At 41.0% G+C, this 140,193-nt stretch overlaps 1 protein-coding gene across 3 annotated transcripts; it reads left to right on the top strand.

Moving 5' to 3' along the window:
- Positions 1-19,173: 19,173 nt before the first annotated feature.
- Positions 19,174-108,406, top strand: npr3 (natriuretic peptide receptor 3). 3 transcript variants are annotated; one of them, XM_059989516.1, is made up of 9 exons: positions 19,174-21,233; positions 34,151-34,273; positions 43,490-43,662; positions 78,617-78,752; positions 84,995-85,089; positions 88,267-88,396; positions 90,060-90,144; positions 101,578-101,633; positions 104,632-108,406. In XM_059989516.1, the coding sequence occupies exons 1-9, from the start codon at positions 20,585-20,587 to the stop codon at positions 104,721-104,723; spliced, it is 1,539 nt and encodes a 512-aa protein (XP_059845499.1). In that variant the 5' UTR covers positions 19,174-20,584; the 3' UTR covers positions 104,724-108,406. The 3 variants fall into 3 exon arrangements, with proteins under 3 accessions (XP_059845499.1, XP_059845498.1, XP_059845500.1); XM_059989515.1 differs by having other exon boundaries at positions 19,175-21,233; positions 88,267-88,405; XM_059989517.1 differs by lacking the exon at positions 104,632-108,406 and having other exon boundaries at positions 19,179-21,233; positions 88,267-88,405; positions 101,578-104,234.
- Positions 108,407-140,193: the final 31,787 nt, after the last annotated feature.

Below are 140,193 nucleotides of genomic sequence, written 5' to 3'. Positions count from 1 at the left end.
AGAATAGAACTCTCCACCTACACCTATGATATCCTGTACCGGCCTGGCAGACTCAATGAGCCCCCTGATGCCCTATCCCGGGGAACATGTGCTAGCACACAGCTCGACCAGCTGTACACCCTTCATGCACAACTTTGCCATCCGGGGGTCACCCGATTTTACCATTTTGTGAAAGCTCGGAACCTGCCATACTCCCTGGAAGACATCAGGACGATGACCAGGGACTGCCAAATTTGCGCTGAGTGCAAACCACACTTCTACCGTCCTGACACGGCACAACTTGTCAAGGCCACCCGCCCTTTTGAACGACTGAGTGTTGACTTTAAGGGCCCCCTTCCCTCCACCGACCGCAATGTCTATTTTCTCAGTGTTATCGATGAGTACTCACGGTTCCCCTTTGCCATCCCCTGCCCCGACACCACTGCCACGTCCGTCATAAAAGCCCTGCGCCAGCTCTTCACTCTGTTCGGGTGTCCCTGCTATATCCACAGCAATAGAGTGTCCTCCTTTATGAGTGAGGAGCTGCGCCAGTACTTGCTAGCTAGGGGCATTGCTACCAGTTGGACCACGAGTTATAATCCCCGGGGTAATGGCCAGGTGGAGCGGGAGAATGCCACATTGTGGAAGGCCACATTGTGAAAGGGTTGCCGGTCTCTTGATGGCAGGAGGTCCTCCCTGAGGCACTGCACTCTATCCGCTCTCTGTTATGTACGTCCACCAATGCCACCCCTCACGAACGCCTATTCTCTTTTCCCAGGAAGTCTGTCACTGGGACCACCCTACCAGTTTGGCTGACGTCCCCGGGGCCAGTGCTGCTCCGGAAACATGTGAGGAGCAATAAATACTCCCCACTGGTAGAGAGGGTTCACCTTCTACATGCGAACCCCCAGTATGCTTACGTGGTCTTACCTGATGGGCGGGAGGACACGGTCTCCATCCGCGACCTGGCACCCGCAGGTGCAGCAGACCACTACCCTGAAGGCTCTCCGGTAACTATGAACCCTGTACCAGAAGTGACACCGTACTCACCAGGCCCTACACAGACTCCTCACGACACTTGTATACCGGGCGTTTCGTACGCATTTATACCAGGCGCCTCGCACATGCGTGAGGTATCACCGGCGCCTAGTGGGCAGGAACAAGCGCAACCTCCGTCCCCTGTGCAATCACCAATGTCGCCGGCATCCATGCGGTCACAGCCGGTGCTATGTAGATCGCAGCGACAGATTCGACCACCTGATAGACTTGACTTGTAAGAAACTTCGCCACATGGGACTCTTTCAAACGAAGGGGGGGTGAATGTGGTGAACTATGTGCCTGTCTGGACACGCCCCCTGCTGACTGCTCCTGTGGCTCCTCCCACAGGCCCCTGTATAAAGGCGATCTGAGGCCTGACGCTCGGCCTCAGTCTCCAGGACATAGTATGATGGACACTCACTCCTGGTTCCTTCTTCCAGTCAATAAAAGCCGATATCTCGCCTTACGTCTCAGTGTGAATTATTGATGGTGCATCACACTACAAAGCTGAATATTTAACAAACATATGTACATTCAACAAACATACTTAGCCGAGCATACCTTCCCAATGGTCATGTGCAATGCTTGCCTTAAACAAAGGAAAAGAAAGAACACCCCACATGTGCTCTCTATATACCCAGGATGATTGAACCTGGACACCAGGCAGCTAACCAATAGGAAAGCAACTGCAGCTTGTAAACTAGCTAATCATGACAAAGTGATTTTCATCAATCAGAATAAAGCGCGCCCCCACAGGACACTCCACCCCTTGGAAGTTGCAAACGTGACGATCTCTCAGACTAGTATGACTCTCACAAACTCCCTAAGTAACAAATACCCAATACTGTAAACCTAATAATCACCTCCCAGTATACTACAGTACTCCACCAGCCTCTCTATGCCCCCACAGGCCACTAGCCACACCCTGGAATATGATAGCCTATGAGCTGGATCCCCTACTTAATGTTATACACTGACTCTCTGATGTGATGCTACCTGACACTTCAGGAATGTAGGTGCAGCATTCTTGGCCAATGACGGTACAAGTGCCAATCTCCACAGTGAGCAGGTAATCTAAGTCCATCAAAATCAGTTCCCAGGACAGTTTGGCACACTATGTTGAGAAAGGCTATCATTCAAAACATCTTTCCTTTTTAATAGAAGTCCTGATGAAGGGTCTCGGCCCGAAACGTTGACAGTGCTTCTTCCCATTGATGCTGCCTGGCCTGCTGCATTTCACCAGCATTTTGTGTGTGTTGCTACCTTTTTAATACCCCTTTTACCAACCAGCATGGGCAAGGAACTCATCCAGAGCACATACGGCACCACATACCAACTTCACCACCCTTGGGAACCATGGGTAGGGTTAGGAACTGAATATCCAGGGAGTGACATTCAGAGTCTAACAATTGCTCAGCTTCACAACACAATTTGGCATAGACACAGCCATCCCAGGACACTGTCCCTCTTCACACTTGCCATTCATCTTGCACCTTGTACCTGTACTCAACATGTTAACTACACCAACATTCTGTCAGGTGGGGAAATCACTTTTAAGAGTCAGGGCCTTCCAAATAAAGAAATGATACATAGGGAAATACCAGCCCTTAAAGCACTTACTCCAACAGGGCTATTAAGGCTCTTGACGGCAGCTTTAATGATCGAGGATGGGAAACCCTGTTATTTGAAGAAGCACATCTCTGTAATCCTGGGAATGAAAGCCTCATCCTGGGAGCAGACGTAGTAGAAACAAAGGTACTGAGAAAGGGAACTAGCATCTTCACAGGAGACATGGTGGGAAGAGGTATTGTCAAAACAGCCGTGGGAACTGGTAGCTTTATAAAAGATGTCAATAGATAGGTTGTCTCCAGAGATGGAAAACATTGTTGAGATGTTATGAGAACTGTATTGGGCTTAGATTGCTGTCGGTTTAGTTACACCTGCTTTTCTCAGGTTCCGCACTAGTACTGATTCTGTTATGGGGAGCAGGGCAAGAAAACTGACACATTGCTCTCCATGATCCTGTTAAAGGCAAATGAACAAGTGTAAACAATGATGCATGAAGTGGTCTAACTGCATTTTAAAGCAATGCAAGGCATCATTAGTAATTACATTTTAATGAAATATATGCAAACACTCTAGTGCAGAGGTATTGTCATTTTAGAACATAAAATAGTAAAGCACAGTACAGGCCCTTTGGCCCACAATGTTGTACCAACCCTTAAACCCTGCCTCACATATATCTCCCCACCTTAAATTCCTCCATATATCTGTCTAGTAGTCTCTTAAATTTCACTAGTGTATCTGCCTCCACCACAGACTCAGGAAGTGCATTTCACGCACCAACCACTCTCTGAGTAAAAAACTTTCCTATAATATTCCCCTTGAACTTCCCTCCCCTTACCTTAAAGCCATGTCCTCTTGTACTGAGCAGTGGTGCCCTGGGGACGAGGCACTGGCTGTCCACTCTGTCTATTCCTCTTAATATCTTGTACACCTCTATCATGTCTCCTCTCACCCTCCTTCTCCCCAAAGAGTAAAGCCCTAACTCCCTTAATCTCTGGTCATAATGCATACTATCTAAACCAGGCAGCATCCTGGTAAATCTCTTCTGCACCCTTTCCAATGCTTCCACATCCTTCCTATACTGAGGCAACCAGAACTGGACACAATACTCCAAGTGTGGCCTAACTAGAGTTTTATAGAACTGCACCATTACATCGGGTCTCTTAAACTCTATCCCTCGACTTATGAAAGCTAACATCCCATAAGCTTTCTTAAATACCCTATCTACCTGTGAGGCAACTTTCAGGGATCTGTGGACATGTACCCACAGATCCCTCTGCTCCTCCACACTACCAAATATCCTGCCATTTACTTTATACTCTGCCTTGGAGTTTGTCCTTCCAAAGTGTACCACCTCACACTTCTCTGGGTTGAACACCATCTGCCACTTCTCAGCCCACTTCTGCATCCTATCAATTTCTCTCTGCAATCTTCGACAACCCTCTACACTATCTACAACACCACCAATCTTTGTGTCGTCTGCAAACTTGCCAACCCACCCTTCTACCCCCACATCCAGGTCATTAATAAAAATCACAAAAAGTAGAGGTCCCAGAGCCGATCCTTGTGGGATGCCACTAGTCATAACCCTCCAATCCGAATGTACTCCCTCCACCATGACCCTGTGCTTTCTGCAGGCAAGCCAATTCTGAATCCACCTGGCCAAACTTCCCTGGATCCCAGAACTGATCTTTGTGGGATACCACTACCTTCTAATCCGAATGTACTCCCTCCACCATGACCCCCTGCTTTCTGCAGGCAAGCCAATTCTGAATCCACCTGGCCAAACTTCCCTGGATCCCAGAACTGATCTTTGTGGGATACCACTACCTTCTAATCCGAATGTACTCCCTCCACCCTGACCCCCTGCTTTCTGCAGGCAAGCCAATTCTGAATCCACCTGGCTGAACTTCCCTAAATGCCATGCCTTCGGACTTTCTGAATAAGCCTACTGTGTGGAACCTTGTCAAATGCCTTACCAAAATCCATGTAGATCACATCCACTGCACTACCCTCATCTATATGCCTGGTCACCTCCTCAAAAAACTCTACCAGGCTTGTTAGGCATGATCTGCCCTTCACAAAGCCATACTGACTGTCCCTGATCAGACCATGATTCTCTAAATGCCCATAGATCCTATCTCTAAGAATCTTTTCCAACAGCTTTCCCACCACAGACATAAGGCTCACTGGTCTATAATTACCTGGACTATCCCTGCTTACTTTTTTGAACAAGGGGACAACATTTGCCTCCCTCCAATCCTCCAGTACCATTCCCATAGACAACAAGGATGTAAAGATCCTAGTCAGAGACTTTGCAATCTCTTCCCTCACCTTGTGGAGCAGCCTGGGGAATGTTCGGTCAGACCCTGGGGACTTATCCATCCTAATGTATTTTAATAACTCCAACACCTCCTCTCCCTTAATATCAACATGCTCCAGAACTTCAACCTCACTCATATTGTCCTCACCGTCAACAATTTCCCTCTCAGTGGTGAATACCGAAGAAAAGTATTCATTGAGGACCTTGCTCACTTCCACAGCCTCCAGGCACATCTTCCCACTTTTATCCCTAATCGGTCCTACCTTCACTCCTGTCATCCTTTTGTTCTTCACATAATTGAAGAATGTCTTGGGGGTTTCCTTAACCCTACTCACCAAGGCCTTCTCATGCCCCCTTCTTGCTTTCCTCAGCCCCTTCTTAAGCTCCTTCCTTGCTACCCTATATTCCCCAATAGCCCCATCTGATCCTTGCTTCATAAACCTCATGCATGCTGCCTTCTTCCACCTGACTAGATTTTCCACCTCACTTGTCACCCATGGTTCCTTCAGCCTACCATCCTTTATCTTCCTCACCGGGACAAATTTATCCCTAACATCCTGCAAGAGATCCCTAAACATTGACCATATGCCCATAGTACATCTTCCTGCAAAAACATCATCCCAATTCACACCCACAAGTTCTAGCCTTGTACCCTCATAATTCCCCTTCCCAATTTTTTAGTATAGATATCAAGCATAGAACTCGTCTATTTTCCAGGTTGGGCATTAATAATCCCCACTGTATCTTGAAAAATTGTAGGAAAGTTATACTCAGTTTCTTGCCAATACTGATCCTTCAAACGATGCCTAATAACAGACTGTTTGACTCAGTGTGTAATTACTTACTGCACATTATGCTGCTGGCATTTAGGGAAGCAATGAAGTTTCCATCTTCGGTGGTGTTCAGGGCTTCCTTAATCATGTCAGTAGCTTCCACTTTCCTCAGTTTCCCCTACTGTTTGACATACAAGACCAGGGATGAGAATAAGAACTCCATCACATTCAGATATAGAAGGATTCTTCATTGTTGTCTGCATAACTATTTTGTTTTTATCAGTCAGCATTGTTAGCCCCGAGCTGAACCCTTGAACCTGAAGGATCAGTGGGCCGCTCTTAGTTTGGCCTCCACCCTTGACCTGTTCGGCTTGGGTGACCCTACCAAGAGCTAAAGCATGAAGCCCTGAATCCAGCCAACATAGCACTCTGGGTCACTGAGGGTCATAAACTGCTAAACTACGACAAAGTTGTTGTCCTCTTGGGAGAGTGTGCATTTACATGTACAAAGATATTTATGGCATCTACAGTTCAAAAATGGTTTTCTGTAAAGATCTTTGGGATATGAAATGGATTAGTAATACAAGAGAGAAAATTACTGGAATCTATAATTAAGTATGTCATCGTCATAGAGGTATCAGAAGTGGAGAGAGTGAGCAGCTGCAAGTTCCTGGGTGCCAAGATCATTGAGGATCTAACCTGGTCCCAACATATCGATGTGGTTATAAAGAAGGCAAGACAGCGTCTATACTTTATTAGGAGTTTGAAGAGATTTGGCATATCAACAAATACACTTAAGAACTTCTATAGATGTACCAAGGAGAGCAAAGTAGCTAAGAATAATTCTGTCATGGTGAAATCTTGCCTGACAAATCTGTTGGAATTCTTTGCAGGAATAACAGGCAGGATAGACAAAGAAGAGTCAATGGATGTTGCTTACTTGAACTTTCAGAAGGCCTTTGACAAGATGCCGCACATGAAGCTACTAAACAAGGTAGGAGACCACTTGTTCCTAAGGGAAATTTATTGCCATGGATAGAAGATTGACTGACTGGCAAGAGGCAAAGAGTGGGAATAAACGGGGCCTTTTCTGGTGGGCTGCCAGTGATTAGTGGTGTTCCACATGAGTTAGTGTTGGGACTGTTTCTTTTCATGTTATATGATGGAATTGATGGCTTTGTGGCCAAGTTTGAGGATGATACATAGAAAGATGAAGGGGCAGGTAGTGTTGAGAAACAGGGCATCTGCAAAAGGATTTAGACTAATTAAGGGACTAGACAAGGAGGTTCAAGTTCAAATTCAAGTTCATTATTTAATCACACATGAATATAGCTAAACAAAACAGTGTTCCTCTGGGGCCAAGGTGCAAAACACATTACCAACAGCACACAACACATAGGACATATGGTTATAATAGCAGAAAACATACAGTCACAAAAAATAATATATTCCAACTCCCTGAATGGCCAGTAGAATGATGGTGCATGAGATGTTGTCCTAGTCCAGATTGTTCTTCCACCAACTGAACATTGGACAGCAGCACCGATGGATAGGTCAACATCCAACCCAGCAGGCAGGACCATAGAGGCCTTTGCTTTCTCTCTCACCACCTTGGTATCTCCACTCCTGGGTGGCTCCAGCAGATAATACCGCGGTCTGAGGACTAGTCCTTGCCACAACCAAGACAACGCAGCTTTTCCCACCGTTGGACATACCAATGAACCAGTGAACCGGCCTTGCAATATTCAATGTTGCCAATGTTCAATAGGGTCTTGTGATCACAAGAAAAACATCCAAGACGATTACTCACTCTGTCTATTGTATCATGCACTGCCTCTATGCACAAGAATGGTATGCAACAAGACCAGGGGACAACACAACTACCACACATAACAAGTCCACCCCCATCACTAGCCATTAATTTGCTAAAGGGGTAGACCTGCAGTACTTGATGATCTTCATGAATAGCAGTGACTTGAAATAATAAAAAAAGACATAAAAGATGAAACTGCACCTTTAATTGGACTTGCAGTGGCTTCTGAGTCCAAGCATGCCACCATCTTATGTTTCTTGAAGCAAAGTGGCAGATCCAATATCGTGTAGGGAAGTACAGGGTCACGCACCTAAGAGCATTTTCTAAACAGGAAGAAAATTCAGAAACCAGAGGTGCAAAGGGATTTGCGAGTCCTCATGCAGGATTCCCCAAAGGTTAACTTGAAGGTTGTGTTGGTGGCAAGGAAGGCAAATGCAATGTTAACATTAATTTTCAGGGGACTAGAATATACATTCAGTGACCACTTTACACCTGCAAGTATCTAATCAGCCAATCAGGTGGCAGCAACTCAATGCTTAAAAACATATAGGCACGGTCAAGAGGTTCAGTTGTTGTTCAGAGCAAACATCAGAATAGGGAAGAAAATTAATCTAAGTGACCTTGACCATGGAATGATTGTAGGTGGCAGACGGAGTGTGGAAATAACTCAGAAACTGCTGATCTCCTGGGATTTTTATGCAAAACGGTCTCTAATTTACAGAGAACGGTGTGATAAACAGAAAAACATTAAGTGAGCAGTATTTCTGTGGGTGAAAATGCCTTGTTAATGAGAGAAGTCAGAGGAGAGTGGCCAGACTGGTTCAAGTTGATAGAGAGTGATGATAATTCAAATAACCACATGTTTGAACAGTGCTGTGCAGAAAAGCTCCTCTGAATGTACAACATGTGATTGTTGAAGTGGATTGGCTCCAGCTGCACATACACTCAGAGGCCACTTTATCTGGCACTGGAAGCACCTACACCAACAACATGAATGAAATGATCAAGTGCAATATAGCTAGTTTTTTCAAATTTGCAGATAATGCAAAGCTGAGCTGCAATGAGTGTTATGAAACCTCTGAGCAAAATAGGCAGGTTAAGTAAATAACTGAGGACCTGAGAGGAGGACAATACTGTAGAGAAATGTGAGGTTATTTAATCTGGTAGGAAAAGATGGAATCATTTTATATTTTATTGAATGGTGAGATTTGAAATGTGTTGACATTTAAAGGGAAATAGGTTGCTTTGAACACAAATCACTGAAAGCATGGAGACATAGCAAAAGTCATGCAGCACGTTAGCCATGTTTACGTAGTACATGGAGCAAAGAACAGTACAGCACAGGAACAGGCCTTTCAGCCCACAATGTTGTACTAAACCAAATACTTTAGTAATCACATGGCCAATTAAACTAAACCCTTTTGCTTACACTATGTCCTTAGCCTACCATTTTCTTCACATATATGTGCCTTTCTAAAGGTCTCTTAAGTACTTAAAGTACCTGCCTCTACCATTACCTAGGCAGCATATTCCAGGCACACACCTTCCTCAGTTAAAAACACTTCCCCCTCACACCTCCTTTAAATACCTACAAAAAAGCTGGATGAACTCAGCAGGTCGGGCAGCATCCGTTGAAAGAAGCAGTAGACGTTTCGGGTCGAGACCCTTCATCATCTAGCTTTTTTGTACAGATGCCGCCCGACCTGCTGAGTTCATCCAGCTTTTTTGTACATCTTGATTTGACCACAGCATCTGCAGTGTACTTTGTGTCCTTTAAATATCCCCTCTCTGGTATTAGACATGTCAACCCTGGAAAAAGATGCTGTCTATCTACTCTATCTATGCCTCTCATAATATTATCAATCTTTATCAGATCCCTTAGCCTCCACTCTCCAGAGAAAACAAGCAAAGTTTGCCCAATCTCTCATTATAGCACAAACCCTCTAATCTGGGCAGCATCCTTGTAAACCTCTTGGTAAGAGGATTTGAGTATATGAGCAATGATGCACAAGCTGTTGGTGAATTCACATTTGGAAAGCTGTGTTCAGTGTTGATCACAATGCCAAAGGGAAGATACCATTAAGCCAGAAGAGATTTATACAAATGTTGGCAGAATTTGAGGAACTGATGTATGTATAGAGAGAGATTGAGCAGGTTTGGGTCTATATTCAATGGAGTGTTGGAGGACAAGGGCTGCTTCTAAGGAGCTGTATAAAATCATGGAGGAGATAGGGTGAATGTGCACAGTCCTTCTCTCCAGGATTGTTCAAAGAGGACCTGGAAGGCATAGGTTAAGTTTGAGAGTGGAGGGGTTTAATAGGAATCTGTGGAACAACTTTTTCTCAGAGGATGGTCAGTATTTTGAATTAGCTGCCAAAAGCAATCATGAGGAATGTACATTAACAAACAGTACTTGGGCAGATACATGGACAAAAAAGATATAGACAGATACAGGCAAATGGGACTAGGTTAGATAGGAATCTTGGTTGGTGTGAACTGATTGGACTATAAGGCCTGTTTTAGTGCCGTATGACTCTATGTCTTTCTTTATATAAATAGGGTCTTGGTGAGACTGTATATGAGATATTGAGATAGAGGGAGTGCAGCAGATCGATCCCTGGGATATAAGATTTATTGCATGAGGGAAGATTAAATAGACTGGAGTTCAGAAAAATAAAAGGCCATGTCATTGAAAGGTCCAAAATTATTCAGGAGTTTAGCAAATTTTGCCCTGGCTGGGATGCTTTGGAACCAGGATTTATGCTATCAAAATAATGATTAGCCATGCAATTCAGTGATGAGAAGAATTCTTTTCACCCAGATGGCTGTAGAGTTTCATTTGAAGAGTCTATCAGAATAGAGACCACAAGATTCTTTGGATAATAGTGAATCTGGTAATGAAGGGTTGCACTGGAAAATAGTTTGGAGCTATTGACCTTTTGGTGTGGTACAGTAGTATTGTGGTTAGTGTAACATCATTACAGTAACAAGGGTTCAATTCCTGCTGCTGTCTGTAAGGAGTTTGTACGTTCTCTCTCTAACTGCAGGGATTTCCTCTGGGTGCTTCAGTTTCTTCCCACATACTAATGACCTACATGTTAGTAGGGTAATTGGTCACGCAAGTGGAATTAGGTACCTTGGGCTCATTGGGCCAGAAGGGCTTGTTACTGTTCTGTATCTCCAAGTTTAAAAAAAAAAGTAAACATCGGTTCTTATTGAGTTACAGAGTTGGCACAATAGGTAGAATATCCAATTCTGGTCTCTACTCCTTATTTTAACCTAGTGTTTAAACTACATTGGCAGGGGTGGTATCCCTTAGTAGAAAAGAGACAGTTGAGAAGTTGGGAATAAGTACAGCAATGAATGAGAGCTGGTTCATTTGTAAGGACGGTCAAAAACACAACAAAGAGAGAAGAAAGAACAATGGTTTAAACTGCATTTATTTCAATGCAAGAGGCTTTACAGGTAAGGTGGCCAAACTCTGTGTGTGGATTGGTTCCGGGGATTATCGCTATAACAGAAACTTAGCTAAGAGAAGGGCGGAATTGGTACTTCAATGTTCCAGGATACAGCTGCAACTGGTGTGATGGAGGTGCAGGTAGCGAGGAGCTTAGGGATTGGTGGTGGGGGGGGGGGTCGTTACCTTTTTAATGAGGGATGACATAACAGTGCTTAGAGTGGATTTTTCTAGAGAATTGGCCAATGAGGCTATCTGAGTGGAACTTAAAACAAAAAAGGGTTCCTAGCAACACACACAAATTGCTGGAGGAACTCAGCAGGCTAAGCAGCATCTATGGAAGAAGTACACTGGATGTTCGGGCCAAAACCCTTCGACACGATGATTACTTTGATGAGGCTGCAATAGTGGGAGACTTTTATCTTCCTTAATATTAATTGCTTCACCCACAGTGCAAAGTGTTTGGACAGCATGGAGTTTGTCAGCTGTGTCTAAGAAAACTTCCTTAATCAAAAAACCCTCGTGCAACATTGCATCTCCTCTTAGGGACGAAAGTAGGGCAAGTGACTGAAGTGTCAATGGAGAAGCATTTTGTGACCAAAGCCTACAATTCTGTTAATTTTAAAATTGATATGAGTTAAGGTCCTAACTTGGATCAGGGCCAAACTTGGAAGCGTTAGGCAGAAACTTGCAGAGGTCAAAAGGCAAGACACTAAGTTTAATTGTATATTTTGATTGAGTTGAAGCATCAGATGATAAACCAAAATCTGCTGGGGATCGAGACTAAAACAGAGAAAAACTTTTTTTTTGGAAATAATCAGCAAAAACTCCAATAAAACCTCACTGTGTTGAAAACCCGATTCGATGCTGAGTTCCTCTCTGCAGAGCCCCAAACTCAGCTTTTTGCTTAAGAGTATCATTATCTAAAACAGGGATTAAATAATGAGATGCTAAGTAAGAAGCAAACAGAAATGTAAAGATTGAATGAATGTTGAATACATTACAGGTCTTTACATGAATCTTTACATTACAGGTAACTTATAGTTTTTATTATTATGTATTGCAAAACACTGCTGTTGAAAACAACAAATTTCATGACATATGTCAATGATATTAAACCTGACTGTGGCCCTTTGTAAGATGAATTGCAATGTGGGGTTGTTGAACACTTCTCTGTATTCTTTTGAAAATCATGCTCGTTTATATTTAGAGTAACTAGGATTCAAAAAGTCCATCTTAAAAAAGTAATCCTTTTTACTTTGACATTAAATCACATTTAATCTTCATCCAAATCAGGTGTTTACAACCTGGGGTCCACGGACCTTTTGCTTAAGGGTATTTATCCATGGCACAGAAAAGATCGGGAACCCCTGATCTAGATGGAAATATAGAAGCAAACAACTGTACCTAAAGCCACAGGCTGAAAGGGCAAATATGCAAATTTATCATCCAAGTATAAAATCAAATCTGTCGCTATCCTATTGACACATTAGCTAGACTGTATTGATAGGAGTAAGATTTAGTATTTCATTTTATTCAGAGATACAGTGCAGAACAGGCACTTACAGCCCAACGAGCCACACTGCCAAGCAACCCACCTACTTAGCACTAGCCTAACCAGAGGACAATTTACAATGGCCAGTTCACCTACTAACCGGTATGTCTTTGGACTGTTGGAGGAAAGTGGAGCACTTGAAGGAATCCCTCGAAGAGAACGTACAAACTCCTTACAGGCGTGGTTAGTATTGAACTCCAAACTCCAGAAGACCTTGGGCTGTAATAGCATTACACTAACTGCTACATTATCACAGTGGCCCATCTTTTGGTACACCCAAGTGTGTACCTATTTGGTACACATATGCATTCGTTTTGTAAGTACTATCCATCACATGCAAATTTATTTCCTTTTATTCACCTGATTGCTAGGAAACCTATAAAAATCAGTTTAACAATGTCTTTCAGCCAGAAAGTTGTCAGCTATCAAGTAAAGGCCAATTGTCAATAACTGGCCAGCAGAAATAGGACTTTTTGCATTTTGTATCTGTGCCATGGGTTTGTGGCAGAGGAGTGAGCAAAGCTGTAGAGATGGGTGGAAGGGTGGACATGACGAAATAAAAGATTAAAGATAAGTATACATTTGTTTACCCATAATGTTAAGATTGCACTTGCATATTATTTTGAAAGCCAACAAATTTAAATTAATGCACCCCCACCCTGGTACTTGGCACATATTAAACTCTTATCATTTCTGTAATATATTTTCAATTGGATTAATTGGTTAGAGGAACCTTGGAAAATTAACTGACTAATATCAGAATTTAAACATTGACATACCAAATTTATATGAATGACACCAACACGACTTACCTGAAAATAAACAAAAACAGCACTATCTTCGGTTAATAGAAGAATGTATTTATAGTTAATGTGTTCCTCTCTCCCCTAGAGGGCAGTCAGGATGTTTGCATAGAAGCAATTCTGACTTTCTCCACCACTGCAGTACCTTTCTCTGGGTGAAGAGTACACAGGACTTCATTGTTGACAAAGTGACTCACAAAACTGGAATCTTTCTTACACTTATGTAAATTCAATGGCATACATCGAGGCACTCAAAATCCTATTTAGTTTGTTGTGATAAGGTCTCTCAGAGGCGTCAGGAATTTTGAAATCCCCCCCCCCCTTTTATATTTGCTTCTTTATTGCCTGACATTAAATGTTTCAAGAAATGTTAAAGTGTAAGTCAAAAATATTAACTATTTCACAATGTCGCCTTTTATTGTCTTGCAAAATAAAAATAACCAAAGTGAATAATTATGAAAGGCTAGTTTAAACTTTGGGAATCTGAAGGCGTTTTCATGCCAGTACACTGTCAGTAGCTATGTAGCAATACTGCAATTTAAGTACAGCCCAAATCCAACATCAGGGCCTGACAACACACTCAAGTATATTGAATGACATTCCTTGAGGAGAACCTTTCACTCAATCTCTAAATTGGCAACAGAGTTACACTCTATGTGATATTGATATGGTGTCACCTAACTTCTACAGTTTAGATTATATAAATGTGGTGTCAGTTGCAAACGCATTCTGCCTTGCATTCCATAGTGTAATTTCAGAGATGGGGGTCGAATACTGTCTGGACCCAATGAAAATGATGGACTGCTAAAAATCAGCATGTACATGTTCAAAATAGCTCATCAATCCCTTCATACAATTAAAAATAAACCACAAAGACCTTACATTAACTTTTAATGCAGTTCCATATTTTACAGAATATTTGCCCCCATCCAGAAATATAAAGCTTGGTGTTAAGCTAATAACTGTATATCCTAAAGACCTTTAGGATAGCTAATTGTTTTAAATCTTAATGCAAAATCCTTAGAGAATATCCTTAAGGTGGCACAGTAGCATGGTGGCTGGTGTAATACCATTACAGTGACAGCAAACCTGGTTCACTTCTGCTGTTGTCTGTAAGGCATTTGTACACTCTCCCTGTGACAGTGTGGGTCTCCTCCCAGTGCACTGGTTGCCTCCAACATTCCAAAGATGTATGTGTTAGTAGTTTAATTGGCCACATGAGTGTAATTGTGTGGCATGGGCTTTTTAGGCCAGACAGGGTGTTACCAAGCTAGATCTCTAAATAAATCTCTAAAGACATAAAAAATAACAAGGATACTACTGTTGTTAATTAACTCATATTCTATTTTATGGATAAATGATAAACTCTCAGGGGAGATTCATGAAAAGCATTTCTGCATTCCTGATGAAGGGTCTCGGCCCGAAAAGTCGACAGCGCTTCTCCCTATAGATGTTGCCTAGCCTGCTGTGTTCTACCAGCATTTTGTGTGTGTTGTCTGCATTTTTATTGTATTTTTATTTTAAAATTTCATTATTACAATCTCATTGGCATCTCAGAATTTCAAAGACCTTGATCATATCTCATCGGATTTTCTAAATATTTTGGTTCCAGTGAAAAAGCTTGTTTTTTTAGGACCTGCATAATTCCAATAACAAATTGAACATTGCCTCCTTCATCTTGGATTCACTGCCTTACTATACAGACCTAGGATTCCATTTGCCATCTTTTAAGAAATGATCTAATAGTGCCAACTTTTTATTGACTTCTGCATCTGCAAGCTTCTAGTCCTCATAGGGATCTTCAGGTTCTTAACTGGACTTGAAATCTTATTGCTTCGGAAAAAGACCAGATTCAGGTTAAGTTATTTATCACGTATACATTGATGCTTACAGTGGATTGTGTCATTTGAGCTAACAACTATGACAGCTCAAGGATGTGCTGGGGGCAGCCAACAAGTTATGCCAGACATTTTGGCACAGACAGAGCATGCCAACAATGTTCAGCAGAACAACATAGGCAACAACATTAGGAGAACACCAAGAATAAAATAACAGCAAAGCAACACCCTCTTCTCTCACCCACCCACTCTCTTACACACACACACACCCTCCATCCCCGGGACACTGGACTCACAGACGTTGGGTCTCTGTCTTTCCCAGCAGGCTCAGGCCTCAACTTCAGAACTGACCAATGATGGACGCTGAACTCCAGGCCTCGAACTCTGGACTCAGCGACTCATCATCACAGGCTATGGATAACCTTTGTTGCACATCCACACCACAATGCATAGTGTCCAAATAGGCAAGTGTAGGAAAGAAAGCAACACTCATAGTTAGCAAACACGAGGAAATCTGCAGATGCTGGAAATTCAAACAACAATACACAGAAAATGCTGGTAGAACACAGCAGGCTAGGCAGCATCGATAGGGAGAAGCGCTGTCGACATTTCGGGCCGAGACCCTTCGTAGTTTATACTTTATTGGATTTTGGGGCATAAGCTGGACAGGCTGCCTGTCTCTTTGAGAAGGGAGTAAGAGTCCCTCATATCTAGCAATGAAAATGATGCTGGATAATAATGAACAGATTTCTGGATTTCAAGTTCACAACTTGCCACGGGGAGGATTTGATCTTGCAACCTCTGAGTTGCTAGGCTACAGTCACCAATTACTACTATTTGCCCTTTGCTCACACTGTAAACAAACTTATAAAAACATTAACTAGATATTCTTGGAAATGCATATTAAATACTGTGACCATGATCAGTCAAACTGAAAGTATGCAGGTTGTCTAATGCATATTGAGGAATTAATTCATTCAAAAAAAGGGATTCTTTATGAAAATGAAAATTAGGGTTTAAAGAAGAAATACTCAAAGACATGTGCAAGAAATTGAATGACAATTTTCTGTCATTCTTCACTCATGAGACTCATCTATATGCTGTTGTAAATGACAAGAGATTTTTGTATTTAAGAATCTAGAATGGAACTTGAACACAAAGATAAATCAAGGCTTATGCTCCAATGAAGTAATGAAGTACTGGTAAAATTGGATTATGGAAGTGATTTGGTGCTGGCTGCTGGATTTCCCCCCCCAGTGTCTAATGAAAGTTGGGTCAAGCTGTTTGGTTGGGGGAGCAATTATATATACATAAGCCTAACACATCACTGCTGGCAAAAAAAGACTCTGAAAATATTTAAAATACTGTAGATGCTGGAAACCTAAAAAGAAAATGCTAGAGTTGTAGGTGAAAAAGTGTCTGTGATAAAATACAGAGTTAGGTGCCTGATCCAAGTTCAGCAAATCAAATGAAAGGTTAACACTGTAACTAGTATGGCCTAGACCAGCTGATATTTCCATTATTTTCTGGTTTCATTTCCTAGTTTTTTTTACATGCATTTACAACAATGTTCCCTCTAATTTGTAATGACTAGTGCACACAAAAATCTTGTCCTGTGCAGTGTTTTGCTCAGTGACAACAACATACGCTCTCTGAATAATTTCTTCAATAAAAACAGCATAAATAAGCCAGTTCTAAAATCTGCAGACAGTGTAAACACTATCGCATCAGAAACAGGAAAAGGAAACGTGAATGTGCACAATCGTGAAATATACTTAACATGCCAACGAGGTAAAGGGTGGCAACCTTTTGTGCGTAGTTTAAGTTTCTTTGTGCACTAGTAGCAGAAGATGTTTGTGTGCACACCTTAGAGGGAACATTGATTTACAATGTATTGCATAGTCTTCAGCTGGTTGGACAAACATTTGCAAGTTGTGCATTTGGGAGAAAGTCAAGGAAATCCAAACTCATGTTGGTTAAAAGTGGCAGTTTAAATTACAAGGGTAAGATAATTTGAGGAAAATGTGTCCAAATCATTTTTAAAAAGTTTTCCATAAAAGTAAATGCACATTTGCAGTCCTTAGACCATAAGGCCATAAGACATAGGAGCAGAATTAGGCCATTCAGCCCATCGAGTCTGCTCCGCCACTCCATCATGGCTGATCCTGGATCCTACTCAACACCATACATTTGCCTTCTTACCATATCCTTTGATGCCCTGACTGATCAGGAAACAATCAACTTCTGCCTTAAATATACCCATGAACTTGGCCTCCACCACAGTCTGTGGCAGAGCATTCCACAGATTTATTAATCGCTGGCTAAAAAAATTCCTCCTCACCTCAGTTCTAAAGGGTCATTCCTCTGTTTTGAAGCTGTGCCCTCTAGTTCTGGATACCTCCACCATAGGAAACATCCTCTCCACCATAGGAAACATCCTCTCCACATCTACCCTATCTAGTACTTTCAATGTTCTGTAGATTTCAATGAGATCCCCCCTGCATTCTTCTAAATTCCAATGAGTACAGGCCCAAAACTTGAGACCTTAACAATTTTATCAGAAACATTTGGTCTGCCAGTTTAACTATTTATGTAAAATTTACTGTGTTTGCAATTTCTTCCAGCTTTTTTGTGTGTTGCTCTGGATCTTCAACACTTGCAGTATCTCTTGTGTTTATGATTTGTAGCTCACTGTGAAGTTTCTTCAAGGTATGCCTATGCTGAAGAAGATAAAATCTTCTCTTTGACAGAAGTTCAGTGAAATCCCTATCTGACTGCTCCCCCTCTGGGATTTCCACTGCCTCTGACTCTGATCATTTGCTTAGGTTTTCCTCCTTCCCTTTCCTACACCTTTTTATTCTGCATCTTCCCCCTTCATTTCCAGTCCTGTTGAAGGGTCTCATATTAAAACATCAAAACTTATTCCTCTTCGTAGATGCTGCCTGACCTGCTGAGATCCTCCAGCTTATATTCAGAATTTCTTGTGTTAATGATCACTTGTTCAATGAGACTGCAACATAGGTGCAGACAATAAGGTCTGAACTGTCAACGCAAAGTAGCTGGAACGTTGAATAAATGGGCTGCCTGCTTGTCACTTGACATTTTGATCTGGGGACATAAGTCCAAAATCCATCTTGGCAATAATTAACTAAGCTAAAAATAATAATTGTGTTTATTTATTACTAACAACATTAATTGATTATTAGAAAATAACTTGTCTTTAATAACCTTTAAGTTTTCCATTAATCCATCATGTCTCCCAGGATCTACTGCAATATGGTTAATGGTAAACTCAAGCAAGCAAGTCCTTCAGTTGTACCAACATGACTATATACTGTGAGAGTATCTTTACCACATGGGCTGCATGGGCTGGAGAAGGCCACTCCTACATTTCGCAAATTAACAACAAACATCTGACTCAAAAATATTGTCTCAACACTGTGAATAAATTTAAAAAGTAATTGAAATCTTGTGCTATCAGTCCTAATCATACATTAATTTGTCAGTGATTCTTATCAAAGATCACTGATCTAAAACATCAATTAATTTCTCCCTAGATAGTTAAAACCTCCAACCTGATAGCATGAACATCAATTTCTCTAACTTTTGGCTGGTACGGGAATTCATACACAGAGAAGAGCTCCTAGCAATTTCAATTTGAATTCCCATTCCCATTCTGACATGGCCTCATGATGAGTCAAAATCTGGTTAGAGAAACAACACACCATATACAGTCTGGGTTGCCTCAAACCTGAACATTGATTTATTCAACTTTTGGCAATTTGTCCCAGCCATCTCTCCTACTCTCTTTTTCTATTTTCCATTCTAGCCACTCTCCAACCCTGTCTCTTCCCCTCATCTGTCCAACACCTCCCTCTGGTTCTCCGCCTCCTTCTCTTTCTTCCATGGTCCATTGTTTTATCCTATCAGATTCCTCCTTCTTCACACCATTACCTCTTCCAGCGATCACCTCCCAGCCTCCAACCCACCCACCCTTTCCGCTCACCTGCCAGCTTGTATTCCTTCCCCTCCCCAAACTTCTGCCCCCTTCATTTGCAGTCTTTATTCTCCTCTGTCTGACTTCCAGTGTTCTTTGAGCATTGCTCATCTGGATCCACCCTTTGCTTGCCTGCGCTTGCCCCACTCATCCCCCTCACCTCTTCATTCCAGCTATCTCCCCTCTTTCAGTCCAGATGAAGGGTCTTGCTTGACCTGAAACATCCATTGCCCGTTTCTCCCGGCAGATGCTGCCTGACCTGCCGATTTCCTCCAGCACTTTTACACACAAAACACCTTTTCTGTGGTCTCCATGTTTCTTCCGCCAATTGGCCTTCTTTGGAGTTTCAAGGACAACCTGCATTTCGTGTTATGGTATACACCGTGTTTCAATGTATTAAATTGGAACTCTGCTCAATGAACTGAGTCAATTTTGAAGCGTGTGGTTTGCTTTACTTGTAAAATGGTGTGTTCCTTTCAGCCAAAGTTCTGTGACGATATTTCGGGGTTTTCCTGCATCCGGTGACTCTCAATACCGCACTATGTGTGACAGCATCATGCTTCGTGTGTCAGTCCTTCGTAAGATTAGTTAAGAATTTGTTTCATTCTTTTGCGATGAAATGCTCTAAGGTCGGCACCCTTTCAATGAAAATGTACAGTCGCGGATCGGGGAGAGCAGCATATCCAGGCTTCAGGCTGGTGGAGGAGCAGATTCCATCTGTTTGCAGACGTTGGTTTATGCTGCAGGGAATGAGGTCGCCTGAGGGAACTCATGAAGCGCAGCCGGGACTGAAACCCTGTGCCACACACATCGACAGATGGCGGTGTTCTGAATTCATCCACGCTGTGGTTTACTCTAAGGACTGGATTTTGCATAAACGGGAACTTTGTCACCGATCGTGTCACAAAATTTTCTGAATTCTTCTCACTTTACTGAAGAAATTTCCTCCAGAGATAAAGAAAAAAGTTTTCCCCTCAGAAACAATAAAATGGAGTAACTTTAAACCAGGCTGAAGAATTTAAACCTTTCATGTTGAACACACTCCCACCCTCAAAAGTCAAGCCGCCAATACTTTAATTCTTTTGGCTGTGAGAATAGATGTTGCAGTGTAAACAAAAAAAAAAGCCTTTGAACAGGGAGATGAATCCGGGCTGACGCAGGGAACCAATTGGAACATCAAGCCCTCCTCCCTGCGGCTCCCTGTGGTACAGTCTTGGCTAACCCGCTATTTAAACGGCGGCTTTGCCACTCTCAACACGAAAAGCAACCCGTTTTTCCGCGGTGTGCGATCGTGTTCAAGATCCCAACCATCTCCTCTCAACTTCTGCAAACTTTAGTTTTCCTCCCCCGTTCAACTTTCTGGCTTGCTTTGAGCTCCCCCCCTCCCCCGCCTCTCCTCTCCCCATCTCTCGCACGGGTAAGCCACTCAACTGCTCCCAAAGATGATATTTGCTTCAACCGGTCGAGTCTTGCTGTACTTGACGTGGGTCTCCCTCGTCCTTGGCAGCACGGTGGATGTCAGCGTGCTGGTGCTGCTGCCGGTGGAGAGCACGTACCTTTTCTCCATGAACAGAGTCAAACCTGCCATCGACTACGCCATCCAGAACCTGGCGCAGTCCAAGCTGAACTTCAGCGTGCGCTACCTGGACTCTGAATGTGGCAACAAGGCTCTTTTTCATCTGGTGGACACCAGCTTGCTACAGAAACCCGATGTCATCGTGGGTCCCGTGTGCGACTACGCGGCGGCGCCGGTCGCCAGGCTGGCTTCCCACTGGAACATCCCAATGGTGTCAGCCGGTCCTTTGGCGGCCGGCTTCGTTCACAAAGTCCCCGAGTACTCGCATCTCACGCGGGTCTCCCCGTCCTATTCCAAGATGGGCGAGATGTTCCTGGCCATGTTCCAGCGCTACAGGTGGAAGAGGGTATCCCTGGTGTACGCCGAAGATTTCGAGGAGAGGACCTGCTTCTTCACAGTGGAAGGGGTCCATATCGCTTTCCTCGGTGCAGACTATCACATGCATTCTATTAGTGTCTTTGATAAGGACGATCAGTTTGACGACATCGTGCAGGATATCCGGAACCATGCCAGGAGTGAGTGTACTTTTAAATAACAACTTTACGAAATCCATTCATTCCTATCTTTTCACTCCTATCACCTGACCGCTACTAAGAGAAAGATTAATTCGGGCGTAAATTCAACAGGTTAAACCCAATGTTAGATTCTGATCAGAGCAGTATGTTCTGTTCGTATAGGTGAGTTTGGTGAGAGAAAAGAAAATCAGTTTGTACATAGCTGTAGATAATAAAGAACCGATAAATCAGGATACTGAATTGTTAGATGGGCAACATGAACGAAGCTGGTGTACCTGGGAGAAGGACTACCGGGATAAACAGGCGTGATCTACCCGACACCTTTTAAACACTTTCTTAAAACTTTATATTCGGTTTCTGAGATGTAAAAGTATCAGGGGGCGTGTTAAAAAAAAAACTCAAGAGGGAGACGGAAAGAGAGCGAGCGAGCAAACGAGAGAGAGAGGGGAAGCAGAGAGGGAGAGAGAGGGGGGAGAGAGCCTGAGAGAGAAAGTTTCTCCTGCTAGGTTGCACTACTCAAGCGGTTCCATTACAGCATAGCAAAGTAAACAAGTTTAGACTCGTTTCTTTAATGTAATGAATATCTGTTTTGCCATAAAAGAGCGTGGGAGAAGTAATTAAGAATTTGTCCAAAGTGCCTACTCCGACGAACCTGTCTACATTTTGTTTGAATACGCATAAGTCACGGAACATTAACTTTTGCCAGCGATGGGTGATTTTGATATCCCTGGGTCCAATTTATTCCAGTGTCTTAAGTTGATGGTGATTTATTTAAATGATTTCATCGGTGTTGAGTTTGAAATCTATAGCCAGTTAAAATAATAAACCTTGTAAAAATACTTGGAGTGTTTTGAAGACTTCCACTCCAATCTTTGATATCTGTGGTACAGGCATCGCAAAACTTTCAAGGTAACCCTAGACACGCCTGTCGCTTCATGTATCAAAAAGGACAATACCTTAGATCGGATCAATAGAATGCGGCGACGTGATCGAAGAAATTTACTGAACCTGACGTAATTTAGTAAGTGCATGTAAAAAAAAATAAGCCTTGTCAGACCCAACGATCTGGATAAAACTGCCTGCCAGAACAGATAGGTGCGTAATGATGTGACTTTGTTCAATTTACTGGATGAAAATAATCTGAATATGAATTCCTCGGCCATGCAATCGATGCAACAGTTTGTAAGCGATGTAGCACCGTCTTAGGCAAAAGCAGCTGGGTGAACGGTTATAAAGCAGGATCCTAAGTACCCTGGACAGGAAAAGGATCATGAGAACAAGGCAGGGTAGAGTGCAGAGTATGCAGCTTTGGGCAAGAGAGAAGATCTTCTGTTAAAAATTGCTCTCTTAGTTTCAATGGCTAAACCAAACTTAGATATTTTCCACACAGTGTCTTGTCAATTTTCATTGTTTTCACTCATAACCTAAGATGAATTACACATTAGTGTAACTTCTATTTGAGAAATCTCCATTCTGCATCGTAACAAAAATTAAGTTTTTCTGAAAACCCATCTTTGTAACATAATGCTTGCCTTCAACTCTTTCTCAACTGTCCACAGTAAGGATGTACTGTTTTATTTTTGAATTGCATAAGGTGTATGGGAGTATGTAACATCCAACCACAACATCCAGTTGCTTTGTTATGAAGAGTTGTGCTTTCATAAACACAAGAGATTCTGCAGATTCTGGAAATCCAGGGTAAAGTCCACAAAATGCTGGAGGAACTCAGCAAGTGAGGCAGCATCTATGGAGAGTAATGGCAGTTGATATTTCAGGACTAGTCCCTTTTCATGACCCGATGAAGGGGCTTGTCCTGAAAGATCACTGTTTATTCCTTTCCATAGATACTGTGTGACCTGCTGAGTTCCTCCAGCATTTTGTTTGTGTGTGTTACTCTGTATTTTCATAAATTAGCTTAACTATACAAACCAAATCTTTCCATGACACATCAATAAGAATTGGTGAGCATCAAAGCGCCCTGTGTTTTCCTGTTCTAACAGTGTCTCGATTTTAACATAGAAACATAGAAAATCTACAGCACATTACAGGCCCTTCGGCCCACAATGTTCTCATGCTGTTTCTCAAATGTATTTGTGGTCTTGCCCTTCCCTCTCTCTGTAATCTGTCCAGTCTATCTCCATTTTCCCAAATCTGGACCTATACCCTTTCCTAATATTCACTGTTCCACCATCCATAATCACGCTTCCTATTGCCCAAAATCTGTTGCTTTAACCTGATAACTCCTGAACTCAGTATTAGATTCTGTTTGATATTGTTGCTGTGACATACCAATTGATTGTAAGTTGTGCTTGAAATGAAAGCTAACTTCTGCAGTATTACTGACACTGCTAATTCTGTTAAGGGATGACAGTCAGGTGGGTCCATATAAAATTTAATTGCCTCTTTAGTTTTTCTATTTGTTGGCCAAGGTGTAGTGACAGCGGTACTGGACGTTGACTCCGGTCCTCCTGGATTCAAATCCAGCTTGCTCCTTGCACGCTTTCCATCCGTGCTGGGTCGAGTGTCGAGCTAGCAACTCGACAATGTAACAAAACAGACCAAAATGCTGAAGAAGTGGCAAGGTTGCAACCTGATGCGTCACAAGGCGTGGAAAGGAGCAACGTTAATTTCTTGAGGAAGGGAACACTACTGCCGTTGCTTCATGTGGCTAATTTGGGACTCTGCTCCAAACATTGTGGTTGCCACTGTTCAGACTTCTGAAGCAGCTGAGCAAACTCTTCAGCTGTCAAAGGACAGCTAACTCTGGGTAGTAAATTCTAGTTTTGCCAGTGAGACTGAATATGTGGAAAATCCTAAAGGTTCAGTTGTATTGTTCAGACCTTGCTCGAAATATTATACAAAGCTTTATTCATTCGCATTGTCTCAATGTGGTTTCTAGCTGTGTTTGGCATAATTAGTAGCATCTTCATTCTGAGTTAAATGGTTCAAAGCTAAATGTTGGCTTCAATTCCCTCTCCAGTATTAGTATTCATATTCTCAGCAATTCCAGGGAGTCAATTATTGCTGAAGCAGTGCTGCAATATCTAAGATGCAGAGTTTAAATCAAATATTTCATTTGTCTGTCAAATAGATATTGATATTTAATTTCATCGTTTAAAATGCATAAGACATACATTGGAGGTGAATTTGGCTATTTGGCTCATCAAGTTTGCTCCACTTTTCCATCACAGCTGATTTATTATCCCTGTCAACCCCATTCTCCTGCTGTCTTCTCCCGTAACCTTCAACTCCCTTAGCAATCAGGAATCTATCAGCCTCTGCCTTCATTATACCCAATGACTTGGCCTCCACAACTTTCTGTGGCAATAAATTCCACATGTTCATGATACCCTGGCTAAAGAAATTGCTCCTCATCCCTGTTCTAAATGGACATCCCTCTAACCTGAGGCTGTGCCCTCTGGTCCTAATCTCTCCCACTATAGGAAGCATTTTCTCCACATCCACCCTATCGAAACCTTTCAGTATCCAATTTCAATGAGATACCCCCCATCCTTCTAACTCCAACATGTTTACAGGAAGGAGCTCTGCTATACTTGCGAAACTTCGATGCTAACAAATGCACATATGCACTGATAAATGTCTATTTTTACCTCATTGTTAAGGTTGTTGCATTCACTTATATAACTACTCTGACTGCAGTTCCAAATTATTACATGCAAATTCCTTTGAAACATGATATCATCCCCCATATGTTTAATCCTTTTGATCCTGCTTCCTTTATTGCATTTAAAGTTATTTGCCATGTTCCAATCTGCCTCAAAAAATTGTCTTTATTATTGATTTACACAACATTTGCTGTGTATTCATTTCCAGCAGATTATGGCTCCTGTCTCTTTCATTGATAACAGATTGATTCTGTTTGTTGTGGTGCTGAGCTGCTAGCCCTGTATTGGGTATTAAGCCAAACTTTTCTCAAAACTAATTCCAAACTAACTATCCCTGATTTGACAATGTTATAAGATTTCATCCTAATTTTAATTCTGTTTCCTGTGAATGTTACTCTTATGGCTTGATTTCACAATACTTTGCTTCAATGAATAACAGGTTTTATTTTAACCTCAAGCTTTAAAGTTGGAGCCAGAGTCAGGCATATGCTCCTTCAAAATTGCTTTGCTCTTCAGTAAAAATCTGTAATGATAATGAGAGAGCTATCAAGATTGGTCGATTCCAACTCCGAACAGTAGTAGTAGAAATGGAACTCCTACAATTGAGCACTGAGTGCTCACCATGAGGCCTTTAAATACAGACTTTCCATGAAGGAATGCCGCAGGCAATAATCGGCAGTCTTAAAGAGACAGCAGTAGCAGTTCCCCATACTCTGGGGAATTGGAGTGCTGAAACCAGGATGCCTGCCGCTTTTCAGTGGGAACCATGACAAAAAAAATCATGTCCATGAAGTATTACATTCCTGCTTGCCTCCATAATCTATGTCTCACTTGTAGTCCAAAAGGCTTTATCACCGTTTTGAATTTATCAGTGACTTGGCCTCCAAAGTTCCAAGGCACTAGCTTGTTCCACACTTGCTCCAGCCTCCGAGTGAAGTAGTTCCCCCTCAGATTCCCCTTATGTATTTCACCTTTCATGCTAAACCTATGACCTCATATCTCATCCCACCCAACCTGAAGGGAAAATGCCTGTATGTATTCACCCTAACTATACCCCTCATAAATCTATCAAATTTTCCTTCATTCTCCCACTCCAACATTTAAGAGAAGTTTGGCTAGGTACATGGATAGTAGGGGTATGGAGGGCTGTGGTCTCAATGCAGGTCAATGGGAGTAGGCTGTTTAAATGGTTTGGCACAGACTAGCTGGGCCAAAAGGCCTCTGTCTGTGCTGTACTTTTCTAGAACTTTGTCTCTAGTGCAAAAAAGGTGAGGTACCATCAGGGAGGAGGCTCAGGAACTTGAAGATGCACCTTCAGATTTTTAAAACAGCTTCTTCCCCTCTGCTATCAGGTTTCTGAATAGTCCATGAACCTTTGAACAATACCTCACTATGTTTATTCTCTTTTTGCTCTACTTATTTTTTATATTTCTTATTGTAGCTTATAGATTATTTTAAATGCTGCTGCAGAGCAGCAAGTTTTACAATGTATGTCAGTGATAATAAACCTGATTCTGATTCTGATAGTGTTCATGAGCCCATGGACCATTCAGAATACTGATGACGGAAGGGAAAGCAAACTGTATACAGGAAGCTCCTGTATCTCCTCTCTGATGGAGGTGTTGAAAAGCGGGACATGTCTCAGATGCTGTGAGTCCTTAATGATAGATGCCACCTTTTTGAAGCACCAACTTTTGAAGATGACCTCAATAGTGGAGAAGGTTGTTGCCAAGATGGACCCTCTTCAGCCTCTTTCAATCTTGCACACTCAAATTATCTTGCAATAAAGGTCATCATGCCATTCGTTTTCTTAATTGCTTACTGTACCTGTACTTTGGTATGGTCATCAGGAAATCTACCTCGATCAAATGCCATGGCATCTTCTAAGTCTACTTGAGCATAATCCCTCATCAAAAAACGGTTGTCAGTGATAACTCAATATATAAAAAAGTTGTTTTTTCATGATATTTATTGAGACATTTACCCCTTTTTTGATCCTTAATCTGAATTTATTAGGGATGAAATTTGCCTCAGGCAGTAGATGAGCAGTGGAGGAAAGCTGTCTTTGTCACACGTGGGTGGATTTTAATGGAGAAGAAAATCAGGCAGAGTACAAATCCATCTGCCGAAACACTGTCATTAATTTTCTTCTGCCACATCAACTTCCTACTACTCTGTCAGTATCTTACATTTCCTCCTAAAGAGTAAATACTTGCAGCTGTCAAATATATTTTGGGCACCACAGTAGCATGGTAGTTAGCGCAATAATATTACAGCTCGGGGCGTTCTTTCAGAGTTCAGTTCCAGCGCTGCCTATAAGAAGTTTCTGCATTCTCCATGTGATTCTCCATGGGTTTCCAAAGGTGTCCAGTCTAAAGATGTACCAGTTAGTAGGTTAATTAGTCATTGTAAATTGTCCTTTGATTAGAGTAGTGTTAAGTAGGTAGGTATGGCTCATTGGCGTGTTCTCCACTTTATAAAAATATAAAATAAAAATAAAAAATATAAACAAATAAAATATTATCCAGATAATCTTGTCCTTTGGATTTCATTTGATCCACATTACGTCATATTCAAATTGATAGAAGTCATCTAGTATTTAGGAGACAGAGTTATAAAAACTAGGAGGAGGGCAGAAGGGAAGTTGAGAAAATTATTTCAGTCAATTGGGAATGGAAGCCTGGAACTTACTGCTTGAATGTGTGATTGAGGCTGAAACCTCAATTACCTATATAAAAAAAAATGCCTGAATGAGGATATAGCAAACCATGACCTATTGAAGAGGAGAAGAACTTGGCTGAGCCTTGAGCCAAAGGAGAACTGAGATCAGAACTGGCCCTCAAATCTCAGTTGTAGACCAATAGGTACCACAGTGGGTTCTGAGATGGGAGGTTTTGGATTGATCTCTAGGTATTTGCCACAAAGGTCAGTTGATACTCCAGTGTGGACTGAGGGAATGCTTTAGTGGTAGAGATTTTTGTTTTAATTTATCTATTTTTCAGGATTTGGGCATTGCTGCAAGGCAACATTTTTTCCCCAGCCCTAACTGTACTTGAGAAAGTAGTGGTGAGTCATTTCAAAGTACATTGCTAGGGTATTTAAGAGTCAACCACATGGGATGGATTTGGAGATGCATTGTGCCAGACCAATTAAGGAGGGCTGAGTTCCTCCCATGAAGGACAGTAATTATTCAGTTAGGTTCTGACTTTTAATTAAGTCTCAATTGCTCACTTTGTTACATATATATAAAAAGGCAAAATATCTACATTTTAATCTAATATCCTAATCAATGTTTACTTTTTGATTCCTTAAAGCTGGGTGCTATAGTGCGGATAAGCTCCCACCACCTATTAAATGCTCTAATTTGCATGCATCTCAAATGGTCTCCGATAACCAGGTATTGCTTCTGCCCTTCAAGTATGGCTTAGCTACTAAGTCCAGCAGAACCGTTTCTACTGACAGCAGAAGGGGCAAAGGAAGGGTACAGGTGTCTTAAAACCAATCGCTTTGGGCACATGGGATTCATCAGCTCTTCTAGGAGAAAGAAAACTCTGATCCCAAACCTCCGCCAACTTGCGGCTATCCCCACTCATGGGAAGGCATTGAGAGTAAACCCTGAGAAAAAATCTGAAGCTGGAATCCCTAAGGCAGCCCTACATTGAGTTCAATGCTGACTGGCAACCCCGTGAAGCTGCTGGTGCCAAATTGTATTGGTCTTTGCTGTCACTTTGAATTCATTGGCTGCATGGAGAGTGTTGCAGGGGCAACAGCTTGTTCTCCATATTGTACTGCCCTGGCTTGCATACTGGCCTGCGTATCACGTAGACAGCTAGGATGCAACGTCCATGGATGACCCCAACCAACAGAGGCTATCATTTACCTGTTAATCAACATATCTGAAAGAAGGCTTTATCACCACATCACCATTAATAGCAAGGTTGGCTGCTATGTTCCTCACATAAGTAACTGAAAAAAAATTCTGGCTACAAAGCACTTTGGGACATTCTGAAAAAGAAATCACAGATAAAGAATATTGGTACAATTTGGTGCAATTAATCATGGTTTGTCAAACCTTCTAATCTGCAACATAACAATGTAATTCATTTCTTGCAGTGACCAAAGAGAGTCCAAAGAGGATTTACAATGATGGTGCCAGCCACATTAATCAGACTGGGTTTCCTTTCTCTCACGGGGGAAAAAAGTGGTTGGTGGACATCTTAAAACCCATGAATATTTTGATAGACTGGACAGAATAAAGTGGGGAAGAGCACCACCAGAAGGCACAGAGAAAAGCTAGCCATCAATAGATCCAACGGGGAATCTGGAAGAAAATTCCCTATCTATAGAGTGATGAGAATGTGAAACTCAGTCTCAGGGAATAGTTGAAACTAGCTACATAGATGTAGTACAAGCATATGAGGGAGAACAGAATAGACGACTACGCTGGCAGATTTAGATAATGAAAGATGAGAAAGAACTTGCATAATGCCAGCATGAACTGGCTGGGTTGAATGGCCTGCTTCTGGACTGTATACTTTATGGATAGTACTTGCATCACCTGAAAACTAACAGCGTGGAATTATTGGATACTTGCTGAAGATGCAAAGTAGTGAGAACATGGTCCACTATAAGATTCAGAATATATCCTGGCAAATTACTCTGAAAGGCAAGATGTATATGTTTAATAGCTGAAGTGTATTAAAGAAGGAAATTATTTGCCTCTATATCTTCATTACATTCAAAGGAATTTCCCTGTAAGTTAATTGCAGTCAATATGTGATGTTGCTAACAGTACAGGAACATCTAATCTGTTCACATTGAATGGCATCTAAAGTTAAATAGAATCTTTCTAAATTGTTACCATACATTTATCTTAAAACTGAACAAATAAATTACTAATACATAACTTTTATCATGAAATAGAATACATTTGTTAACAAAAGAGACTCAAATGTTTAATATACAGGAATAATAGTTCAGCAATTGTTTCCATAGCTTAAAAACAGGACCAAATTATTATGCAGATTATCCAATGCATTATTAGCAAAGAAGGCAATTTGTTACAGCATTGGTTACAGCATTGGTTACAATTTGTTACAGCATGTTTCAGTGAAATCAGGAGAGAAATGGAAGTTATTCTCCATTTATACTACTTCACTATATAAATATTTACACAGTGGCCACTTTATTAGGTACACCTGTATACCTGCTTGTTAATGCAATTATCTAATCATCCAATCATATAGCAGCAACTTGATGCATAAAAGCATGCAGATATAGTCAAGAGGTTCAATTATTGTTTAGACCAAACATCAAAATGGAGTAGAAATATGATTTAAGTGACTTTGCCCATTGGTGCCAGACAGGGTGGCTTGAGTAATTCAGAAACTGCTGATCTGGGATTTTCACGCACAACAATCTTTTTAGAGAATAGTTCAAAAAAACAAACAAAAATATCAGTTCTATGGATGAAAATATCTTGTTAATTAAAGAGATCAGAGGACAATGGCCAGACTGGTTCAAGCTGACAGGAAGGTGACAGTAAGTCAAATAACCAAGTGCCACAACAGTGGTGTGTAGAAGAGCACCTCTCAATGCACAACATGTTGGACCTTGAAGTGGAAGGGCTACAGCAGCAGATCACACATATACACACAGTGGCACTTTATTAGGTACAGGAGATATCACATAAAGTCATTATCTTGATTCTTCTTAAGCTCCATTGAGCAACCCATCTTTATGACCCAACACCAGGATCTTAATGTCAAGTTCAAATACACCCATAGCTGTGTCTTCAAAGAATCTATACCTTAAAAAAATCCATTAAAAAAGACAATCTGAAGGAACTGAATGTGAGATATTTTAAATCATTAAAAGTACGGACCAAAAGGTAGAGTGAAACTGTTCCCCTAGGTAGAGGTTGTTTCCTAATGCTGATGCCATAAATTCAAGGTTTGATTTGATTTTCATTATTATTATTATCAAATATACCAAGGTGCAATGAGAAGCTTGTATAGCATTTTGTTAAAACAGATTAAATCATCACATGTGTATAATCATGTGTATTGAGTTAGAATAATGTAGGCCCTCTGTTGATTGGAGTTCATTATAGATGGTGCATCTTAGCTGTGTACACAAGCCATATCAGTACAATATGGAGAACAAACTGTTGCCCATGCAGCAGGTTCCCCCTCTCCATGCACCTGATGAATCCAAAAGAATAGCAGACTGGTATAGTTTGGCACCAGTGATGTTGCAGGAGTTGCGAGTCAGTACTGAACTCAACGTCAGACTGCCTCCAGCTTTGGACATTTCCTCAAGGTTTACTCCTGAAACCTTTCCCATGAGTGGGCATAGCCTCAAGACAGCGGAGTTTTCCTTCTAGATGAGCTGCCAACTGCAGCTGATGAGTCTCATCTGACTGAAGTGACTACTGGTTTTAGGACACCAGTAACCTATCTTTGCCCTTTCTCATGTCAGTAGTGACAGTGTCACTGGGTATAGTAACTAAGCCAATGTGAAGACCAGGAGATGGACTTGGTTGTCAGAGGCTATTTGAGATACACACCATTGGGAGCATTTAATAAGTAGTGGGAACTAATGACTAATCCCCACTAACGACCCCCCCAAACCCACACCCCCAGCTATGGCAACCTTAAGGAACCAATAAGGTATAAAATGTAAGATCATAACGTGGTAAATTCTGTGGCTCAGTGTTCATCTTATCGTAGAAGAGGTCCATTCAAGAGTTTGATAACAGTGGGATAGAAGCTGTCCTTGGGCTTGATAGAGGGTGCTTGTTGGTTTTTGATTCAGTGAATTTGTTGCCTGGTATTTTACCATATGAAAAGATGTGTATTCAGACCTTAAAATTACTGATTACGGAAGAGGGTCAGGCCAATGTTGCTTCAAATTCGCTGCTAAATAAATGTAATTGTATTTACCTTGCACACGGTACACTCCAAGCAAGTAACCTCTTTCTGCTAAGTTTGCTTTATTGTTGCAGAATGTAATATGTATAGCACAGTCTGACTCAGATGTTATTTTGCAAGTGCATAATGCATTGTTGGATAAATACAAATATAAAATGTAAACTGTATTTTAAATATATTGCAGACTCATGGTACATGATGATTGTATTAGGTCCATGTTCAGAAAATGATTTTTTTTTATCCTGTCCTGTAATCTGTACAGTCGGTCTTTAAACACCTTCAATTTGTCAGATGTGAACTTGATCATAATCAAATATTCTCAACTAACTCTCCTTAGTTCCAACCTAATACAATTATTATTTGCTCTGCCCCAATTTAATGCTTTCCTGTAAGTCCAATATTTATCCTTAACTAAATTCATCTTAAAACTTGAGGAGTCATAGGGACTGTTTCCTAACAGTTCTCCCACTGAAAGCTCAGTCACCTGGTCAGGCTCATTACCCAACACCAGGTGCAGTATGGCTCCTCCTCTAATTTGGTCATTTACATATTGATTTAAGAAACCCACCTTTGAGGGAACATTGGCCGAGAGGGATAATAAGTCAGCCATGATAGAATAGTGGAGCAGCCTCAATGGGCTAAATGGCCTAATTTTGCTCCTATGTCTTATTTTACGAACTCAAGAACCAAGCACTGTGGAGGCTGGAAACAAAATGAAGACATAAACTCTTTTTGACGCCTAGCAGGCGAGGTGGTATTTTTTCCAAAAGAAGGAATAAAATTTCTAGGTTTCTTAAGAAATGGAAGAAGATAGCCAAGGGCAATGATGAACTTAATCTGTTAAGTCTGTTATGAAATTTTAATTCTGTTAGCACCTTTTGTCAACAGTTTTGGGCCCCGTATCTCAGAAAAGTCATTGGAGAGAGTCCAAAGGAGGTTCACGAGGATGATTTTGGAAATGAAGAGGTTAACATATGAAGAGTATTTGGCAGCATTGGGCCTGTACTCACTGGAATTTAGAAGAATGCAGGGGATCTCATTGAAATCTACCAGATGTTGAAAGAACTAGATGGGGTGGATATGGAGAGGATGTATTCTAAGATGGGGATATCCTGAACTAGAGGGCACAACCTCAAAGTTGAGGGGTAACCTTTTAGAAGAGAGGTAAGGAGGATTTTGTTTTTTAGCCAGAGAGTAGTAAATCTGTGGAATGCTCTGCCACAGATTACAGTGGAGGCCAAGTTCATGGATACATTTAAGGAGGAAGTTGATCATTTCCTGATCAGTTAGGGCATTAAAGAATATGGAGAGAAGGCAGTTATATGGAGTAAAGTGGGATCCAGGATCAGCCATGATTGAATGGCAGAGCAGACTCAATGGACTGAATGGCCTAATTCTGCTCCTATGTTTTATGGTCTTATGCACCTGACAAATTCTTCTCCAACTAAACCCCTTGCAGTCTATAATTCAGGAAGTTCATGAGCTTCAGCCACAGTACTACTGACCTGGCTGCTGCTGCTGTGCCCTAATAGGGCATCAACCCAAAGGGGCAAGCTTATTGCTAAGAAAATAACCACAGGGTAACCCTGCCCTGACTGCCTATTCCCCTTACTTCTCCTGGTGGGTGTGACCACCTTAGTAAAAGTCTTAACTGGTGTGGCATGGACTAGATGGGCTGAAGGGCCTGTTTCTGTGCTGTACTTTACTATGACTATAACTCTATGAAGCTCTCAGCTTCCTGGATGATCCAGAGATCTGCCAAGCTGTCAGATTTGTCAATCTCAGGTACTGATCAGTTCCAACAATCTCAGTTTTGCTTAGTGTAAATTTCCAGTTGCTGGCACTTTGGATTGTTTCACCACTTTAAAGTAATTGTTGAAAACTATTTCATAACAAGTAACGGGTAGGTAAAGTAGAACAATGGATGAGTGTGGATTGCTTCAAAACAAGGCAAGCACAAATATCTTGGGGTAAACATAAAATTCTGTGCTGAAATTTGTAATGGTTTTTAGTCATCTGGACTATGTATGTACCCGAGATACAATTTTTGACCTCAACTCTGATCATAGCTGGCAGATGGTGAAGGTCAGACCGGTTATGAGGATTATGCTTCATTGTCCTTATAGTTATCCTGAGACCATCATTGAAAAGGTGCAGAGGTACTGAGGGAGAAGATATTCAGGCTTGTTGTGGCAGTTACCTTGATTGATATCTTCCTCTACCTATTTCTTCATGTGAAGATTGTTGTTTGCAGGAGCTATCAGCATCTGTGACAAGAGTTAGCACCATCAAGGTGAATATTGCTTCATTTGGTATTTTCCAACCTAACTTTGTGATTTCATTATCTATGTTTCCACAGTTGTGATTATGTGTGCAAGTAGTCACACCATCCGTAAGATTATGCTCGCAGCCCACCGCCAGGGAATGACCAACGGAGACTATGTATTCTTCAACATCGAGCTCTTCAACAGCAGCTTATATGGTATGTAAAAATTTCCCCTAAGTATTTCTGTTTCTCTATATTTACTGATTTGCTGTGGTAACTCAATCCTCTCTTTCCTCGTTGCCTTGAAAAACTAAAGAAAGAAAAGCAATAAATGTGAACTAAATTTTATAATGCAGTCTTTCCTTAATGCCTTTTCACTTTTTACTTGGATATATTTTGACCCATCCAATCCATGCTAGCATTTCCAACTTTCCTCTTTAAATTATACTTTCACTGATATGTCCATGTAGTCTTCCCTTAAGTATACTTATAAAATTTGTTTCAGCCACTTTTTTGTGGTACTGAATTCTTGATTGTTATCACTCAATGTATAAAATGATTTCCTCAGAATCTCCTATTTGATGTTTCTTGTATGACTGACTTACAGTTTTGCTTATAGTTTCTGTGTTCTTCACAATTCTTAGCATTCTCTCTGGATGGATAGTGATTATCTGGATCAGAGTGATGGAATTACATTCAATAATGGCTTTTGAAGGAAAGTTGGATAAATATTTGAGATGGAAAATGTTATAGGAAGAAGCCAGACCAGATGTTCTTGCAGAGGAACATTGTGAACTCAATGGGATAACTAGTGTAAGGGGGTTCCTTCTTTATGTTACTGCGTATGTTATTCAAAATGGCTTCTTTGTTTTGTTAAAAGTAAGAACGCTTCTTTGTTATGATAACTGAAGAGAGAGTGCTCTCTCACGCAGCTTGTTTGGGTTAAAATTACTCGTAACGAGAATTGTATTCATTTGTTAACCAATTAGGATAGACGTTATTCTCTCTTCTGGGTCTGTAAGCTATTGTTGGCGGGCTTTTGGGGAGTCGGCGCAAGGTGGTGAGAGAGAGAGGATGTGATGCTGTAAGCTGGGTGATGGAATGGACCCTGAGCAGGGATCCAGGGCCAGGGTTTCGGCGAGGAGAGGAGACGAAGACAGACGTGCCAGGGGTGCTTGGTTGATCACTTCGGGTGGTCCTGAGCTACGAGTCGAGGAGGTTGGAGGGGATCGAATGGTGGCAAGAAGACTTCGTTAACTGAGCTCCAATGGTTGTGCATGAAGTGGTTGGACTTTGATAAGTTTGGCGCCTTTTACTTTTCCTTTTATATTGTATTGTATCTCTATTAAGTACATAGTTTCAATAAGATCTATAAAGTATAATCATTTAATTGCATATGGTGTACTGTCTGATATTTGGCAGGGTGGGGACAATAGACAGTAGGCACAGGAGTAGGCCATTTGGCCCTTCTAGCCAGCACCACCATTCACTGTGATCATGGCTGATCATCCACAATCAGTACCCTGTTCCTGCCCTCTCCCCATATCCCTTGACCCTGCTATCTGTAAGAGCTCTATCTAACTCTCTCTTGAATGCATCCAGAGACTTGGCCTCCACTGCCTTCTGGGGCAGAACATTCCACATATCCACCACTCTCTGGGTGAAAAAGTTTTTCTGCATCTCTGTTCTAAATGGCCTATCCCTTATTCTTAAACTGTGGCCTCTCGTCCTGGACTCACCCATCAGCGGGGACATCACACAGCATCTACACAAGCTGATTACCCAGTTTGGTGGGGCTGAAGGCTGCTCCCCCTAGACGTAAATGACTGAGCGAGCCTGAGGCTTACCAGGGGGTTACATTGTGGGGTGCTTGGTCCGGGATTGTATTCTGTGGAATTCTGTGTGATCACCCTCTTTAAATTTAAAGTTAGGGGGCAAAAGTTTAGGGGTAACATGAGGGGAAATTTCTTTACTCAGAGAGTGGCAGCTGTGTGGAACGAGCTTCCAGTAGAAGTGGTAGAGGCAGGTTCAGTATTGTCATTTAAAGTAAAATTGGATAGGTTTATGGACAGGAAAGGAATGGAGGGTTATGGGCTGAGTGCGGGTCAGTGGAACTAGGTGAGAGTAAGCATTCGGCACGGACTAGAAGGGCCGAGATGGCCTGTTTCCATGCTGTAATTGTTATATGGTTATAAATTATGCAGGCTGAGGGTTGACGAAAAGTTGGTGTGCCTCTGCTGGTGTGCGATTGCTGGTTATCACTGCATGCCTGTTGGGTGGGGTGGCTGTTAGTAGCCCGCAGGTCATTGTTCAAGTTCAGCCTAGCGCTGACAAAATGGTGGTGGGACCATGGGCTATCCCTATTGTCAGGAGAGCGAGGAATGACAGGTCGGGATGTTTCAGCTATGGTAGGCTCCGCCCGGTTGTTGGAATAATGTCCAGCCCTAAAGGGGCGGAGGCCTGGGCAGAGCGGGCCTCTCAGTTGTTGGGTGAGTGGCAGTGCTCGGCTGAGGGAAAGCGACAGGGATGGGTTGAAAGTTTGAGCAGGCAGGCTGGTGGCGTTGTTAGAACTGTTGGGTGCAATTACCTCGAAGTGACAGTTGCCAGTTATGGGAAAGTGTGGGAAAATCTGTTTGGTTCAACTGGAAGTCAAATGCCGCAGCTGGGGGGCTTACCATATATGTGGCAGGAGATTGGTGGAAAGTTTTCAAGGTATCTTCTTTGGCTAGGGGGGAGATAAATTGCTTGCGGTGCCGGGGGATCAGCCCCTCCCTCAGTTGTTCAGCTGATCTGAGAGGTGTCTGGAAACTTAGAGGAGGCCCAGTGGGGGAACGGCTTGAGGTCTTTGGGGGAGCACGTTCCCAGCAATGTACCAAGGAACTCCCCAAAGGAACAGGCCCTAGGAAGGCTTAGATGGACCACGCACTTGGGTGTCATTACAGATAGACGGAAGCCATGCTAAAGACATCCACGACACCGGGGCGCAGGTCATGTTGCTGTACGGTTCATTTTACAACCGGTATTTGAAGCATTTACCCTTGACAACATTAAGGGCACTGGAGATTTGGGGTACCAGTTCTGGTGACTATCCAGACAACGATTATTGGTCAGTGAAACTGGAGCTCTTGGAGGCCAATGTGGGCGTGATTGAAGTTCATGAATCTTTAATGCTGATGTGTCCGGACACTGTTGAGACGGGCAGCGTTTCGATTCTGGAGGGGACCAACACCCTGCTGGTGAGGAGGTGACTGGGGGCCTGCCAGGAGGAGGTGGGTGAGCACTGTTGGGAGGCATTGTCGATGCACCCAGAGTTTCGAGCTGCTTGTGCGGACATGTGTAGCAGCATTGGGCCGGTACCGAATTCAAACGAGAGCCGGTGGTGGTATGGCCTGGGGGAATTATCTGAGGGTGAGACACTCTTAGTGGATGCTCTGAAATACCACGAGGGAGGGGAGTTGACTGCTGAAGACACCTCGGTGAGAGAGAGGTCGCGGCAACTGGCCCGTGCAGCCGTGGGAGACGTAGGCAGCGTGTGTGTGGATTATAGTGCTCTGAAGAGGTGCACTGTCAGTGACCAGAATACGGCCTTGAGGGCCAAAGAGGCAATGGAATGTCTGAGTGGTGCAAAGTGGTTTAAGGTGCTGGATCTGAGGAGTGGATGTTGCCAGATCCCGATGAGTGGGGCCGACACGGAGAAGACGGCCGTTATAGGTCCTCTAGGATTCTTCCAGTCCGAAAAGGTGCCACTAGGCATATCCGGAGCCCTTGCAACCTTCCCACAGGGCGTGGGGAAGACCTTGGGGGATGTGGAAGCGTTTGGAGTTTTGGTGTACGTGGATGATCTCATAGTATTTGGATCTGCCTCGGAACAATCTGAAGCGAGATTGTTGCAGGAGTGGTTGAGAACTAAAGAGCTAAAGCTTTCTCTGGACACATGCCAGGTCTGATGAAGGTCGCAGCCCGTGAATGACTGTCTCTACGGGATCAAGTTTGAAGTGAAGACGGAGAGACCGAATTCTCCACAGAGACTGGAGTAAGTGATCCGGAACCAGTTGGAAGACTTGCAAGTTGGGGAAGACAAAGGAAGTTGTCTGACTAAGGGCAACAGCAAACCGAGAGCCTGGAGAAAGAAGTTTGCGGAGGTGAAGCAATTGCGGACAGATCTCAGGAGAGGGAAGCGGAAGCTTGAAGGGAACTTGAAGATGACTATCGACAGTCCAAATGAAGTGGAAAACCTGAAAGTTGACCTGGAAGAAGTCATTAGGAAGAAAAAGCTGGAGGCTGACCTATTTTTAACTGCTGCTTTTCGGGTAGGTGCAAGAAGCTGGTGGAGTAACTGCATCCCAAATGGAGATGAACATATAACGTGAGTCAGAACTGGTGAGACTGTGGCGAGAGTTGGAGAAAGCAGAGGAGAAGCTGATGTCTCAATTGCAGGAGGCTGAAGAGTCTGCAGGAACAGTTCAGGCCAAGTGTTTCAGTTTGGAGAAAATCAAACAGCAGCTACCGATGGCGGAAATGAGGAAGAATACAGATTCGAAGGATGAAGTGCTGGATGGGTGGTACATACTGCCCTTTTCTATCTTCCCCTTGATTGAGGAAGAGACCTTTGGCCCTTCTCCCACTGAGTCAGGTGTAGTGGGGAGGGCTAGCTGTGGGCAGCCTGGGTTACTGCAGGACCCTGAAGGAAAAGGAGCGGGCCCCTGGACACGGGACAGGGGGCTCCCAGTTGCAGTGAGGGCACGAGTGAGAGGTTGAGAGAGGAGTTGCCAAGCAGACCCGAGGTATCCCCAGTTGTGTCCGAGCCTGAAGGGTTTAGGTGAGGGGGTACGGAGGTCTCGGAGGGTTAGGAAACTCCCAGATAAGTTGGCCTAAGTAGCGCCTGAGGAACAGGGCATGAGGTCTACTGTTTGGGGAGTAGTGTCACTGTTTGTGCCTGAATTGGGTTCTTGTTTTTGCAGGAAGGGTTGGCGAGTTACTTAGCAGTCATGAGGACATGACTTTTGTTGGTGGGGGCAGAGTGTAAGGGGTTCCTTCTTTATGTTACTGCTCCACCCAGACGGAAGCGAGCTGATCGAGCCTGAGGCTTACCAGGGGGTTACACTAGTATTCTTCAAAATTTAAACAATTCTGTGCCTTAGATTCAGGATGACATGCTAACCTCCCTCTTTTCGGTGAGAAGAGTTATAAACATTTCATCTCATTTTTAAATTTCTGATTTACCCATTTAAATCACCTTTGTACCTACTGCTTCCATATTGTATAATCCTGAGAATGTGTAAGACAATCCATGTCTTACCAGAGTTTAATATTCTGTAAGTTTATCATAAATTCTTTCTTTAGCAATTCACAGCCTTTAGAAATAAATTGCTCTTAATAACATAGTAACTTAAGGGTTTAATAATTTAAACCCTTACATTAATAGATGGAGTAACTATTAAAAAAATCACTAAATATTGTAACTTGTTGGAGTATCTCCAGATGAAATAATTTACAATGAGCATCTTGATAGTGAAGCACGAAGCAATGGATTCCTGAAGATGTCTACAGACCATGCTCTGTCTTCTTTTCCTCCTCCCATCTTCAGGTAGTGGCTGTAATTTCTTTGCAGCCCCATCTTGTGGAGAAAGAAATCATCCTCCTTTGCTCTCAAGTCAAAAATTCAAATTAATTTATTATCAAAGTACATAACTGTGACCGTACCCTACCCTGAGATTCATTTTCTTAAAAGCATTTACAGGAAAATAAAGAAGTACAATAGGATTCATGCCACAAATCTATACATAAACAATGACCGACAAATAAGAGCATATTCCCAATTTATAAACAGATTTCAGGAGCATAATGTGTTTGTACATTGTGGAGATCCTGTATTATATTGTGGTGATTTTCATAGCTCTCATTATTGTCCACAGATATAAGTGTTTATTGATTACAAAATTATAATATAAATGGCTAATACAATTGTAAATTGTCCCAGTACCGTGGTCTCAGGAATTTCTTATTCCACCTTTAGCTCTCCTCTCACCTCTTTTCACTTTGATGTGGACCTATTTTGTTAGTTGTCTTCCAATGCTGTCTGCTCTGTTAATGCTAATTTTGTGAAAATATAGTGCAAGCAGCTGCCTTTGAGGTCATTTCTCAAATGCCCTTTCTTGAAGCATGAATTTAAATAACTTGCACATGTTCAGGAATCACCTACTTTGGAGTGAGGAAGAATATTTGAGAGTAAAGTATTAAGCACGTTAAAGAAAATCTTTAATTGAACCTTCCAAACAGAAGCAATTGTCTCTTTTGATGCACACTGGAAACCCAATCAATCTCATACAATAGATGTCCAGCAGACAATAGACAACTCCTTCAGTCTAACCCCAGCTCATGTGTACACACTTGTGTACATTGTGGAAGGAACTGCAGAGAAGGTTACAGTCAGAATCAGATTTAATATTAATACAAAAAATTGTTGTATTGTGGCAGCACTACAATGCAATACATTAAAAACTATAAATTACAATAAGAAATATATTTAAAGAAAATTAAATAATTGGTGCACAAATAGTGAGGTAGTGTTTAGGGGTTGGTTCGTTGTCCATTCGGAAATAGGATGGTGGAGGGGAAAAAGCTGTTTCTAAAACATTGGGTGTGTGTCTTCAGGCTTCCGCAATGAGAAGAGGGCATATCCTGGGTGTGGCCGAAGCAGAGTTATATTCAGTTTCTGCGAGGAACTTGTAATGATAATGATCTCTATTGAAAGTTCTATATGGATATTTTAATGGAAGGGCCAAAATTTTAATGCTATCCAATAAATGACAGTACAGGTATAGACAAGACTAGGTATTAAGCAGTTAATCAGCCTTCACAGAAAGCATCTCTTTTCTATATGCTCATTTGGGTTTAATTATAGACTATTACTGCACTGGGCTCATAGTCAAGAGATCTGGACTAATAATTTGGAGACAGAAATTCATGGCAGCAGAGGAATTTCAAATTTATCAGTGAATTAAATCTGGGATTAAAAAGCTTGGACCAGTAAAAACAAACTCATCTGGTTTATTAATGTGTTTTATTTCATCTGGCATTTAACTGCTCTCCATTCAGTTCAAAGGCAACTACAGAAGAGCAATAAAAACTGCTCTTGCCAAAGTTACCTTCATTCCATGATTCAATAAAAAAGTCACTTCCAGATCTACGAAGTATGGTCATAATATAGTCTGTAGCAGTAGAGTACTGCCATGCACTGAGAACCTCAGCAGTTACGTGCTGTTTAATGCATCGCCTGCTAATTTTAGTATGCACTAGACTCCATATTTAAGCAGACTGATGAGAGTTACCAAGTTGCTTCTTCTAGGCTCCTGATGGCTGTATGATAAAAAGACATTGCAGCAGAATTAAGCCATTCAACCTATTAATGCTGCTCTGCCATTTCATCATGGATGATTTATTATCTTCCTCAAACCCTATTCTCTTGCCTCCTCCCCATAACTGTTGACACCCTTAATAATCAAGGACCTATCAAGCTCTGCTTTAAATAAAAACTTCTAAGAGTTCGAGGTTCAAGGTCAAAGTTATTATCAGCACACATACATATATGTCACCACATACAACCATGAGTTTCTTTTTATGTGGGCATACTTAGCAAATCTATAGAATAGTAACTGTAAACAGGATCTGTACACTGCAAAAATTAGAAACTGTAAATTGTAAACAAACTGTGCAAATGCAGGTTATAAATAAATAGCAATAAATAACAAACATGAAAAGATAAGATAAAAGAGTCCTTAAATGAGTGTAGTTATCCCCTTTTGTTCAAGAGCCTGATGGTTGAGGGGTAGTAGCTGTTCTTGAACCTGGTGGTGTGATACCCAATATGCCAAATGACTTGACCTCCATAGCTCTTTGTGGTAATGAATTTCGCAGATTTAACACTCTGGCTAAAAATTCCTTCCCAACCCTGTTTTAAAGGGACTGATGCTAGCAGATAAAATAAGCAACAAATTGGTGTGGTACAGTTGTTGTCCTAGGTTGTACTCTCAAGCTCCAGTTTTTGTCAGTGAAGGCATTATGCTAATAGGTCATGAGGTGAAAATTTGTCAATAGAAAAGCAGCAGATCCATTAATATGATTAGCACCAGGAAGTAGTTGACACTGATTCCCAGTAGGTTCTGTTTCACCTGGAAGTGATTTCAAGCTGGCATTAGCCTATTGTGGTCAATTTGATTCTTGAGCAATTTGCACAAAAAAAATACAAATTGATCTAGTTCTCTATTAAAATGACCAAGGTTTTGATTTATTATTGTCACAGATACCAAGATATAGTGAAGTTTGTCTTGAATACTATTCATACAGAATATATCACACATAGTGCATTGTGCTGTAGTAGTGTAGGCCTCCGTTAGTCTTGATAGACCATGGATTTGCACCTTGGAAAGTTTCCAGGGCACAAGCCCGGACAAGGTTTTTTTTGTAATGGAAGACCAGCAGCTGCCCAAGCAGCAAGTCTCCCCTCTCCATGCCACCAATGTTGTCCAAGAGAAGGGCATTAGGACCCATATAACTTGGCACCGGTGTCATCGCAGAGCAATGTGTGGTTAAGTTCCTTGCTCAAGGACACACACGCAAGCCTCAGCCAAGGCTCGAACTAGCAACCTTCAGATAACTAGACGAACACTTTAACCACTTGGTCGTGCGCCAATGCATTATGCTAGCATAAGTTAATACAATAACAAAGCAGAATGAACTGTAATATTTACCAAAAAGGTGCATTGCAGGTAAGTGATAATGTGCAAGATGATACCAAGGTAGATTGTAAGGCCAACAGTTAAATTCTGAAGCTCAGAGTTCATCTTATTGTGGAAGAGGCCTTTTTAGAAGTCTGCTAACAGTAGGATAGAAGCTGCCCTTGAACCTGGTGGTATGTGCTTTCAGGCTTTTGTACCTTTTGCTTGATGGGAGATGGGGGAAGAGAGAATGGGTGAGCTGGTGGGTAAGGTCTTTGATTATGCTGGTTATCACTGAGGGGAAGTTGGTTCCTGTGATGTGCTGAGCTGCATCCATTTCTCTCTCTGCAGTTTCTTGTGGTCCTGTGCAGAGCAGTTGCCAAACCAACTGACCTTCTGTAAAATAGTGTCATACATTGAAGCCCTGTTATTATCTTCTATGTCTATTCTATACCATTAAAGTAAAACATTTACTTATTGTAATTTTGTTGCCAGCAGTAATGGACCCTGTATCACATTTATAGTTAATCAATTTTTTACACTTTTTTGTCAGCTTTAGGTGTAACACCAATGCTAATATCATAGCCAATTTTAAATACCATTAATATTTATATTCTAATTATTTTAAATAACTGATGTTATGTTAGATAATTATGTCAAAACAGTAAAGTAAGATGGTATTATTATAAAGTAAAATTCTTTATTTTCTTCTTAGGAAATGGCTCATGGAAACAAGGAGATAAATTTGATCTTGAAGCCAAACAAGCTTACCAGTCACTCCAAACTGTGACTCTACTGAAGACAGCAAAGCCAGAGTTTCACAAGTTTGCTGCTGATATGAAAAACAGATCTCTCCATCATTATGATTTGACATATGAAGATGATAATGTACGTAAGTCTGTCATTTAATTTAAAGAAATTTAATTGTTCTATTGTTCTAACAGACACTTGGTTCTGGAAGGTGAATGATAGAATCAATTTAGATTGATTTGTGAATGTATCCAGCAGCAGACTAGAAGGACAGTGAACCAGACAAAACAATATTTGAGAGTTACTTCATCATCTTTTAACACAGTGAAATAATTTCTTTAATAACTTAAGTGTAGGACAGAGTATATGGTGGCTGCAAAACCAGTGCTGATTTATATTATAAGTATATACTTTGGAAAAAATGATGAGTGTAATCTTGCAAATTTTTGATACTGGTAGGAAAACTTAGTTGTCCAAGACCCCCAAATTTACAATATGTTTATTAAGGCCAACAAGAATGGAAAGCTAGAAAATAGTGCATGATTTTACAAAATTGTCTGTTTGAAGATTGATTTCACCTCTTGTGAATGATATAGGCTGTTGTTTGCTTGGAGTCAAAGAGTCTTTCAGCATAGATTCTCCAGATGATTGATATCACCCCACATATGTAAAAGTTTATTTTAATAAAAATAAAATAAAATAATCAATAATAACTGTTTTACTGTTCATGGAAGATTTTATGTTTGAGTATGTGGGTGAATTCTGGCTGGAAACTGAAGAGTATGCTGACCATATTTTTTTTTTAAATAGCTAAAGCAGAAACATTATCTCAGTTTGTAAAGGATTCTCTTAGCTTCATCTTGAGGTGTGCATGGAGTTAGTGCTAGAGCTCTTCATCACAGAGTTGGATTTAGACTTAGTTATTTTATAAAATTTCTTGCTTCTGCTACCTTTCATTTCTTTCTTGTTTTCATGGCTACCAAGAGAAGAAGAATTTCAGAGTTGTGTACTTTGATAATAGATGAACCTTTGAACTTTTGAAATATTGCACAGAATGGTCCCTTCCTGCCCTTTGAGCCACGTTGTCCAGCAATACCCGATCTGGCCTAATCACGGGACAATTTACAATGGCCAATTAACCTACCAACTGCTACGTCATTGGACAGTAGGAGGAAACTGGAGCACCCAGAGGAATCCCACACAGTTACAGAAGAATGTACAAACTCCTTACAGACAACAGCAGGAATTGAACCCAGATCACTGGCATAGTAAAGCGTGAAGTAAAGCTACCATGCCATCCTATGTAATTTCTATGAAATTTCTATGTTGGATCTTTTTGGATTGGAGGGGCATTCAAATTAGGCACTAACTTAGGGCTATGTACGAGGAAAGGGTTAGATTAATCTTACAGTAGGTTGAAAGATCAGCTCAACATCAAAGACCAAAGGGCCTTTAATGTGCTGTAGTATTCTATGTTCTAATTAGAACATCCAGAATAAGAATCAAGTTTAACATCATTGGCATATTTCATGAAATTAGCTGTTTTGCAGCAGCTGTACAATGCAATGCATAATAAAAATAACTATAAATTTATGACTATAATTAAATATCTGAAATTTGCTTAACAGAGTACAGACTAATAAGCAGGTACTGGCCAACCAAACAGACATAGTAATACTGGACAAGGAACAGAAGAAAGGAATAGTAATAGATGAGGCAATCCCAAATGACAGTAACTTCAGGAAGAAAGAATATGAGAAGCTGGAGAAATGCCAGGGCTTGAACGAGCAGATGGAAAGGATGTGGATGATTAAAGCCAGAGTAATCCTAGTGGTGATAGGAACACTTGGAGCTGTGACACCTGGACTGGGAGAGTCATTCCAACAAATCTCAGGAACAACTTCTGATATCTTGGTCCAGAAGAACACACTACTAGGAACTGCAAGGATACTGCATTGACCCCTCCAGCTCCCAGGCCTCTGGTTGAGCTCCTGAGATTGAAAGAAAAAATACACCTACACACCACCCATAAGGGGTGAGAAAAATCACATAAATTAAATAGGTAGATCAAAAAGAGAGAGATAAAACTGAGGCAGTGTGCATTGGTTCATTATCAATTCAGAAATCTGACGGCAGAGAGGAATAAGCTGTTCCTAAAATTTTGTGTGTGTATCTTGAGGCTCCTGTTCCTTGTCTCTGATGATAGCAATGAGAAAAGGGCATATCTCAGGATAAATCTACAGAAATATTGATCAGGAACTTGAGACTACTTCCTCTCTTTCCAAAGCTGATCCCTCAATGAGGATTGGTGTGTGATCTCGACTTCCCCTTCCTGAAGTCCACAGACAGTTTTTTGGTCCTACAGATGTTGAATGCCAGGTTGTTTTTGTGACACCACTCAACCCACTGATCTATCTCACTCCTGTACACCTCTTCATGATCTGAAATTCTGTCAACAATATTCTGTTAACATTGGCAAATTTATATGTGGTGTTTCAGCTGTACCTAGCCACACAGTCAAAGGTGTAGAGAGAGTAGTGCAGTGGATCCTTGAAGTATGCCACTGTTGATTGTCAACCAGGTGGAGATGTTATTTCCAATCTGCACAGACTGTGGTCTCTCGATGAGGAGATCAAAGAACTAGTTGCAGAGATCGGTACAGAGGTCCAAGAATTAGAGCTCGTTGATTAGTACTGAGGGATAGGATGGTGTTGAACGCTGAACTGTGTTCAATAAACAACAGCCTGATGTTGGTATTGTTTTTTCAAGGTTGATGAAAGGCTGAGTGGAGAACCACTGATATTGCATCCTTGGTAAACCTATTGCAGTGATAGGCAAATTGTAGTGGATCTATGTCTTTGCTTAGGCAGGAGTAGAGTTTAGTGTTGACCAACCACTCAACACAGTAAATGTAAGTGCAGCTGGACAATAGTTGTTGAGGGAGCTCACCCTAATCTTCTAAGGGACTAGTATGATTTTGCCCCAATGAAACAGTTGCAAACCTCCCACTGCAGCAGTGAGAGATTGCAGGAAAGGAAATTATAGGCCATTTAGCCTGACCTCAGTGGCTGGGAAGATGTTGGATTTTATTATTAACGTTTAAAGTAAATTTATTATCAAAATACATGTAGTCACCATATACAACATTGACATTAATTTCCTTGTGGGCATACTCAATAAATCTAATAATGATAATATAATCAATGAAAGGCTGCACCAACTGGGTGTACAACCAATGTGCAAAAGAGAACAAACTGTGAAAACACAAAAGAAGAAAAAATAATTATAAATAAATAAGCAATAAATGTTGAGAACATGAGATGAAGAGTCCTTGAAAGTGAGTCCATAGATTGCAGGTACATTTCAGAGATGGGGCAGGTGAAGTTATCCCCTTTGTTTCAAAAGTTTGAAGACTGAGGGCTAATAACTGTTCCTGAACTTGATGGTGTAATCCACGAGGCTTCTGTACCTTATTCCCGATGGCATCAGCGACAAGAGAGGATGACCTAGTTGGTGGGGGTCCCTGATGATGGATGCTGCTTTTCTGTGACAATGCTACATGTTGATGTGGTCAGTGGTGGGGAGGGATTACCCATTATGGACTGGGCCGATTCCACTACTTATTGTAGGATTTTCTGTTCAAGGGCATTGGTGTTTCCATACCAGGCTGTGATGCAGCCAGTCAATATACTCTTCACCACACATGTACAGAAGTTGGTCAGAGTTTTAGATATCATGCTGAATCTTCGCAAACTCCTCAGGAAGTAAAGGTTCTGCCATGCTTTTTTTCATAATTGCACCTCCGTGTCGGGTGAGGACAAGTCTTCTGAAATAAAAACACCAAGGAATTTAAAGTTGCGGAGCCTCTTTACCTCTGATTCCCAATGAGTACTGGCTCATGGACCTCTGGATTCCTCCTCCTGAAGTCAATAATCATCTCCTTGGTCTTGCTGACATCGGGTCGTGGCACCATTCAGCCAGATTTTCAGTCTCCCTCCTATACGCTGATTCATCACTACTTCAGATTCAGCCTCTGTCATCAGCAAACTTGAATATGCCACTAGAGCTGTGTTTAGCCACACAGTCATAAGTGTAAAGCGAGTAGAGCAGGGGCTAAGCACATACCCTCGAGGAGGAACACCTGTGCTGATGGAGATTGTGGAGGAGGTATTGCCAATCCAAACTGACTGGGGTCTGCAGGTGAGGAAATTGAGGACCCAAGGAGATATTGAACTGTGGAATGATCAGACTGCAGTGGAGGCCAAGTCTGGGAGTATATTTAAAGTGGAAGTTGATGGTTTCCTGATTAGTCAGGTCATCAAAGAATATGGTGAGAATGCAGGTGTGTGGGGTTGAGTGGTGTCCAGCATCAGTCTTAATGGACAGGCGGAGCAGACTCGATGGGCTGAATGGCCAAATTCTGCTCCTGTGTCTTGTGGTCTGAAAGATGTGCCGGCATTGGGAGGAGTCCAGAGCAGGTTCATGAGAATAATCCCTGGATTATTCTCTAACAGCTCTGGGCCTGTACTCACTGGAATTCAGAGGAATGAAGGGAGATCTGATAGAAACATATTGAATATTGTAAGGCATTAATAGATTGGATTTGGAAAGGATGTTTCCTATAGCAGGGGAGTCTAGAACCAGTATGTGCAGCCTCAGAGAGGGATGTCCATTTAGAACAGATGAGGGAAAAAACTTCTTTAGCCAGAGGGTGGTGATTCTGAGGAATTCATTGCCATAGATGGCTGTGTAGGCCAGGTCATTGGGTGTATTTAAGATGGAAGTCGATAGGTTCTTGATTAATCAGGGTGTCAGAGGTTACAGGGAAAAGGCAGGAGAATGGGATGGAGAGGTGAAATAAATCAACCATGATGGAATGGCAGAGCACACTTGATGGACCGAATGACCTAATTCTGCTACTTTGTCTTGTGGTCTTATGGACTGGAAAATTGCAAATGTCACTCCATTCTTCAAGAAGGGAGGGAAGCAGAAGAAAGAAAATTATAGGCCTTTTAGAATGACCTCAGTGTTGGGACGATGTTGGAGTCAATTGTTAAGGATGAGGTTTCAGGGTACTTGGAAGCACATGATAAATATTATTTTTATTGACTGAAGAAGTTTTAAAACATGGAAACCGTTTTACGTCTGGAAAGGTTGGATTTGGACCCTCAAGACCCTGAAGCAGCTCTTGCTTTTGAACATTGGCTTGCATGCTTCCAATCATACTTGGTGGAGCTTCGTGTGACTGACCCTGCCGTTATGTACAAAATTCTCCTCTCGAGGGTCACCCCAAAAGTTTATTCCATTATCCGGGACCTGCCGACCTACGATGGGGCACTGGATGCCCTCAAAAGACAGTACCTGTGGCCGGTGAACACCGTCTACGCAAGACATCGTTTAGCTACCCGGCGACAGTGGCCTGGAGAATCGTGCGCTGAGTTTCTCCGAGCACTACAGACACTCGTCCGAGCTTGTGACTGCAAGACGCTCATGGCAGAACAACTTGCAGAGCTGCTAGTGCGAGACGCCTTTGTGACGGGACTGAGGTCAGGGTACATGCACCAGCAACTGCTGGAACACTCCGATCTTACCTTACGCTCGGCGATCGAGACGGCCAACGCTCTGGAAGCTGCGCTGCACTACGCCGACACTGTCCAGTCGCGCGATTCCCCGCCGGTTCCATGGACACCTCAGACCCCGCCACCGCTGGCTCCCACAAGCGAAATCGCCGCTGCCAGTCGCGATTCCACGAGCTCCCCGAACCCGACCATGGCGATGGCCTGTCAGAAGCCTGTGCTTTGTTATTTCTGTGGCCACAAAAAGCACCCTCGTAAACACTGTCCAGCGCGAGAAACGACCTGCTCCAGCTGCGGAAAGCGGGGTCATTTCGCCAAGGTCTGTAAGTCTAAACTGCGAGCGGAGTGCAGCGCTGAGGGTGAAACGTGGGGGCCGCCATCTTGCATGCCCGGATGTGGGCGGCCATCTTTGTCGGCGTCAGCACACCCCGCCCCCGACCCTCCGATGCTTACCGGGTACCCCGGATGTGGGCGGCCATCTTTGTCGGCGTCAGCACGCCACGCCCTCGACCCTCCAATGCTTACCGGGTACCCCGACGGCGATTCAATTCTGGCCACTGTAACCCTCGACCAAAGCGCCCCACACCAGCTTGCAAGGTCCATGATGGACATCCGGGTGGAGGGGCACAGGACTAGATGCCTGTTTGATACGGGCAGCACTAAGAGTTTTATTCACCCGGACACAGTGCAACGCTGCGGACTCGCAACACGGCCAGTAAGTCAGAAGATCCATTTGGTTTCTGGGTCGCATTCCACAGACATCCGGGGGGGGGGGTTGTGTAGCGACATTGGTGGTGCAAGGCACAGAATATCGGAACTTTGCGCTGCTGGTCATGCCTAATCTGTGCGCACCTGTGCTATTGGGGCTGGACTTCCAGAGCCACCTCGAAAGTGTGACTATGGTATCTAACGGGCCCCTCCCACCACTCACTGTCCAGAATCCTCAGTTCTGTGGGACAGGGGAAAATCTTGCCTGACAAAATCTGCTGGAATTCTTTGAGGAAATAACAAGCAGGAGAAACAAAGGAGAATTGGTGGATGTTGTGTACTTAGATTTTCAAAAGGCCTTTGCCAAGGTGCCACAAGGTGCCAGATTATCTGGCTGGTTAGCAAGGTAAGAGCACATGGTATTAGAAGAAGAAATACTAACATCGATTGAGTAAGAGGCAAAGAGTTGGAATAAAGGGAGTCTTTTCTGATTAGCTGCCAGAGACTTGTGGGGTTCCGCTGGGGTCGGTATTGGTATTGGGACTGTTTCTTTTTATGTTAAAACATAATAAGAACATAAGAACTGGAGCAGGCCATCTGGCCCGTAGAGCCTGTTCTGCCATTCAATAAGGTCATGGCTGATCTGGCCAAGGACTCATCTCCACCTACCTGCCTTTTCCCCATAACCTTTAATTCCCCTTCTATGCAAAAATCTATCCAACCTTGTCTGAAATATATTTACGGAGGTAGCCTCACTATTTCATTGGATAGAGAATTCCACAGATTCACTACTCTCTGGGAAAAGCAGTTCCTCCTCAACTCTGTCCCAAATTGATTCACCCAAATCTTGAGTCCATGTCCTCTGGTTCTAGCCTCACCTACCAGTGGAAATAACTTTCCTGCCTCTATCTTATCTATCCTTTTCATAATTTATGATCTTCTCTCATTCTTCTAAATTCCAGCGAGTACAGTCCCAGGCGACTCAATCTCTCCTCATAGTCTAAGCCCACATCTCTGGAATCAACTTGGTTAACCTGCTCTGCAACTCCTCCAAAGCCAGTATATCCTTCCTTTGTTGTATGTTAATGGTTTGGATGATTGAATTGATGACTTTGTAGCCAAGTTTGTAGATGATATGAAGATAGGTGGAGGGGCAGGTAGCGCTGAGGAAGCTCGGGGGGCTGCAGAATGACTTAGGCAGACTAGGAGAATGGGCAAAGAAATGGCAGATGGAATACAGTGTCAGTGTATTGTCATGTAGTTTGGTAGCAGAAATAAAAGCCTGGACTATACTGTAAGTGGGGAGAAAATTCAAATATTTCAGGTGCAAAGGAACTTGGGAGTCCTCGTGCAAGATTCCCTGAAGGCTAACTTACACGTTGAGTCGGTGGTGAGGAAGGCAAATGCAATGTTAGCATTCTTTTTGAGATGACTAAAATATAAAAACAAGGATGTAATGCTGAGATTTTATAAGGCACTGGTGAGGCGTCACTTGGAGTGTTGTGATCAGTTTTGGGCCCCTTATCTAAGAAAGAATGTGCTAACATTGGAGAGAGTTCAAATGAGTCTCACAAAAATGATTCAGAAATTGAAAGGCTTATCATATGAGGAGCATTTGATTGCTCTAGGCCTGTACACACTGGAATTTAGAAGAATGGGGTGGGGGGGGGGGGTGAAATCTCATTGAAAACTATTGAATGCTGAAAGGCCTAGAAAGGATGGCCTAGATAGATTATTTATCCAGAAGGCAATGAATCTCTGGAATTCAGTGGCACAGGTGGCTGTGGAGATCAGGTCATTGAGTGTATTTGCGGTGGAGGTTGATAGAAGTCAGGGCATGAAAGGCAGGAGAATGGGGCAGAGAGGGAAATGGATCAGCCATGATCAAGTGCTGGAGCAGGCTCGATGGGCTGCATGTCCTAATTCTGCTCCAATGTCTTGTGGTCTAAATAACACAATGTTTTCTCTTTGGAAACATTTGTTTACGCTATTTTAACAATGGACAATTAAAAAAAAATCTTTTGCAAATGTTTGAAGCCTGTGGACTGGTTTTGCTGTAGACATGCCAGTAGAGTGGTGTAATGGTTAGCATGACACTATTACTGTATCAGCAACCTGGATTTAATTCTACTAGTGTCTATAAGGAGATTATACATTCTGCCTGTGACCACGTGTTCCTGGCGTTCTCCAATTTCTTACCACATTCCAAAGACGTATGGGTTAGTAGTTTATTCCGGGAATGAGAGGGTTAACATATGAGGAATGTTTGACCGCTCTTGGACTGTACTCCTTGGAGTTTAGAAGAATGAGGGGGGACCTCACAGAAACATTTCGAATGTTGAAAGGCATGGACAGAGTGGATGTGGCAAAGTTGTTTCCCATGGTGGGGGAGTCTAGTACGAGAGAGTATGACTTAAGGATTGAAGGGCCCCCATTCAGAACAGAGATGTGAAGAAATTTTTTTAGCCAGAGGGTGGTGAATCTTTGGAATTTGTTGCGACGGGCGGCAGTAGAGGCCAAGTCATTGGGTGTATTTAAGGCAGAGATTGATAGGTATCTGAGTAGTCAGGGCATCAAAGATAATGCTGAGAAGGCCGGAGAGTGGGACTAAATGGGAGAATGGATCAGCTTATGATAAAATAATGGAGCAGACTCAATGGGCCGAATGGCCAACTTCTGCTCCTTTGTCTTATGGTCTTATGGTCTTATGGTTTTTATTAAGTCTGTAGGTGAGTAGGTCACATGGGTGTAATTGGGCATGGTGAGCTCAATGGGCCAGAAAGGTTTGCTGCCGTGCTGTTATTTCTAAATAAATAAAAAAGTGAAGGACCTCTGGAAAACTGAGTGTATGGTAGCTTATATTTTTATCCCATCTATGTAAATTGATAGCAAATATGGGCATAGCAAGGATGGAATTTCACAATCTTCTATTCCATGTGTTCATAGGGGAGAGATTAGAAGATTTCTTCATATAGAAGGTAGTGATGTAGAAAATATTTTGCATTTGGGTATTAATGGAGTCATAGATCATTATTTATTTGAAGTAAAAAAAAACTAAATGAACGTCTGAAGTTCACCTCTGTCTGGGGAATTTATTTAATTCTAGTTTTCATCATTGAAGTTTAGAATTAAGTGTGCATTTATAACTGAGCCTGCTTTTGACATGTGTAATCCAATGTGTGCATTAATAGAGACTATTAATGTGAGTGTAATATACATTCAAGTACAAAAAAAGATTACAAAGATAGTGCAAACTTTCTTAGTTCTTTGGATCTCGACATATTCAGCATAAAGTTAATTTTTCAGATTATAAGGCAATTGTCAAAAATTCCAGTGAACAATAAAGAGTGTTTATTTTTAATATAGTGAATTCATTCATCATCTGGATGTAATCATTGCCTGAAAAGTTAATGCAAGCAGATCACATGGTGACTTTCAAAGAGAGTTGGAACTAAGTTTGAAATAGAGAAATTTGCAAGGCCACTGGGCAAGATAGAACAATGGACCCATTGGATATTGCTTTCAAAGACTACATAGACACAATTGTAACACTTGCTTCACCTAGCATCTTAATATAGGGGTGATAACCCCCTGCCCAGCCAACTTAAGAAATCTCGTTTGGGTGGATTCGGCACGATGTGTCGCCTGTTACAAATCAGTACCCCGAAATAACAAACAGTACACAATATGTGATTAAACAATTAAGCTTTATAGCTCTTACTTCGGCTATATGGTTAGTAGAAAAACAAAATATAAAAGAAAAAGGGCCCAAATCATAAGATTTAATAATAAACAGTCTGTGCACAAAGTTGGAGCTCACTCAGTAGTCTTACTTCCACCATTGGCCTCCTCCAAGTGTCGCCGGCCTTCGGACCCCTGCTCTGAGTCCACCCCATCCGGCGGTCTACCAACTCTCTCCATTCACATCTTCTCTCTTCATCTCTTACTCTCTCTCCCTCTCGCAAAAGCCCGCGAAGCCAACTGCTTCCAGAATCACGAGACGGGGCAACAAAATCCTGATTGGCTAACATGCATCCACAGTCCTGTTATCTCCAGTCATTACCCAAACATTGCTGCTACAGAGAAACTGTTACTGCAGCAGTGAACATTACAGAGAAGCCACTACATTAACAGTGAAACCTTACAGCATGTTACACAATGATCAAATGATGTCCTTCAACCCTTTATGACTGTGCACGTGGAATTTTATATATACGGATCTTTAAATCAAGCCATTTAAAATACATAAAGTAACATAACTGTCTGAATGGTCTATGGATAAATTTCATTTCATAAGTCCAGAGAGACTACATGCAGGTTAATATTGACAAGGGGTTAGCAACTCATCCTTGTGTACAGCTGTGTGGTTGGGAGTTAAAACAGCTAAAACCATTCACTTCATCAGCAGAAAAGCATTAGTGCATCTCACTATGTTTGCCTATTTAAGATCATTCTACCCATTACTGTATTAGTTTGTGAAGTAATCGGTGCAACTACTCACAGTTATACCTCTCCGGCTCCAAATGATGAGTCATCCAGACTGGCTAATCATTAATGGTGACCTGAAGTGCTCCAGAACTGCTGAGTTTTGATAACAGATTATCGAGTTTGCCAGAGCTCAGTTGCGTAGCGATGAGCTTCATGCTGTTACAGCACCAGTTGAAAGGTCGGAGTTCGATTCCTGAGGCTGCCTGTAAGGGGTTTGTATAACCTCCCCCTATGACTGTGTAGGTTTCCTCCCACATTCCAAAGAAATAAAGGTTAGGGTTGGAGAGCTGACGGCATACTATGTTGGCACTGGAAGCGTGGCAACACTTGAGACTGTCCAACACAATCCTTGCTGATGTCATTTGACCCAAGCAACACATTGATGTACATATGACAAGTACAGCTAATCTTAGAAAGAAAAGGTTGCTAGAATTACATAGAATTAATCAAGGCTCCAGACAAGCCTTCTTCCCACCCTACTTCATCGAGCCTTGTTATTACCATCAAAAAAAAGTACAACAAATACTGGAAATCTGTTGGGAACTACTGTATGACAATGGGCTATGGTTATGTGAGGCTCAATGGGACTAGGGAGAATAATAGACTTGCACAGAATAGATGGACCAGAAGACTTGTTTCTCTGATGTAGTGCTCAGCGACTCTGCTGGAAATAGCTAGCTCCATAAGCATTAGCAGCAGAGAAAGAAATGGAGTTACTGTTTTAGGCTGATGAACTTCTATCAGAACTTTTGAACATGTCCTTCCATTATAAAAGCAGACTATGCAGCAAACACTCAGCAGGTCAGGCAGCATTGGTCAAGGACAAAGTTTGAAGGGGTGTGGGGGTTTAGTTGAGAGAAGCAGGGACAATGATTTTGTTCAAGGATCCTTCACCTGAAATGTAGAAGTGAAAAAAAAAGATTTGATTTTATGACAAGAGAAAATGTACAGATGCTGGAAATCTGCGCAACACACACAAAATGCTGGAGAAACTCAGCAGGCCAGGCAGCGTCTAGGAAAAGAGTACAGTGAATGTTTTGGGCCAAAACCATTCAAGATTTGATTTTAGTTTGCTGAAAGGCAGAACAGTGGAGCAAATGGAGGGAACTCCTGTGATTTCCTGTCAACTTTGGTCTCATCCGAACTGGAAATGGGAGAAACGTCGGGACAGCCAATGAAGAGTTTTACAGAGTGCAATTCATTTTTAATATTAAGAGAGTGCCTTCAGTGTGAGAGAGTTTATTTAATGAGGGTGGAGCCTATGCCATTTCAAGAAAGCTTTGCAGCACAATGCTACATTTTTGACAGTAGAACAGTGGACTGACACATTCTACCCACATGTCGCATGGCTTTTACCCTGCAGGTCAGGACATAAATATCTTTGTGATATTTACATTTGCATATGTTGTGACTCGCGCAGTTCAGACAGACTATCCTGGTTAGATGGATCTCCTGCAGAGAAAACTGGTAAAAGCCGCCCTGATTGGTAATTAGTTTCCTCGAGCTCCTGAACCATGCTTCAGTATAGCAGTCACTCTTGCTTTTATTTTGTCAGTGATGGAATAGCTTTTATGCTCTACTCTGTTGTTATTCAGCCAAATATTCATATCTGTGTCCCTCTTCCACTTTCTTCCCATCACAATGTAGCCACTGATGCTAGATGGATCTCACCTTCTGCCTTTATTAACTGCAGCAATCTGGGATCTTGATCTTTTAGGTTTCTGAATAAAGAAAGAGATACTTTGAGCCAAATAAACTTGAAATTACACTCAGTAGCCACTTGTACCTAATGAAATGGCCACTGAGTGTATGCTTGTGGTCATCTGTTGTTGTAGCTCATCCACTTCAAGGTCCAATATGCTGTACATTCAGAGATGCTTTCTGCACAGCACTGTCATAACACGTGGTTATTTGAGTTACTGTCACCCTCCTGTCAGCTCGACCCAATCTGACCATTCTCCTCTGACCTCTCTCATTAATGAAGGTCCACAGAACTGCTGCTGACTGCATTTTTCTTTTTGTTATTTGCCCCATTGTCCGAAAACTCGAGAGACTGTTATGCATGAAAATCTCAGGAGTCCATCATTCTTACCTGGTCTGTATTCAAAATTGTTTAAGCTAATTTCCTTTACTTTACTTTATACTTTATTGTCACCAAACAATTGACACTAGAGTGTACAATCATCACAGTGATATTTGTTTCTGCTCTTCGCGCTCCCTGAAGTCCAAATTAAAGTAAATATAATAAAAATTTAAATTATATATCATAATTAGAAAAATAGATAAGGGTAGTGCAAGGCAGATCCAGAAATTTGGAAGGTACGGCCCAGATCCGGGTCAGGATCTGTTCAGCAGTCTTATCACAGTTGGAAAGAAGCTCTGGCCGTATGAGTCTTCATGCTCCTGAACCTTCTCCCAGAGGGAAGTGGGACAAAAAGTGTGTTGGCTGAGTGGGTCGTGTCCTTGATTATTCTGGCAGCACTGCTCCGACAGTGTGTGGTGTAAAGTGAGTCCAAGGATGGAAGATTGGTTTGAGTGATGTGCTGGGCTAGTTCACGATTTTCTGCAGCTTCTCTTGGTCTTGGACAGGACAACTTCCATACCAGGTTGTGATGCACCCCAGAAGAATGCTTTCTACAGTGCACCTATAAAAATTAGTGAGGGTTTAGGGGACAGGCCAAATTTCTTCAGCTTTCTCAGAAGGTAAAGGCGCTGGTGGGCCTTCTTGGCAGTGGACTCTGCTTGGTTAGACCAAGTCAGGTAAAGGAAAATGAAATAATTGTTACTCCAGATCTGATGCAGTGCAAAAAAACCACAAAAGATAAAGTACACAGTAAGTATAAATACATAAGGCAACTTGTGGTGTTTGGGGGTGTGGCAGTGTGGGTTAATGGGTGGAGGTATTGATCACCTTACTGCTTGGAGAATAACTGGTTTTGAGTCTGATGGTCCTCATGTGGGTGCTATGTAGTCTCCTCCCTGATAGGAGTGGGGCAAATAGTCCATGGGCAGGGTGGATGGGATCTTTCATGACGTTACTGACCCCTTTCACCTGGACCTTTCTGTATGGTGGTCCTTGATAGTGGTTTGGCTGGGGCCAGTAATGTGTTGGGCAGTTTTGACTATCCACTGTAGAGCCTTTGTGTCTGCCACAGTGAGGTGAATATGTGCCACCGTATTCACCAATTCAGGGGAAATTTGTGATGAACAGTAAACAATTAATAAAAGAAAGCCTTTGATGCTACCTAGAGATACAGTAATGAGTTTATCAGGTCTAATAGTATCAAGGAAGTGAAGTACAAATGAAATGCTGATGCAAGGAGTATTGATACAGTAAACACAAGTAGGCTTTTTCTACTGAGGTTAGGCAAGACCAAACCTAGAGGTCATAGGTTAAGGGTGAAAGGTGAAACATGTAAGTGGAAGCTGAGGGGGAATTTCTTCATACAGTAGGTAGTGCAAGCATGGAATGAGCTGCCAAGAGAAGCAGTGAATGTGGTCTTGATTTCAACATTTAAGAGAAGTTTGGAGAGGTAAGTTGGCGAGAGGGGTATGGAGAGGTGTAGTCCAGGTGTGGGTAGATGGGACTAGGCAGAATAATTTTGGCATGGACTAGATGGTCTGAAGAACCTGTTTCTATGCTGTAGTGCTGTATGGCCTTATGACTATATCAGTAAGGGTCAGTCCAGCTATTTGGATTTGAACCAGTTAAGAAAGGAATAAACTGTTTGTTTTCAGGGAACCCAAAACATTTCACTACAAATGATGCACTTTTCATTTGCAAATATTGTTGTAACAAATACCAAGTCAGCAATGACCAGACATAATCAATTTCAATGTCCATGATTAAAGAAATAAATTGGCTAAGATGTGTGGTGATGAATTTCCTCCACTTCTCCAAAAGATTGTTGCAGTATACAGATAGTCCCCGAGTTATGAACGTTCAACTTATGAACAACTCATACTTATGAACACCGTCTGCCATTTTAAGTCAGATCACAACACCATCCGCCATTTTAAGTCCTTGCTGTTGACACTGTATTGAGTGTGTAACTTTGTATTTGGCTTAAATTTTTCTTAGCAAGATTCACCCTGACTCCCCCTCCACCTTTCCCTGTCTGCACCACCCCCACTTGTCCCATTTAACCTGTCTCAGTGCGGGTGGACTTTAGGACCTGGGGGAACTCACCAGTGAATCCGCAGTGATTCTGTTCCATTGACAGAAAATAAAGTGGAAATAATAAAGTGATCGCAAAGGGGTGAAACGCCATAGGTCACTGCAAAAGCATTAAGCTATAGTCGGTCAACGATCGGAACAATTTTAATGGAGCATGTGAAAGGCCCTGCCCCGATGAAAGCTACAATTATTACTAAGCAACGCACTGATTTAATTATTGAAAGACACGTTTCTTAAATGTTTTATATGCATACAAAGGTAAAATATATACTATATACTAAGACAAACATTTGACTAACTGACGCTAAATAATACCGGATGTACCTGTTCCAACTTACATACAAATCCAACTTAAAGACGGACTCAGGAACGGAACTCGTTCGTAACCCATGTGGTGAACTACATATACCTGCCTGGACACGCCCCCTGCTGACTGCTCCTGTGGCTCCTCCCACAGACCCCTGTATAAAGGCGATTGAGGCCTGAGCCCGGCCTCTCAGTCTCCAGGATGTAGTATGGTGGTCACTCACTGCTTGTTCCTTCTTCCAGTCAATAAAAGCCGATATCTCACCTTTACATCTCAGAGTGAGTGCATCAACCCAGTTAGGTAGTATTTTAAAACTACCTAAGTTGACAGCCATTTAATTTACTGTCATATCCTAAAGTCAGCATGTCAGCAGTGTAAAACTGCACTGACAACTGAGATTTTAATTTCCAAGCTTTGCCATGAGAATTTTCTTCTGACTCATGGGTGATCATATTACCATTTGCACCACAGCTGACATATTAAAACCCACAGTACTATAGTTTGTTTGACCAGACTCAAAAGTTCAAAAGACTATACCACTCAGTGAAATGGAATTAAACTCATTCATTCTATGATTTGGTCCAGAATTGCAAATCTGTGCTGCCTCCTTTTTCTTTAGCTGTGGGCCATGCAGAACCATTTAGTATGTAACTTTGTTTTAATTCAACAAAACTCAGTAGCAGAAGTAAATACTTAGAAAAAGAGCAATATGGCAAGGATTAATTAAGACCATTTAGAATGTACATTTCAATTACACTCTGAATTCTTTAAAGAAGTACAGTTTAACTGATGCGTCCAGCCATTTCATTTCAATTCGATTTAAGTGCATTAGCACACAGATGGAGGGGGTTTGTGATTGCCTGAAGCCCTGCAGTTGACGCATGACAATGACAATTATATCAGAATTATTCAATATGACCTTTACTTATCTAACATCCCACAGATGTCACAAAGCAATATGCTGGCTGGCACAAATGGAAGAGCTGAAATATTCTCAACCATAGCAAAATGCTTTTCTTTTTTTCCTTGCACATAAAAAAAATGTGTGCTTTGGAAGCTAACGTCATGTCAGGCTCCTTTTCAGAAGGACTTCAGTTTCTTGCAGAAACGTGTATCCAGGACATCATTCTGTGCACCACTAATCTTCTGGCTGTACCAATCAGGGACCTGTGCTAATATTATTTTGTGACTGTACATGCCAGCATAACAATATGTACTGTGTGATTGTATTTGACTGTGTGTATGGTGTTTTGCTCTCTGGCCCTGAAAGAGTGCTGTTTCATTTAGCTGTATACATGTAATAGTTGAATGATGATTAAACTTGAACTCAAGTACTCAAGAAAATCAGGTATATTTTAAGGATTAAGTTTGCATTCAAATAGCAAATATAAGTGGCCAGATGTGGCTGAATTTTTATAAGAGGTGTTGTGATGGTAAGCATTTACACTACTCATTCGCAGTGAAGAGAATAAGATCATAAAAGAATGACGCTATGTTGTTGTTAGTGTTTGACATTACAAATATTAACTTATAAGTGCCTTTAAATGCATGCCACGTTAAAGGATGCAAAAGCCGTGAGATCCAGGATGTGAGGAAGAGGCTGCACTTGTTTAAGTATTTAGCTAAGTGAGTCGTTAATCTTAGTAATGTGCAAGTTGTTGAGGCTCAAGAGAAGGCCAATTACTTTCATACAGGAAAAGAGGAAATGTCAGATGGCCAATAAATCATAAGCGGTCTGGCTTGACTCCCGTTGGCTGTGATAAGGTCCTCAATATGGTAAAGGTGCATGCACGGATATAAACTAGAAAAACAAACAAGCTAACCAAGAAAAAAAAAGTAATGCAAATTCCGTTTAATCTGATCACAATAGGTAATTTTATCAACAATTCCTTGATTGGTACAAATGCTTGTCTACATGGGCTTGTACAGTGGAGACTACAACAGCAACTCCCAGAAACTTCCATCTAACAATTTCACTTAAAAGTAATGAGTGGAAAATGAGCAGAGTGGTTTGGTCGTTCTTTTGCACATTGGTTATTTGTCAGTTACTATGTGTAGTTTTCATTGATTTTATTATGTTTTTTTGTTCACCTGCAAGAAAATGAATTTCAGGGTATACATATACGTACTTTGATAACATATTTACCTTGAACATGAACTTCTTGAACTTTGAGTGTGCTAGTTTTATCTATTGCTTCTGATTGGCGCATCCAATGAATGATTCACCAGTACAAGTGAGAACATGAAGTTCTGTAGGTGCTACATCATGCAACCTTTTTTCAATCAACATAATTCAAAATAGATTAACCGGGACTGTCTTCTGTGCGACCACATCATGCAAAATAGCTGTAATTGCCTTAAGTGGTAATACATCATAAATTGAAGGACGGTTTTTGCAGACGGCATGGATTTCAGAGTTGGAGTATAATTCTCAGATGCAATTATGTACGACATTTTGTGCTAATGAATTTCTAAGAAAATGATTTTGCCTGTGGTACAAAGTCTGAATCTCACAGAGGTCAGTTGAAATGACAGAAAAACAGTTGGGTTTAATGGTTGTCCAGCAGTTTTCGTGGACAGCAGATGTATTTTTAACCTCTCTTGGTGAAGTTGGAATTCATTATTTTTTTGGAACTTGCTCAGAAGTTCTCCTTAACCACACCATTACTTTTGTCCCTGTGCTTAGAAGCATTATAAGAAAAAAAACAAGATTAAAAAAATTAGTCTGACATGTTGGGCCCTGGCTACTCTGCTTTCCCCATCAACAGAGGTATGCATATACAACTCAGCAGACTCAGTTAATCAAATTTGTGTAGGCAACACACACAAATTCTGGAGCAACTAAGCAGGCCAGACAGTAGCTGTGGGAAAGAGTAAGCAGTTGATGTTTTGGTTCGAGACTCTTCATCAGGACTGGAAAAATAGATGAGAAGTTAGAGCAAGAAAGTGAGGGGAGCAGAGGAAGAAATACAAGGTGGTAGGTGAAACTAGGAGAGGGGAGGGGTGGAATAAAGAGTTGTGAAGTTGATAGGCAAAAGAGAAGGGGGAATCTGATAGGAGAGGGTAGAAGACCATGGAAGAAAGGGAAGAGAGAAGGGCACCAGAGGGAGGTGATGGACAGCTTAGGAGATGAGGTGAGAGAGGGAAATGGGAATGGTGAAAGGGGGGCAGTTACCGCAAGTTTGAGAAATTGATGTTCATGCCATCAGTTTGGAGGCTATCCAGATGAAATATAGTTGTTGCCCATCCAACCTGGGAGTGGCCTCATTGTGCTTGGCAAAGCGGTTTGTATGTTCAGTTTTAAAACAGAAAAGTAAGGCAAATCAAAGCAGAAAGAAAATGTAAATCAGAGATCACTTTACTATTGAAGGTGGACACATAGCACATATTTTCTTTCAAGAAAAAGTTAGCTGTAAATGTACCCAAGCTTGGGGTGTAACTTCCATTATTCAGCAATGAAACTCTCTGGAATCTGTGGAAAAGATTACGTCATGTTGATCTCTTGTTGCCCTCTGTAATAAATGGGGATTTAACAGGTATGCTAATAAATTACAACCCTATTTGTAACTAATTTGCTGCAAAGAATGTAGAAACATATCAAATCATAAATGCCTGACTTGTTCTTTCATATATTTATGGTAAGCGCTGACTACTGATAGACAGGCTTTTGTGCCTCCTGCAATTATAATAGGAAAGAATGCTTCGGAATGACATTGGATAATTTGTCACAGTGAATGGCTCCTTTCATTGGTCAGAGCGCCATTGAAGCAGGACTTTACCAAATTAACTGAACAAAGTATGGTACTGCCTAAACTGTGCAATTTCAAGGGCATAGCCTAAGATGATTATTCCCATCCTTTCATCCAGAACTTAAGCAGAACGCTTGAGTTAAGCATTTGCATTGAAGCACTGAAAAGTGTCCTAAGGGTCGGAGTGACTTCTTGTATTAAAGCATCACTAAGGAATGCAGAATTTTAGTTTTTATTTAACCATGCAGTACTATAAGGAAAGCATCATGAAAACATAAGACAAAGAATGAAATAAAATGGAGAATCTTGGAAACACTCAGCAGGACAAGGAGCAGTGGTGGAGTGAAAAAAAGGAGTCAACATTTCAGTGAACTTTCAACAAAACAGTCATTTCACAGATGATAAGTGCTTTCAGTATTCTGCTTTTTCACTTCTGAAGTTGTGGTAGTTTGTTTAGGAGGACCATCAATTTTTGCATCGCATCTACATGGTGCTCTCAGTGCAATCATCCAGAATCTATGCAGGATTTTGTACATATGTATCACTTTCTCACCATCTCAACCCATCAACATTTGACACTTTAAATTTGTTGCTGTGTTTGTCAGTGCGAAGTTCCCTTGCACCTCAGTTTAAAATGAGGGTAGCTGCTGTATGTCTCTTTGCTTAAGACTTTCTCACTAATAGAAACATTTTACATCGACCCTCATCCAGGATCTTACTGTATATATTTCAGTAAGATCTTTCCTCATTCTTCTAACCTCCAAAGAACCTAAATCAAATTTTTCACCATTTTTGAAAGGACAATTCTCTAACCCAAACTTGTGAATCTAAACTGCCTCTGGCACCAGTATATCCCAGTGATCCTCTCGGCAGCTTTTACTATCCTCTGTGGGGTCTTGAAGCCCGATGCTTTGCAGCTTCTCTATCACACAACGGTGTAGCCATACCGGACACACTGAATGGTGCTCCTGCAGAAAGTTGTTAGAATGGGGGCAGGGCAGCCTTACATGCCTCAATTTCCTCCAGAGGTGCAGTCGCTGCTGTGCCTTCTTGACTAATGAGGAGGTGTTGTGGGACCAGGTTAGATCGTTTGCTATGTGCACACCAAGGAACTTCATGATCTTCACTCTCTCCGTGGCAGAGCCATTGATGTGCAATCGAGAAAGGTCGACCTCCACCTTCCTGAAGTCCATGATCATTCCTGTTTTGTCTTGTCCACATTGAGACACAGGTTGTTATTCTCACACCATCAATAACTCACACTGAGACGTAAGGCGAGATATCGGCTTTTATTGACTGGAAGAAGGAACCAGGAGTGAGTGTCTATCATACAATGTCCTGGAGACTGAGGCCGAGCGTCAGGCCTCAGATCTCCTTTATACAGGGGCCTGTGGGAGGAGCCACAGGAGCAGTCAGCAGGGGGCGTGTTCCGACAGGCACATAGTTCACCACATTGGTATTGCTCTCTTTGGCACCAGAATGATGGTGGCTGCCTTGAAGTCTGCAGGGACAGTGGACGGTTGCAAAGAGATGTTAAAGGTGTTCGTTAAGACCTTTGTTAGCTGGGCCACACAATCCCTCAGCGCCTGACCAGTTACGGTATATTGTCTGGTCCAACAGCTTTACGTGGGTTTACCCTGGCTTGGATTCTCCTCGCCTCAGCTGCGACCTGACAGGATGCCTGTTCCTCAAAGGATAGGAGACTTTCCTCAATGTTGCAGCGTTCACTACATCAATTCTTGCATCGAAGGCATTCGGCCTATCAGGACGGGAGGCTTTGTTGTTGTTGACGCCTAGGGTGGAATTGTCATCTTTTATGGTTCGTGTGTTTATTTTACTGCATACACTGCATGTTCCTGGTGTCACAAAAGTTGCAGTGAATTTTGGGTGAGTACCCATGCTTTGCCTTCCTGATGGCACAGGACAGCATGGCTCTTGCTGGCCTTAGAGTCATCTTATCCCCAATCTGAAGGCAGCACTCTGATCCCAAAGCAGTACACAAACCTCTGCAGTCAGCCATGGTTTCTGATTTGCACCGGCAATGCAGTATTTAATCAGAATAATGTCCTCAATTCAATTTCCTTTGCAGGCAATTCCTGATCGGATGTATTCACAAGAGAATCTGCAGGTGCTGGAATTCCAGAGCAACACATGTAAAATGTTGGAGGAACTCAGCAGGTCAGGCAGCATCTATGGACCAGCGCTTTGGGCCGAGACACTTTATCAGGACTGGGTCTCATTGATAAAGTGTCTCGGCCTGAAATGTCAACTGTCAATTAATTTCCATAGCTGTTGCCTGGCCTGTTAAGTTCTTCCACCATTTTGTGTATGTTATCCATCGATGTTGAGGTGCTGATCGTAGGTAGCCGCTTCCATAAATTTGCGCCATCCATGTTTTAGAAACGATTCTGCAGGACAGAGGTGGCACCTTCTGGCCAGGTCCTGATCTCTCTGTGAACTGGTTTGATTTGTTTAACCAGTGGCTTGGAAGTAGGGATTAGCTAAATAGTTATGTAGTTTTAGTATCTCAGTGGAGGCAGGGGGGCAGACTTGGAGAGTCCACGGATATTAGGATAGACCAGATCAAAAATATTTTCTCCTCCGGTTGTGAAGATGACATGCTAGCAGAGCTTTGGCAGGACTGTTTTTGAGTTGGCGTGATCGAATTGACCAGCAGCCATAAAGAGAGCATCAAGGTGAGAGGCTTGGGGATCGCAGATGGCGCAGTGGAGCTCCTTCTGTGCTTCCCAGCACTAGCATGGGTGTGAGAGGGATGTAAACAGCAACAGTCATAATGGCAGCGAACTCCTCCAGTAAGTAAAAGAGACTGCACTTCACTATTGCAGATTCTGTCTGCGGTGAGCAGTGGGACATTACTAACGAGGCGTTCACACACTAGTTGTTATTGATGTAGACACACAGACCTGCTGCATGGGTCTTATCGGAGGTCTGCACTGACACATTCAAACTCCCTTCATAAATTTCTCCATTCATGGATTTCCTTTCATGATGCTGATAGTTTTGTCAAAAGCTATTGTTTTGTTTTGACTTTTAGTAGTTTTTCTTAACTTTTTCTCCAATGGATGATGCACACTAATTACATTACATTTTACTGTTCATAATCAATATAAAGATTTCAAAAACTCTGAATCAGAATCACGTTTAATGTCACTGGCATATGTGGTGAGATTTGTTTAACTTTGCGGCAGCGGTACAACGCAATACATGATAGTATAGGAAAAAACTGAATTAAGTACATATATGTATAGTAACTAGTTAAATTAAGATAAGTAGTGCAGAAACAGAAATTTAAAACAAAGTAGTGAGGTAGCATACAATAACACACACAAAATGCTGGTAGAACACAGCAGGCCAGGCAGCATCTATAGGGAGAAGCGCTGTCAACGTTTCGGGCCGAGACCCTTTGTCAGGACTAACCAAAAGGAAAGATAGTAAGAGATTTGAAGGTAGTGGGGGGGAGGGGGAAATGCGAAATGATAGGAGAAGACCGGAGGGGGTGGGATGAAGCTAAGAGCTGGAAAGGTGATTGGTGAAAGTGATACCGAGCTGGAGAAGGGAAAGGATCATGGGACGGGAGGCCTCAGGAGAAAGAAAGGGGGAGGGGGGAGCACCAGAGGGAGATGGAGAACAGGCAGGGTGATGGGCAGAGAGAGAGAAAAAAGAACAAACAACTAAATATGTCAGGGATGGGGTAAGAAGGGGAAGTGGGGCATTAACGAAAGTTAGAGAAGTCAATGTTCTTGCCATCAGGTTGGAGGCTACCCAGCCGGTGTATAAGGTGTTGTTCCTCCAACCTGAGTTTGGATTCATTTTGACAGTAGAGGAGGCCAGGGATAGACGTATCAGAATGGGAATGGGACGTGGAATTAAAATGTGTGGCCACTGGGAGATCCTGCTTTTTCTGGTGGACCAAGCGTAGGTGTTCAGCAAAATGGTCTCCCAGTCTGTGTCAGGTCTCACCAACATATAAAAGGCCACACCAGGAGCACTGGACGCAGTATACCACACCAGCCGACTCACAGGTGAAGTGTGGCCTCACCTGGAAGGACTGTCTGGGGCCCTGAATGGTGGTGAGGGAGGAAGTGTAAGGGCAGGTGTAGCACTTGATCCGTTTACAAGGATAAGTGCCAGGAGGGAGATCGGTGGGAAGGGATGGGGGGCCAACGAGTGGACAAGGGAGTCGTGTAGGGAGCGATCCCTGCGAAAAGCAGGAAGGGGGGGGATGTTCGGTAGTGGGATCCCGTTGGAGGTGCCGGAAGTTACGGAGAATTATACGTTGGACCTATAGGCTGGTAGGGTGGTAGGTAAGGACAAGGGGAACCCTATTCCGAATGGGGCGGTGTGTGGATGGGGTGAGGGCAGATGTGCGGGAAATGGGAGATGCATTTTAGAGCAGAGTTGATGGTAGATGAAGGGAAGCCCCTTTGTTTAAAAAAGGAAGACATCTCCTTCATCCTGAAATGAAAAGCCTCATCCTGAGAGCAGATGCAGTGGAGCCGGAGGAATTGTGAGAAGGGGATAGTCTTTTTGCAAGAGACAGGGTGGGAAGAGGAATAGTCCTGGTAGCTGTGAGAGTCTGTAGGCTTATAGTAGATATCAGTAGATAGGCCGTCTCCAGAGATGGAGACAGAAAGATCAAGAAAGGGGAGGGAGGTGTTGGAAATGGACCAGGTAGATTTGAGGGCAGGGTGAAAGTTGGAGGCAAAGTTAATGAAGTCGACGAGCTCAGCATGCGTGCAAGAGGCAGCGCCAATGCAGTCGTCGATGTAGCGAAGGAAAAGAGGGGGATGAATACCGGTATAGACTTGGAACATGGACTGTTCCACAAAGCCAACAAACAGGCAGGCATAACTGGGACCCATACGGGTGCCCATGGCTACACCCTTGGTTTGGAGGAAGTGGGAGGAGCCAAAGGAGAAATTATTGAGAGTAAGAACTAATTCCGCTAGACGGAGGAGAGTGGTGGTAGAGGGGAATTGGTTAGGTCTGGAATCCAAAAAAAAGCGAAGAGCCTTGAGACCATCTCGGTGGGGTATGGAGGTATATAGGGACTGAACATCCATGGTGAAAATAAGACGGTGGGGGCCAGGGAACTTAAAGTCAATTTAAAAAATTCAAAGCATGAGAAGTGTCATGAACATAGGTGGGAAGAGATTGAACAAGGGGGGGATAAGACAGTGTCAAGGTATGCAGAAATGAGTTCAATGGGACAGGAGCAAGCTGAGACAATAGGTCTATCTGGACAGGCAGGTTTGTGGATCTTGGGTAGGAGATAGAAACGGGAAGTGCGGGGTGTGGGAACTATGAGGTTGGTGTGCCAGGAGGGAGATCAGTGAGATGGAATGGGGGGGACGAGTGGAGTGCTACACCTGCCCATACACTTCCTCCCTCACCATCATTCAGGGCCCCAGATAGTCCGTCCAGGTGAGGCGACACTTCACCTGTGAGTCGGCTGGTGTGGTATACTGCGTCCAGTGCTCCCGGTGTGGCCTTTTATATATTGGTGAGACCCAACACAGACTGGGAGACCGTTTTGCTGAACACCTACGCTCGGTCTGCCAGAAAAAGCAGGAACTCCCAAAGGCCACACATTTTAATTCCACGTCCTATTCCCATTCTGATATGTCTATCCCTAGCCTCCTCTATTGTCAAAATGAATCCAAACAGGTTGGAGGAACAACACCTTATATACCGGCTGGGTAGCCTCCAACCTGATGGCAAGAACTTTGACTTCTCTAACTTTCGTTAATGCCCCTCCTCCCCTTCTTACCCCATCTCTGACATATTTAGTTGTTTGCCTGTTCTTCATCTCCCTCTGATGCTCCCCCCCCTCCTTTCTTTCTCCTGGGGCCTCCCGTCCCATGATCCTTTCCCTTCTCCAGCTCTGTATCACTTTCGCCAATCACCTTTCCAGCTCTTAGCTTCATCCCACCCCCTCCGGTCTTCTCCTATCATTTCGCATTTCCCCCTCCCTCCCACTACTTTCAAATCTCTTACTATCTTTCCTTTTGGTTGGTCCTGACGAAGGGTCTCAGCCCGAAACGTCGACAGTGCATCTCCCTATAGATGCTGCCTGGCCTGCTGTGTTCCACCAGCATTTTGTGTGTCTTGTTGTTTGAATTTCCAGCATCTGCAGATTTCCTTGAGGTAGCATACAATATCCATTCAGAAATCGGAGAGCTGTCCCTGAATTGCTGAGTGTGTGCCTACAGACATCTGTATCTCCTTCCTGATGGTAACAACGTCTTGGGTAGTGGGGGTCCTTAATGATGGAAACTGCTTTTCTGAGACTGTGGTTAATTTTGATGAAATGGGATTTATTTTAAAGAGATCTCAGGAGAGATGCCCTAGTAATGAATCTGACAGTTGCAGCATGCTGTATGTGTATTGTTGAATCATGAAGTCCAACATAACAGAGTTGAAGCCAGTGATGCTTTTGATGAACAATGACTTTTGAAGTGTTATTGCTTCTCTCAGCACTCTGCCCAAGGAAAGTGTTCTCATTCACAAATACTGTACAATAGCTATTGTGGAAAATGTGTAAGGACATGGGGTGAGTAAGAGGAGAGTTTGGTGGTTCTCTCTGCAGTCTGACAGCTTGCTAACTTTAATTGTCCTGATTTGTACTTGAAGAATACCACTTGGATATAGATCTACACCTGCTAACTCCATGCAATCATGATTCAAGCTGAGCTCAGGCTTATTTTTATTTATCCGACATATAGTGAAAAAGAAGCAGAAAAGCAACAGAATAAAAATAAAAATTGTATGGAGCGTTTTGGGATATAATTGTAAAAACAAAGTAGTTTCACAGAATTTGAGCTATTAGATGTGCTGTTTAATCTTCCATAAATCACATACAAACTAAAAATAAAACTTCCAAGATTTAACAGATGTGATCTGTTTTCTGTTGTCTTCTATTTGTTTGTTTAATCAAGGCCAAAAACAGTAAGGATAGAGTTCACTAAAGCAATGAGTTCAAGTTGAAGTTCAGGTTTAATTGGCATTCAGCATACACGTAACTACAGCAAGTGTTCCTCTGGGGCCAAGGTGCAAAATACACAAAGCACACAACATATAGCACATATAGTTACAATAGCAGAACAACAGACATTCGCAAGAAATAATATAGCTCTAGTCCTTGAGTGGCACAGCCTGTAGATTGATGGTGCATGGGATATTGTCTGGGAGCTACAGTTCTGCCAGACAATATCCCATGCACCCTCAATCTACAGGCTGTGCCACTTAAAGCCTAGAGCTATATTATACCATCAATTTACAGCAGTTCCTCATCGCGCGTTAGTGCAGTTAGTGCTGATGGACACAATCCTACTTGGCTTCCACTGACTGAACACTGGAGGGCAGCACCGGTGCGAGGGGCCACCCCGTAATCAGGCACAGATTCCAGCACACCCACAGAGGCTTCTGCTCTCACCCACCCTGCCTCTGGTGTCTTCTCTCCTGGGCAGCAGGAACAGGCTACGTTCACCGCAGCATAAGGGCCTGGGCCGCACTACAACCAAGGCAACGCAGCTCCCCTATCGTTGGCCTTGCTATTGAATCAGACTTGCAGTATTCTACGTTGCCAATGTATAACAGTGTCTTTAGATCAGAATAACAATGCCCTAGACCATCAACTGCACCATTTCTTGGACTGCGTACTGTCTCTGCACAACAACAGTACGCAACAAGTTTAGGCACCATAATAAGCCTGGCTCCATCGCTAGTGGGGTGGGCCTGCTGTACCTGATATCCAGAAGTATTCTGAATATCCAGAAGTATCTTGCGATTGTAAAAAAAAAGATGTAAAGGATAGAGAATTTACCCTTGGTTGAACCTGGCGAGGCTGCTGCGACTGTGCGTGCTACCATCATAGAAATGAGCGTTACAGAGCGGTTACACAAACTTTCAGTAGTATTGAAATCAACTGAACTCCAGATTATTTTGGCATGCTCTTGCTAAAATTACATTGGAATATTGAGTCAGGGCTGAAAGTTATGTATGAAGATGCGCATTTTTTTTATTGGCGGTATGATTTTTAACAATGAGATACAGATGTTTTGGGAAAAAACACGAAAAAGCATAAATGCAGATATTCAGGGAGGATTTTCCTTTTGGGAAACCATGCTGGCTTTGACCTATCTTGTCCTGTACCTCTAGGTATTCCGTAATCTCATCCCTAACAATCGATTCCAACAACTTCCTGCCTGACTAACCTACTGCAAATTTTTGAGGAAATTACAAGCAGGAGATACAGTAGATGTGGTGTACTTGGATTTTCAGAAGGCCTTTGACAAGGTGCCGAACACGAGGCTGCTTAGCAAGTTAAGAGCCTGTGGAATTACAGGGAAGTTACTAGCACGGGTGGAGTATTGGCTGGTCGGCAGAAAACAGAGAGTGGGGATAAACAGATCCTATTCTGGCTGGCTGCCGGTTACCAGTGGAGATCCACAGAGGTCAGTGTTGGGACCACCGCTTTTTACAATCTATGTCAATGATTTGGACTATGGGATTAATGGATTTGTGGCTAAATTTGCTGATGATACAAAGATAGTTGGAGGAGCGGGTAGTGTTGAGGAAACAGAGAGCCTGCAGAGAGACTTAGGTATTTCAGGGGAATGGGCCAAGAAGTGGCAAATGAAATACAATCTTGCAAAATGTATGGTTATGCACTTTGGTGGAAGAAATAAATGGACAGACTATTATTTAGATGGGGAGAGAATTTAAAATGCAGAGATGCAAAGGGACTTGAGAGTCCTTGTGCAGATACCCTAAAGGTTAACCTCCAGGTTGAGCCGGTGATGAAGAAGGCAAATGCAATGTTGCCATTCATTCTAGAGGTATAGAATATAAGAGCAGGAATGTGATGTTGCGGCTCTATAAGGCACTTGTGAGACCACACAGAGTATTGTGTGCAGTTTTGTGTTCCTTGCTTTAGAAAGGATATACTGACATTGGAGAGGGTTCAGAGAAGATTCACGAGAATGATTCCAGGAATGAAAGGGTTACCGTATGAGAAACTTCTGGTAGCTCTTGGGCTGTTTTCCCTGGAGTTCAGGAGAATGAGGGGGGATCTCATAGAAACATTCCAAATGTCAAAAGGCCTGAACAGTTTAGATATGGAAAAGTTATTTCCCATAGTAGGGAAGTCTAGGAAAAGAAGGCATGACTTCAGGAATGAAAGACATCCATTTATAACAGAGACACGGAGAAATTACTTTAGTCAGAGGGTGGTAAATCTGTGGAATTTGTTGCCACGAGCAGCTGTGGAGGCCAAGTCACTGGGTGCATTTAAGGCAGAGATAGATAGGTTCTTGATTAGCCAGGGCATCAAGGGGTATGGAGAGGAGGGAGGGGAATGAGGATGACTGGAAGAATTGAACCAGCCCATAATTGAATGGTGGAGCAGACTCAATGGGCCGAATGGCCTATTTCTGCTCCTATATCTTATGTTCTTATGGATTATTTACAATGTTTCCTTTGAAATACATACCCCTTTCACACCTCCCTTCTTTACACTCATACTACAGACACCAAATGCACACAAGTAACAAATTTAGATCAATGTTGACTACACACTGTTTGGAGTTGCGTTTTAGATTTGATCTTCAATGCATATTCAGATCTGAAGGTTGGTAACTGAAATCAATATTTGCTTTATGTCCTAACCCCAAATCTGCCCTAACATTTATAGCCATCAGTCTGCTCCATCATTCACCTCAACACATTGTGTCTGAAAGTCAACCCTAAGCAGCAGCTGGGAGTTTCTCTCTCACCTGAGGCTGTGCGACTGAAGGGAGCACGTATTCTCTGCTCAAAGCTTGCTGATAAAATGGGCCAAAGCTTAGGTTTGTTTCCTCATCCCTCTAATTACCATCCAGGTACTGAGATAGAGTACATAGGGTGGAACTAATTCTGTATGCCCCATAACCAGATAAACTTGTCCTCTGTTGACTGCTGTGAAAAGCACTGGTTTAGAATAATTTCTGACATTGCTGCTTAGCCACAGAGAACAGGATTTGTGAAAGAACTAGGTAAAGGGTAGTATTTGTGTTACTCTCTATTGCTTCATTACACATTTTACATGTTTCTTCTTGTTTGACATACTCATGCCATAACAAAATACAGTGGTGTGGAAGGAAATTAAAATAAAAAAATATATAATGTATTTTTCTCGATAAAATAGAGTTCTCAGGTTTGAATTTGGCATGAAAGTTGCACAAATGTGGAGACCATGTGAAAAGAATGCGCGCAATGTCATTGTAGATGTTCAACATAATTGCTAAGACCTAGATTTATTGTAAGAGGCTTCCATGTTGGCCATTTTTCTCTGTGATTTGTGATTAGAATCAGCATTATGTGCAGCCAGGGAATTAAAGGTATTCCACCAATTTCCAACTGAGAGACTTTACTTCATAAAACTGAATGAATTTCCCTAGATTATATTATTATAAAAATATTGGAGGAAAGCCTGGCTTTAGTAATAAAAAAAACTACCCCAAACACATTAAAACAATTCTTGGATTCTCTGTTGCCTTGATTTTTAAGAATAAACTCAGTGGTAGGTTTTTCACACATTATTGATCCCTCTAATGTTTGGCTAGTGGTTTGTGGAGACCCTAAGAGATAGGGAGTAGAATTAGGTCATTCAGCCTATTGAGTCTGTTCTGCCATTCCATCACGGCTGATTTATTATCCCTCTCAACTCTGTTCTCCTGCTTTCTCCCTGTAACTTTTAACACCCTTACTATTCAAGAACTTATCATCCTCTGCTTTAAATATACCCAAGGACTTGGCCTCAACAGCTGTTTGTGGCAATGTATTCCCCAGATTCACCACCCTCTCACCAAAGAAATTACTTTTATCTCTGTTCTAAAGGGATGTTCTTCAGTGCCCTCTAGTCCCAGACTTCCTACTACAGGAAACATCTTCTCCACTTCCACTCTATTTAGACCTTTCAATATTCGATGGGTTTCAATGAGATCCCGCCTCATTCTTCTACTATAATCCTGACTGACCTCTTGCTGATGCCTGTCTTTTAGTGAACTGATTTCTTGTTCATTCAACTATTTGTTTTACCACCAGATTAGCTGGTCACGAAAAACAAGTACCATGAATCCTCCCCATAAGATCACTTGTCAGTGAATGTGCTCCATTTATAGAGCGTGCATTCAATTCAGTTCTCAAAACTCAGTGTTTCTGTGCAAATTGGCATTAGCATTCCATACTGAAATGAAAGAATTTGTGACAGATCATGACCAGAGATGAACATAATAAACAGATGATAAAAGATGGAGAAAGCCAGCAATAAACTTTTAATTTCGTAATCCAGGGAGATCCTACCTTCTTGTCTCTTATTGTTCGCCCACTGATTCATTTTTTCCAAGATTTTTGAACGATCACTCTCTACAATTCTTATAGTAATTACTATTTGTGATTGCAAGAAGAAAAAGATTAGCTCTTAACACAGTCATTAGCAGTTTTTACCCGTATTGCCTTGTTCCACAGTTCAAATATTTTTAAAAATCAATTTTAATTAACCGTTGGCAGATTTATATATTTCTTTAGAGCAAGATTAGTTTTAACATAAGCTCTTAGCAGATTTTACCCATATCCTCTAGCTCCACAGTTTGTTTTTCTAAATCAAATCCTTACCTCTGGAAGTTTTATATACTTGATTTAGGCACCCTTTTTCCAGATTCCAAATGGAAAAAGCCCTGCTATTCTGCCTTTTTAAATCAACACTAGGGGTCAGCCTTGTGACTTTTCTCTGCAAAACCTCCAGTGCTAGAATAAGAACAAGAGAAAGAAGGCCACTCATCTTCTTGACCTTGTATTCCCATTCATTCAGGTATTGACTGATGGTACTTCAAATCCTTTCTTCCTTATTCCCTTGATACTTTTGCTCAACAAAAGGTAATTCATCTTAGAATTAAACATTTCATTTTATCTTTCATCCACAGTCTTCTAGCCTTTCACTGCTCTTAATGTGAAAAAGTATGACCTTATTTCACTCTGAGATAGAAATTTTCTGCTTTCACTAAGCATGCGGTACTGCTGCACAACATTCCTGAAATTCATTTCCCTTGACTTCCTTACAATGTAGGACGCCATTTGGCCTATCGAGTCCATGCCAGCTTCTGTCAGTTCAATTCCCTAACTTATTTCCCTGTACCCTACTCTCTTGCACATGTCCATTAATATTACCTCCACCTATTTACTCCCCCCATGCTTATTTCCCCAAGAGCCAAGTATACTTGTGGTACTATATAGCTGCAGTTAACCTAGCCATCTCTCACATCTTGTGGTGAGAGTCAGAACACCCAAGGAAAACAGGCGGTCACTGCAAAAGCATGCAAGCTGCACAAAAATAGCTCTAGAGATCAGGTCTGAGCCCTGATCATTGGAGTCACAAGCCAGCTGCACTACCTGTACTAACTTGCATACTACTGGCTATAAGACATAGGAGCAGAATTAGGCCATTCAGCCCATTGAGTCTGCTCCGCCACTCCATCATGGCTGAGTTATTACTCCTCTCAAACCATTTGTTGGCTCTCTGCCCATAAACTTTGGCATCCTTACTAATCAAAAACCTATCCATTTTAATATACACGAAGGCTTGACCTCCTCAGCCGTCTGTGACAATGTATTCCACAGATTCATCACACTCTGGCTAAAGAAATTCCTCCTCATCTCTGTTCTAAAAGGTCATCCTTGTATTCTGAGGCTGTGCCCTCTGGGCCTAGATTCCATCATGATAGGAGATATCCTTTTCATGCCACTGGCCTTACAGCATTCAATTAGGTTTCTTTGGCTGGAATATTCAATAGGTTACTGCTTTGGCTGGATAATACAACATGTTGTTAATTCTAGGGTTAATTTTATCACTGGAGCCACTTTTCCCTTTCAGTATCATCATAAATTATTGTATTATCACTCATGGACTGTATACATACTGTACATGATTTCCTTCCTACATGGGTTACATTTCAAGTGCCTTCTTACACATTTCATCTTACCCACTCTATAACTGTCTGCCCCAGCTGATTCTTCTTAGTGAATTAGAATAGTCCCTTTGAACCCTGTGTAAATTGAATCATTGGAAGAGCTTTGATGCTTGAAAGAAAATCTTCAAAGCACAGAATCCTCTGATGGTTGCATTTCAGAAAGTCATGTTACAATAATATTCCCAAACCAGGAAAAAGAAACTCTTATTGATCTCATTCATATAACCCCAGTACCGTTTCATATTGAGGATTTATGACAGGATATTGTATATTATTATCTTAACCCATAAGAACTTTAGAAATTAACCTTAATCACAGATCATAGCTGTCTCTGCTCTATTCTAATATATTTCCTGTGACGATTTTATAACACTTATGACTGTGTTGCTTTAATACCTCTATTGTGTCAGTTAAAGTAAAAGGTCAGAATTTCTAACCTTCATTTTGAGGAAATTCCTCATTTAGATAAATGGCTTGAATGGCAGACAACATTAATGCAGCCTGCTGGAGCTGGACCTATGTAATAACGGGAAGAGTAGAGGTTTTCATGCTGCTGTTGTATAATCAGAATCAGGTTTATTCTCACTGACATGTTTCATGGAAGTTGCATTGTGACAGCATTATAGTGCAAAGACAGACAATTACTACAAGCTACAAAAATAAATAGTGCAAAGAAATAACAAGTTGGTGTTCATGAATTCATGGATCATTCAAAATTCTGATAACATGGAGGCTACAGCTATTCCTAAAAGTTGTGTGGACCTTCAGGCTCCTGTACCTTCTCCCCTGTGGTGGCGTGGTGAACTACATATACCTGTCTGGACACGCCCCCTGCTGACTGCTCCTGTGGCTCCTCCCACAGACCCCTGTATAAAGGCGATTGAGGTCTGAGCCCGGCCTCTCTGTCTCCAGGATGTAGTATGGTGGTCAACCACTGCTTGTTCCTTCTTCCAGTCAATAAAAGCCGATATCTCGCCTTTACGTCTCAGAGTGAGTTATTGATGGTGCATCAGGTGGTAATGCAAAGAGGGCATGTTCTAGATGGAGAGTGTCTTTAATGTTAGATGCCACCTTCCTGATGCACCAATTCTTGAAGATGCCCTAGATGGTGATGTGGGTTGAGCCTATGATGAAACTGTCAGAGTCCGCAATATTAAGCAACTTCTTGCAATCCTGTGCTTTGGAGACTACAAACCAGGCTGTGATTCAGCCAGTCAGAGTATTCTCCAATGTACACTGAGGTGTTGATACCCAGGAAATTGAAGATGCCCATCCTTAACACTGCTGACCTCTGGATGAAGACTGGTGTGTGTTCTCTGAACTTTCTCTTCCTGAAGTCCACAATCAATTCCTTGGTCTTGTTGATGTTGAGAGCGAGTTTGTTGTTGCAACACCAGCCAAGCAGCTGATCTATTTTATTCTTGCGTTCCTCCTCGCTGCCATCTGTGATTTGGTCAATGACCTTGGTATCATCAGCGAATTTACAGATAGTGCTTGAACTGTGGCTATCCACACAGTCATGAGTGTAGAGAGAATAGATTACTGGGCTAGGCACACACCCAGATTGCTCTTGTATGTCCTGTTCCTCCTACCTTTCCAAAATTGTGAGGATCAGTTCAGATTTATCAGCTGTGAATTTAGTTGAAGCTTTTATAACACCAATTTCTACATATTGCAATCATTCCTCAGAGTAAGCCATTGAAATATATGTGCAGACAATATGATAGTACCAGTATCACTTTGAAGGGTGAGGCTGAATATTTATCTGGAAATATTACATATTCACACTGAGAAATTCACTCATATGATATTGCCTCCTTTGGTATTATATATAAATAGCATATATCCTGGAATTAAACATGATTTTGATGTCTTTTGGGTTGCATTTTTCCACACTGAACATTCAGCTGGACATATTGCTGTTACAAAAAAAACTCCTGAATAGATAATAATTTTATGATTTAACACATATAGTAGACAAGAAAATTACAGAGAAAGCGATCCCTTCCCCTTCACCTTCCCTCCTCCCATTCTCTGCTTCCTGCAGAGATTGCTCTCTTCATGATTCCCTCCCAACTTGTCTTCCTACCAGCACTTGTCCCTAACAAGCAGCGGAAGTGCTACACCCGCCCATTCACCCCCATTCAGAGTCCCAAATTGTCCTTCCAGGTGGGTCAACACTTCACCTACAAATCTGTGCGGGTCAGCTACTATACTGATGCTTCTGATTCAGCCTCCTCTACATTGGTAACACCCAAAGTAGATTGGTGGTGGGGGGGGACTGCTTTGTCAAGCCCCTTCATTCCCCCCGGAATAAACAGGATTTTCCAATGGCCGGTTATTTTAATTACAATCCCCACTCCCATTCCGATATTTTTGTTCATAGCCTTTTCTACTGCCACAGAGAGTTTAAACTAGTTTTGCAGTGGGCTGGGAACTGAAGCACCTGGTTAGTAAGGGAAGGTAGATGTCAGGAAAAGTATTGAAAGGCAAAATTGAAATAATGGGTATGATGGGTTGGATAGTTTGAAGTGTTACGTATTATTAATGCTAGGAGTATTATGGGTAAGGGTGATGAACTTTGAACGTGGATCAGTAAATGGAACTACAATATTATAGTTATTACTGAAACTTGGTTGAGAGAGGGGTGGGAACGGGTGATTAATGTACCAGGTTATTGAAGTTTTAGAAAAGATAAAGGAGGAGGTAAAAGAGGGGGTGGAGTTGTACCACGTATCAGCGACAGTATTACAGCTGCACTCAGAGGAGACATAGTGGCGACATAAAAGGAATAGTGTAGAGAGGCAATAGGATCACCAGAGACAATGTGACCCATTAAGCTGCTCTGAAACTCTTTGACTTTAAACAGTGAAAATAAAATTCAAATTAACAAATTGTCATGTAACTTCTGAAGTTTTGATAGAATATATTCCAAAAAAGACTGTGAAATAGTTTGGCTGATGGTACTAATTTTCAATATTTCTTTATGCATCATTATTACACTCTTTTGGGTTGAGTTTGCACTGTTCCATTTCACCGGCTGCTTCTGTCTTCTGCAGGTAAACATGTTTGTTGAGGGGTTCCATGATGCCATTGTACTTTATGCCAATGCACTTCAAAAGGTTCTGAAACGAGGATACAGTAAAAACAATGGATCAGAAATTGTACAGATGATGTGGAATACAACCTTTGAAGGTAAGGACGTATACATTTCTGAGGACCCTGTCTACCTCAATACACCAAACACACAATTTTAAGGACTTCATCTGTATTCTAAAAGCTAGAACTGGTAAAAAGCACTTAAGAACCTGACCAAATCAGACATGTAAATTGAAACAACCATAATACTAGTATATCTGGTTGAAATTAGACAACAGACAATAGGTGCAGGAGTAGGCCATTCGGCCTTTTGAGCCAGCACTGCCATTCTCTGTGATCATGGCGGATCATCCACAATCAGTACCCTGTTCCTGCCTTCTCCAGATATTCCTTGACTCTGCTGTCTTTAAGAGCTCTATCTAACTCTTTCTTGAAAGCACCCAGAGAATTAACCTCCATTGCCTTCTGAGGCAGAGCATTCTATAGATCCACATCTCTCTGGGTGAAAAAGTTTTTCCTCAACTCCATTCTAAACGGCTTACCCCTTATTCTTAAACTGTGGCCTCTGGTTCTGTACTCCCCCAACATTGGGAACATGTTTCCTGCTTCTAGAGTGTCCCTTAATTATCTTTATATGTTTCAATCAGATCCCCTCTCATCCTTCTAAATTCCAGTGTCTACAAGCCCAGTCACTCCAATCTTTCAGCAAAGGACAGTCCTGCCATCCCGGGAATTAACCTCGTGAACCTACGCTGCACTCCCTCAATAGCAAGAATGTCCTTCCTCAAATTTGGATACCAAAACTGCACACAATACTCCAGGTGTGGTCTCACTGGGGCCCTGTACAACTACGGAAGGACCTCTTTGCTCCTATACTCAACTCCCCTTGTTATGAAGGCCAACATGCCATTAGCTTTCTTCACTGCCTGCTGTACCTACATGCTTACTTTCAGTGACTGATGAACAAGGACACCTAGATCTCGTTGTACTTCCCCTTTTCCTAACTTGACACCATTCAGATTGTAATCTGCCTTCCTGTTCTTGCCACCAAAGTAGATAACCTCGCATTTATCCACATTAAACTGCATCTGCCCACTCACCCAACCTGTCCAAGTCACCCTGTCCAAGTCAAACTCTTGTCTAAGTCAACTAAAATGCATTGAATTAGTTTGGTAGTAATGTGGCACTGATTATTTCTGAATTCAGATTAAAATATATATTCAAATAGCAATTTGAAAATACAAATCTGTTCAATTTCTTTCCCCCTCCCCCCAGTTTACAACTCATGTCTGAATTCAACTCTTTCGGATGCGCAGTAAATGGTGAAACAGCAACTGAAAATATTTAAATAGCGTGTCATACTGTAATATATATGTCAATTCACAGAATGATATACTCTCACAGCATATGTTTGTAAATAGATAGCAACTAAAGATTTAAGAAAATACTTAGTCTATTAGAATACAAAGTAGTGTAAATGATAGACAGTACTTTCAGTTTAATAATAGAAACACGGAATTGTACAGCTCAGAACTAGACTCTTAAGCTCAACTCATCCACGTTCATTGTGGTATCTTTCTACGCTGATCCACTTAACTTGAATTTGTCCCATATCCCTCTTCACTTTTCATATCCAAATATGTGTCCAAATTTCTTTTAAGTGTTATAATTATATCTGCTTCTGTCACCTCCTTCAGTGGCTTATTCCATATAACCACCATCTTCTGTGAAAAATTGCCCCTCAGAACTCCATTAAGCTACTCCTCTTCCCACCCCCTCACTCACTTTAAAACTATATCCTCAGTTTTAGACTCCTCTACACTGGGGAAAAGGCTCAAATTATTGACCCTATCTTTACCTCACAATCTTAGAAACCTCCGTAAGGTTATCCTCAGTCTCCCAGAGTTCATTGAGAACAAACACAGGCTATCTGGTTTCTCCTCGCAGCTAAGGCCCTTCATTCCAAACAACACCTTGGTGAATCTCCAACATACTCTCTCTAATGCTACCACAGCATTTCTGTAGTGTGGCAAACAGAAGTTACACAGTGCCACAAGAGATGCTGCAGGTGCTGGAAACCTTGAGCGGCACACACAAAATGCTGGAAGAATTCAACAGGTCAGGAAACATCTGTGAAGGGAAATAAACAACTTCTTATGTTTTAATTTTAATTTTGTGCAGAGACCCTCCATTAGGATGATGGGAGTATGGTACATAATTCTCCAAATGCTCCCTAATCCATAATGTTTTGGTAGCTGCTCCCAGACATCCCGACTCTTTTAATCAATGCTTCCGTTTATGAAGGCATGATACCAAATGAATACTTCCCTATCCTGTCCATCTGTGTGCCATTTTCATCAAACTCTGAGCCTGTGGACAGCATGATAGCTTAGTGGTTATCGTCAGACTTAAAGAGTGCCAGTGATCACCATTGTCACTGTCTGAAAGGACTTTATACATTCTCTCTGTGACTGCATGGGTTTCCTCTGGGTGCTCTGTTTTCCTCCCACATTCCAAATCCATACAGCTTAACAATAATATGTTAGGGCATGCTATGCTGGCATCAGAAGCATGGTAACACTTACAGGCTGGCTCCAGCATATCCTCGGATGCGTCTCACTGTATGTTTCAATGTTTTGATTTACACGTGACAAATAAAGCCAATCTTTACTTGCACCCCAAATTCACTCTGTACATCAACACAGCTAAAGTCTTTACCATTTGCTGCATAAGTCACAGCACAATTTGTCTTCCAAAATGCATCATTTCACACTTGTCTGGATTAAATTCCATCTACAACTACTCTGCCAAAATTTCCAACTGATCTATGTACTTCTGTATCATTTGACAACCTTCGCTATTAATAACTCTACAATTTTTTATGCCATTTGCAAACTTAGTAATCAGACTACCTATATTCTCATGCATGCCATGTGTATATGTACATGAGGAGTAATTGATAAGTTTGTGGCCTAAGGTAGAAGGAGATGAGTTATACAGCTCCCGTTACATGCACATGCAGTTCATCTCTTTGAGTGATTATGCAGAAAGTTTGAAGTTAATAACTCATCAGTTAATAATGCATCGGGGTGATTGATAAGTTTGTGGCCTAAGGTAGAAGGAGATGAGTTATTAACTTCAAGCTCTCTGCATACGCTCAAAGAGTTGAACTATATGTGCATGTACCGAGTGCTGTATAACTCATTTCCTTCTATCTTAGGCCACAAACTTATCAATCACCCCTGCTGTGGACACCTTCTGGAGGTCCAAGATCCGTATGCTCCATAACCGCTGGACTAAGTGTGTAAATGTAGGAGGATACTATGTTGAAAAATAAATGCGCTAGCTTTTCTAAAATTGACTCCTTCTACCTTAGATCATGAATGAATTTATCAATCACCCCTCGTATATGCCAAACAGCGAAGTTTTCAGGACTAATCCCTGTGGTACATCACAGACTGAAGCCAGAAAAATAACTCTCCACCATAACCTTCTGCCTCCTATCACCAAGCCAATTCTGAATCCTGTTTGCCAACACATCTCAGATACCATTTGCTTAAATCATCTGGACCATACTTCTGTGTGGGACCTTGTCAAATGTCCTGCTAAGGTCCAAGTGTATCGCATCAAATGCCATCCCTTCAAAGATTTTCTTAGTTACTTCCTCAAAAGAAACTTTATCAGATTTGTGAGACAGGAACTCTGACCCTTAGATTTTATTTTCAATTATTTTCTTACTACTCGTACATGAGGGTGGCAGGGTAGAGGTATAACTCTACCAGAGGAAGTGTAAAGTGTTCCTTCCCTCTGTTATCCTGCAGGTCACTTTGGGAAAGGTTTAATGCCTTCTTAGCCCCTTCTTAGCTCTCATTTGAGCAGCTGGTGCATTTCACAGGTCCTAGTTTTGTGATAACTGACAGCAGGCAGACAATCTCTGAAAAGTATGGCTGAAGTCATCTGTCTTGTACACTGGTCAGAAGAGGGCAATGGCAAACCACTTCCGTTGACAAATTTGCCAAGAACAATCATAGTCATGGAAAGACCATGATCACCTACATCATATGACACAATACACAATGAACAAACTCATAGTAGGCTCTGAGGTATCTAGGCCTATCCCTACTTCCTTTTTTTACTTAGGGGCATTCATACATTTGCTATCCTCCGGTCTTCTGAAGCATCATTCAAGGTTAACAAAGAAGCAATGTCTATGCCAGAGCCCCAGCAATTAACTCCCTTGAGAAGAGAACTAAATACCCACAATCAGTGTATATAATTTTACACACAATGTCTCTTGGCAGCCTGGTGAAAGATTTTCAGTATGGAAACTTATAGGAAAGTCACAGCGCTTATCTTAAAAAGCAGTTTATGACACTCTCTACATGTAGCCTACATCATTTTACTGCTGGTTGAAGAAAAAGTTTATTGATTAATATCATTTACACTCTTTTAAACTCAGCACAATAACAGACGTACAATGCTAGAGAAACATTTCAAGCAATTCCTTTCATGAGTGATAGCAATCAAAGTGGTACAAAATACAGAAAAAATGTATATAAATGTGAGTAAGGATCTTTATACTGGCTATCACATTGCAACAGTAAGAATAGTGAGTTTAATGTTTCTACTCAATAAAATATAAGGTCAAGTACTTCAATGGAAGTGTTTCATCTCTGACTAAAAATCCTTAGACATCCTTATCCGATAATATGTTAACAAATGTTTTAAATTGGGATTCAGCAGGTCAAATTGCAAGTTAGAATCAGAATCAGTGTTATCGTCATTGACTTAAGTTATGAAATTTGCTGTTTTACGGCAGTAGTACAGTACAGGCATAACAAGTTACCATAAAAATTAATAAAAAATCAAATCAATAGTGCAAAAGAGGAAAAGTGACTGGACTGTTCGGAAAGCTGATAACAGAAGGGAGGAAGCTGATCCTAAAAGATTGGTTGTGGGTCTTCAGCTCCTGTACTTCCTCCCTGATAGTAGTAATATGAGGGCATGTCCTGGATAATAAGGATCCTTAATAGTGGATGCCACCTCATCCTCAGTAAAGCAGTTACTAGTATTTGTTTCTTAAAGCTTCTTGTTCTGTGCCCTAGCAATGTTTTGGTCCTCCTTTTCTGAATTCTGAAACCATCTGAATATTTGTGCTTTCTTTTCTTTTGGAAACAATTCATATCTTTTCTTATGAGATAATATACCCCTACCTTCAGTTTCTCATGGTAGTCACAACTAGACCACTGTTTGCATTGGAACTACAGTACGTTTTGCCACTTGTAAAACAATTGATTAATTTGTTATATGTTTGTTTTGTATCATTCCTTTTAATGTAGTTTCTTAATCTACCATAGTGAACTAATGCACCATGCTATTTTAGAGTGCTTTATTCAAACTTAAAACCCCATTTTCATATTGTAGTAAATCGCTTCCGATTTTAATGTAAAGTTCTAACCTATTATAATCACTGTTCCCAGAAGGCCTGTAATGCACAATTAAATAGCCTGTTCCTCTTTTGGTTCTTTAAAATCATTCCAACGCTGAGATCCATTTTTGTTGGATGTAAAAATCAGATGGAATGGATCTTTTGAGGCTAATGTCAATAATGATCTAATTGAAATGCTAAAGAGTTAAAGGTGCAGAACTCCCTCTAAAGTTTGCATATGGCTGCATATGCTCCAGATTCTTCCTGTAGGTAAGTTTGGTGCAGTTCTATGGTGCTAAAGAACTACACAAATTCCAAGAGAGGCAAATATTATTACTGTGATTTAGGCATTTGGAAGAGTAATATCATTTGGCTGATCTGGCAACATGGAAGTAACCAAGTTGTTGAGTTGTTCTGTATAGCTCTTGGTGAACTCTTCAACAACTGAACTTTGGAAGGGACACAGTTCATGGCCTGTTTGAGAAACACATCACGGTGCACCAGAGGGAGTGGTGTGGAATTTTCTCTGTCTGTCCAAACACATTTCAGACAAATCTATGTTTGAATTGGCCCATATTCAGAGTCCCTTTGCCTTAAAAAAAAGCAAAGACAAAATTATTTTAATGATTCTAAACTAATTGCTGTTAAGAAAAGTCATGTATTCTAATAGCTGGAATTATCCAGCATTCTATTAACTAAATTAGAAAATAATATGGCATCCAGAGTGAACACAGACATTAGAAAACAATGGCAATTTATTTGGGAACGCCAACAAAAATGTTGGAAGAAGAATGGGATTTCCTGTTGTATATTTCTTCATGAACCCGTTGAATCATCTCTTGTTTCATTTGGAATTGAAGAGCTCTGCTTAGTTAATTGATTTCATCATTTGGCGCATTCCATTTATCAGGCATAGCAGGCCAGGTGTCAATTGATGCCAATGGAGACCGATATGGAGATTTCTCTGTGATTGCAATGACTGATCCTGCAACTGGCACGCAAGAGGTAATTAATATAGTTACTTTTCAATGACATTTTTTGTGATATAATCATAGATATTTGCATAGGAATGAATTAGCAGATTATTGTGATTTGCTGAATATGTCTTTCAACAGTGTAATAAACAAACTTTATTATTATTGTAAAAACACAAAATGCTGGCAGAACTCAGCAGGCCAGACAGCATCTATGGGAGGTGGGATTGACGATGTTTCGGGCCAAAACCCTTCATCAGGAGAGAAGTAACATGGGATGGTCGAGGGGGGATAAGAAGTGGGGGGAGGGATAAAGTAGAGAGCTAGGAAGTGATAGGTTGGAGGGAAATGGGTTAGGGGGAAGGTGAAGAATTATGGGAAATAAAAGAGAAAGAAAGGTAGGGCTGGGGGGAGTTTATAGTGAGGGGGGAAAAAAGAGAGAGAAAGAGAACCAGACTAAAATAATAGATAGGGATGGGGGTAAGGGGGGCAGGGGTATCAACAGGGGTCTGTGAGTTGGATGTTCATGCCATCAGGAAGGAGGCTACCTAAGCGGGAGATAAGGCATTGTTCCATCGACCTGCGTGTGGCCTCATCTTGATGGTAGAGGAGGCCATGGACAGACATGTCAGAGTGGGAGTGGTCTGTGGAATTGAAGTGTGTGCCCACAGGGAGATCCCACCACTGCTGGAGGACTGAGTGACGGTGTTCGGCGAAACGGTCTCCCAGTCTGCGGCGGGTCTCCCCAATGTATAAATGGCCACATCGGGAGCACCGGATACAGTATATCACCCCAGTTGATTCACAGGTGAAGTGGTGCCTCACCTGAAAGGACTGTCTGGGGCCTGGGATGGTGGTGAGGGAAGAAGTGTGGGGGCAGGTGTAGCACTTCTTCCGTTTGCAGGGATGAGTGCCCAGAGGGAGGTCGGTGGGGAGGGATGGGAGGGGATGAATGGACAAGGGAGTCGCTTAGGGAGCGATCCCTGCGGAAAGCCGAGAGTGGGGGGGAGGGGAAGATGTGTCTGGTCGTGGGATCATGTAGGAGGTGGCGAAAGTTACGGAGGAATATACGTTGGATCTGTAGGCTGGTAGGGTGATAGGTGAGGACCAGGGGGACTCTATCCCTGCTGGGCTGGCGGGGGAATGGGGTGAGAGCAGAGGTGCGTGAAATACGGGAGATGCAATGGAGGGCAGAGTTGATAGTGGATGAAGGGAAGCCCCTTTCTTTAAAAAAGGAAGACATCTCCTTTGTCCTAGAATGAAAGGCCTCATCCTGAGAGCAGAAGCGGCAGAGGTGGAGGAATTGAGAGAAAGGGATAGCATTTTTGCAGGAGACAGGGTGGGAGGAGGAATAGTCTAGGTAGCTGTGAGAGTCTGTAGGTTTGTATTAGATGTCGGTGGATAGGCTGTCTCCAAAGATAGAAACAGAAAGATCTAGAAAGGGGAGGGAGGTGTTGGAAAGACCAGGTGAATTTGAGGGCGGGGTGAAAGTTGGAGGCGAAGTTAATGAAGTCGACGAGCTCAGCATGCGTGCAGGAAGCAGCACCGATGCAGTCGTCGATATAACGAAAGAACAGAGGAGAACAGATACCGGTGTAGGCTTAGAACATAGATTGCTCCACATGGCCGACAAAAAGGCAGGCACAGCTGGGACCCATGCGGGTGCCCATGGCTACACCTTTAGTTTGGAGGAAGTGGGAGGAGCCAAAGGAGAAATTGTTAAGGATGAGGACTAATTCCGCAAGGCGAAGAAGAGTGGTGGTAGAAGGTGACTGGCTGGGTCTGGGATCCAGGAAGAAACGGAGACCTTCCTGGTAGGGGATGGAGGTATATAGGGACTGTGGTGAAAATGAGGCAGTGGGGGCCAGGGAACTTGAAATCCCTGAAGAGATGTAAAGCATGGGAAGTATCACGGACATAGGTGGGAAGGGTTTGAACAAGGGGAGATAAAACAGAGTCAAGACAGGCAGAAGTGAGTTCAGTGGGGCAGGAGCAAGCAGAGACAATGGGCCTGCCTCGGCAGGCAGGTTTGTGAATCTTAGGTAGGAGGTAGAAACGGGAAGTGCAGGGTGTGGGAACTATAAGTTTGGTGTCCGTGGATGGGAGATCTCCCGAGCTGATGAGATCGGAAATTGTTTGGGAGACAATGGACTGGTGCTCCCTAGTGGGGTCATGGTCCAGGGGTAGATAAGAGGAGGTGTCAGTGAGTTGTCGTCGTGCCTCCGCAATGTACAGGTCAGTGTGCCAGACGACAACAGCACCCCCCTTATCAGTGGGTTTGGTGGTAAGGTTGGGATTGTTGTATTACTGTATTCAGTTGTATTTATCTGTGCATGATTTTATTTAACTACTTGAAAACTAAAGGTTGAGGAGTGCTAATTCGCATTTCCCTGTCTTTGCATGTTACCAACAACATTTCAGACATAGACCTAATTTGGATTAAAGGAGTAAATACATATTAATTTTTAATAAGAGGTTTTGCAAGGTGGTCAGAAAGTGTGCAAATTGTGTATTATATAAGTTATTGCAGCAGCTGTAACAAAACACATTCTTTTCATCTCTTGGGTATCATGCTCCTTTGGTTCCAAAAGCACTGAGTTCTTTGTAATAATATTCATTGTGTGCCATTGGAGAGATTTACTTTCCTACTTCCTGGTATTTGGTAAATAACAGTTAATTTTGCATTACTAAATTTGTGAATTTATTTTTGAGCTACTATATGCACTGAATGATTGCACATGCTTTTGAACCACTTACAGACTTTTAATTATTTTATCTCATTGTGTATGTAGCTTATAGTATGTATCCTTGAGATAGTTACTGAAATTGGTACAATGCACCAAATGGTATCCTTCTTTATTAAAATACTGTATACAATGACTCTACAGAGTGCGATAAAATCAGTTGTCTTTCCCAAACCAATTATATATTGCCTCTCCAAAATCCTGAGTCCTTTCATTGGTTTAGTTTTCAATGGTCCATACCCCTTTCCCAACACAGCCACTTTTCCCAATCTAGTAGGCAATACTTCTTCTGAAAAGGTTGCTTTTGGCACTGAAGTTGGGCTTGTTGGTTTTTAACTCCAAATAATAAAACAAGGAAATTATTGATAAAGTGATTTGAGGAAATTCACAGAATCTGCCTCAAAGGGGTGAAGAAACTTTCAATTGTACATATTCTTAATTTTCCTGTGTTTACTTCATTACAGGTAATTGCTGATTACTATGGCTTGAATGGAACCTTTCAGCTTAGGCCAAATGTGAGACTTCTGTGGGCAAATGGAATGCCACCTCCAGATGAACCGAGCTGTGGTTTTTCCAAGGACAAACCTGCCACCTGTAAATCATGTAATTTTTCTTCCAATATTAAACTTTCTCTCATTTCAAAAAGACTTGGGAGAATATAAATGAGTAAGTTATACTGTATGTACAGATGCTAGTCCTTAGGTTCATCGTATCTATACTTAGTCTAAGCAACCCATGTTCCCATCAACTTGCCTTAGATTTCTTCCAGTACTACAAGAAATTTAAAGTTTACAATTAACCTGTCAACTCCAACAAGTGAGCTGCTGTGCCAGCTAATATCACTAATAACACTAATCTTCACAATCTGCCATGATATTTCACTACCAATGAGCAAAGTAACAATGGAAAAAATGTGTACTAGCAACTAAACAGTGGCCAGCACCAGATAGTTTTAAAACTAAGTAGGCATAACTATAATCTTAATAAGATCTTGTGGTTTCTAAGCCATTCCTTTGGATTTAAGAAGCTGCAAAAGTCACAGTTAATTAAGAATGACAGGAAAGTAAGACAGGGAAATTACAGATGATAGCCCCACACTTGTTATTGGGAAACGAGTCTTCACTTAAGAGTGACTGAACACTTCAGAATTTACTAAACTGACACTAAATAATTTTGACAGTCAACAAACATTCAAATCCCAGTGAAACATTCTGCACTTAAAAGTCAAAGACAGAGTTTATTGTTACATGCTCAAGAACATGTATGCGCAGGTACAATGAAAAAGTTCAGCAGCATCACAGATTTAAGGCATTGTATAAGGAGCATTCACAAGAAGAAATCATAAATTAGACATGTTATATATAATCTTTCCATGAAAAATACATACCAAAAGATCCATTCTAGTGCAAAATGATCCAAATGGAGCTCAACTATCTTCTCCATTTCCATTCAGTGGCACATGTCAGTGTCATTTATATTGCATTTCACAGCTTTCTTTTACTTTGTGTGCCACAGTAATGTAGTGGTTATCGTGACGCTAATACAGCTTGGGGCATCAGAGCTTTGAGTTCAATCCAAGCGTCCCCTTTAAGGAGTCTCAGTATGACCTCCCCGTGGAATATGTGGGTTTTCTCTGGGTCTTCTGCTTTCCTCCCACAGTCCAAAGACTGAGTTAATGGGCCATCGTAAATCCTCCCATGGTTAGATTAGGGCTAAACTGAGGTTAGCTGGGGTTGCTGGATGGTGAGGCTCAAAGGGTTGGAAAGGCCTACTCTGCACTGTATCTCTAAATAAAATGACAAAAATATCAAAACTGGGTTCCAGAGATTAAATTAGAAAGCTTATACATAGAGTCATAGTCTCTGAGAAAATTGAGTTATCTTGTGGAAATAAGAATTGAAGCTGAATGCAAATGGATAAGGGGGAGATGGTGAAAGATCAGGGTCTACAAATTAGTGTACAACTGACAAGCATTTATGGGAGAAATTTTTAATAATTCCCTAACAGGCAGTTATTAATAATAAATCTGTGACCGTTGCATTTTTTTAACCAAGTATGATTAGCTGATGATTTCATTGCAGAATTTAAATTGGAGTTGAGGTAGTTATTAAACAGGTTTATAAAAAAGTAATTACGGAAAAAACAGTTCTAAACTGGCAAAAGTACAGCTAGGGAGGTGCATTTTCTGAATTTTGGCATTATTTAATCTCAATAACTAATCAGTATGAACAATAATGGCTTGTCTTGTTCTGTGTAGGTGGTCTTGGAGAGTCCGCGGTCACAGGCATTGTAGTTGGCTCACTGCTGGGATGTGCACTACTGCTCGCTTTTTACCTGTTCAGGTAGGAATCACCATTTGTGGAACTCAGCCTGCGTGAGGAAAATAAATATCAATTTCTTCCACTGGGTATCTGCATGGGCCTATTCTTCAACTTCAATAGAATGGGCATTTTAAGAAACAAATCGTTTACTCAGTTTTTTAAAAAATGCTGTCAGTATGCATCTTGGCATTTTGTTAGATCTATGTGTACAGGATTCTCAACTAGTAGGACGTTGCCAGGGCTCAAGGGGATCTGCATAGGCTACTAGCTTGATTCAAGTTAATGAATAAACTGACTGAAGCATGCAGAGGTCCTCCCCGACTCCGTTAACATCAAGCAGTTTACCTCACAGCCTCTACTGAGGTAAATAATCAGCTGTTGTTGAAAGAGATTCAAGGCATATTTTAAGAACCAACTCATATATCACTGCACAAAAAAGTCAAATTGAAAAATACAGCATGAAACGTCTCACTCTCCCTGGAGTCTGTTTTTATAGTAATAGGTTATTTCCTAACTTTTATTTAAAGCTTTAACAGCAAAAGCATTTTTCAGTGGAATTGTTTCTGTAACCTTCCAGAGGTTCTGCTTCACACATAGGTTTGACTATGTGATTTCATTTCCCCTGTGGATATCACACTCTAGTGTTAATGGTGGAAGATAAACTGTACTGGAATGCAGCATTGCTGACTGAGGTCAGAGTACTGTAGCCCAAGGCAGGGTCTATAATTTTGAGTGCAAAGGGTAATACAAGGGCAGCACAAAAAACCAAAGGCTGCCTGTTCCCATTTATCATAACTACTTCATAAGTTTTCTATGCCTTTATTCTTCCTTCAATAATGTAGGCGTCATATAATCACCCATATCCATCGGAAGTAGGGGCCCAAGTCTCCTGACCTGTTCAGTAAATGCGCTACTGTTGCTGACAGTTATCCTCTCAAGAAGCCTGAATTTAATGCCATTTCCAAATCTGTCTGTCTAATCCTTTCAGTGATAATAGTTGGGGGGGCGGCGGGGGGGGGGCAGCAATAGCAATTTGATGCATGGACTTTACTTCAGAATTACACCTCTGACTTTGAAGTCTCTGAAGTATTTTAACATTGATATTATTCCCACAAATTTAAAGAATACAGAAAATACAAGGGAAGAAGGATAGTAAATATTGTGGCATTGAAGCACATGGATAAACCTCTGGAGCCTAACCAAGTGCATCGTAGAATATTGTTGAAAGCAAGCAAAGAAATTGCTGGCAGAGATTTTTGTGTCGTTTTCAGCTGCAAGTGAAGTAGCAGAGAACTGGAGATTGATTCATGTTAATGTTGGGGCCTTATTTAAGGAGAGCAGCAAAATAAGAACACTATAGGGTGGTGAGCCTAAGAATCACCTCCAGTAACTTTTGCATCTATAATCTTAGGATCCATCTCCATTTGGAATGGCAAGGACTGTTTAGGGATAGTCAGCATGGCTTTGTTCATGGGAATTTATGTTTTGTGAATTCCAGTGAAGTTTTTGAAGAGGTGGCCATGAGGATTGACAAGGGCAGGGTAGTAGATGTTGTCTACATGGATGTTTGTAAAGCTTTTGGCAAGCTCCAACATGGTAGGCTGGTCCAGAGGGTGAGATCTTAAGAGATTCTGTATAATCTAGCCAAATGTATACATATTGGCTTGGTGTAATGAGACAGAGTGTGGTAGTGGAAGGTAGTTTTTCAGGCCTATGATCAGTAGTGTCTTGCAGGGATCAGTGCTGGGTCTACTGTTCTTCATCAAACTTATTAATGATTTGAATGAGACTGTTGGTGGAATGAATATTAAGTTTGCAGAAGGCACCAAAGTGAAGGTTGTCTCAGGTCACAAAAGGATATGGCTCAACTGGAAAAGTGGACAAAGGAAATGTGGATGGAATTTGATTCAGAGAAATATGAAGAGATGTATATTTGGAAGTTAAAGCTTCCATTCACTGGCAGAAGATCCACAGTAAATGACAAGACTCTGGAGAGCATAGTGGAACAGAGAGGCCTTCATGCAGAAGTACAGAGTTCCCTGAAAGCGGTGACACAGGTAGACAAGGTGGTGAAGAAGATGTCTGGCATGCCTGCCTTCATCAGATGAGACACTGAATTCAAGGGTTGGGTCGCCATGTTACAGGTGTATTGGACATTAATGTCTCAACACTGGGAGAACAGTATGCATTTCTGGTCACCATACAATAGAAAAGAACAATGTGCCCAAGCTAGACAAGATGCAAAAAGGGCAAAAATGGGGTCAAGAGCTTCAGTTATAAGAAGAGAATGGATTGAAGGAGGCTGTGGGGTGACTTTATAGATGTTTATAAAATCATGAAAGGCTTAGGGAAGGTGGATGGTCACAGTCTTTTTCCCAGGATAGGGGAGTCAAAAATTAGAGGCATGGGTTTCAGATAAAAGGGGAAAAGTTAAAGGGTAACTGGGTGTTAGGATTTTCACAGAGAGGGTGGTGAGAGTATGGAATGATCCTCCAGGGGAGGTGGTAAAGGTTGGTACAATAACAATTGAAGTAAAATCGACAGGTTCATGGAAAGAAAAGGTTTAGAGGGATATAAAACCAGTACGGGCAAATGGGACTAGCTCAGAAAGGAACTTCGGTCAGCAAAGACAAGTTGGGTTGAAGGGCCTGTTTCTAGGCAGTATAACTCTATGATTTCATTACTAGAAATCCTCTGGAACAGGAAAGAATTTATTTGTTTACTTTCTCTGTCTGTGACTAGCCAGAAGGATGGAGGAGACAGAATGGGAAATCTTAATTTCGATGACTACACTGGTGTTGAAAGGTTATGCTTTGATCTCCAGATGTGCTTAAAAGTTAGAAATTGACAGGATACTTATTCGATTTTGTACACACAGGTGGGAGGCAGTCTCACCCTTTGAATGTACAATCAGAAACTTACCTCTTAGAAGCATTAATTCCTTTATTCACAGAAGAAGGCCCATTTAAATTCTTCAAAGTGTTTAAAGGAGATGGAAACCTAAAAGGAGCTCATTGAAAATAAATCTTTTCCGTGAATGAGACCATTGAAGTGTATGAGAAGTGGAACAAAATGCAATATTTTAACTTTTTCTGACAGGCCAGATGGGCTGCACTGGTTGGTTCTTGTGCAGCCAATGAAATGTAGAATGACATGGCCAAGAGCAAGGTCATACAGCCCATACCTGTATCGGCTTTACCATAGAACCACTGAATTAATGCCACTTGGCTGTTAGTTCCTCATACCCCTGTAATACACACTAAGTCTGTTTCCACCAGTTTTTAACATAAAGGGGCCTATGGCTCACAAGACTCAAAAGCAGAAATGCTGGACAAACTCAGCCAGACAGGCAGCACTGGTGGAACAAGAAGGAAGTCAGAGATTCTTTGTACTGGTTTCTCTTCCCCCACGTGCTGCTTGACTGGCTGAGTTCTTTTGATTCAGATTACCAATATCTGCTGTGTTTTCTGTTTTGCATGATTACCCCCTGTTCAATTTCATCACAGCAATGCACAGCGTTCATCTAGTTTACCTATTATAATGGTTCTGACAGGTAGCCAGAGTTAACTATCTTGCCCTTTGGCTAATTAGGAATGATCATTGGTCTTTAGACCATGCTGTTTTATTCAGCACGACCAGGCCCAGTCTACTGACATGAGGTCAACTCACAACCAATGAGTTTCCAATTATGAATGGCCATTTCCATCCCTGAATGAGTGAGACCAATGGATTTAAAAAAATATATTAATAAATTAAAGGATACAGAAAATAGTGGACACAGCCCAACGCATCACAACCTATAGGCTCACTTTCAAAGACTCCTTACTACTCATGTTCTCAGTATGTTTTTCTTTAAATGCACAGTTTGCCACCTTTTCCCCATGATTGTTTGTCAGCCTTTGTCTGCTTATGTATATTTTTCATAAATTCTATTGCACTTTTTTTCCCTGTAAATGCCTGCAAGGAAATATACCTCAAGGCAGTACACTACAACATACACTTACTTTGCTGAAACTTTACTTTGAACTTTGATTAAGGGATCTGGGATTACTGCAGGAAGATGGTGCTGACGTAAAACATCTTAATAAGTAATGGAGCATGCATGAGGGGTTGAATGGCCTTGTCCCACTTCTAATGTTAATTTTGATTGCCAAGTGTTGTTGGCCCAGCAACCATATTTCAAGTTAACATTTCTAATGAGCAGGAATACTTTACAGAATGCTGAGGAATGGTAAGATATAATTCATGCTATGATGTCATGCTTTTAGATATAAGATTATAAATGTCAAAACAAAATGGAATCAACTAAGAAGGAAATATTTAATCTTGGCTATATTATGCTGGAATATTCTAATTCAAGAGTTTAATTCAGATTTACAATTTCCATATTACTTCTCCAACATTGCTTCAGCCAACAAATATACACCCTGAATGCCTGACGAAGTATTTCCAATTATTCACTCTTAAGTTACTCAGCAGCCTTAATGTTACAGCTCCTGAGGAGTGCTTGCTGTTTTAAAAAATGCAGAACTTTGAGTTTTCTGTAAGTGAACAGTTGACTGAGATGCCCTGAGTAAAACCTGTATTCTGGCAAACTCGTTTTTTTAATTGAACTAATCCATCTGAGTGTAGCCAAAGAGGTTATTAGCAATGAACCCACAATTTGGTTATATGATCATTGGTTTAGTGTCTCCAGCAGTGCCAAAAATGTCTGATGAACCAAATTAAGACCAATGGCAATTATCATGCATTGCGATTGCTTATTAGGTTGGTCCAGCTGATATATGACTGTTTAAGTGCAGCAAGCAGTTGAGTCATCAGTAGGATGCAATGAACAGGTGTTGGGAAATGGAGGCATCCACTTGCCTTCCCACTCTCCTTGTCCTGCAATTATGCTGATTTAGGTCTAGGGTCTAAAAATGGATGTGACAGGGACAGCCTAAAGGCTACGATATTACACAGCCACACAAGTTCTATAAAATGCCAGGACACAGAGGCTGATTGCATCACGATGAAGGCATCACGACTACTGCCAGGGCGAGAATCAGAGACCAGTATGATGCATTATGTATCGATACACACATCAACTAGGTCGTGAAGGCATGGAACCCCTTCTGGTTCTGTGCCAGCAGGTTCAGTCTCAAAATTGGTATTCAATGACAAATTATACCAAAATCAAGGCATTAAAAATAACTTTTATGAATAATGAATTGGGATCTTTACACTCATCGGAAGGAAGACACTATGACTTTTTTTAAAACTAGCATCCCCAGTATACTGTACATTTATGACCATTCTACAATGAAATGAATTAGGTGTAAACCACAGCCGCTCACATGTATTCTTGTATCTAATGTGATTATGGCTGATCTGATTGTAACCATATCTTTACCTACTCCAGCTAATCATTCACTTCTTTGCTTCTCAAGAATTTGTCCAGCTCTTCCTGAAAAATATACAAATACTCTGATTCCACTGGCCTTTGAGGAAGAAAATTCCAAAGATTCACCATCCCCACGGAGAATAAATTTCACTTCACTGCTTTGATTCCCACTACTCCCTGTGAGGAGTTTATACATTTTCCCTGTTATTGTGTGGGTTTCCTCAGGGTGCTCCAATTTCATCACAGATTCCAAAGATGTACAGTTAGGTTTAATACATTGTGGGCATGCTATGTTGGTGCCAGAAATATGGTGACAATTGTGGGCTGCTCCCAGCACATACTTGGACTTTGTTGATGCAAATGAAGCATTTCACTGTATGTTTTGGTATGCATGTTACAAATAAATTGAATCTGTAAACTCTCACTGCTTTTATTTAGAACATAGAAAACCTACAGCACAATACAGGCCCTTCGGCTCACAAGGCTGTGCTGAACATGTCCCTACCCTAGAAATTACTAGTCTTACCTATAGCCCTCTATTTTTCTAAGCTCCATGTACCTATCCAAAAGTCTCTTAAAAGACTCTATCGTATCTGCCACTACCACTGTTGCCGGCAGCCCGTTCCATGCACTCACCACTCCCTGAGTAAAAAATTTATTCACATTCTCTTTCGTTGACTTGCACTTTCTCCAGCTGTCTCTCTCTCCCTCTCGTGCTCTCACTCTCACTCTCTCCCCCTCGCTCTCTCTCTCTCTCTTCCCATCTCTCATTCCCCACCTTCTCTTTCTCCCTGGCATCATATTCTACATCAAGAGGAATTGTAGATGCACGTTAATATGTGCAGCTGCTGGGTTTAGCCAGACTAAATGCACAGGCTGTTTGTGCCTTAAGTTTGTGAGGTATAGAGAGAGACGGAATGGAGAATACCTGTAGTGAACTACATATACCTGTCTGGACACGCCCCCTGCTGACTGCTCCTGTGGCTCCTCCCACAGACCCCTGTATAAAGGCAATTGAGAGCGGAGCCCGGCCTCTCTGTCTCCAGGATGTAGTATGATGGTCAACCACTGCTTGTTCCTTCTTCCAGTCAATAAAAGCCGATATCTTGCAGACAAGGCCCGCCCCCTGGTCAAGTCTACCACTTTTCCCTTCTCTGCTGAGGCCTGCGCGGCCTTCAGCTGCATTAAAGGGGACATTGCCAAAGCAACGATGCATGCGGTGGACGAGACCATTCCCTTCCAAGTAGAGTGTGACGCCTCCAATTTCGCACTGGCTGCTACCCTCAATCAGGAAGGCAGGCCAGTAGCATTCTTTTCTCGTACCCTTAAAGGCTCTGAAATTCGGCACTCCATGGTGGAGAAAGAAGCCCAGGCCATAGTGGAAGCGATTAGGCACTGGAGGCACTATCTCGCCGGCAAAAGGTTCACCTTGCTGACTGACCAGCGCTCGGTTGCGTTCATGTTCAGCAACCAACAGCGGGGCAAAATCAAAAAATGATAAGATTTTGCGGTGGAGAATAGAACTCTCCACCTACAATTATGATATCCTGTACCGGACTGGCAGACTCAATGAGCCCGCTGATGCCCTATCCCGGGAAACATGTGCTAGCGCACAGCTCGACCAGCTATACGCCCTTCATGTACATCTTTGCCATCCGGAGGTCACCCGATTTTACCATTTTGTGAAAGCTCGGAACCTGCCATACTCCCTGGAAGACATCAGGACGATGACCAGGGACTGCCAAATCTGCGCTGAGTGCAAACCGCACTTCTACCGTCCTGACACGGCACAACTTGTCAAGGCCACCCACCCTTTTGAGCGACTGAGTGTTGACTTTAAGGGCCCCCTTCCCTCCACCGACCGCAATGTCTATTTTCTCAATATTATCAACGAGTACTCACAGTTCCCCTTTGCCATCCCCTGCCCCGACACCACTACCACGTCCGTCATAAAAGCCCTGCGCCAGCTCTTCACTCTGTTCGGATATCCCTGCTATATCCACAGTGATAGAGGGTCCTCCTTTATGAGTGACGAGCTGCGCCAGTACCTGCTGGCTAGGGGCATTGCTACTAGTCAGACCACGAGTTATAATCCCCGGGGAAATGGACAGGTGGAGAGGGAGAATGCCACAGTGTGGAAGGCCACACTTTTAGCCCTTGTCAAAAGGGTTGCTGGTCTCTTGATGGCAGGAGGTCCTCCCCGAGGCACTCCACTCTATCCCGCTCCCTGTTATATACGTCCACCAATGCCACCCCTCACGAACGCCTATTCTCTTTTCCCACCAAGTCTGTCACTGGGACCACCCTACCAGTTTGGCTGACGTCCCCGGGCCAGTGCTGCTCCGAAAACATGTGAAGAGTAATAAATACTCCCCGCTGGTCGAGGGGGTTCACCCTCTACATGCAAACCTCCAGTATACATACGTGGTCTTACCTGATGGGCGGGAGGACACGGTCTCCGTCCGCGACCTGGCGCCCGCAGGAACAGCAGATCACTACGCCGAACACTCCCCGGTAACTATGAACACTGCACCCGAGGTGACACCGCGCACACCAGGCCCTACACAGACTCCTCACGACACTCATATACCGGGCGTTTCGTACGCGTATATACCAAGCGCCTCGCACATGCGTGAGGGATCACTGACGCCTAGTGGGCTGACACCTCCAGTTAGGTTGGAACCAGCACAACCTCCGTCTCCGGTGCAAGCACCACCGGCACCTGTGCAATCACCACCACCGGCATCTGTGGAATCACAGCCGGTGCTACGTAGATCGCTGCAACAGATTTGACCACCTGATAGACTTAACCTGTAAGAAACTTCGCCACAAAGGGGTGTGGTGAATGTGGTGAACTACATATACCTGTCTGGACATGCTCCCTGCTGACTGTTCCTGTGGCTCCTCCCACAGACCCCTGTATAAAGGCAATCAAGGCCTGAGCCCGGCCTCTCAGTCTCCAGGATGTAGTATGGTGGTCACTCACTGCTTGTTCCTTCTTCCAGTCAACAAAAGCCGATATCTCGCCTTTACGTCTCAGAGTGAGTTATTGATGGTGCATCAATACCATTTTGACAGCAGGAGTTAAAGAAGGTGAAGTGGCAGGAACAATCAGATTGTTTTAAACAATGAAAGTGTTGGGATCAGATTTCCATGGTAATGTGGCAGACAGAATATTATCTGCTGAGTGTGGCACAATCTGCTGATGCTGTGAAACTATTTGGAGATGTGACCCACAATTCAAGAAGCCTCCACTTTAAGCCAGGAGAAAACTGGAAATCTTTGGAAAGCTATCGACTTGTTTCAGTCACTGCAAGAAAGAGCTGCAATGGCTAGCTCTCTTAAATAGAGTTGTTCAGTGACTTCCCTTGCATAGCATCAGATGACAACTGTGAGATGGTCGCAAATGTCCCTCAGTAAAAGATTTGGAGTTGTAGCAGCAGCAGGCTGTAGAGTTAAGGTCTTCCTACTCAATGGGTAAACTTTACCAGGAGAATGCTGGCTAATGCATGTAGATCTGTGATCAACCATTTCAAAGTTCAAAGTGAATTTATTACCTAAGTATGTACATGTCACCATAAACTATTTTGAGATTTACTTTTTTGCAGGGCTTCACAATATAAACAAAGAAATACAATAGAATTAATGAAAAACTACACACAAACAAGGTCTGGCAAACAATCAATGTAACAACCAATGTGCAAAAGAAGACAAATAATGCAAATAGTTTTTTTTAAAAAAGTGAATAAATAATACCTTGATAATAAATTGCAGAGTCCTTGAAAATGTGCCCACAGATTTTGGAACCAGCTCAGAGTTGGGGTGAAGTTATCCACTCTGTATCAGGAGCCAAGTGGCTGAGGGGTTATAACTGTTTCTGAACCTGGTGGTATGTGTTCTGAGGCTCCTGTACCTTCTTGCTGATGGCAGCTGTGAGAAGAGAGCATGGCCTGGATGGTGGGGGTCCTTGATGAAGGATGCTTCTTCCTTGTTCTGCAGATCAATCATTTATCATGATATGTCTTCTGGAGAGCAACATCAATTATGATGTTTGACAATAAAATGTCTTCCTTTCCAACACAGTATATAAATTCAATTTCTTTAACTTGGTAACATGATTAATTCACTGATCAAAATAGGACATTCAGCTTGTGGCAAAAGCTTTACAATCATTTTCACCTATCTCCTTGCATTTGGAGTGAGGATAGCTTTATAAGAGACCTGTGACTTGATTATAGGCTGTCCACTTATTCAGGTTATAAGATGCAGTATCAAAAGATAGAGCTATGGAAGAGAGGGGAATGAAAAATATTTTCGTCAAGACTTGTTCTGCAAAATTATAAGTACATTTCAAAGGGACGTGCTTTGTAATCTGTTGGGAATAATGCGCAGAGTAAATCTTTGTGAATACAGTTAACAATGTTACCACACTTAATGACCAAAGAAACTATACTGTGGAGAAAAGGGAAACACTTTTCTTGTTTTCATTAATCTTTATTTGAAGTGCCAATAAATACTTCACTATAATAAATCATTTCATTATTGAGTATCAAGAAGTAATTCTACTAACCTGATTGTGACAGATAATCCTGACCATACCACAATACAATGAACCAGACAGCATATTTCAATATGTGTTAGTGGCGAATTCCCTGTAACAAGTTTTCACAGGAAAATTACCCTATTATTTTAAAAATGTGGAAAAAAAGAAACCACACAATTTGAAACGTCTCTATAAATTAGGCATGTCCTGTAGCATTCTTTGCTGACTTTGGAAGTGTTCTAGTAAAGAAATCTAGCACATCAGAAACAAACACTGTCAAATATTTGTCCTGGAATGTTCTCTGAAGCCATTTCAAATTCAGATTGATCTGAAAAGAAACTAAGATGGATCTGTTTAGTATTATTCCAATTTGTCCAGTTTGGACTTCTGACAATTGTAGACACAATTCACTGTCTGATTCAGCTAAATGCAGCTTCGCATTTTTATAGCACAGATGTTAAACCCAAACGATTTGAAACTGGCTGCAGAAAGCTGATCAGAATCTGAAATCTGACCAGATTTGAATCGAACTTAAAGGTTTCAATTGTTTAAAATCATAATTTGATTTGTCCTTCAGTTCAAATTTTCATCTACTCCTCAATTAAACATTCATGACTCCACCTTCTGAAGTAGTGGCACATTGCAGTAGATTGTGCGGAGGAGTTCACTAGAATAACTTGCAAAGAAGTGTACTCTACTTCCCTTGAAAAGAAATATTAGACTTTGAATTGCCTAAAAAAAAGTTGCTCGGCATTGTTGAGTAAACGCATTTTTAAAACCTAGATGTTTTGGTGCAGATTTTCGTTCTGAATAATCTTGTGTAAATCATCAAGTTTTTGTGTCACAGAAGTGAGCACCCAGTAATCTATACTATGTTTCTTCAGGGATACATGTAGAATTTTTAGGTAAATTAAGATATTTATTTTAAGGTATTTCTTTGAAATATTTTTTAGGCATAGGATTCTTATTAACCAGACATACTATCAGTTTCAGAGAATTGACAGTGATCATCTGAAGCTGTATGTTTCACTGTCATTAATGCCTCAAAGCCCGGGCTGGTATGAGGCCAGGTGCATTTTCAATAACTGGATATGAGAAAGAAGAGCATGAAGATGAAATGGCAAATTTAGATCTGTATTATAGTCATAATTATTATCCATTAAAGTATTAGACATTACTAAATGTATATAACCTGAAAGAGAAATGCTAGCTCAGTATTCGAACTGATCCTGTATCATCAACTATACTGAGACACAAGGGACCACAGTTGCTGAACTCTGGAGCAACGGACAATCTGCTGGAGGATCGCAGTAGGTCGAGCTCCGTTTGTGGATGGAATAAGAATTGTTGACATTTCAGATTATGCAGATCTTCAACCTGAAACATTGACAATTTACTTTCATGCACAGATACAGCTCGGCCTGCTCCAGCAGGTTGTTTGTTATTGGCAATATATCCCTGTTAAAATGCAAAATAAACCGCTTATGCACAAAGTAAACTTTGCAACCTTGCTACCCTTTCTTTGCAGGAAGAAATATAGGATAACCGTTGAGAGACGAGGTCCAGTGCACGAAGCTGAACCTGGTAAGCACCACCACTTGCGAGAAGATTCTGTTCGATCCAGTCTATCAACAGCTTAAACAGTAGAACCAAATGTTCCTTTATAAACTTTCAGTCTTTAGGGGAGTTTACTAAAGGTGTCACTGCAAAAAAGAAAGGCTAATATGAAATTAATTCTTTTGAAGCATAAGCTATTAATTTGTGACAGTTCCTTTAGCTTTGGAAAACTCAGGAAAATATCATTTATTACATTGCTGCATGCTACTGGAAGCGGCATCTCTGTGAAGCTTATAAAATGTGATTCAGCCTGTTCCATTAGGTCAACACTGACTCACACTGGCAACTGAAGAGAACCTTCAAAAGAAGATATCTTGTATATGATCATTTATCCCAATATATATTTAATGTGATCTGTCCTATTTGCCTAAAAATGGAAATATTTGAACCCTACAGAGATAGGGATTAATCTTAGAGGTGTGGTATTAAACATTACTGTTTCATGGTAACAGTTGCAAATTTTTTAAAAAGCTGTGGTGAATTCAATCAGTAGGTTAAAAATTACATTTGCTGATGCTATTCTGTGAATGTTTGGTGCATTTCACATAGCTGTTCATTGATCTGTTTGCTTTAATTTGGTGCATGTCTTCATTGAAATAGTAGGAGAAGAATTTGGTATAAGCATTAACATTCATTCACTATTGTTGTGAACGAAATTTTGACCCTCTGGCTGCATAAGCATCTGTGCATGACTGTTTCTATTTAACTTGTACAACACCACAGTTTGAATTTTCCAGTTACTGCTTACACCAGAGAATGCTACCTGGAACTGTGCTGCTCTTAGCTGCTTTAAAGCAACTTGCTTTTTTTCCAGAGATAATTTTTAAAGCTTCAGTGATAGAATACTGACAATAGCTTGCATTTATGTAATGATTTTAATCACCAAAGCTCTTCAAAATTATTAATCTTGGAAAGTTATTGCCATGTTATATTCTTAAGACTATAAACTGTGACTTGCTCACTGGTAAGCTCAGATAATTTTTCTTATACACAAGTTGTTGGCATTATGAACACTCCACCTTTGAAAGCAGTAGTGAAATGTTAGGGTTCATTTGGAATTAAACTACATAAACTGTACAGTGAATAAGGTCTTTCATCTTTGACCAGCAAAAATTATGTATCTATAAAAGATTTAGGATATTGTTTTCAAAAAATGGACTGCAAATAAGTCAACATTTTTTTTCTAAAATATAATTGTTAAGGAATTGCTAATATTTTAAACAAATCATGTACATATTAAATAAAATAAATATACCTGTACAGTATTTGATCAATTAAGACTTTCAGGCCTGTTTTAAAAAGGTTCTTGAAAATAATATGTTATTATGCAAATTGATTATTTAGATGCTGCTACTTGTATTTTAGTCGGCACCTGAGAATATAAAATTATACATGAATGGTCCCAGTAAAGCTTGTGTAAAATCAGAAATTGGTAACACATGTTAACAAAAGAAATGAATATATATATACTCATAACAGTGGAAAAACATTGAATATTTTAAATTAATTGTGCCTTGTAATTTCCTCATTAGATAATAGTTGCAGCAGCAAGATTAGAGCACATTGTTATATTAGCTCATGTGCTGTAGATAAACATCTTCTGCCCCCATAAATGTGATTAAATTTATTCACTTAGTAGTGAAGGACTTAGTCATTTTTTTTCCTGGTGTATTTCTACACACAAATAATATTGCAGTTGCCATGGGAATACTCTATACCAGTGCAAATACGTATGCAAATTTATTGATGGATTATGTAATGTGTTTTCTGCCATCCGATTCTGGCTCAGAATGTATTGCATAACTCCCAACCCAGCTGTAAGAGAATCAAAACTGCCTTTTTAAGATGGAAGCTCATTATGAAAAAACATAATGAGATGTCCTCTTAATAATTGATTTGTGTGATACTGCAATTGATAACAAATTGGTTGTATGAACTTTTGCAACAGACTTTCTTCGAGCAAGATCATCATTTTGAAATGAATAAATATTTACTGAACTAACTTTTTTTGGTTTTTTTTAAATATATTTCTGTCACTTCTAGCATGTACCACTAGAGACAATGTTAACAACTGACGCTATGAATAGTTAATTATCCATTTGCCAGTGCTGTCAATGTTTAGATTGTGAGCTGCTGTTTCAGTATGTAATTAAAGATGGAAATAATGTGTGTTTTAAGGTAGAACGATATGAGAATACTGGGAAAAAGGAGATTTGATAGATATGGTTCTTAAGTGCAAATGCAAGGTGCCATACAGTATGACGGTAAATACTGGCGTAAATTAGAAATATCTGCATATAATGTGATATTTATTTAAAGGTCATCTTGAGTTAATATTCATAAACTGTAGATAGTTTTTAAATACATTTTATTCAAAATGAATTGGTCAGTTTTATATTATCTATAAACTGCATTGTTGCATCTTTCATATCTGTGGACCTTGAAGATGTGTAAATGTCTTTGTAAACAATTTTATTTTCTGTAAACTGATGTCATATTCTTCATAGAATATTAAATCAAGGCAGATTCTGGCAATAAAATAATGAACAATAAAACCCTTTGCTCCTTTTCTGTGTAATTCTATCAAGTACCTGATGCACACACTTGATGTTTGCAGAATGCTTAGCATGCTACCTCTGCTACTATATCTAAGTAAGCTCCTTGGCAGATCAGTAATGCTCGTGAACAAGTAAAATTTAATCAGCCAAGCATGTTTACCAGGTTTAGTGGTGCACTCTGGGATAGTAGTAACTACACCCCTTTTAACTGCATGGACAAATATGCTGTTTTATATTTAATTTACACCTACATTTTCGACCGCAAGTAACCAATATTATTATGATTTTTTTAACTTCTTTACTGATGATCGTCCATCAGAAATCTCTCTTTGAAATGTGATAGTTTTTTGCAATATCTGTCACTTGTAGGAAGGGAGCTAACACATGCTTCCCATTTTATCCCTCAGGTCCCCACTGCTGCCACCCACTGCTATGCTTCCTCCTTCAGCTGAGAGCACGGGATGACCTGGGTCACAATCTACTCCATTGTCACCATTAATGCCACACTATACATGGTCAACAGGAAGTGCACGCCTGCAGGACAGGACTGGTCCTGCCAGTTCGTCCTCGAGCTGAGACGGAATATATTATTGCTTCCAAGCCTTGGCCTACTCAAGCACCCACTGATGTATAGCTTTCATTATTTTGTTTTCATGTAGAATGTGAATATTTTTTGGAAGGGAAGTGTAACTTCTCCCATGCATTAACTATATTTGTTGTGGCTTCCTACATTACAAAACAACCTACCCATATCTTTCAAGTGAAAAGATGCTCTCCATTAGTAGCATCATATTATGCACGATATTAGGTTGAACAGAAATGTACGAACAAATTCTGGAGATTTTACGAACATATATCTTTAGCTGAACATCTTTTCAGGAAGTACTTTATTTAGAACCTAGCTCTAATTCTTTAACAGGATTTGGTGTCAACGAATTGTTGACAGGACTCTTGGTAAATGTTAATTTACTGATAATTTCTACAAGTCAATTCCCATTGATTCAGATGATTAGTTAATTAAAGACTTGCATGAGAAGCAACCCATGTTTGGGCAGTGTGCAAGTTGTACAGCAAGGCAGATGTCTGATACATCAGTGATCACTGACATCATTATTACAGGAATAAATTATTAAAATAGATTCAATTAAATATCAATTGACTGAAAGCTTTAAAAGGTTCTGAATAAAGTATCTTGATTTTAATATGGATTCCAAAGGGCATTAAGTGAGTTAAAGTTTACATTAAAGGGAGGTCTGAGATGAAAGTATTAGAATCCAATTATCAGTAATTAAATCTAGAGACAGCAAAGGCACGGATGAAGGTATCAGCAGGAGGTGATGTAAGGGACTGGCTATAGTTGATAGTGAGGAGAGCAGATCAGAGTGAACTGAGCATCAGATGCCAAGACTGACAGCAATGCTGACGGTTTCATTTAGTCATTAGGGAGAGGGATAAAAATACCGAATAGAAAAGAGGAGTTGTTTGTAAACACCTCTGATCCATTTTTTCAGTAAAATTGTGATTGATCTGATATTTGATCTCACATTCTTGTACAATTCCACTCTCCTTGATTCCCTTCTAGTCAACTTTATTCCGCTTGGATCTCAGACGTAATGTACACTGAAGACAAAAGTTTTGAGCAATGAATACTAGATGTGCTATACCACCAGCATGATCAATTGGAGGCAACTGAACGTTTGAGACTGGTAATAAAGTAGAATGGGGAATGGTTAGTGTATGCAGGGAAGTTGCCAATGTGACTTTCAATGACATTGCTGGGAGATGAAATAGAAAAATCTAGGACTAAGTCTTCTTTTGTGATTACTACATGTGTCTTTAATACTTTTCATTAGTTTTGACATTCTTCTAATTGTCATTGATGTTTTTTAACTAAACCTGTGTGACTCTCTGGCTCTATCTTATCTATCTTTGTTCTGTTAGAATGTATTCCTTTAACCTTTTAGGATATTAGAAAACTTCCTCTGATGTGGGAATGAAGAGCTGCAATTTATGCATGTTTTGACCAACACTTAATAACCCTGGAATTTGTTCTCATCCTCTTGTTTCTCTCCTATCTCGTCCATGCCAAATCTGAAGCCATTTTGTGAACAGGACACACTGCCTGCCACTCAATACTGCTTCCATTATACCAGTCATCATCCAATTCCTTTTCAGAATGTTAGGCTAACTAATCTCATAGGACATAGACAGTACAGCACAGTGCAGGCCATTTGGCTCCCAATATTGTGCTGACCTTTTAACCTACTCCAAGATCAACCTAACCCCTCCCACATAGCTATCCATTTTTCATTCATCAATTTGCCTATTCAAGAATCTCTTAACTGCCCCTATTGCACCTGCCTCTACCACCCTCACCATGTGCTTGGTACCTCCAGTCTTGAACATTCTGATGCTTGCCCCACTGGCCTCCAGCTTTGAATGAATGGATGCTACTTAAAATGACCACAGCTCCCATCAGAACTTGCTGCTGGCCTCATTCATCTATGTGTATTTAGTCAGGTTTACTCCTGCTCCAACTTTATTTATTTATTTAGAGATACAAAGCAGAACGGGCCCTTCTGGCCCAACTCAGCAACCCACCTATTTAACAATGACCAATCAACCTACCAATCGGTACTTCTTTGGATTGTGGGAAGAAACTGGCGCAGCTAATGGAAACCCATGCGGTTCATAAGGAGAACATACAGACTCCTTACAGATGGTACTGGAATTTAACTCTGAACTCTGGATCACCTTGAGCTGTAATAGCTTCGTGCTAACTGCAATGCTACCGTGGTGCCCTATGATTGAAAATTTCAGTCTTGTTTTTAAATATCTCGATAGACCCAGACACTTCCAACACTCCATCCTGGCAACCTCATGTCTCCTTGACTTCATTGATCCTCCAGCTCTGGCCACTTATCTCTTCTTTATATAAATTGTTACAGAGTTTGGGGGCCAAGCCAACTGCACATGTATTGGCTTTGGTCCCAAACTCTACAAACGTCCACCTTTTGCTTTCCATCTATCTTCTGTAAGAGGCTCCTTATCTCTCCGACTGAGCTTTTGGCAATTTACCCTGATGGTCCTCTCTCCTTCTCTGTAGCTCAATGTAAAGTTTAGAACATAGAACACTACAGCACAGTACAGGCCCGTTAGCCCAAGATGTTGTACTGATCTTATAACCAACTTCATGATCTAACCCTTCCATCCTACATTGCCCTCTATTTTTCTATCAGCTTTGTACCATTTTCCCCTCACACACCTTCACTTTTCCTCATCTGCCCTTCTCTGGTGCCCCTCCCCTTCCCTTTCGTTCATATTTGATATTACTGTTATACTCCTTGAGCCCTTTCATTGTGGTGGAGTGCTATACAAATGCAGTTGGTACTCGTTGTGACGAGGTAGTTGCAAATTGGAGTGGAAATTAAAACAAGGATTGACAAAGCACATGATGGCACGTTGGTAGTCTATCTAAAGAGCATTAGGTCTCAAGGTGCTCTGCTGCAAAAGTCCCTGATAAAATCTCATTCACACAAAGTATGTGCACCTTCTGTTTTGGTGTAAGTGAACATTATGACAGGTTTCATATTCTTCTTGGTTTCCTCAAGAGCTTTGGCTCCCTCTAATCAAACTCTGTTTCAGGATGTTTTATCTTCTTTGGCCGAAGTGTGTCTATGAAGATCTACTGATGCATTAAGTAGGTTCATGCCTCAGATTTGGGATAGGATTTCTGGTAGAACTTCCATATGAATGAAATTTGGCTGTGCCACAATTTCATTGTGTGTTAGAAACTCGTACTTGGATAATTATTCATAAACTGTAAGGAATTTTGCAATTCAAACAAATCTATGTGGCTGTTGCCCTGCCTCAAACATGAGCAGCTACAGGGCGTGAGTAAATAAACCTCGTGATATGTTTGATAGCTGTCATTTTATGAATATTCTAAGAGAATATTAGTAGCATGAGTTTTCCCATGAGTATGGACGGAAAGCTTGGATGGATTTTTTTAAAATCAAATCACTTCAGAAAAAAATTATGCAAACAAGGCATTTGAAGATATCAATAGCAATGTGTACTTGTGAAGCTTTGTTTTTGACTTTTAAAAATGAAAGATATCCATGCATTTTCTGTTGCTGACATTGTAAATAAAAAGCTTTTACTTTGGGGCAATCACTTTAAGCACTGTTGGTTCAATGTATGATTTTTACACTTCAGAAATACCCTTATATTCATACCAAGATACTACAACAGCCTGAGTAATATGCATAAGATGCTGGAGGAACTCAGCAAGTCATGCAGCACCTATGAAGCGGAGTACACAATTGACATTTCTACCTGAAACCCTTCATCAGGACTGGAAAGGAAGGGGGCAGAAGCCAAAATAAGGTGGTAGGGGGAGGGGGGAGGAGCACTGTAGAAGTTGACAGATGATAGGTGAAGCCAGATGAAGGAGGAAGTTAGGTGGTGTGAGGGGGGTGTGAAGTAAGAAACTGGGAGGCGATAAGTGGAAGCGGAATGGAAAAAGAGAAGGGTGAAGGGAAGAAATTTCTGAAACTGGAGAAATCAATGTTCATTCCATCAGATTGGGGACAACTGGACGGAATATGAGGTGCCGTTTCTCCAAACTGAGTATGGCCTCATTGTGGCAGTAGAGGAGGCCAGCTACAGATATCGAAATGGGAATAGGAAGTTGAATTGAAATGAGCAGCCACTGGTAGTGGCTGATAGAGTAAAGGGGCACAACAAAGCAGGCCCCCAATCTACGTCGGATCTCACTGATGTGGAGGAGGTGCACTGGGAGCACCACCATACAATAGGTGAACTGAACAGGTTGGCATGTGAACTGCCTCTCACCTGAAAGGACTGTTTAGGGCCATGAATGTTGGTGAGCGAGGAGGTGTAGGTGTAGCATTTGTCCAGCTTGCAGGAATAAGTGCAAGGAGGGAGAACAGTAGAGAAGCCCAAGTGGACAAGGAGTAATACCTACAGAAAGTGGGGGGGGGGGTGGTGTTGAAGAGGGAATGATGTTATCAGTGGTGGAAGAAGTGACAGACATTATGGAAAATGTTATGCTAGATACAAAGGCTTGTGGGGTGGTAAGGACAAGTGGACACTACAAGACCATAAGACACACAGCAGGAGCAGAATTAGGCCATTCAGCCCATTCAGTCTTCTCTGTCATCCCATCATGGCTGATTTATTATCTCTCTCAACCCCATTCTTCTCCCTTCTCACTGTAATGTTTGATGCCCTGATTAATCAAGGACCTCAAACTGCCTTAAATATATCCAGCAACATAGCCTGTAAAGCCATGGGTGACAACAAATTCCATGGATTTGCCATCCTCTGGCTAAAGAAATTTTTCCTCACCCTTGTTCTAAATGGCAGTCCCTCAATTCTGAGGCTGTGCCCTTTAATCAGACCTTTCTATATTTGATAGGTTTGAATGACATCCCCCCTGATTCTTCTAAACTCCAGTGAGAATGTGCCTAGAGCTATCAAATGCTCCTCATATATTAACTTTTTTATTCTTGGGATAATTCTTGTGATCCTCCGATGCACCATCTGAGACGTAAAGGCGAAATATCGACTTTTATTGACTGGAAGAAGGAACCAGCAGTGAGTGACCACCATACTACATCCTGGAGACAGAGAGGCCTGGCCCAGGCTAAGATCGCCGCCTTTATACAGGGGTCTGTGGGAGGAGCCACAGGAGCAGTCAGCAGGGGGTGTGTCCAGACAGGTATACATAGTTCACCACAACCTCCTCTGGACCCTCTCCAATGACAGCATATCTTTTCTTAGATGAGAGGCCCAAAACCCCCCATGGTACTCCAAATGCAGTCTGACCAATACCTTATAAAGTCTCAGCATTACATCCCTGCTTTTGTATTCTAGTCCTCTGGAAATGAATGCTAACATTGCTTTTGCCTTCCTTACCCACAACTCAACCTGCAAGAGAACTTTTAGGGAATCCTGCATGAGGACTTCCAAGTCTCTCAGTACTTCTGATGTTGTCTTTTCTCCCCTTTTAGAAAATAGTCCACAACTTTACTCCTTGTGCCAAAGTTCCTGACCGTGATATGTCATCTGCCACTTCTTTGCCCATTCCCCTATCTGTCTAAGTTCTTTCGCAGACATCCTGCTTCCTCAACACTATCTGCCTCTGCTCTGTCTGCAAACTTGGCCACAAAGCCTTCAATTCCTTCATCCAAGTCATTGACATACAACATGAAAAGAAACAGTCCTGTGGCACACCACTAGTCACTGGCAGCCAACCAGAAAAGGCCCTTGTTATTTCTACTCTTTGCCTCATTCAGGTCACCCAGTCTTCTATCCACAAAGGTATTTTTCTTGTAAAACATGGACTCTTATCTTCTTTAGCAACCTCATGTGCTGCACCTTGTCAAAGACATTTTGAAAATCCAAATAAACAACATTGACTGACTCTCCTTTTACTACCCTGCCTATTATTTCCTCAAAGAACTCCAATAAATTTGTCAGGCAAACTTTCCATTTAGAAAATTATTCAGACTTTGGTGTATTTTATCATTTGCCTCCAAGAACCTCAAAACTTCATCCTTAAAAATAGACTGCAACATCTTTCCAGAAGTCAGGACAATGAGCTTATATTTTTTATCTACTGCCTCCCTCTCTTCTGAAAGAGTGGAGTGACATTTGTAATGGTCCTCAAGAAGCATTCTAGGATCTAGTGATTCTTGAAAGATCATTACTAATGCCTCCACAATGTCTCCAGCTACCTCTTTCAGAACCCTGGGGTGTAGTCTATCTGGTCCAGGTGACTTAACTACATTCATGCTTTTTAACTTCCCAAGTAGCTTCTGCTTACTAAGAGTAACAACACTAACTTCTGACCCTGATAGTCTTGCATTTCTGGCATTCTGATAGCATGTTCCACAGTGAAGACCAATGCAAAATGCTTATTAAGTTCCTCCACCATTTATTTGTCCCTCCCACTACCTAATTTTCCATCAGTTTGATATCCACTCTCACTCTCTTTTACTCTTTATATCTCTGAAAAAACTTTCTTGTATCCACTTTTATATTATTGGCTTGCTTACCTTCATATTTTAGTTTTCTTTCTTAATGGTTTCATGGCTTATGTCTTCTGTTGGATTTTAAGGAGGTTCCCAATCCTCTACCTTCCCATTAATTTTTGCTATATTATATGTCCTCTCTTTCGCTTTTATGCTACCTTTGACATCCCTTGTCAGCCATGTTTGCCTCATCCTTACTCCAGGATACTTTTTCATTTTGGAATGTATTTTTCCTGCACTCTCTGAAATTCCCCCATAAACATCAGTCATTGCTGTTCTGGTGTCCTCTGCCAAATAACTTTAGCCAATTCCTCTCTTATGCCTCTGCCATTCCCTTCACTCCACTGTAATAATAATACGTCTAATTTTATCCCCTCCTCAAACTGCAGGGTGAATTCTATCAAATCATGTTCATTTTCTTCTCAGGGTTCCTTTACCTTAAATTTCGTGAGGAAATCTGGGTCACTGCATAACACCCAATCTGGAATTTATGTTACCCTCACAGGCTCAACTATATACTGCTCTAAAAAGCCATCTCATAGCTATTCTACAAATTCCCTCTCTTGGGGTCCAATATCAACCAAATTTTTCCAATCTACCTGTATATTGTAATCCCTCATAATTATGGCATCATTTCCCTTTTTACATGCCTTTTCTGTCTCCCTTTGTAATTTGTAGCCAACATCCTGGCTACTGATTGGAAGCCAGTATGTAACTCCCATCAGAGTCTTTTTACACTGGCAGTTTCTATCCACAAGGATTCTTCATTTCCAATTCTATGTACTTCTTACTTGTTACTTTCAGTTTTAAAATTTGGTAATTGGTTATATGAAATGATAGTTTCACTGTGGCAAAATACTTTGAAATGCTATAAATGATCAAATACAAATTTTTTGCCGCAAAATATTTTGATCCTTTAGAACTACCAAAAATGTATCAAACACATTAAATAACACAAACTTATCCTTGAGCATTTTGTATGATGCTTGAGATTTATTAACTTAACAATACAAATGCAGGTCTAGCAACATTCAAGATGCTCATGCAATAATGGACAGTGCAAACTATTTGATTTCATTCACCACTAGAGCAGTGTGCACCATATCCAAAATGTACAGAACTTTTTGCTAAAGCTAGTTGAACAATGTTCCTACACCTCTTATTCACAGCTGATAAAACAAAGTAAATTTATTATCAAAGTACATATATATCCCCTTATTCTACTGTGAAAATCATTTTCTTGCGGGCATTAACAGTAAGTACAACAAAATACAATAGAATCAATGAAAAACTACACACAAAGATGGACAAATAACCAGTTTGGAAAAGACAACAAATTAGGTAAATACAAAATGTATATAAATATGTAAATATTGTGAACATGATTTGTAGAGTCCTTGAATGTGAGTTCGTAGGTTGTGGAATTAGTTTAGTGTTGGTGGGAGTGAAGTCATCCACTCTAGTTCAGGAGCCTGGTGGTTGAAGGGTAATAATTGCTTCTGAAGCTAGCTGTGTGGGATCTCACACTCTTGCAGCACCATGAAGACAACATAGTCTAGATGATGGGCTCCTTGATGATGAAAGAAGACAAAAGTAACAAGGTCATGGAATGTCATCACATTTAAGCTCCCATCTAAGTCACATGATGTTCTGACTTGGAAAAATATTGCTGTTGCTTCATTGTTCAGAGGCCTAAATGGGGGAGCATCTTGTCCGGAAAGTGCAAGAAACGGGCTCAACACCCACCTTCATGAGGACAATTAGGGATGGTCAATGAATAGTTGTGATGCACTCAGCCGATGAATAAATAAAAAATATATACTTTTCCACATTAAATTCCTAATAGCTGCTCAGTTTTAAACTTTGGTTTGAAAATTTTCAAAAGAACAATTGGCTTGACTGTGCTGTAGTTCTAACAGTCCCAGACTGACGCCAGCGCAGCTGCAGTCAGACTGCGGTTCCTGCACGACTATGAAAGGGGAATGACGTTTAGATGACATTAAGTGTTAGCAACAACACTATAAAAATCACATTACATTTTACTTACCTTGACATGAGACCAACTGATGCCAAGAGCCATTGCGAATAAAAATACAGACGTATGATTTTTTTTTTCAGAATATTAAAGGAATTACTTTAGCTGCAAAAAAAACATTGTTTACTTCATTCTCCTGAAATGGACATCCATTTCACATTCCACATTGAGAAAAAAATCCTCCTATGGCAATAACTTAAGCTAATGATTGTGATTGAGAGTGGACCTTGAAGGAGACTAGTGTTGAAATTGCAGGGGCCCTGGCAGATATATTTAAAATGTCGGTATCTACGGGTGAGGGGCTAGAGGATTGGAGGATAGCTCATGGTGTTCTGTTGTTTAAAAAAAAGCTTTAAAAGTAATCTTGGAAATTATAGGCCAGTAAGTTTGATGTCAGTAGTAGGTAAATTACTGGAAGAAGTACTAAGAGATAGGATCTACAAGTATTTAGATAGACAGGGACTTATTAGAGAGAGTCAATATGGCTTTGTGCATGGTAGGTCATGCTTAACAAATCTGTTAGAGTTTTTTGAGGAGGTTACAAGGAAAGTGGATGAAGGGAAGGCAGTGGATGTTGTCTACATGGACTTAAGTAAGGCCGTTGACAAGGTCCAGTATGGGAGGTTAGTTAGGAAGATTCAGTCGCTAGGTGTACGTGGTGAGGTAGTAAATTGGATTAGACATTGGCTCAATGGAGAAGTCAGAGAGTGGTAGTGGAGGATTGCTTCTCTGAGTGGAGGCCTGTGACTAGTGGTGTGCCGCAGGGATCAGTGCTGGGTCCATTATTATTTGTCATCTGTACAATGATCTGGATGATAATGTGGTAAATTGGATCAGCAAATTTACTGATGATACAAAATTGGAGCTGTAGTGGACCGTGAGGAAGGTTTTCAAAGCTTGCAGAGGGATTTGGACCAGCTGGAAAAAATGGGCTGAAAACTGGGAGATGGAGTTTAATACAGACAAGTATGAGGTATTGCACTTCGGAAGGAAAAAACAAGGTAGAACATAAAAGGTAAATGATAGGGCACTGAGGAGTGCAGTAGAACAGAGGGATCTGGGAATGCAGATATAAAATTCCCTAAAACTGGCATCACAGGTAGATAGGGTAGTAAAGAGAGCTTTTGGTACATTGGCCTTTATAAATCAAAGTATTGAGTATAAGAATTGGAATGTTATGGTGAGGTTGTATAAGGCAATGGTGAGGCCAAATTTGGAGTATTATGTGCAGTTTTGGTCACCAAATTACAGGGAGGATATTAATAAGGTTGAACGAGTGCAGAGAAGGTTTACAAAGATGTTGCCAGGACTTGAGAAACTGAGTTACAGAGAAAGGTTGAATAGGTTAGGTCTTTATTCCCTGGAGCGTAGAAGAATCAGGGGAGATTTGATAGAGGTGTATAAAATTATGATGGGTATAGATAGAGTGAATGCACACAGGCTTTTTCCACTGAGGCTAGGGGAGAGAAAAACCAGAGGACATGGGTTAAGGGTGAAGGGGGAAAAGTTTAAAGGGAACATTGGGGGGGGCTTCTTCACACAGAGAGTGATGGAAGTGTGAAATGAGCTGCCAGATGAAGTGGTAAATGTGGACTGACTTCTAACATTTAAGAAAAACATGGACAGGTACATGGATGAGAGGTGTATGGAGGGATATGGTCCAGGTGCAGGTCAGTGGGATTAGGCAGAAAAATGGTTTGGCACAGCCAAGAAGGGCCAGAAGGCCTGTTTCTGTGCTGTAATGTTCTATGGTTCTATGGTGATTCCCCAGTTGAATGGTGAAATAATCCTCATTTCTTGTGCTTAGAAAGAAATAGGAACCAGTTAAGTGGTGCACCATAGAGTGGTCCACTAAGTGGATGCATGAGAGTGGAAGGAGAAAACAAGTAAATGGTATCACTGTGTAATACATATGCCTAAACTTAACTCACAAATATATTTGATAGAGACTTTGCAATCAAACTTTATTAATTATTTTGGCAAATATGATGGTGTTTTCCTCTTTTTATGTGTTATCAACTTTCAATGGCATATCATGGAATAAAATCAAAACAGTTGAACTTTTGCATCTCAAAAAGTATCCAGAAGGCAAAGTTGTAACCTTGTACCAGAGTTGGAATATGAATGCACAGAGACAATAATAATAAAACGATGACTGGAGTTTGTATGGACTGCTGAGGTAATGCTACATTTAAAATTGCATGTGGATGTCAAATGATTACAAATAGCAATTCAAAATAATTCCTAACAATCTGCAAATAAGCTTCAGTAAGAATCCAGAATTATGTTTTGAATATCAAGCAAATTAGTGTAGAAAACTACAGCTACACGTGAGATGGAATATAAGATTTTGCTTTAGAATTCCTCACGGATTTACAGGTTGTTGTGGCAATAATTTAAGGGCTTTAAAACAGATTTATACCTATTGGCATACCAGGCTTGAGAGTGATAATTTGACAGAGCCAGTGTAACAAAGAAACTTCTTATCCAAAAGAGTGAACATTTCGTCACATAGCCAACTTGCTATCTGACACTCCTATGTGATGTTAACTGTTGCAGAGGAAGAATTAATCAATCTTGAACTGTGTTTGCATCAATCAATGTTTGCTGAGATAATTTGGATGGCAGGTTTAAAATTGTTCAGAAAATTCTTACAAAGACACACTCTGTTTAATGAGATTTTCTGCTCTGGAATGGTTTCAATTAATTGGGATTAAATTTCATTTTGGATTTGGTGGAGTTATGCTTGTTGCCTATTATGCCTTACAATTTTTTTGTTCTGGATTTCCAGGATTTGCATTTTTGTTTTGCTTTCTGACATTCTGAATTGATATCCATTTAACAGCATCTGTGAAGTTCATTCTAAACCTTATTACCTAATAAATTTGGAATAAGTTTACATTACAATGCTAAACAGTGCATAATTGATAACTATTTCCAAATAAAAGTCTAATACCCTCTGGAACACTGGAAAAAAAAGTTTGGACAGTTCAGAAATGCAAGCTTTGGGAATCACATTGCAATATTTAGAGTTTATTATAAATTAGTTTTAATTCATTGTGAAAATAATCCAGCCTAGAAGCATATTCGGTTTACAAATGAGTATCCTTCAGAAGTTTGTGCATAAACTGTCCTTGATAGGTCTGAACACTTCTCTCTGTAATTGGATCCTAGACTTCTTGACAGAAAGGCCCCTACCAGTCTGTGTTGGCAGAAACATCTGTAGCCCTATCATGCTGAACACCGGTGATCCCCAGAGTTGCATGCTCAGCCTGCTGTTATGCACTCTGCTGAAGTATGACTACACTGCAAGATCCAGTTCAAACCGAATCATCAAGCTCGCTGATGACACAATAGTGGTTAGCCTCACCAACAATGACAAGACAGCATTAAGAGAGGAGGTAGAGTGGCTGGAAGAAAGCTGCAGGCACAATGATTATCAATGTTGAGAAAAGTAAAGAGATGATTGTGGCTTTAAGAGGGTTCAGGCTGACTCCCCTCGCTGTATATACATGGCTCTTCCATGGAGTAAGTTAGGAGCACAAAGGGGGAGAACATAATAGATGATCACATCTGATCCGTCAACACCATCTCTTTGATCAAGAGAATACAACTGTGTCTCCATGTCCTGAGGAGATTGAGGCAAGTGAGGCTCCCACTATGCCTCATTTTAACCAATTTTTACTGGAGCACCATTAAGAATGTCCTAATCAAAGTTCAAATTTCAAAGTAAATTTATTATAAAGGTACATATATGTCCCTACATACAACCCTGAGATTCAATGCCTTGCAGGCATATTAAATAAATCCATAGAATAATAACTATAACAGACTCAATGAAAAAGTGTATAGGTTGTGGGAACATTTCAATGATGGGACCTGCTCGCAATGACATTGGTTTTGGTCCCCATCAGGTTCAGATGTAATCCATTCGGCTTGTACTGGTGATATCTTCCCCAGAAGAGATCCCAATGATCCATAAATCTGAAACCCTGCCCACTGCACCAGTTCCTCAGCCACATATTCACCTGCCAAATCATTCTTTTTTTTTGCCCTCAGTGGCGTGTGGCACAGGCAGCAATCCAGAGGAAGACATTATCCCAAAAGACTAAGGAATCCTCTATAGCATTTAATTCTTTAGGCCTGAATGGGGCAACTTTAAATTTACCTTGCTGTGGATGTCTGTAAATAGTAGTTGCATGATATAATATACTATGTATGTACAGTATATATTTGGGATGTATTCTCTATTGAACTGGAGTTCATAGCTAAGCAGGGAGGAGTATTGTTTAATATTTCAATAATATTTGATTATTCTATTATATATATATGTTGGTTGATTAAGCATTCTTGCTCATTTAAATAATTAATTACAGGTTATGTATAAATACATGAGTTGCATTTGTGCACGCTACCACATGCACACCTTGATAAAGTAAACATGAAGTTAGACCTGCATTCCTGGACTCCTGTATCTTCCTTTGAATGAGTTTAATATTTTGAAGTTACTAAACATAACAGGTTCTCTTGCTCATAACAGTTTTCTAGATTCTTTCGGAAGTTTGCAGTGCATCAGACAATAAATGAACCACTTGGAGTTGAACTAAGCTGTAGAAAAGAGCATTGGCCTTTGATACATCTTTTGGTTGCCTGGGATATTTTCTTTCAATTGCTTTTTGTGCTCCTAGCAACCATTAAAGAGATAAAATATTTGCCTTAATTATAGTTACCTTCTTTAGTGCAATATCTTTTGTCATACTGAAATGCATTGTGAACGTGTCAGAATTGGATAAATTGCATCCACTAAATTAAAATTCTGATTCTCAATCTCTTTTAAAAAGAAATACTATTCTAACTCTGCTAATTCCCATAAGAACCAAAGGTTCTTCTTCAAATCTGATGGAAACCATACAGGATTCATTAAGCAACTAGAAAAGTGAGAAATGCGATTGAATTGTCACCAATGTATTATTAAAACAATGTAGGTACCTTGGTTACCATAGCTTCAGACACAAGTATGCAGCAGCTCATCTGCATGTGCACTGTATTTGCAAAGAAGCACAGCAAAATAGGAAAAATAATGGGAGCCAATACAGCTATAATTTAGCAAAATATGCATGTTTACTTGAAAAGGAGCAATTTAACTCATTTTCTGTCATTGTCTTTGATGGCTGTACTTAGTGTTACTAATACTGTGGCAGCTAACTACGTTGACATTTTATGATTCAGATTATCTTTTGTGGTAGCCTAGAAACCTGAAGGGCTTAATCTATTTATTTCTGCATCTCATTACTAAATGTAACATGTTTTCAGAAGCCACAGTTCAATTTGCATACCTGAATCTCTCATTCTGTTGTTGGAAGTATCGGATAATAATGCAAATATAAATTCATTTGAGGTCTGATGAAGGGTCTCAGCCTGAAACGTCGACAGTGCTTCTCCTTATAGATGCTGCCTGGCCTTCTGTGTCTCACCAGCATCTTGTGTGTGTGTTGTTTGAATTTCCAGCATCTGCAGATGTCCTTGTGTTTGCTCATTTGAGGTCTATCAGTTTAAATCTGGATATTCATAAGCCAGTGCAGGCCATCAGATCTTTATTTTATCAGAAGTTGCAACTGAATGTCCTCATACTATGTTATATATAGGAGGACAATACTGAGAAGCAGCAGGGCTACATGCTGTGTTACTGAGATGTCCTAATCCATGGACCATAATTTCAAATTAAAAGGTCACTCATTTAAGAATGAAAAGGCATCTTGATTGCTGTAAAATACAAAAAAACAGCAATTGCACAAGATCAAAAGTTCAAATTCAAAGTTCACAGTAAAGTTATTATCAAAGTACATATATGTCACCATATACAACTGTGAGATTCATTTTCATAGAATGCTGGAAACATGTGTCAGTCACTATTAACTTAACAAGATTAAATTGAAGCACAAGAGCTCTAGTTAAGATAATGATCAGTAAATACAGGTGCTCAAGAGTGCTCAAAGCTCAGCACTCCATGGGAAGCCACAGGGATTATGGCTGTACCTTGCCCCCAACAGCCTTGGAAGCTCTCAATGTAGGTCTGAAAAACTCAAGACCCACCTGATGCTCTCAAGGCAGGGCTAGAAAATCCAGAACAGCTCTGATACTCCCGAGGCAGATCTGGAAAAAAGCTACGAGGCAGAGCTGATGCTCTTGGAACCTCTGCTGTGCCCATAGTTAGCAGTCATTCTGTCACACTGAATTCTTGGAGGACAACTCGTGTGCAGTTGAACAGCCGGCTATCTCTGTCACGGGATTGCTGCCACTAACTCAACACAGGAGCTCTGGATGGCAGGCTCATGGCTCAATTCAGGAGTGGAGAAATGGCAGAATCCTCTTGAAGAGGTCGAACTTAGAGTTTAAAAACACCAGCAGAGCCTCGGACAAGCAGCAGCATAAGAAAAGTTATTTTTTTCAACACAATGACTCCACTAAGGCACTGAATGAGAGTCCTCTTTAAATGATCATAGAGTGCAGGAAGCACGTGCCAGTCATGATTAACTTGACAAGATTAAACAGATAGCAGAAGAGCTTAATAGTTCCAGTTAAGATAACAATTAGTAAATAGTGATGCTCAAGAATCTCAACACTTTACAGGAAGCTGCAGACCTCATGATACCTGTACCTTCTTCCTGATTGCAGTAGTGAGAAGAAAGCTTGACCTGGGTGGTGGGTATCCCTGATGATGGATGCTACTTTCTGTGGTATCACTCCATGTAGGTGTGGTTAATGGTGGAGAGGGCTTTGCCCATGATGGGCTGAGCTGTATCCACTACATTTTGCAGATTTTCCATTTGGGAACATTAGTGTTTCCATATTAGGCTGTAATGCAGCCAGTTAATATACTGTATACCACAAAGCTGTGGAAGTTAGTCATGGTTATAGATGTCATGCTGAATCTTTGCGAACTCCTAAGGAAGTAGAGGGGTTGTCATGCTTTCTTCATAATTGCACTTTCATGCTGCCCCCAGGACAGGTCTGCTGAAATGGTAACATCAAGGAATTTATAATTACCGACCCTGTCCAGCTCTGATCCCCCAGTGAGGACTGTGTCATGAACTTCCGGTTTTCTCTTCCTGAAGTCAATAATCATCTCCTTGGTTTTGCTGACAATGAATAAGAAGTTGTTATTTTGGCACCACTCTGATAGATTTTCAATCTGCCTTCTATATGCTGATTTCATCACTACCTCTGATTCAACCAATGACAGTGGTGTCATCAGCAAGCTTAAATATGACTTTGGATCTCTGCTTAGCCGCACAGTCATAAGTGTAGAGTGAGTAGAGCGGGGGGGAGAGGGGTAAGCACACAGACTAATGGTGCACATGTGCTGATTGTGGGGAGGTTGCTGCCAGTCTGGGGTCTGCAAGTGAGGAAGTCAAGGATCCAATTGCACAATGAGGTATTGAGGCCAAGGTCTTGAAGCTTATTGATTAGTTTTGAGGGGATGATAGTATTTGCAAAAGTTGATCTATATAGTTGCTGAAAGTGAATTATATCTATCTGTTGTCAAGGCAATATCTAGATCCAGTAATCTTTATGGATTTGTCTTCACCTTCTCCACATCATTAGTAAGAAGTGAGCATATTTGCTGATTTAATTGGTATTTAATTTCCACTGCTAATGTTGTTTTTGTACCACTCCATTTATGAAAATGAAAGCATTCTGCACCAATTCCTCAGCATCTAGGTTTAGGCTGTTGAGAGGCAAATAATGGTAAGTTGTCCTTTAGAATATCAGGCATATCTCCAGCAAGGGTGAAGTAATGGCATTCCCATTATTAAAACTCCCACTGTAAGAGATCACTATTGAGTGAAGCATAAATGAGTAGACTACATATACAATGTAGCTGAAAGATATGTTCAGAGTCTGGATTTTCTGTGGTACAGTACTGACTGTTTCACCTTCTACCTTTTAATGCATCACAATCATCTGAGGTTAAATTTAAAACAATGAGTGCATACTTTGAATTATGATTTAAAATACTGCAGGATTCTTGTTCGCCGCAGGGATTATTTTAGTGGCATACAGATCAGTTTGAATGGACACGCAGGAAAAGGATATTAAGTGTCACAATTCTGTGTCAATTGGCACAGAAATAGTCAAGTCATTTTTATTGTCATTTCGACCATAACTGCTGGTACAGTACACAGTAAAAATGAGACAATGTTTTTCAGGACCATGGTGTTACATGACAAAGTACAAAAACTAGACTGAACTACGTAAAAAAACAGCACACAACTGCGCCAGACTACAGAACTACCCAGGACTAGATAAAGTGCACAAAACAGTGTAGCTGAATGCAGCCAAAGTGATAAATTTTACATTTGTATCTTTAAATTGGCAAATAGTTGTATAATTGACTGGTGGTGTCTACTTTCAGACTTCAATATCTTCTACCCAGTGATAGCGGCGAGAAGTGTGTTGGAAGCAGTCTTTCAAAATGTTGGCTGAAGCATTACTGAAGCAACAGGAAGTGTAGACAGTGTCCATGGGGGGAAGGTTAGTTTCTATGGATGTGTTGACCTGTGCCCACATGTCTGCAGTTTCTTGCAGTCAACAGGCAGAGTAGTTACCGTACTGAGCTGTGATTAGTCCAGAAAGGATGTTTTCTATGCAGTGCCGATAAAAATTGGTGAGGGACAAAGGGGGGATGACTAATTCCTTCAGTCTTCTGAGGGAGTGAGCTTTCTTGGCCTTGGCATCTTTATGGTTGGACCAGGATAGGATATTAGTAATGTTCACTCCAAGGAACCTGAAGATTTCAATCCTCTCAACCTCAGCACCATTGAAGTAAACTCTACTGCACTCCCCTCACCCCCACCCCAACTTCTGAAATCAAAGACCAGCTCTTTGATTGACATTGTTCTCATGATGCAATGTCACTTGACTGTCTATCTCATTCCTGTTGGCCGATTCCTCATTATCTGAGATACTATGATGGTATCATCTGCAAAAGATGGGGCTAGAGCAGAATCTGGCCGTGCAGTCATGAGTACACAGGGAGTAAAGAAGGGAGATGAGGAAGGATGCAGCCCTATGGGGCATCAGTGTCGAGAATAACAGCTGCAGAAAAGTTGCTGCTTCTACTTCCTGATTACAATCTGTTGGTCAGGGTGTCAAGGACCCACTTGTAAAGAGAGGTACACACACAAAATGCTGGAGGGACTCAGCAGGCCAGGCAGCATCCGTGGGAAAAAAGTACAGTCGACATTTTGGGCTGAAGCCCTTTGGCAGGGTTGGAGAAAGTAAAGCTGAGGAGTAGATTTAAAAGGGCGGGGGGGGGGGAGAGAAACACCAGGTGATAGGTGAAACCTGAAGGGGGAGGGATGAAGTAAAGAGCTGGGATGGTGATTGGTGAAAGAGAAGGCCATGGAGAAAGAAAAGGAGGGAGGAACACCAGAGCTAGGTGATGGGCATGCAAGGGGGTAAGGTAAGAGAGCAAAAAGGGGATGTGTGGGGGGCATTACTGGAAATTTGAGATATTGATGTTTACACCATCAGGTTTTTCTCCAGTCCTACTGAAGGGATTTGGCCTCAAATGTCAACTGTACTCTTTTCTGTAGATGTTGCCTAGCCTGCTGAGTTCCTCCAGCAATTTGTGCATGTTACTCGGATTTCCAGCATCTGCAGATTTTCTCTTGTTTGTAAAGAGAAGTGTTGAGTCCCATATATAGGAGCCTGGAGATGAGTTTGCTTACAACTATAATATTTAAGGCTGAGCTATAGCCAAAAACAATAGTATAATGTGGATTTCTTTACCATCCAGAGGTGACTGTAGGCTAGTGAGATGGTCTCTACTATATTCCTATTTGAGTGGTAGGCAGATTGCCATGGGTCATGGATGTCCGAAGCATTTCATGGTAGTGGATCATAGAGTCATCAGGCGGTAGTCATTAAGGCACGTTACCTTGTTTTGCTCAGGTACTTGGAAAATATTTGTCTTCTTAATAGCAGGTGGTAACCTCAGATTGAAAGATGGAGCCGTTAAAACTGTGGGCTAAAGCCCAACCAGCTGATCTGCTCAGAAACCTAGTTTACAGTGAGGGATATCATCTGGGCCAGAGTCTGTCCACAAGTTTTACACTCTGGGAAAATAATTTTGTGTCTAAAGCTGCAACGCTGACTGCAGTTTCAGGTGCATTGGAGGCTGCTGGGGTGGGTGATGACATTCCAATCCCCATCATTTCAAAATAGTGGATAGAATATGTTAAGCTAATTGTGGAGGGACGAACTGTTGTTAGCAATGATGCCCAACATCTCTTTGTAGCCCATGGTAACGTGTAAGTTCTGCCACAAGTGACAGGTAGACTGGGCTCAATTTTAGACTGGTTTAGTTTCCTGGCATCCCTAATAGCTTTACAGAGGTCATATCTTGATTTCTTGAACAGGTCAAATTTGAACATGTCCATCCAGGACATAACTGGTCTATAGGAAAGCTGTACATGAATTGCAACCTTGCTGACAGACTAAATCCAAAAGCAAAGATTTAGAAGCTATTTTGAATGTCATTGATTTTAAGAGTCCTCTTCTTTAATATCCAAAGCCTAAATGCCTGTGTATTATATATGTTCCACTGCATAAAGAGTGATATTTTGGCAAGAAGGTGTTCATTTTAATCACTATTTCATAGAATTCTGTAAATTCCATTCTGTTATTCTGTCCAAATTTTTAATACAATCTAGTATTTCCTATTATTTATTGTCACCTACTTTGTGAATGACTTGGCTTAATATTTCATGTTTGTTGAATCTAGCCAACTGGGATTGGAATTTAAGAGATTTCCATCATTTGTCATCACCAAGTACAACTGTAACCCATTTACAGGTCCTTGAGCTGAACATCTGGAGTTAATTTACTGGGAAGAATAGTATGATTGTTGCTTTTCTCAATGTTTTGATTTTGCAAGATGATCACAGCCCTGGTAAGTGACAATGAAACTCTGGAATCCCCTTTCAAATTTTATTATCTTACTTTTAAAATTTTCATTCGTTACCAATATTGGAGATAATAAATGCTGTTCATGTTCACTTCAAAATATTAAAATCAAAATGCTTAAGCACACTGATATTACCCAGAAAATAAATAAATTTAGAGATCATTTTAAAATACTGAGAAATTTTAAATGGAATGTGGAAAAAATATCTACAGTGTCACTTTTAGTTCATTCTGACAAACTTAGTAACTTATTGAATACACAAATGGAAACACTACATTGTAATTAAAAGCAGGATGTATTGTCCTTGCTTGATAATGCTTCCTTGCTTTAGGAGTATCTGTTGCTGCCTCTGTAAAATGGCAGATTCTTGTTATTGTTCAATATATAACTAGCATGATTGACAAAACATAAATTTGTAAGCATATGTAAGTACACTTCACAGGCAGCAAAAAGACCAGGATAAGCGCGTATCATGACAGATTTGGTAAATATAATTGTGGATTGTATGACAGGCAAAATATCAGCTCATCTGTGTATACCAAAAGAATGAATAGAAGAAATGCATAGAAATTGGAGCCATTTGTCATGTGTGCAAGTCATACAACAAAAAACTTTTTTTGTACAAGTTAGATTGTGCTAGCAATCATTTCCATGCTGATTTATGACCATTGGGAAATTGGCCCGGAGACCTCTGTGCACACTTGACCTTAGTGTGGTTGACTTTTGCCCAGTGCTGTCTGTGCAGCTGTTACAGTCATCTTTGCACAGCATGCTTTACCTTCACAGCCAACAGAAACTGATCTTCATTAGAAACCTGCAACCTTTATTGTTAACTAGCAACAAAACTTAAGACCTTATATTGAAGGTTTTTGGAATTATAAAGAAATTAAAGCAGAATTGCTGGAGGTAGTCAGCAGGTTAGGCAGAAAGTGTAGAGAAAGAAACCTAGCTTATGTGTCATTAATTACCTGTAGCCCCCTCAGCGGGCTTGTATCGACACTTGGCTCGTTGACAGACCCACTAACAGCCACAGGACTCAGCGATAAGAAGCCCAGTTTTCATAAACAATAGGCATCCAGGGTTGGGTTGATTTGGGTTTCAACCAAACAGGAACATCATGAGACAGTTAAAGAAACCTCGATATGAGTGAACACTGCGTAAATACTGCCTATACACAATCATTGATTGGCAAGAAATAATAAATCGTACACCTCATAAAATCATAAAGAAAATGTTTTTACAAATTTCAGCTCTATTAAACAGTTAGTAGGAAAAAGAAAAATATAAAAGGGCCCATTACAGTTATATTACATTACAGCTACATCAAAATATTAAAATCAAAGTGTTCAAGCACAGTAAATCAAGTAAATTTAGAGATACCTTAAAAATATTTTGTCATTTTTTATATGGAATCTGGGAAAATATCACCTCCAGTTTGTTCTAACAATTAATGACTTGCTGAATGACACTGATGGAGATGTGCTCATAAAGTTGGAACTCATCTTGAAGTTGTTCGTTTCACTCACGCGCCAGACCCACAGTCTGCATGAAAACATACATTGCATCCCAAATGTCACTCGAAATCCATCATGAACAAATGGCTTCTCCCGTAGGAGAATTGGCCCTTCCTCCTTGGAGCCATTCTCCTGCACAAAGCACCTTGCGCAACAGAGACTGCATCCTTTAGCCATCTTCCCTCCTCTCTTCTCCCAGCTCTCGCCAACAAAGTCCCCTGAACCAGACTACTGTCCTTTAGCAAGCTCTTCCCCACAATCCTGACTCATAGTCATGACAACATGTGACCTTATCTTAGCCAAAGCCAAAACGTGCTTTGTAGCATAGCACACTACTTTTACAGAAAACTGCTAATAATGAAATACCTACAGCATTACAGTAAAAATCTTAACCGGGGCATTACATAACTTGCAGCAGAAAGGTTCTTATGAATGATTATCAACCTGAAATCTTAATTTTTTTTCTCCTCCTACAGGCATTACTTCGCCTTGTAATTATTTCTAGCTTTTTTCTATTTTGATTTCAGCTTTTCTGCATGTGCAGGATTTTAATTTTGCCAGATAAAGGATGTGCTTTGTTACTTCAATGTCCAGCACAACAAAAGTCCTCCCCCAGATTTACTTCTCTGTGGCCAACATTGTTAAATGAATTTCAGTTAATTGACTGCATCCTTTCATTAAATGTGTTGAGCTTCATGCAGACATTACAAGTCCCTTAATTAGTTGGTCTTGTGCAATGGCTTTGGGCTCTTTCTGACACTGGAATCAATTGACCATGTGGTAGAGGGTTGGGGGAATGGTTCAAGACATATTGGACATCTCTGTGACCTTCTTCAACCATGTTTTTCATCATCTCCACATTAGCCTTTACTGTCACTATTATGTGGTTGCTGTAGAGAGAGAGTGGTTCTGACTGCTTGCCCAACCATCTGAATGCCAGCTCTATATCCAGGACTTCATGAGATTTGCAGAGGTCCCTGGTTAATGCATGAATTTGTGTGTTAAATGCCATGGCACTGCTTTCAATGTATTTTTATCCAACTTCTATAATACCATTAGACATAGAAGAGACTTCACATTTTTTGTGAGACTGGTGTAAGGTTTAATGCCATATTTATCAAAAGAAAGAGAGCAGCAATTTCTAGATTGGAGTACATACTCAATGATGTCAAGCAAGCAAGACTGCAAAGAACTTCGGAGCACCTATAGACAGAGACCAGGAAAGTAACTTGAAAGAAAAATGGCGAAAGGGCAGGTAGAGAGCTTGTACGGACAATGGACTTCTTTCTGTAATGTTTCTGTGATTCTATGATGAAGTATCAAGGATGGATGCAGAAAATAATTGGTATGGCTCATGAAAAGAACACAATTATATCTAGAAATCTGCTTTGCAGTATACATACTGTATACCAATTTACTCAATAACAAAGCTATACTTAGACCATAAGAAGAGAAATACTTTGTTCAATGCACCCTAGGAAGGGTACATTTGCTCCGGAGAAAAGAACAGGTTAAATTATTAGAATGATATATGAATCTTACTAAATACCCTCAAAGTGGATAAATCATGAGCCGGTGTTTGTTCTGTTTTCTGAGAATGACTACAAGTTCACAGAATTCTTTGTCCATGTTGCATCTTGTTTCGGCCTCTTGGGCAAGGTTAAGATCATCTGACACATACCAATTGTCACTGTAATTGATGAGACCACACTTTTAGACACCTATAAAATAGACAATGGTTAAGAGGGATTAGGGGAGGAGCAAGGGTTAAGAATGAGCAAAATACATGCTTATAGAGATAGAAAACTGCTGTGTTTTTGTGCTGTATTTGAGTAGAGTTAGGTAAAATAAACCATGTGGTCAGAGGGCATGTGTAGGGAGATTCCTGGTGTAATAGAACAAAGACTTGGTTTGATACTCATGCACTGTCCTACTTTAGTAATCTATTGAAGATCTGCTTTAGGATATATGGTACCCCTCTTTTCAATGTTAGTTAGGAGCCTTTCCTCTTTAGTAGCAGAACAGTTAACTGCATGTGATAACAATTTAACTGACACACTCAAAATAACAGGTCTTAAATTGCTTTACAAATCACTAACAGAGAACCACTGCAACTAGGAGGCACACAAATAACTTAGAAAGGACTGTCCTCCCTCCAAGTTGCCTTCTCCAACTAAAGTAATTCACAAGGAGAACATGTACCATCACGCCATCATCAGGCGGACTATAGGAATTCTAAAGCAGTCTTCTGTTGTACATAAGACCTTTTGACTACTAGAATTACATGGCCCAGAGCTCCTTTAATTTGAGACATAAGAGAATGTAGATTGTGGAATCTGGAACATCCAACAACCTGCTGGAGGAACTCGACTGGGGTTAGCAGTCCTGATGTAAGGTTATGACCCAAAGCATTGGTGATGCCTTCATTCTTATAGATGTTGCTGAACATGTTGAGCTCCTCAACAAGATTTGTTTCTTGTAACTGTATATTGCACTATCTGCAGTGCTACTACTGGGTGAGTGAAAAGGAGCAGGAGGAAGCTCAAGAGGAAAAAGAAGAGGACAAGCAATGATCAATGATTGATACACTTTGGTAAGAAAACTATTCAAATAATCTGTTTCAATTGTCAGTGAAAGAAAATAGTTCCAAAGACGTGAGGCACTCTGAGAGAAACATTTTTGATTGGTCTCTGTCTCAAATGGACAACACCATAATTTTAAATAGATACTCCTCACTGTTCATTCTTCTTCAAGAGGCAACATTCCTTCCACATGTACCTGGTCAAGACCCTTTGGATTTTATATGTTATATCAACTCTACTTTCACAATTGGTGTCAAAATAGTTGGTGTGATGTGTCTATTGTGGTGGGGTAGTGGGTAGTGCTTGTTGTTCTCAACCCTAGCTAGCAGTCTTGTGAAAAGGAGAGCTGAATGTGCAAGTCTCTTCCTGCCAATATGTAGCCTCTTCAACAGCAAGCCTCAAGTAGAGCCTCCCCACTGGTGTCACACAGAAACCGAACTCCTTTCGGACTCGGGCTGAACTACAGAGGACGAGGAGGAGGTCTTGCCCCTATACATGCAGCCCGTAGGCCCAGTGGTGTGCGGACACGCCCTGGTGCTCGTGAACCAGATTCCCAGCTATGTGTAAATAGCCCCACTGTGGCAGCCTCGGGTGAGACAACAGCTACAGGAGTAAACCGGACAGAAAATCCGGAGTAGAGCTCCTCAGGTGGCTGGACGTCATTGCACATCCTTCCGGTGGCTCCTGCAGCTAAGCTGGTGACAAACATATTGCTTCTTAAGCTTTCTTTTGAACTGTACTGGTGAGACCGAGAGGGGGATCTTGATGACTGGCATTTCAAAATCTCCATACCTTCTGCCCAGGCTTGTGATGATCATCATCATTACTCTTTGTCCTCTGACACAGATGGATGCCAACAACTTTCACAATTTAAATATTGAAAGCTTAGCTGGTCAGTACTCCTTCCTAAGACAGCTCTCTCATTCAGGTTATCAGTTTGATAAATCTTTTCTGAGCTGTTTTCTATGTGTTAATGCTCATCTTTGAATAAAAATACTAATACATATTGTACAGATTACTCCAGATATAACAATATAACAAGTTATTGTGGTCACCCACTGTACAAATCTTTTGGGGTTTTCCACCGTATCAAGTGCTCCCAGTGCCGTCTCCTCTACAATGGTGCTGTAGGTTTTCACAAATAAAATGGCAGAAATGTCTTATACTTAAGAAAAAGCTGTAGCAACTTATTTATTGAACAGCAAAGATTGAACACAAAGTGCGCTAAAAATCCTTTCCATATTTATGTCATTACATCAGACCATCTTAAAGTGAAATCCCAACTCAATGTCGGTGGTTGTGAATTATGTACATTTTCACCAAATATATTACCCTACAGTGTGACCCAATGCAGATTGAGGGACTGATTTGTCTAGCATCTGAACTCCATCTGCAAAAAACAGAATTCCCTGTGGCCAACCATTTCAAATCCTATCCCCATTCCCCTCTGACATGTTGTTCCATGGCCTTCTGTTCTGCCATGATGAGGCCAAACTCAGGTTGGCTGAGGATCACCTTATATTCCATCGAGGTAACCTCCAACTTCCAACATCAATTCCTCCAACTTCTGGTGATTTCTTTCCTCTTCCCCCTTCCCTATTTTTCATTTCCCCAATCTGGCCTCTTAGGTCTTAGCATCATAGAGTCATAGAGAAGTACAGTACTGAAAAAGGCCCGTTGGCCTATCTACTCCATGTCAAAACTGCCTACTCCCATTGACGTGCACCAGGACTATAGCCCATATCCCTACCATCCATTACCTATCTTCTCTTAAACGTTGAAATTGAACTTGCATGTACCTCTTATGCTAGCAGCTCATTCAGCATTTTTACAACCCTCTGAATGAAGAAATTTCCCTTTAAATCTCTCACCTTTCACCCTTAACCCATGATCTCTGGTTGTAGTCTCACCCAATCTCAGTGGAAAAAGCCTGTTTGCATTTGCTCTATCTATGCCCCTCTATGAATATGTCTATCAAATGTCCTCTCAATCTTCTATGTTCTAAAGAATACAGTCCAACCTATTCAATCTTTCCTTACAACTCAGGTCCTCTATCGACTCTGTATCCATCTCCTGTCGCCCTCACTCCCTCTCCTCGCCTTCTTATTCTGTCTTCTTCCCCCTTCCTTTCCAGTCCTCAGAAGACTCAGGCAGCCCAAATGATCGACTATTCATTTATGACCGATTGTTCATTTCCCCAGGTGCTACCTGTCCTGTTGAGTTCCTCTAGCATTTTGTGTTTGTTACTCTGGATGTCCAGCAACTTCAGGATTTCTTATGTATATAGATGAAGCATTGTAGTCTTTTGTGATTCATGCACTGGGATTCACACAGCACTCTGAAATTTCTCAGCATCAAGGTAATAATCCTTTTTATTTTGCCTGTGTGAAATTATATCAACATGTCTGAATAATATATATATATTTTTTTAAACACAGCATTAACTATTGTACTGCAAGCAAGGTTTGATATTAATTTAGGAAGAGGCCATGTCAGCCTTTCTTTTTAGGTAAATATAATGTTGACTGACCTGAGCTCAGATCTGAAAAGAAGTGCATCAAGCACGAGTCATCAAATTCACTATGGTTATTACATTTCAATGACATTTTCTTATTCAGCAGTTAACAGAATTTTCAGTTTAAATGATCAAAGTACCTCATAGGCATCTTAATTAGGGAACTCTGTTGAGGCTCAGAGTTAGACATATTATTTAATTATTTAACATTATTTGGGTGTGCTTGATCCTTTTAATATGTACCCGTAAAGGGAATTTTTCTATAAACACAAGAGATTCTGAAGATTCTGGATTTCCAGAGTAACACATACAAAACACTGGAGGAACTCTGCAGGTCAGGAAAGGAATAAATTGTTGATGTTTCCAGCTCCATGGAAAGGAATAAACCACTGATGTTTTGGGCCAAGATCCTTTATCAGGACTGCAAAGACTCTTTCAGGACTGGACCCTTCATCAGGACTAGAATGTCTGGAGTTTTTCTCCAATTTAAGATACTACTACTTGTTCATGATTATGAATGTGGCCTGCGACTACTGATCTATATATCTTGTTTCCAGTTGAGAGTTGAATTGATAGATTTTTAAATGCCACAAATGTTGAAAAATGTGAACGAGATTAAGGACAACCTCTGACATTATCACAAAAATGAGAAGTAAGAGGCTCACATTGAAAATGTGCTTCAGGGAAAGTATTGTCGACCTGTAACAAGTAAGGATCACAGCAATATGAGTCCTGGATCATATTATTATGTTAACTTTTGCAGTTGAAGACATAACTGGTATTGGGTTCTGATCAATGGAATTCAGATAGAATAGGGAAAAGTTCAGCTAATATATATTGCTTCTTTTCAAATCCATAGCTAATATTGAAGGACAAATGTTAATATTGTATGTTTGAATTTTCAGAAGAGATTATTATGTAAATCTATACACTATCAAATTTATTTTAAACCAGTGCAGTTATTAAATTCATCAAAGTCAATGAAGCAAATGCAATGATAATTGTTCAATTTTTATTCAGCAGCTTCCGCTGTTTAGAACACCTTTAGTTTAACACTTTTCATTTATGTTAAGTTGGATCCAATCCAAACTGAAATCCAGAGTAACACACACAACATGCGAGAGGAATCCAGCAGGTCAGTCAGCATCTATAGAGAGGAATAAACAGTTGATGTTTCAGACCAAGACCCTTCAACAGGACTGAAATCCATGCTGCTTTCCTAATTTATATTTTCCGGGATAGTAATTAACCTCTATTAAAAATCACTGTTGTTCAGTAGTACTTGTAACTTCCTTATGCAAAATAAAGCTATTTTGCAGGTGGAGCTTATGCTGTTCAGTTGTATGTATAATTTTAAAGTAATTCTCAGATTTAAATAAAACACAAAGCAAATTAAAATAAAAAATTAACATGGAAAATTCAGAAAGCTGCCTACTTATCATTTTGGAGGATGATGAATAGTATCGAAGGATCAAATTTTCTTCTTTTCGCTTGGTAAACCATGGAGATCTTTCAATAGACCCATCACTGACCTACTAATTTACAAAGTTTCTAAGCAAGTCAGTTTTACAATGCAGGTGATGACTTTGAAGGGGTGTTGATGAAAGGATGGAGTGGAGCAATATGGTGAAGATAAAATAAAATAGTTAATTCTTTCTAGCCTGTGTACACCCCAGATCTAGCTTAGAATACTTCCTCAGAATTTTAGAGATATACACAGAATTTTTTATTGAGATACTGTAAAGTCTGCTCAAAGGCTCTTACATATCAGAACAAGTGAGCAAATATTTCATCATTAGAGAAACCAGTCTACACCATCACACAATGAAAGTAATGAGTGACATGATAATAACCAAAATTCTTTCGCTCTGTTTTAGATTTTTATAAGATCTGTGTCCTGAGATTCACTTACATGCTGTTGCCTGATATGCTTTGCTTTCTCCATTATTCTTTTCAGCCTTGGTGGTCTCTTGAGCTCTGGGCCATGACCTTTCATCTTGGTTTCTCATTAAGAAACAGCAGAGGCATTTGAATTATTTTCTTCACCTAGCTGAATGTTATCAATGCCCTCAAACCTCATTCCTTCACCTCAACCACAAATGAAATCTCATGAGTAAATGCAGAGCAAATCTTTAACCTTCTAAGGTATGCATGGAAGGACTCATTTTCCTGTGATAGCTGACTAATATAACAAAACTAGGAATGAGTACTCTATTCCCGCATTGTCTGATTTTTTAAATCATTATTTATCTTCTAAAATATCTTGGGTTTCTCTGGCACTGATTAACTTTGAACTATTGTGTAAAACTTCTGTTTAAACAGATGGAATGCATACCATAGTACCACAGACAACATAGCATTCAAACAGTAAAAGGCTAATGGTGCCATTGTCTACCTGCTGACAGTGGCCTTTGAGAATTGGATCATATACAAGGAACCAGTTCAGTATCATTTCCTGTACATGCCCACAGTACTTCAAATAGCAGAGACGGCTGGATGCAAGCTGTAGGGGGTTGAGCCCAAATTACTGAAGATGAGCCAAAGAAAAGTATAACAAATACTATTTCCCGCATGCGCACACATACAGGAAAAGTATTAATTTATTAAAAGACACAAATGACAGTGTAAAATATGCACATTCCTGATTAGTTATCCACTGATCATTATCAATTGCTGCTTATTCAATAGAACTATTTTCCAGTTACACTTGCTGGGTTCATAAAACTCTCTTCTCATACTATGGCTCTATAATATTCTATCAGTAAAGATCTCCTAAAGTCTGACATGGGAGAAAGATTAGTGTGAAGGATCAGAAAATTAAACAAAAGATTTGGGAAGGCTTCATTAAAAATAAATCTTTATAGAATGATCCAGAAAGTAGGAGAATATATAAAGAAAATGGGGTGGAAACCAGTTTGTGGTCATCAGGTTGGAAATGGTGCCATCATGCTGAGTGCCCACAGAACTCACCTTTTGGCTTTCATCTCTATTTAACTTCAAAATGTTTCAGTGTAAATACAGACCATTCAGCCCAACAAGATGTTATTCTGCTTTAGCCACTAAGTTGAATCCTACCACGTTTCCCTCTTTCCTGTCCTAATACTATTTAATTCTTCATTTCAAACATTGGTCAAACCTATTTTAAAAGTGCCAGTTGACAAAGTTCAGATTCTTCCCGTCATATATGATTTTTTTCCTTTTTCCAGTTTTTTTAAAAATATAATTATACTAGATTTTTCCCTCCTGTTAACAGAAAGTGACACTAAGTGAAATGGAGGAGAAGTGGATTTTGTGATAGTAGCAGGTATCAGTTTTGTGCCAGCTTTGTGAAAGTGCTGGTGCTGTATCTTTCCTTGTAGTTTCCCTTTGATTCATTGGCTGTAGTGAGTATCATTTCTCAAGTGGATAACAGAAACTTGTAAAAGCTTTCTTCACACCAGAGAGAGAGGCCTCAATCTGAAATACCTAAAATGTGCTAAGGGCTCAGTGGGGGTAGAGTTTGTTAAGAGTGAGAAGGAAAGTTATTTGAAATAACATGTCGTATAATACAGTGGATTCTGGTTAATTGAGAAATCTATCAGGCTTGCTGCTTATTTGGACAACTTTTAAAGAACAAAACTGATTGAGAAAATAGCCAGGATTCCCTTAGTTTATTAGGACACTATGCCACTTAATTGAATCAGGAAACTTTGCCACACAGTTTCTAACTAGCTTCTGTCCTGTGCGCTTGCAGACACTACACTGTACTTCAAATGAACAATTTCAAATAGCGTCAGGTGCATGTATTTGTGTTCAAAAAGCAGTGATAGTTGGTGAGAAATAAGCAGTAAGACAATTCAGAACTGTTTTGTACACTGTGGTTTCAAGCATTTGGACTTGGAGATGCCAGAAACAGCTGGCAGTGAATATGAAACAACTTCACTACTTCAACAAGTTAGAAACTACGAAGAATTTGAGGGTATGGATAGACATCTTGAATGTTACAATGGAAATAAAGATTTGGATGATGTAATCATTGATAACATTGTATGAAGGATGTCTATTACCTACACTAGGTGTCTACACTGATTTTGTTCATTTACAGTCAATTAAAAACATGTCAGCATACAATGGATGAATTCCTTTGTCAATAACTATTAGCAACGAATACATGGTAGTTGTTTTGGTAGTGTTCTAATTTGTGAAATGCTTAATTTAAATACATATTTTGTTACATTGTTAAATGGTAGTTTGTATTATATACAGTACCTTATTAACTATTTCCATAAAACTTCGGCTAATTGGACCAAAACATACTAGTTCCAACATGTCCAACTTAACTGGAATCCACTGTATAAACATTTTGTTGCCACTTTAAGGTTCCGTAGCCAATCAACTTCCAGGTTCAATGAGTTGTGCATTGTCAAGTGCTCTTCTGCACACCACTGTTGTATTGCATGGTATTTGAGTTAGTGTAGCCGTCCTGTCAGCTTGAATCAGTCTGGCCATTCTCCTCCAACCACTCTCATTAACAAGGCATTTCTGCCCAGACAACTGCTGCTCACTGGAATTTTTTTGTTTGTTTTTTTTCTACAATTCTTTGTAATCTCTAGAGACTGTTGTTTGTGAAATTCCTAGGAGATCAGCTGTTTCTGTGATACTCAAACCACCCCATCTGGCACCAGCAGTCATTCCACAGTAAGCATCACTTAGATCATATTTCTTCCCCATTCTGATGTTCAGTCTGATCAACATCTGACCTCTTGACCATGTCTGCATGCCTTTATGCACTGGGTTTCTGCCCTTCTAGCCAAAGAAACATGCATCACACAATTACACAGATGTGACCAATTAACCTACTAACCTGTACATCTTTGGAATGATGGGGGAAACTGGAGCACCCAGAGGAAACACACAAGGTCACATGGAGAATGTACAGACCGCAGTGAAATTGAACCTGGGTCACTGGCATTGTAAAAGCATTGCGCTAACTGCCAGAGGGAGAAGGAGGATCATAAAAGTGAGATAGGAGGAGTTCAGGGCCAGCCTATCCCTGTTAGAGTGGAAAAACAAGATTGGCAGGATTAGGGCAAAGTTGGTTGATGAATGATATTGAAAAAGAAGAGAAATATATCAGGTTTACACAGTTGGGATCAAGTGAGACCATTGAAGTGTACAAGGGATGCAAAAGAAAAATCAAGTGGCAGAAAAGGACCATGAGATATCCAAGGACTTTAAGAAGAAGAAAAATCATAAACAGTTTTATAAGTTATTAAGAGTTTAAGGGTAGCTAAGCAGTGAGGATCAGTGTTAGGCTATTCAGCCCATCGAATCTGCTCTCCCAGTCTATCAAAGCTGATCCCAGATCCAAGTCAACCCCATACACCCATCCTCTCACCATATACTTTGCTGCCCTGACCAATCAGAAAACAATCAACTTCTGTCTTAAATATACACACGGACTTGGCCTCCACTGTAGTCTGTGGCAGAGCATTCCACAGATTTACTACTCTCTCGCTGAAACAATTCCTCCCGACCTCTGTTCTAAAGGGTTACCCCTCAATCTTAAGCCTGTGCCCTCTAGTTCTGGCTACCCCCACCTTGGGAAACATCCTCCCCACATCCACCCTATCTAGTCCATTTAATGTTTGGTAGGTTTTAATGAGATCCTCTCCCCCCATTCTTCTAAATTCCAGTGAGTACAGGCTCAAAGTTGACAAACGCTCCTCATATGTTAACCCTTCGTTCCTGGAATCATCTTTGTGAACCTCCTCTGGACACCAATGACAACACATCCTTTCTGAGATATGGGGCCCAAAGCTGTTGACAATACTCCAAGTGCAGCCTGACTGGTGTCTTATAAAGGCTCAGCATATTCTCCTTGCTTTTATATTCTACTCCCCTTGAAATAAATGCCAGCATTGCATTTGCCTTCTTTACCACAGACTCAACCTGTAAGTTAACTTCCTGAGAGTCTTGTACGAGGAGTCCTAAGTCTGATGTTTGAACCTTCTCTCCATCCGCACTATTGTTCCTGTTACCAAAATGCATGGTCATACACCATTTCCGAACACTGTACTCCATCTGCCACATTTTTGCCCATTTTTCCAATTTGCCTAAGTCCTGCTGCAATTGAATTACTTCTTCAGCACTCCCTGCCCCTCCACTTATCTTTGTATCATCTGCAAGCTTTGCCACAAAACCATCAGTTCCATTATCTAAATCACTGATAAACAATATGAAAAGCAACGGTCCCAATATTAATCCCTAAGGAACACCACTAGTCATAGGCAGCCAATCAGGAAAGCCCCTTTTATTTCCAGTCACTGCCTCTTGCCTCTCAGCCATTCCGCTATCCATGCCAGTATCTTTCCTGTAACACCATAGGAATTTATCTTGGTAAGCAGTCTCATGTGTCACACCTTATCAATTGCCTTCTGAAAATCCAAGTAACTGACACCTACTACATCTCCTTTGTCCAACTTGCTTGTTACTTCCTCGAAGAGCTCTAACAAATTTATCAGTCAAGATTTCCCCTTACAGAAACCATCCTGATTTTGACTTAGTCTCCAAGTACCTCAAAACCTCATCCTCAATAATAGACTCCAAACTTTCCCAACCACTGAGGTTAGACTAACTGGCCTATAATTTCCTTTCTTTTGCTTTCCTTCCTTCTTAAAGAGTGGAGAGAAACTTGCAGTCTTCCAGTCCTCCAGGAGCATGCCAGAATCAAATGATTCTTGAAAGATCATAACCAATGCATCCATTACCTCTTCAGCAACCTCTCTTAGGTCTCTGAGATGTAGTCCATCTGGCCCAGTTAACTTTTCCATCTTAATGTCTATGCTTTACCAGCGCTATCTTAAACAGGAAGCTCGGCCGACTTCCAAGGGAATAGAGGTACTGTCATTGTACTAGCATGTTGGGCTATAGACCCTCTGAAATAATAACATTGAGAAATTTAAAGTTGCTAACTCTCCCAGCTCTGATCTGATCTGTGGATTCTTTGTTTTGCCATGGCCTGCAAGAAGATGAATCTCAAGATTATATATGGCAAACATACTTTGATAATGAATTTTAACTTCGACCTTTGACTTTGATAGTTTTAGAGGAGTGTGACCACGTGCAATCAACTTCCTTATAGCACAGCGATGAACCCCTTGAGACATCATTGCAGGCTTTGTGCTCTTCAGGTTCAAGATTGTTTGTCATTCTTCAGTACAAAGAGTATAAAGGAGAACAACGTGAATGTTACTCTGGTTTTGATGCAAAATAGATTTGCAAAACATTCTCACAGAAAAAGAAACTCAGGGTTGAATGTGGGGACATGTATGTACTCTGATAATGTATTTTTATTTTGACTTTGACAATAAATAAACACAATAAGCATAAAGAGCACAAGAAAAACATAATAAATATAAATATAAAAGCAATCCCATAAAACACAATGTACCGTTATATGCATACCTGTAAATTAAACAAATGTGCATAAACTGACCCTTGGTTGATACGAGTATCTAACGGCTGATCACGAGATCTTCCTGGGTGCCAAATCTTACACTCCGCACTGAGTGTTTATTTCTTTACCCTGCTACCACAGCTGCTCAGACTGCTCCCCAAGCTGTACAATGATCTCCAGCAGTTTGGATTTAGCCATTACCTCCTTCCAAGGAGATGCTGGCACATTGTCAATTGGTGCTGGCCATTTCCCACAGGTAATTAGGATTCCTGCAATCACTTGTAGCTAACTTGACCTATTGGGAAAATCATTGTGATTGATACCACTGATCCTCACATCTTATTGTGTAAAAATTGAGCAATAACAGAACCAGGATAGCAGATATGACATTTCAACAGATTCTTCTAATGGCCAAATAAATTTCTGACCCTTTATGGTTTTAAATTGTCACATTATACTGATTAATGAGTTACACTGATGAATGTATCTAAATACTGGAACACACTACTCAACGGAACTGTGGGAGTACTATTTGTGCAAAGAATGAAGCAAATCAAATAGCTTGTCATCAACACCAAGGTCAATAAATGTTGCTCTTGTGAGTAATACTTGCACTTGGAAAGTGAATTTATACATATCTTATCTACTCTATTTTGGTTAAAATAGATTAGTAATAATTTAATGTAACAATTTTTGTTAAACTGTAGTGTCCTAATAACCTAACACTTTGATATAACATGAAACATTCTTGCCTTACAAAGACAATGTCATTAAGACAGCAGAGTTAACTTTCAGAACCAGGAGGGAATGGTAGAACACATTCTTTTAAACTTCCTCTGCGGCTTTTCTTAAAACTGGCAGTACTGCTAAAAATGTATAATTTATGAAAAATGCACTGGGGAAGCTGTTATCCTATCAGCATGTTGAATCTGATTAGCAGTGGACTGACTAAATTAAATCATAGAAACATAGAATTATGCAAGAGTTTTCATTGTTGTTTAACTAAATTGTTGCTGCAGGCCTATAACACAGAGATAATTTCCATAAATCTTAAACATACAATTATATAATGAAATATCAGTTAAATAATTACATCTGATCTTTGTGATCCCAATAACAAAATCGTTGTTAATAAAAAGACAATTACAAATTATGTCAGAATCATCAATATGCTCTATGACTACACTTGGAAATATCTTATGGTCTTCAACAAATGAACAAATTAAGGAGAAAGGAATTAATTTTAATACTTGTTAAGACTTTGTTGAGGTTTGCTCATAATGAATTCATAAAATAAGCGAGTTTCTTCTAATGTGAATATTTACCCTGAGATTACAATGTACATTAGGGTTATGATCAGAATCTGAATCATAACCAGATTTAATATCACTGTGAAGCAGCCATTTAGAATGCCCGCCATGATACATCCGTAGAAATCTTTAAGTGTTTTTGGTGACATACCAAAATCTTCCCAAACTCTTAAAGAAATACAGCCACTATCGTGTCTTCTTTGTAGCTGCATTGATATGTTGGGACCAGGTTAGACTCTCAGAGATGCTGACAGCCAGAAACTTGAAATTGCTCACTCTTTCCACTTCTGGTCCTTCTGTGAGAGTTGGTGTGTGTTCTCTCATCCACAATCCATAGTCCGCAATCAGTTCTTTAGTTTTATTGATGGTGAGTACAAGGTTATTGCTGCAACACCACTCAATTAGCTGATACATTTCGTTCCTGGACGCCCTCTTGTCACCATCTAAAATTCTGCCAACAATGGTTGCATCGTCAGCAAATTTATAGATGGCATTTCAGCTATACTTGGGCACACAGTCATGGGTGTAGAGAGAGTAGAGCA

Source organism: Hypanus sabinus, chromosome 14, assembly GCF_030144855.1.
Source record: "Hypanus sabinus isolate sHypSab1 chromosome 14, sHypSab1.hap1, whole genome shotgun sequence".
Classification (NCBI taxonomy): Eukaryota; Metazoa; Chordata; class Chondrichthyes; order Myliobatiformes; family Dasyatidae; genus Hypanus; species Hypanus sabinus.
The sequence above is the reverse complement of the archived record's forward strand: the minus strand, read 5'-3'. Positions and strand labels throughout refer to the sequence as shown.

Coding starts and splice junctions, on each gene's coding strand:
- npr3 (XM_059989515.1), top strand. CDS start 20,585: ATGATATTTGCTTCAACCGGTCGAGTCTTGCTGTACTTGACGTGGGTC. Junction 85,090..88,266: donor CTGCAACTGGCACGCAAGAG/GTAATTAATATA, acceptor ACTTCATTACAG/GTAATTGCTGATTACTATGG. Junction 88,406..90,059: donor ACCTGCCACCTGTAAATCAT/GTAATTTTTCTT, acceptor TGTTCTGTGTAG/GTGGTCTTGGAGAGTCCGCG.